The 144179-nt window shown below is 44.2% G+C and overlaps 2 protein-coding genes and 1 long non-coding RNA gene across 7 annotated transcripts; 2 read left to right on the forward strand and 1 right to left on the reverse strand.

Annotated features, from left to right (window-relative positions):
- Positions 1 to 18921: 18921 nt before the first annotated feature.
- On the forward strand, positions 18922 to 21806 carry GPR27 (G protein-coupled receptor 27). The gene has a single exon (XM_077325183.1). The coding sequence runs from the start codon at positions 19786 to 19788 to the stop codon at positions 20935 to 20937; it is 1152 nt and encodes a 383-aa protein (XP_077181298.1). The 5' UTR covers positions 18922 to 19785; the 3' UTR covers positions 20938 to 21806.
- An 8248-nt stretch (positions 21807 to 30054) lies between these two features.
- Positions 30055 to 54796, reverse strand: PROK2 (prokineticin 2). Of its 5 annotated transcripts, none has more exons than XM_077325184.1 (4): positions 48559 to 49054; positions 40467 to 40592; positions 32808 to 32867; positions 30055 to 30658 (listed from the first exon to the last, which is right to left on the reverse strand). In XM_077325184.1, the coding sequence occupies exons 1-4, from the start codon at positions 48769 to 48771 to the stop codon at positions 30509 to 30511; spliced, it is 549 nt and encodes a 182-aa protein (XP_077181299.1). In that variant the 5' UTR covers positions 48772 to 49054; the 3' UTR covers positions 30055 to 30508. The 5 variants fall into 5 exon arrangements, 2 of the variants coding, with proteins under 2 accessions (XP_077181299.1, XP_077181300.1); XR_013228964.1 differs by lacking the exons at positions 30055 to 30658; positions 32808 to 32867; positions 48559 to 49054 and adding exons at positions 52157 to 52238; positions 52797 to 52898; positions 54585 to 54796 and having other exon boundaries at positions 40464 to 40592; XR_013228962.1 differs by lacking the exons at positions 30055 to 30658; positions 32808 to 32867; positions 48559 to 49054 and adding exons at positions 52157 to 52238; positions 52797 to 52943; positions 54585 to 54796 and having other exon boundaries at positions 40464 to 40592.
- LOC143831773 (uncharacterized) lies at positions 54610 to 78040 on the forward strand. Its single transcript, XR_013228965.1, has 4 exons — positions 54610 to 55132; positions 59110 to 59168; positions 59703 to 59749; positions 77689 to 78040. It is a non-coding gene; the product is annotated as an uncharacterized LOC143831773 (long non-coding RNA).
- Positions 78041 to 144179: the final 66139 nt, after the last annotated feature.

Below are 144179 nucleotides of genomic sequence, written 5' to 3' on the forward strand. Positions count from 1 at the left end.
CCAAGTACCATGACATTGCCGTAAACAGAACCTTGAACTATAAAGACCATCTTACCAAATGTAGCAGCAAAAATATGCACATGAAACAAACATTACATGGTACGACTTGGGGTGTGTTTGCTACAACACTTAGACATTCAGCTTTGGGGTTGGTGTATGGTACTGTGGACTACGGTGATTCCACGTGACTCAACAGTCCCCACATCCACAGACCTGATGTCCAACTCAATACAACAAGAACCATCAGCAGATTAATTCAGCCTACTCCAACTTAATGGCTTCGTACATTGTGCCACATTGCTCCCTCACATCTCCGGAGGCAAGTGCTCTTCTTTGTGACTGCAGAAAGACTGTTGAAAACAGACATAAACACACGGCTGAAGCAGGACTATCCAAACAAACCCCAACACCTGACAATAAGATCTGTGCAATCCTGTAGTCACAAAATGTTGACCTAATGGTTGCAAACATGGATGAAATCAGTCTATCCGATATCCATAGCCTGATAAACACTGAGAGGTCCACAGGATTTGACTTGCTGTGTAAAGTATGAAAGATGGCTAACAGCATACAAACAGGCTTTGGCAGTTGTGCAGATGTGTTGTTTAATTAGGACAAAATGCCAGGTCCTGAATGTGACTGGGGTGCAGCCTGCCAGACTATTGTCTATCTGTCACAGGAATGTAAGTGTTTCACTTTCCAGGGAGATGTGGCAGAGCTCTTTGTACTCGCCCCAGCTGCGACTTAGTGGATTGAAAACTTAGGCATTACTATTTAGGGAGATTGCCCAATCTGTCTGCATAACGGTTGTACATACTTGACTGCATATTTTGTATTAGGGTATGCTTCCTGTGTGTAGCTCTGCCATAAATAAATAATGTAAGGATATGATGGGGAGAAAAGTGGAATATGATGCTCATTATAAATCTAATTTTGCCTATAAGATGAGTGCTGTTGCCAATCTCCAGATGGTAGCCGAAGATATCCTGGAATCACAACTGATCCCCAGGTGACAGAGATCAGTTTCCCTGGAGAAAATATCTGCTTCGGAAGGTGGACTCCATAACATTGTACCCCACTGAAGTCCCGCCCCGCCCCGCCCCGCCCCTCCCCACCCCACCCCACACCCTTCCCAGGCTCCACCCCCTAAATATCCATGTTTCTCCCAATTCAGAGCTGGCAACCCTATTCATAGGGTGTTGTTGCCACTGTTTTGGCAGGAGGCAGAACTGCTTATTCAGTCTGCAAACTACCATTAAATATTGTAAGCACAGGGAACTGTGGAGGTTGGCAAGTCAAGGAGCAGGGGCGGGTTCCTAGTTGGGAATAAAATGCTCCAACAGTCCACAGAGCAGGACACACCATTTCCTGCAGATGACCTCCCCAGAAGCCATCTACAACGCTGTGTTTTCTCATACAACACACTGAATCAAAGAGAAAGGTCAAACATGTCTGCATGATTAGGTAGGAAGCAACAAAGCACAACAGGATTTGCATCACACAAATGGAAAATTATAATTGCTTCTCAATTGAATAAACCCTTGAACACTGACGGCATTTTATGGGTTTTTAAAAATTTTATTGACTTGTCTTCAAACAGAAGTCAGAAGATAGTGCCCACATTGAACAGTCTTCATTTCTGCCTCCTGGTCATACTTTTTCGTATTGTATACAGGCAAAATAACCAGCTTAGTAGCATGTTTGCACTGAGGGGGGGAAAGGGAGTCTGAAAATTTGAATTGCAAAATAATTTTGTTTGCCCTCTAGAATGTTGTTGTGCAGGTACAATTTGGTAATGTTGCCGGTTGCATAGTGTGGTTTAGATTGTGTTGACTGATGCACACAGGGAGGGGGAGTTGGTTCTGGTGCTTGCACTTTCTTTCCCTAGGAGGGGGAGTTGACTGAATGATTTATGTCCTCTTTCAGCAGCTGAAATTCTACATCAATTCTAAACTGTTTGCTGTATGGTGTGATTCAGATTTCTTAAAATACGGCTCCAAGCCAGCTACAAAACCCACACAACTTACAAAACAAACTGTTTGGTATGGTTATATCACTTATCATCAATAATACCCTTTCAAATAGATATCCACCTATTTAGCAGCTGTGTCTATGGTCCCTGTTTATCCTGAGCCACGGCCTATCTGAGGTATCTGTAAGAAATGAACATCATTCTTGCATTTAATCCATATAATTTATAACCAATGTAAGAGAATCCGTGATTTAAATTCTGTCTTAACAATATGATAACAATGAAGTTCCACATGCCCATAACAGTTACATCAAATACCTATATTGTTGCCATCCAGGGGAGAGTAGTTACTACCAGCTCTGCCCCGTCCCAACTTATAGATTTATCTAAGGAAGGCATAGGGATTTGTTGTTACGTGAACTTGGTTAAAATCTTTATGGTATCCAATAGTTTTCTGTTGTTTTTGACATTTATAAGCCATGCAGAACCAAGAAAAGAGAGTCTAAAGTGCCCAAATAAAGGAATACTTTGGTGCAAATTTCATCATGTAAATTCCTTAACTGGCTTCAGGCCAGCCATTTTCTCTACTCGGCCTCTGACTGAGAATACGATGCTAACCGAGCTACTGTGAAAATTACAATAAGATTATGCATGTGACGTACTTTGTGCTTTCTAACACCTTACATATATATAATAATTACAAGATGTTGTTAAGTATTGGGAATAAGCCCAGAGTTCCAAAACATAGTAATAGCAATAGGAGGTGGGGGGGGGGATGGCAAATGCAGACACGCTGGCAATTCTGTAATTCTACCACCGATCTCAGACCATTCCCATAGCAACTATGGCTAGTGAGAGTTATAAAGATAAGGAATCAGTCTTCTCCTTTGTACTTCTAAACTGCAAGGAAGCTTGCACAGCTCAGCTAGACAACTACAGCTGCCAAACATGCAGCTACACTGGCCTAGGTCCCTGATGCAAATCAGAATCCACACTGTATAGCATCTCTGGGTTTGCCAGCATCAAAGGTCCTTGAGTCTGTTTCTACTTAGTTCTTTAACATATGACAAAGGCTAGGCTTGCTCTGTTAGTATGGTGGAGAATCAAGTCCAAAACAATGCACTGAACCTTACTCTGGGTCGGAACAAAGACTTCTTGCAGCAAATTTTACCACTGGTTTCAGTCTGAGCTGTTTCCAGATTCAGTGGTTGTTATGGTTACTTCTTGAATAGCAGGTGATTTCACCATGTTGGTGACTCACTAATTGGGGGGAATACAATCTTCGAAGCTAATTATTGATGGAGAAAACCCATGTATTCTTGACTCACTGACTGCACATACATGTTGAGTTGAAAGGCATCAGTACAAAACCGATTTATATATTAGTGGCTGTCAGAAATAAAGTCAACAGCCAAGGAGGAATGGAAACAAGAGGTCCGTCTCAACCCATGTTGTTATGATCATGATGCAAGTTTAGACTAACAAAATAACCTTTACAATTAGGATAGTATTGCTGCATTCTAGAATTTTAGTTTTGGCAAGAGCCTTCCCATTGTGGAAGGAACTCGTATCATCAGAGCTGCTCAGTATAGGTTGTCATGGGAACAGAATAAGTTCCTCGGTTAATGGGCACATATGGGGTGCTGTATGCTGTGTCTAATAGGTTATTTGTGCATTCCAATTGCAGGAGTGTATGAATACTCATCTCTTACATAACTTCAGCACTTGTTTAATAGATTCCCTCCTATTGTTATAAGAGGTGAACTGAGTTCTACAAGTATTGAACGTTTTAAACCAAGTCTCAAGGGTGCCTATATTGGAATTACTGGCCTATTCTAATAACCACATAATGGAGGTGAATTCTGCACAGTTGTTGTGTCCCTTTGTTCTCTCAAGGGCTTTCCAAAGTTTCAATCTTAACTAAAGGGACACAGTAGGTGGTATAGTAGTTAAACTGTTGAATTAGGACTGTGGGTCTGTTTCCAAATCCCAGCTCAGAGCCAAATTAGAAGGCACCCTCAAGTCCATCATGGGGATGCCTCTGCCATTTTAAGGATAAAATTCCCTCTGCCTACAAATGCCATAGGTTCCTGATCATGATTGGGATTATGGAGGGGGGAGATGCTTAAACTATCCACCCTTGTGCTGTTGTCAACGGCCCAAATGCTAGAGGGAGGGTTGGACCTTGAAAACTTTATGGAAAGAGAACAGGAGCCTCTTCTCCCCCCATGCCATAATCCTGAACATGACGGGGTCTCTGGGGCTTTTGTAAATAGGAAATTTCATCTCTAAAATAATTACAGCATCCCTGTGTTGGACTTGGGGACACTGTCATATCTAATTGGCTCTTCAGGCTTAACTACATATTACACATTTTTTGGGACCTTCCATGGGATCCAGTCAACAGATAAGGACAGAACTCCAAGGTGTGCAGGTGTGATTTGGGTTAAGACTATGACTCATGGGGAGCTTAAGCCTCCCTCCCATGCTGTTTTCCTGAGCTGAAATGTTCCTGGGGATCTGCTGTTTGCCCTACTGAAGAAAATGACTGTGTACTGAAAGAGGACTGTGTGTATTGCATGTAAGTTTTCTCAGTGAGACAGGATCCCTGGGACCACTTCATGTAGGAAAATGTAATGGGGAGAAGTCTTAAGCATCATCTGCCAGCATGTCATGGTCCGGATCCAAATAGGGCTACCACATGTATGGGAACTGAGACACAGGAAAGGAATTCCCAAACCTTGTCTACAGTCCAGACAGTGAGGAAAGTATAAGTAAAGTTAAGCCCTCAACCATAAAGCTGAGTAGGTGATATTGGGCCAGTAACTCTTGTCTCAGATTAACCTACGTCACAGGGTTATTGCAAAAATATGATAGACTATAAAGATCATTCTTAACTTGTTGGTGGAATGGTGAAAGACAGATTGGCTTATTTATCATACAATCCTGCTTGAAGTTTTATAGAAACAACCATCCATCAGCACTGTAGCAGTTCACAAATCTTAATTCAGTGAAGTGTAATCTACTTTACTTATTTAATGCTCAGAATTATTACAGACAAGTACATTCTAGTTATTCTTGATTGGACTTGGGTGCATGCAGGGAAATAACTACAGTTAGCTGGACTACTTGACTGATGTGAAATGCAAGATATAACTTGCCTGTTAAAATTGGCCCTATTAAATATATAGCTCAAGGGTACTTCCTGTATTATTTTAGTTGTCATGGATCCACAAATATACTAGTTTAGAATTCTTACGTGTGTGTCAGTTGTAACACCAAGGCAAGACATCAAAGAAAGGTCTGGCTGCATGTTTGAGATTTAAATTTACAGAAAATGGAGGCATTTTTACTCTAGGGTCAAGAATCTTGTTTGGCTCAGTTAGCAGGGATTACACTATGTTTTGCATTTCTTATGTCTCCACATTACTATACATAGAAATGCATTGAGATTCTTCAGCCTTCAGCATTTCTGTTGTATTTCACTACAATTCAGCCTGTCCTTTGTGGCCCTAATAGTAATTTTAGCATTTTGTACTCTATATATGTGCTAGAATTTTCCAAAAGTTTTGGCTCAGTTGCCCACTTTGAACTGGAAAATTCCTAGAGATTGATTTGAGGGTAAAGCTGGAATTTGAGGACTGGAGGAACTTCCATTAGGGTATAATGTCATACTGTCTAGCTTCCAAAGTTGTCATTTCCTCCAGGGATCTGGTCTCTGAAGTCTGGTGATGAGGTATCATTCCAGATCGCCAGGTCCTACCTGGAGCTTGGCAACCCGGATTTATTTTTTTCTTAGTATGTTGAATGGGCATAATTGTGCTCAGTTGTATGCACTGACAAGTTTGATGCAGTGTACTGAAAACAAAGAGTGTATGTGGAAGGTTGGAGATGAGATTAGGAAGAAATCAATTTTTGGAATCATGGAATGAACACATGAAGTTGTATACTGAATCAGACCCTTGGTCTATCAAGATAGGTCCAAAGTACAGCCAAGCTGGTCTGTAGTAGAACTATTAAATTGGATGTGAGGGTGATCTGGCTGTGACACCAGGGTTGACCTGACTGATCTGGCTGTCTCCTCTCTGCCTCACTGCTCCATGTGCATCCCTCCCGAAGCTGTGCGCTCAGTGGAAGAGGACAACCAGCCCAGATAGGAGGAGTGTTCTGTTCTTTGGAATGAACCACTAGATTCAAGTGCTGCTGGACTCAAATCTAGTTGGTTTATTAAGTTCAACACTACCTGCTCTGGCAGCAGCTGTCCAGAGTCTCAGGTAGGTATATTTCCATATCATTTAACTTGAGATTTTCTGCAGACAGCCCACTCAGCCACAAGCCCTTCCCCCAAATAATAATGTCTGACGGTTTTAAAAGTTACAGGTCATTTGTTCATGGTTTGGTGGCAGTTCTTTGCTCTACGTCAGGGGTAGTCAACCTGTGGTCCTCCAGATGTTCATAGACTACAATTCCCATGAGCCCCTGCCATCAAACGCTGGCAGGGGCTCATGGGAATTGTAGTCCATTGACATCTGGAGGACCACAGGTTGACTACCACTACAGAAGAGGCTGATCCCAAGTTCTTTATTCAGGAAGCAGACTGATCTTGAGTGGGCTTATGCATGCATCAATCTACAGAGGATCAGGTTGCCACATTCAGTCTGAATAAAGAACTGGGATTTGAAAAATACTAAATGTACAATAAATGTTGGGCCACTCCAAATTATTCGAGACTTTATGTGAAATACCCTGGCATTGTGGTTGGCCTAAAATTTGATCAACTTGGTGCACAGCAAAGTACAAAGAGTATTTTGTACAAAGCCAATTCAGTAGACTTTATACAATTATATAAATGGCCATTAGAGGGAGCCTCTATATTTTATGAATGGAAAATGATGTAATAGATTTCTCACTTTCTTTGGTTCCTGTCAATGCTTTTAAAGTTACTAAACGAGGGTTTGTTGTCCATTTGTGGACAGTTCCAATTCTGGCATTTACCTTAGGAAAGTTCAGGTCACAATAAACTAGCAGTCCAGTGACAGTAATTTATTACCATATACATTGGTTTATCAGCGAATTCTACAGTTCCTTTATGTGAGAGATGTTAGTTAAGCTATGCAATAGAAGAAGAAGCTGTTTTTTGCATCCCGCTTTTTATTACTTGAGAGTCTCAAAGCAGCTTACAATCACCTTCCCTTCCTCTCCCCACAACAGATACCCTGTGAGATAGATGGCGCTTAGAGAGCTCTGAAAGAACTGTGACTTTTCCAAGGTCACCCAGCTGGCTGCAAATGGAAAAGTAGAGAATCAAACCTGGATCTCCAGATTGCAGGCTGCCACTTTTTAATGTATGTAGAATAATATGTAGAATGTGCCATGTTCTACTTACCTTGTCCTCACATGTTTCAATCGGCTAGGTTGGGAAGCTGAAAGGAAATTACTTGAACCTTTTTGCAACTGTTTTTTATTTTTAAGAAAACAAAGTCAAGATATGAAAGGGATACAGAAATGAAAAAGGGGTCACATATTATAGTTATGCATGTAAAAACAATTCTGTAGCATAGCCAGTTTGGTGTAGTGGTTAGGAGTGCGGACTTCTAATCTGGCGGGCCAGGTTCGATTCTGCACTCCCCCACATGCAGCCAGCTGGGTGACCTTGGGCTCGCCATGGCACTGATAAAACTGTTCTAACCAAGCAGTGATATTAGCACTCTCTCAGCCTCACCCACCCCACAGGGTGTCTGTTGTGGGGAGAGGAATGGGAGGGCGACTGTAAGCCGCTTTGAGCCTCCTTCGGGTAGGGAAAAGCGGCATATAAGAACCAACTCTTCTTCTTCTTCTTCTTCTTCTTCATAAGGTGTATGAAACAAAAAGCATTTCTTACAACACCTCCTCCATCATAATGTTCAAAACACTAGCCATCAAATACAACAAGACTTATTTCTGTTGGGGTACATTTATGTTCAACGTATTCCATAACTAATCTGTTTTGCATCTACATTATTGATTTCATGTTTAGTACATATTTGGTATTATTGTTTATTATGTATTTTTGCCACCTCTGCCTACTCAGTGTAGCTTTTAAAAATAAATAAAATATCAGGGTACTCTAAGAAAAACTGTATATCTCATAATAAGAAGGTAGAAGATATTTCTGCTTAGGATCCACTTCTTTATACATTTATATTGTCATTCTGCTTTTGCATTGGAATACATTTATATGCATCACAATATGTTTATATATAGTTTTAAAACTGTTTTAGTCTGTCTTGTTTGTCTCTTGCTTACATAATATATATGACATCTCTCTTTAAATTTCAAAATTGATGTTTCTCAAATAGGTTAATTTAGTCATTAGTGCAGAGTTGGCAATTTTATTTTCCCATTCGCCTAAGCTTCTGTAATGTTTGCCTCTGGCTTATGCCATGGCTGTCTTGATCAGAGTCCCAGGATCCTCTTGGGGCAGCCCATTTCTCAGGCTCTTGGGCCATCTGGCCTGCCATCACGCTCCAAATATTATGCATGCCCTTTCCTGCCCTCTGGGTGTCAAGCTGTAAACTGTGTATACCTTTCATGATAAGATGGTGTATCCTGTAAGATCACAGGCTGTGGGAACAAATGGTGCAGGGGTGGGGTAGGGGGGACACCTGGCTCTATATCTGTTCCAAATGTTTGTATGTTCTTAGCTTTAGCAACAAAGCATCCTATGTGGCCATTTGTAGTCTCCTCAATAAATTGCTGAGTTTCTAGCCAGTACTCAGAGTTTGCCTTGTTGGGAGAATAGTCACGGAACATGACAGCTTGGACAGACATCTGATGTCCATTTTGATGCATAAATGTCTTTAGCTGCTGTCACCATGTATTTGGATATCTTTGCCAATACTTCTAGTAATTTGTTAGGCAATAGTTCTAATAGCTTCCATAGGAAATTTAAATTGTAAAATATTCTGTATTTTTACATGCTTTTCCTTCCTTTTTTTCCGCATTTTTATAAGTCCATGGTAGACTTTCCGCATTTTTATAAGTCCATCTCCTTGCAGGGCCAAATATCTAGTCACCTTATAATTGGTGCAAGTAGCTACTGTTCATGTCAGGCAGCTAAATCAACAGACTGCAGGTGACAGACCCTCATCCCAGACAAACCATCTCATGAGTTTGGGGTCCCTACTGCAGCTCTGGGGAAAACTCAAAGAATACACCAATGATTCAGAGGGAAAGTTCAGCATTATCAAAACGTAAAGCCGTAAAACAGAGCAAAAACACCCTGGACTTTGCTGGATTGTAGCCTGTTATGTCCTGTGCTATCATTTCAATTTGTGCTGGAGAATTTCTTGCCACATGTTAGGATCAATGTATCCTGCATACTACCAGTGTATTATTTCAAGCTCTGAGAATGCTAGGTACAAGTGACCACTGATGTGCTTTATTAATTACAAGACATAAAAGGCTCACCTCTTAAGGGCAGGGATTTTTCATTTGAGCAGAAGAATAATGTTACAGCAAAGTAGTGGTAGTGCTTCTAAGTATGAGCTACTTATAACTAGACTAAGAAGATTACTGTGTCTTGTATCTCCACAAGCTCATTATCTGCTGCCCATAGTCGTTAGGTGCACAGGCAATGGGATTGTGGTTTAAAGCAAAGCTGGATGGTTCCACACTAGCAGTTTAATATGGAATTACCATGATTTGTTAACTTTATTTTTAGAGACTTCAGACGATGCTGTAGTTAACTCACGGCATTCAAGAGTTTTCTGTATTTTTTTCACACCTGATTTGTGGTGATTTTGTAAACTTAAAAACACAACACAATTGTAGCACCAGGAAGTGTCATGTGGATCACTGAAGTGCTATTCTGAAGTAGCTTCTGAGGACTACTATCTCTTTAAAATTGTCATTCTTTCCATCCTTCTTCTCCTTTAATTAATTATTTGCTGCTGGTCAGCAGGTTCTCTTGGAAGATTCATAAACCAGTTGTAACCTCCTGCTCCTTGTGCACAATGAAATGCTGTTTTATACTTTTTATACTCATGGGAATTGTAGTCCATTGACATCTGGAGGACCACAGGTTGACTACTCCTGGTATATAGGATAGAGTAGGAACTTCCTGATGCTTTCCAACTTCAGCCAGCTCCCCCTTAAACATTGAGCTAATGCATCTAGGCACTGAGATAGTGCTGAGAACCCTGCTGCTGGCTTTTTATCCAGCAGGAAGAAGAGCTGAGTGTCATCAGCATATAGAATCAACTCTCCTCCTGCCCGAGTATTTCATCATCCAACTTTCACAGCCGTAAGTGGTTATTGGAAATACGATAGATCCAACTAATCCATTTGGTAATCAGGCTTATGTTCTTGCTTTTCCATGCTCGGTTCAAACTTGTCACTGCTGAGCAACTCACAGTAATTCAACGCTTAATTTCCATACTGCAGCCACCGCTCTGATCCATTTATAATCCAAGAAAAATGATTTCTTGAACGCATTCAGTCTCTTCACTGTAGTTTGCTATAGTGGCGTGTCTGTTTTTTTGCAGTGGTCATTTTTCTTTCTTTTTAATGTTTAAGAAAAGGCCCAACTTCTTGCTTTCCTCACTGCTTTTTGTAATCAGCTCCTCTAGGCCTTCCTAAGTTTCTGATAGGAGGGTACATATCTATGTTAAATAACATCGGAGAGAGGATCGAACCCTATGGAACAACACAATTCAGGTCTCATCAGGAAGGCCTCTCCTCACAGAATCATAGAATCATAGAGTTGGAAGGGGCCATACAGGCCATCTAGTCCAACCCCCTGCTCAACGCAGGATCAGCCCTAAGCATCCTAAAGCATCCTCCTCCCTGATATTGATCCTCTGAGAGCATCCCTGGAGGAAAGAGGAGATCCAACTAAGCGCAATGCTGTTTAACCCCAGGGAAGCAAGGCAGTCGATCAGGACCGAATAGTCAACTGTACTGAAGGCTGTTGATAGATCCAGAAGGATCATCAGGGCTGGCTTGCCTTTATCCAGATGTAAACAGCGAATGTCAACCAAAACAATTAGTGCCATCTTGGTCCCAAGGCCAGGCCTGAAGCATGATATAAAAAGGATAGGACAAATATCTCATCTGGGAAAATCTGGAGGTGCTTGGTTACTGTTTGTTCATTTACCTTCCCCAGAAAGGATAGATTAGACGCTGGGAGGTAATTGGCCAACTCCTTTTTGTCTAAGGAGGGTTTTCAAATTTTAGATTAATGTGCTCTGGCAGAACATCCACTGAACGATGATGACAGCCTCCGCTGTTTCTAGTGTGCTATTTCTCACAAAAAATGACACAGAACTGCTTCCCTATGTCAAGATAGCCCCTTGCCAAACTGCAATGCTTCAGGGGCTAGCTCTCTTACACGTGTACAGAACCATTAGCTAGAAAGTCATCATGGTGATGTTCGCAATTGTCATTTCAGTGTCAGCGGCCTCTTTGCAGAAAGAAAAGCATTCCCAGAAATGCCCATTTGTCAGACTAAATTCTTACTACTTATGCAACATTCAATGGATACCAAAGTGGCGTAATTTGACACTTTACAGCAGCATTCTGAGCCCCAAGGATCATACCAAATGTATGGAAAGCAAAAACTTCCATCTGGCATACCTTGGTCAGAAGTCAAAGGTTCACACTGAACAATGCATCGCTTGCTGGATGGTGCATCCAGCCTCACTCCGGCTTCTCCTGTGTCCTGTTGTCAAAAGGCAAGTCTCCAAAGAGTAGCATGCTGCCTGTGGTGCAGATGCATCCAGCTTAACAAAAGACACTGATGAAACTGAATACCTGCTTATTCTCCCTTCATCTTGCTTTTCTTCTGCCCTTCTACAGAACAAGCCTTTTAGGAATCCTCCCCTCTTTTTTTGGTGATGCTTAGGAAGGTAACAATTTTCAGAGAGCAAGCGGAGCACATGGTGACATTCATAGTCACAGTACTCTGTCTGGTTGTTTCCAGTCAAAATAATCTCCCACTCAATTACGGAGAAGAATGGAGAAAGCCAAACCTGACTCACAGTCAGATGGTGAAAAGAAGGGCAGAGTGTCTTCTGACTGTGGAGATGGAGGCAAACACGAAACGTTTCTCCTCCTCTCAGCAATTCCTTTCAGATCAGACTTTAGAACATTTAAACATATTGGCCATTCTCTAAGATCAGGCTGAAATCCTTCTATGTAGAGCAGGGGTAGTCAACCTGTGGTCCTCCAGATGTCCATGGACTGCAATTCCCACGAGCCCCTGCCAGCGTTTGCTGGCAGGGGCTCATGGGAATTGTAGTCCATGAACATCTGGAGGACCACAGGTTGACTACCCCTGATGTAGAGGGTGAATAGCAAATTAACCTACAGCATATTAAAGTTGTTTGACAGATGTTGGAATAACAAACTGGAATCATAAGCTAAGTTTATATGGTCACCATTAGTTTGGGTTAAATTCTCGGGCAGAGGGGGGGGAACGGGATGTAGTGAAAGAAATTCAGGCTATCCACCCGATTCTAAACATGAAGCTTATATATCACAATATTACCAAAGTCTGTGGAAGCAAGAATGAGCACACAAATTCTAGTTTTTTTTCTTTAACATTTCATAGGGATCACATCTCACCCTTCCACGGAGCTATTTCCTTTAGGGAAAGCTAACAGTTCCACTTCCTTTTCAAGGTCCTCCTTGATCATTCACTCTCTTCCTTCTCTTCTCTACTCTCCCCACCTTCTTTCTCAGCTGTCAACAACAGAATTATTTTTGAACGCCATAGATCAAGGTTCCCAGATCAGTATAACACATCTGCAGTTAGCAGTCCATCAGCTGCTGCAAGCAAGCAATATTATCTACCACAGCAAAAAGCGCCCTGTCACTTCAGACATGGTTGTTTATGTAAATGCCTGGTTCCTTGTGGACAATTTTATTTAATTATTTAATTATATATAATTCGATTTGTATCCATTTACAACCAAGATTCATGTCTGGGTTCACAAACTATATGCATGGTCTCACTTTTTACTCCACATAATAATTTTTTCCGTAATAACACAATGATTAATCCTTGTCCAGTTACTATAAAGGATTAGGATAGAATCAAGTAAAAATTGTTTATGCCCCGATATGTAAGGAAGCTGGTTTTCTCTGGTGTTCCAGGGAGCAAGCAGCAGTTCTGACAGGATAACTTCCCTCAGAAAATACAGCCCCTTCCTTCTGCAGTATCCGAAACAAATTGACTCTGGCTTCTTCCACATCTGCTATTAATGCCCCAAAAGTGAGTCAGCATGGTGTAGCAGACTCTAATCTGGAGAATTAGACATGGTGTAGCAGACTCTAATCTGGTTTGATTCCCCACTCCTCCATATGCAGCCAGCTGGGTGACCTTGGGTTAGTCACAAATCTATCAGAGCTCTCTTGGCCTCACCTACTTCACAGGGTGTCTGTTCTGGGGAGAGAAAGAGAAGGTGATTGTAAGCCACTTTGTGACTCCTTTGAAAAGTGGGGGAAAAAGACCAATTCTTATTCTTCAAAAATGCCGTAGGATCTCTGCTCACAGATCTTCTACTATCATGTCTATTTTGGCCCTCACTTGCCCAAACTAGAGAATTGCTATGCCGTTGTTTCCAGTAACTGCTTATTCTGGGCTCTGATGTCAAAAGAAGAAAGGAGACAATTCAATGGTAGAATATTTCTTACCTTGTACAGACCACCATAGCACATGATGCTCACTTGGATGGGTGGGAAGTTATGATGAAAAGGCCGGGCATTTTTAATAGTACACACTGACCCTGTGTCCTCTTTGTATTTATAGTACTTGCACTTTTCTAAAACGCATTGCTGTGAAATTGGAAGCCTTTGGGTGAAGAATTTATTTAGCCTAAAGAGATGACTGTATAAAATGTGTGAAAAGCTTCAAAAGCCACACCAGCACTAACCAACCCCACAGGCAATGTTCTGTCAGAGTCTGGAGATGAGAAACCTAACAAGTAAAACCAGCTTGGATGTGCTAGTATTAAGTGGGCGGGGGAAGGTGGGAGTAAATTCAATTATCTCTTATTTTGCTACCAGGGTTTCCCTAGCTTCCTAGCCATGTTAGCAATGTCTAAAGCTGCAAATGGAACAAAGTCACGGGTCAGTGAAATCTATTTAGGATATGTGACAAATTAGCCTAAATTGCCCTGGATGAGTCTTCAGCAGAATCTGAGTCAGTTATGCAAAATTCAATGGTTTCAAATATAATAGTTGTATCACATTTTGTAGCAGAGTAAGATGAGACTTTGGCCTCTTGGCCTCCTAATTCAGCGTTGAAACTCTAGGAATGAGGTCTTAAAGGTGAAGGCGCACATCTCTACGGCCTCTGTCATTTGCATAGGATAATCGGAATGCTTTGAATCTGTTTACATTGTTTTATCCTCTCTTCAGGTCAAGTCACCGTGGACTGAGGATTTAATACACCCTTCTCTGAAATAACTTTAAAGAAAATAATGTGGTGAAACAGTTTACTCTCTAAGCATGCGATACTGGGAACCCATGACTGGTGCAACCAGTGTGCAACCTAGGATCAGGGCAATGGAGCCGGCTCGGGAGGGTGGTATAGAAATCCAATAAATAATAATAATTGGGGAAGGGGGAAACTCTTTGCCCCTGTGAAATTTTCCCAGTCAACATGCCTGGTGGCTTAAAATGGATAAGCCTATTATGAATTTCTCATTTCTCTACTAGTGGAGTTTAAAGCAGGCGGGGGGAGGTTGCTTGCACAGATGTGGGGAGACTATGGTAAGAAAGAAAAACAAGCAGGGCTGAATGAAAAACCTGGCCAGAGCTAACCCCATACCACAGCCAAAACCACTACAACCAGCAGGCAGGACACATAAGAACTGGTGCTATTTAAAACTGCATACTGATACCAGGCATGCCATTTGCCCTGTTCTGGTGGGCATTCTCCCACTGGATAGGCCCTCCATCCTGCCTTTCCATCCAGGATAGCAGAAGAACTGGGAGATTCCTGGGAAAGCAAAAGAACAACCAAAAACGTGGATGAGTCAGCAGATCACCAGATATTAGAGAAACTCTATGATAATACAAGGTTTTATATTGGATTGGAGATTGCGGTATCATTCTTTTGCTGGCTCAGATGCAAAAGCAAATGCTGGGAGAATGACAGCCATTAGTGGGCAATTGGCTAGATGCGCCATTATGTTGGATTATATGATGTTGATATACTGTGCAATATTACATCCACCTCTTGCCTCACCTTGCGACTGCCTGAATCTCCCTTAACTGATGCTCCCCTACAAAAACAAACATGCCCCTTAAAAAAACTTGTGGCTTTCACACATGGTCAGGAAGGAGCCAGTGTGGTGTAGTGATTAAAAGCGGCAGCCTCTAATCTGGTGAGATGGGTTTGATTCCCTGTTCCCCCACATGCAGCCAGCTGGGTGACCATGGGTCACAGTTCTGTTACTGTGTTCTTGCAGAGTATTTCTGTCAGGGCTCTCTCAGCCTCACCTACTTTACAGGGTATCTGTTGTGGGGAGAGGAAGGGAAGGCGATTGTAAGCTGCTTTGATACTCCTTTGGGTAGTGAAAAGTGGGATATAAAAACCAGGTCTTCTTCTGTTCCACATGTGGGAGACAGCCTGTGACAGAAAAAGCACACAAACATACTGTGAAAAAATCCCTAAGCAACCATAATGGTGGCAACTAGAGATGTAGTATGGGTTCATACAGGGAGAAGGTCCAGTGTCATCTTTTGTCAAATGGTCAAACCAATATGGCACAGATTTGGAATTGTATGAGAGGATTTTCCATATTAACAAGAGAGCTTTTTATCTCTTTTTCTAAAACTATGCAGAGTAAAGTGCATTATCTATTGTGTGCAGAATAGGCCAAGGAGTGAAGCAGAATCAATGTAGCAGCTGGAAGAGAGATAACCAGAAAGAACAAGTGGGTAGAGAAAGGCAGCCAGAGGTCCCTGCTTCAGAATTCTCAAGTCAGAATCTTGCTTACTCATGGCTACTTTTGACATAATGGAACATTGGGACAAGTCACACCCATATATGGGAATTTCTCCATCATATCCAGAATCCTCTGACTGGGATAGAGAAGATATTGCTAGAGACATCCAGCATGTATCTATGCTGGGAGTGTGGATGCACAAGGAACTCAAAAGGTAGGGGATGTACCCTAAAAATTCCAGTTTGAACTTGTGGAGATGTAAAACAGAAACAAAGCTAACCACTACAGCACACGTAAAAGCATTAACTTGCTTTTGAAGAATATTGTCTGGTAACTATGGAGACAGAAGTGATGTTTCAGGCCTTCCACTGGACAGAAGTGAAAGAGCCGACTACAAATATAATTGCTACAAAATGTTTTTTTTTTAATTGTGGGCTGTCTTGAGGACTTGGAGCTAGGGAATTATTGGCTACACTTTTAGCCCATCTGTCCTCAATAGAGTGTAAAGTGACAGACATGTCTGCCGCCCTTATCTACTATATCCTTAGAACAACCTTGTGAGGTAAAGTTGAGAGAGAGTGTCTGGCCCAAGGTCATTTAGTGAGTTTAGTTTAATCCTTAGATCTCCTTGATTCCAGCCTGACACTCGCTGATCACTACACCACACTGGCTCCTTGGTATGTTCACTGCAATGGTAAACCACAGTAATGATTAACCACAAAACACAATACCATAGTTGTGACCCACTGCTAGAACCATAACTTCATTACAAACTTCAACATGGACCCATGAAACAGTTATCACCTGAGGGATGGGACCCTTGGCTTCTCAAGGAAAGCACATAAATGGTTCATCTAATTCAGTATTATGTATTCCACTGGGAAAAGATCTTTCTCAACGTATGCCACCACAGGTCTTTTAGCTGAGGAGACAAGAGACTGAATCTGGGCTTGCGTTCTGCCTCCGGGATAACCCTCCTCAGTATAGCTACTTGCTGCATGCAAATCCCTACTGCATTTCTGTCAAGGGGGTGAGAGTAACTTGTATTTTGTAACAGTTCTGTCTCTCTTGGGTGGTTCAAAGCTGAAGATAGGAGGGGCTGCTTTGGCCACTGTTTTATTAGTATTGCCCCACAGCCACAAAGGACATGCTGCAATTCAAATTATCCCTGCTGTGCCCAAGAATATCTAAACATATCCCTGCTGAAAATATGCTAGTGCTTGTATACACATGCATGGATGCACAGTAGAGCTGCCCAGCAGGGCCTGGACTTCTCCTGACAATATAACTGATTAGAGGCAAAGCCCGTTGTATCCAGGGAAACAAGGGGCACTAGGATGCACACCTGCACTGGGCCTTCCTGGGGGCTGGCTATATGGCAAAAGCTCCTGCCCGCCCCTGGACTTTTGAGGCCCTGCTTCCAAACCTCAAGGAACATTCCTGACCCAGGGGTCACCAATCTCCAGGTACGGCCAGGAAATCTCCTGTTAATGGAGGCCATCTCCAGACTATAGAGATCAGCTCCCAACGGGAAAATGGCTGTTTTGGAGGGGGGGGGGGATTCTACAATGACAACTCATCTCCAAGCTCCTGGATATGAAAGGGCTTGTTTGGGAGGAGGGAACTCTGTGGCATTGTGCCCCAGAGAAGTTGCAGGATGTGAATCTCCAGTTAGGACCTGGGGGTCTGCTAGAATTGCAGGTCATTACCAAGCAACAGTGCTCAGTCCCCCTGTAGAAAAGGTCTAATTGGGAGGGGGAATTCTCTGGCTTTGGATCCCATGGAGGTACAGGGTGCCAATCTCCAGGTGGGAAACAAAGATAAATGCTGTGTAGCAGTAATAAACCTCAAATAATTCATAAACGTCGGTTTCTTCCTTCAATGAAAATATTTAAGATAGCAAAATTTGCTTGAAGATCTGAAAACCTTTCCCAAGGGGGAGTTTTTGAGCCGAAATTCTGGAGCCAAGCAGGCTGGACTGTCTGCTCGTTTTTTAACACTTCAAAGTAGAGCACCAGCTCTCACGGCCCGGAGAAAGGGAGAACAAGGGGGAGAGGAGGAAAGCTGGTAGCAGTGATCAGGAGAGATCAGAGGGGATTTGAAAAGGCACCTGGGTGGAACAGAAGGGGCACCTGACACATTAACCACACAGTCACCTCTCGATGTAGGAAATTCCTGTCTCCCTCCTTGGATTGCTCTGGGAAACCGTTGCCCAGACAGTCCAACTTTAAAGAAAACAAATTCCTTAATAGTCAGGAAGTTGGAGGTGGAGAGCTGAATCCTTATTAGCACTTCCTAGACAAGGGCTCCTTCCTGATTGGGGCTAAACTACAAGGGGGGAGTGATTTATCTGCATGCAATTTGAGCTGATTGGCATTACAGAGTACAATTTGAACTGGCTTGCCCTCATAGATACCAGTGCAGTTTGAACTGATTGACTCTTATGGGCAGAGTGCAATTTCAACTAATTGACCCTCATTGGCAGAGTACTCTATTTCTGTTGGTGGCATCCTCCCCAGGGAGGGGCAATCAGGGAGTGAGTTGCAAACTTGATGTTTGATTTAAATTATAATATATTAATAAGCATTATTATAATATTTAATTTGTATACCACCCTTTCTGCATGGGCTAGGGAGAGCCACAGGTGCTGTTACTCTTTAAAATACTTCTTGACCAGTTAACACTCCCCCCCCCCCCCGTAGGGGATTGCCTATGTGCCTGCCTTGTAGCATATCTTGGACTCGCTGTGTGGGGCGTGCATCGTGTAAGCGGCTCGCTGCGGACTGACGGGGTCACCCTACATGCCTTTGGGGCAGAAACGAATTGACGGACGAGCTTTCGACCTCTTCTGCCTCCGTGGTTTTTTGCCGACTGCCCTGACTTCCAGCTCCAGCGCCTATTTATTCCTCCTCGGGCGGGAATCGAGAGAGCAGCTCGCGGCGCCTCCTCCCCCCCCCCCCCCTTGCGCAGGCTCAGCCTGTCTTGCCCCCCCCTTCGGGGGAAGCCTCCCCGCCGGAAGTGCAGGCGCGAGCCAATCTTCCCTCTCCTCCTCCTCCAAAAACATAAAGAAGAAGAAGAAAAAGAGGCGTTTGCTCTCCGCCTCCCCCCCCCCTCCTCCAATTTCCCGCACGAGCCATCGGGGCGCGCTCTGCCGCTCTTGGCGGGCCCGGCGAGGGGGCGGAGACGTGGCTGGGGGCGGAGGGAAGCCTGCGAAGCCGTGCTGGAGAGCCAGCGAGCGAGCAGAAGGTAACAGACAATAGGAAGAGAGGGGGGAGGCGGCGGCCCCCGAAAGGCGCGATGCTGGCCCAGCCGCAGGAGCCGCCAGTCCCTGAGCAGGGCCGGGGGCTGCCGGGGAGCCTCTCTTCCCGCTTGTCTCCCGCAGGGCGGGCGGGATCCTTTTAAAGTTGGACGGCCGCGCCCTGGGGAGGAAGCCGCGGAGGAAGCCGGAGCTGGAGCAACAGCATCGGCGGCGAGGACGGCGGGGCGGCCGGGCGCAGCATGCCGGGATGGGGGCGCCTGCTGCCCGGGGCGCCTGATCCGGCCGCTGCTGGGCGGGAAGGGGGGCGGCAGCAGCCGGCGCTCTTCTGCCTTCTCGGCGCCCCGACCGGAGACCAGGGCAGGCGCGAGCCGGTCCGAGGAGGGCTTCCCCGTTCTCCTGCGCGCGGCGATGAGGCCGGCCTCGGCCGGAGGCTGCGGGGGAAGCGAAGGCAGCAGCGGCGGCGGCGCGGGTGTTTCCTCGGCGCGAGCACCATGTGGAGGCGCCCGGCGGGAGGCGGCGGCGACTGCTGAAGGCTGAGGGCGCCGCCGGCGGGTCTCCGGCCCTCCCGCCCCCTGCGCTGTGTCGGGGAAGGAGCGGGCCGTCGTCAGCCTCGCTCGATGGCGAACGCCAGCGAGCTGGGAAGCAGCAGCAGCAGCCCCCACCTGCCCATCGCGGGAGGCCTCCTCAGCGCCTCCGGCCTCAAGCTGACCACCTTGGGCCTGATCCTTTGCGTCAGCCTGGCTGGCAACGTGCTGTTTGCCTGGCTCATCCTCAAGGATCGCCACCTGCACCGGGCCCCCTACTACCTGCTCCTGGACCTCTGCCTGGCCGACGGCTTGCGCTCCTTGGCCTGCTTCCCCTTTGTCATGCTCTCCGTGCACAGCGGGGCAGGCTCCTGGCCTCACAGCCCGCTCAGCTGCAAGGTGCTGGCTTTCCTGGCCGTGCTCTTCTGCTTCCACGCTGCCTTTCTGCTCTTCTGCGTGGGGGTGACCCGCTACATGGCCATTGCGCACCACCGCTTCTATGCCAAGCGCATGACAGGCTGGACCTGCCTGGCTGTGGTGTGCATGGTGTGGACTCTCTCCATGGCCATGGCCTTCCCGCCTGTCTTTGACGTGGGCACCTACAAGTTCATCCGGGAGGAGGAGCAGTGCATCTTTGAGCACCGCTATGTCAAGGCCAATGATACCCTGGGTTTCATGCTCATGCTTGCCACTGTCATTGCTGCCACCCACCTGGTCTATGTCAAACTCCTGTTTTTCATCCACAGCCATCGCAAGATGAAACCTGCTCAGTTGGTACCAGCTATCAGCCAGAACTGGACTTTCCATGGGCCTGGGGCCACAGGTCAAGCTGCTGCCAACTGGACAGCTGGCTTTGGCCGGGGTCCTACTCCTCCTACCTTGGTGGGCATCAGACAGAACACCACCCATAGCCAAATCAAGAGGCTTCTGGTCTTGGAGGAGTTCAAAATGGAGAAGAGGATCTGTAAGATGTTCTACATGATCACTCTTCTGTTTCTGCTCCTCTGGTCCCCTTACATTGTGGCATGTTACCTGCGTGTATTCATCAAAGTGAGCGCCATCCCCCAAATGTATTTGACCACCTCCGTGTGGATGACTTTTGCTCAAGCAGGGGTGAACCCCATCCTGTGTTTCATTTTCAACAAGGAGCTCAGAGTCTGTTTCAGAGCTCATTTTGTCTGCTGCCAAAGCATACAGGACACCCAAGGCACCATTCTGTGTGATCTGAAGAATTTTGGGATGTAATTTTATTCATTTCTTTTTTCAAGAAGAAAAAAGATAAATTTCTACGTGTTTCTTTTGGTATATGCACTTGAAAGATTGTTATCTAAAGAAGACACTTTGACTGTTGTACGGTACCTCCATTGTTGGGTTCTAAGAGGATATTTATTTATGTACATGTGGATTTGGGGAGCTGGGGGTGGGGCTAATAACACAGGACTCCAAATTTCTTGGCTGCTTCAAACACTTGCAGAAAGTTGTTCTGATACGGATTAAAAGGCCATAATTTTCTGGTTTTTTTTAAACCCCTTCTGGTTTTTGATAAAGGCTAAACAATTTTATTCATGTAAGATTTGATAAAGGCCAAAATACAATTTTATACTAAAGTATTATTTTTATGACCTCAATATTGTATTACAGCATTAATTTTTAAATGGAAACCAAGAAGGAGAAAACTATACTGTGTTAAATCTGTTTGTGATGGGGGGAGGACTTGGGTTCGGTTGATTTTGGTATTTTAAGTGACTCTCTAACTTCGCCTGACATGGAAACATGAGATGCAATCCACCTAACCCACACCCTAACTGTTCTCAAGGTATTAGGTTATTTTCTGTGGGCCTAGAAAGGGTTAGGGTCACTTGCTCTGATGTAGATGTAATTTGACATTTTCTTGTTGCACTGTTTCTTTGATAATTTCTGAACTGTTTGGAGAACAAAATTTTGTCAGTTTTAAAAGCAAAACAATTATGTAATATCACCTTTAAATATGTCAGTTTCAGGTTTCTAAATTTCACTGGATTTCATATTTTGCTGACTTAATAGGACTTCAGACTGGATAGTACTTGTACATTTTGATTGTTTAATAAAGCACTGCCCGATTTTCATACCTGGAATGGCTAGGTAATGGTTTGCTGACTGCTGTTAGTTCTAGTCTCTTGTAGACCATCTGAAGTATTGTGGATTCTTCGATTCCCGTAATCCAAAATGCAGTGTAGTCTTAAATAGACTAATTTCTGGGCCCATTGGTTTCACTGGGTTTAGAATGCTGCAATTCTAAGGATTGTATTGTTATTGTTAATCACATATAAGTCCCATTGTGTGCTTAGCTGGGAGTAAGTCCTATTGAAGGCAATAAGTCCAACTTCCAAGTAAATGCTTACAAGATGGGGTTGCCTGCCACATTTCCTTGAATGTTTAAGATTTGCTTTTGAGAAAACATGCTCAGACTGGTCACTAATCAGAAAAGGGAGCACAGGTTTTACAGAAAGTTAAATTCATGCTAAATAGACAAACCACTGCACTCCCATCTGCTGTTAGTGATTTCCATTTTTTTTTAAGAAAAAAGACTTCATCTGTTTAATGGCAGGAAAGTCTCTGGATAATTGTGGATCGCTAATTTTTGTGGACAAAGCAGTTCCTACACATAATTGCTTAGTTGCTTCTCTGCCTTGCACTGTTATGTGAGAGATTATTTTTAAATTATTAATGTTCTGGGATTGTAAAAATGGCAGATGATGCAGTAAGAAGTTTCTAAAAATATAACTGAACTAACTTGCTTTTTGCTTACATTTACTGGAACGCACAGTTAGGGTACATCTCTGCCTTTTGCTTTTTGAAAAACGACAAAAAGGTTTGTTTCACAGTGGGTGTTTAATTTTTTCCACTGCAGTTTACATCATGGTATGCTGTTATTCTAGGGCAAAGATATAAAATTTGTGCAGATCATGAATCTATGGGAAGTAAAGTCTGCCCAGTATTTTATTTATTGTTGTATTAACTGAAAGGGGTGAGTGTGTGATGGACAGGAGGCTGCCCTGCCCCTGAAGGGGAGAAGAACCACTTGCCTGAACTGATGGGAGTGCTGCTTCAGCATCCAGTCACCTTTCAAAAGGGGGATAGAATGTTGGAGGGAAACCCAGAAGGGAGGTTCAGTTCTGCCTCAGGGAGAGAGCAGGGAAAGCTCAAATCTGGCTCAGGGGAGTGGCTGTTCTCCCCTTCGTGGGTAGGACAGTTTCCAGTCAGTCTTGGGGTGGGTGTGTCAGTCTGAGCTTCACTGCTTTAATATGAAATACTAGCTTCAAAGCCCGTTCCTAAGAACGGGCCTTGAAAGGGTTCCCTCCCCTTGCCCCTGGCCAGGCAGCTTAAGGAGGCTTTGGGCCGCAGCTCGCAGCCAAATCAAGTGGGGGCAGGCAGGGGCTGGGCAGCTCATTAGCAGGGCCGAGACAGAGCTCCTTAGCAGGCCGGGAGGCCCTCGTCAGCAGGCCAGGGGGCCCTTGTTAGCAAGCTCTCCACCACGACCCTTTGCCCAGGGCCCTCTCACCTGCTGCTGGCTCCAGGCACTGAGGCGTCTGAGAGCAAAGAGGCTAGAGTCCAGGGATGGAGAGCAGGAGCTGTAGGGGCAGGGCCAATCAGGGCAAAGCTGGCTGCACCCTGATTGGCCCTATTCTAACTTGGACAGCCGGACACGTCCCACCCCCTAGGCTGTTTCAGAAATACATAGAGGAACAACAATGGATAAAGATATTTTGTTCAACTTAACCCATGGATTCTCCCATTTATTATGTTTATCAAATTTAAAGTTCTGAATACGATTATAACTATGCTAAATGTTAAGCAGAGCTACCAGGTTAGGATACCTAAGCAGAGCTGTCTTCAGCGACATAAAAACAGTATAACTCTGCTTAGGTGTGGTACTAGAAGTACATCACAGTCTTGTCACTTGGGAAAACAGTTGGAAACAATGTTATTTCTGCCCCCACTCCCCAACTATCAACACGATAGTAAACCAAAGGAAAGTTCTATTAATATTGGGTTGGAAACACCCAGCTAGGTATAGTAGTTAAGAGTGCGGACTTCTAATCTGGCGAGCTAAGTTTAATTCTGCGCTCCCCCACATGCAGCCAGTTGAGTGACATTGGGCTCACAACGGCACTGATAAAGCTGTTCTGACTGATATCTCTCAGCCTCACCCACATCACAGGGTGTCTGTTGTGGGGAGAGGAAAGGGAAGGCGACTGTAAGCTGCTTTGAGACTCCTTTGGGTAGAGAAAAGTGGCATATAAGAACCAACTCTTCTCCGTCTAGATGCTGTGAGGACATTAACATGTCTACAGCAGCATGGGTATACATTTACTCTATTGCCATGCCTGCAGAACTTCGAGAAGGCATAGAAACTTGGGACACTAGTCAAAAGAGACTACTTCACAGACCTCCAGGCAAAACTTAAAACAAAGTGGGAGGAGCATATTGCTATCATTCCTTCTCAGAACCTTTCCACACAATCTGCCTCTGTTCCAGATACAACTAAGAAACCCATCTCCATTTTTTCCATGCAAGGACTTCAAGGACAGATAAGCCGTGGAAGGCAAGCTCCCACCTCCAAAAGGGACTCCCAAACCCCATTACCCTGAGTTGTTATCCAGAGTCAGAGTGTACTCTCCTGCAATATTGATATACACTTACTAAATATGAATAATTTTTATTCTTGATCTTGCCCTTCCTGATAACTCCATAGATAAGCGAAAGAGACACTGAACTAAGATGTGATTTAGTCTGTGAGTATAGCCCAGGCAAGTCCTATCCTGTAAGATCTTGGAAGCTGAGCTGGGTCAACTCTGGCTAGCACTTGGAAGGGTGATATCCAGGGAGAACCAGGGTTGCGATGTGGAGGCAAGCAATGGCAAATATCTCATGCCTGGCAGCCAATTTTAGGATCTCCTGGCTTTATTACACATTTACCAGACTACTGATAAATAAATTAGTATGTGAGCAGTCTTGGTAACCCTTGTTTCTCTATACAAACAACCTTCCAGCTTTATGGCGTTTGTACTCCATGCCATACCATCAGCCAGGCCTGCAGCTGTGACGAGTGGAAAGTCCGCTACAGCAGTGGCCCCAACTTTTTTATCACCAGGGACCTGTCAATGCTTGACAATTTTACTGAGGCCCAGGGGGGAGTAGTCTTTTTCTGAGGGACGTTGCCGCCGCTGCCTGAGCCTCTGCTCCATTTGCTTTTCCACTGGCACCCCTGACTTCCCGCTGCCCCCTGGGGGGTGTTGCCAGCAGCAGCTGTGCAGTGCGACACCGAGGGGGAGCCCTAGCCATTGCGGCCACTGAAGAGCACCAGAAGTGAGCCGGTGGCAGAGTGGCAGGGCAGCCCCCGAGGCAGCAGCCGGTGTGGAGGACGATGAGGAGCCATGGCCCAGTACCGATTGATCCACGAACCGGTCTTCCATGGAAATTTTTCAAAAATCTATAATTGGCCTGTTTCCAATGATGTTTGTGCCTTCATGGACTTAGAGTAGGTGGAAATAGAAATATGCCCACAGTTCAGAGGAAAATTGTTCTTAAAAAATCCTTAGGGAACTGCTTTCTTCGAGTTAATTTATTTTGTAATAGTTTTAAGCCACTTGCATAATACACTGGGGGATGTTAACAAAGGTATGTAGACCAGCATATATAACATTTAAACATCCCTGTCAGCAGTAAAACATCACTGTCAGTAGTAAAGCTACATCATCAACTCATTGGGTGTGTGTGTAGAATACTCTTTTCATGTATATATTTGAAGATTCTCTTCAGAGATGTGAAGAAATTGTATACCCTGATCTTAGTTAGTAAAATGTTAGCACAACATAGTTTGAATATTTGAATCCATCTTTCCCTTGAGTTATTCCCACTGTATTTGCATATAATACACAGTGGATTGGTCACTGCCATAAGATGAAATAAAGGAATAGATTAAAGTAATGGGACATCATATGTAGAATTACACCTTCAGATTGCTAAAGTTTGCTACATAGCAATTAATCATGTATTTCACAGACTCTGTGTATGTTTTAAGATGGTTCATAGATCATACAGACTAAACATTGTCTCTGTAAAAAGATGGTACTTAAACAGATTGTCATTTTTTTAAAAAAACCCTGTTGAAAAAGAGACCTAAACTTGAAGTCATGATTTGTGACAGCCAGAGAGAGATGAGTGATTTAGTAGAATATCACTTCACTCCATCAAACCGTTCAGTCTTTTTCCATCTGTCACCTGGAGTCTAAAAGAAGGATGATGGAAACAAAGTTGTTGAGTAGTTCCATTGACATAAGTAGACCAAGGGAAGTTTTGGTGTTAATAGTGTTAGAAAGTGGATCATCTACATTAGTAATAATAAAAACCCTTAGACTACTATATGTGTTTACAAAGTGGGTTGTAGTGGTTAGAATATTCACCCTCCTCTACCTCTACACCTTGATCCAGGGAGTGAGGATGGGGTTCGTTTGGTGTAGTGGTTACGAGTGCGGACTTCTAATCTGGCATGCCAGGTTCGATTCTGCGCTCCCCCACATGCAACCAGCTGGGTGACCTTGGGTTCACCACGGCACTGATAAAACTGTTCAGACCGGGCAGTGATATCAGGGCTCTCTCAGCCTCACCCACCCCAAAGGGTGTCTGTTGTGGGGAGAGGAATGAGAAGGCAACTGTAAGCCGCTTTGAGCCTCCTTCGGGTAGAGAAAAGCAGCATATAAGAACCAACTCTTCTTCCTCTTCTTCAAAGGCCACCTGAGGTTCATCTGCCAACGGGCGATCCCACTGGCCAACATAGACAGGGGAAGGGTCATATGATGCTCAGGATACCGAATGCCATATAGCTGGCTGACGTTCCAACATAGGAATTGAAGCATCCTGACTAGGAATTGATGGGGGTGGGACTGGAGGTGGAGCCTGCTGTGTTAATGATACCGTAGACTTGTATGGAACCAAAGGACCCATCGATTTGCTGGCCAAACCATAGTCAGAGTGGAGAGAATGGTCCTTGTTTTTGGACTTCTTAGACCTCTTAGAGTGAAGTCTTGGGTTCTGATCTGTGAGGGCCTCAGTAGTAGTGTGGGCTAGGAACAGAGTAGCAGAGGCTGATCTTTTCTCAAGATGTGATGAATCCGAGGCTGGAACTGAAGCTGTCAAACAAACTGAAGCCTCTCCCGGAGTACGTATGGGAGCGGATGATGTGGGCTCTGAGACCTGTTTTGGAGGGCCCATCAACAGAGCCTTTTCCCAGAGTGCAGCCTTTAGCCTGGACAAACGATCCGACCTGGCTTTTGGGGTGAATTTTTGACAAATTTGTCACGCGCCGACATTATGCACCTCGCCAAAACACAGGCAGCAGCCATCATGTTCATGTGTGGGGGATTTTAACCCCACAGAGGGAGCGCTTTTTAAAGATAGCTTTTGAGGCTACAGGAAAAAAACAGGAGCTTACGAAGAGGCAACTGTTCTTTGCAGGGGGCACTCCGCCTCTGATCATTTGTATGTTTCAGCGGGAAGCCACACGCATGCACTCCGTGTTGTGGCGGTAGTGCCCCCTATAGGAGCTTAGCTAGAGAAAAGTTTCCGTGGCTGGCCTGTGCTCGTGCAGTCCCAACGTGGGGCTGCATCACAAGACAGATAATGAAGCTCATACACAGCAAAGTAAAATATTCTAAAGCAATGATAATTTTAAACAATTGGGCAGAAAAATAACATTTGTGTAGTATTACATTTTACAAATGACAACTTAATACAATCCTGTTACTGGAAAGTAACTTTCCAACCTCTGAGTCCACACTTCATTTTGATGCTTTCTATGAAATTCAACTCCTGGCTTCTCATGCAACGAAAAGGATTCTTAGGATCCAAGCCAACATATTTACTGCTTTGAAATTCAAGTAGGAAAAGGGTACTGTGGCATATATTGCAAAACTCATTGAAATGCTTATTAAAAAACTGGGGTGTTACCAAAGCAGGGGTGAAAATCATCAAATTAAATGGTCAGGCTGTTGTTCCTTGTGTAAATAACCCCCTCTGTTATTTAGAGTCTTAAGAACTGCTTGTTTGAATTGTACTTGGAAAATGTCCACCCTTTCAGAAGCATATGTTGCCCCACTTAACACATGAAGGGGCCCTAATGTTGTGATCGGCTATTTCTGCACAGTGTTATTTACTGGCACAGGGTCTTTGCGGAGAGGAAAGAACATCCTCAAACACCTTGAGATGATGAGTTCTATGGGTCAGTGAAGACTCAGCAGTCAACAGTGAATGGGCTGTGTGAAAAATGATCTGCTAGTAAATGAAAGGTAGTTTTAGCCCTGACAAATATGATCTATGTGAAATAATGCACATGGCTAAACTCTTTCATAGTTCCATGAATTCAAACCAAATTTACGGCTGTTCCACTATACAGTTTATTGTAGGCTGGTGGATCTGGTTCTTTTCACATAATATGGAAAACAACATACATCTTAGAAATTACCTAACTGAAATATATTAACTTTGTTTCATATATCCAGACATTTACAAAAAGAGTGGTAGAGGAGAGATTCAGTTAATCAAAGAAGTACCACGAAAGGATCCACTAAACTTGTTCACTGGAAGGATGCAATTTTTCAAATACCTATCTTATTAATATAGACAATAGAAGGGAAGATAGCCTATAGTATTTTGCTATGTCAAAAATATTTTAATTCATTTTTAGAACGCAAGAAAAAAAATACAAGTGCATATTGTAAGTCACTGTAGCACTACAAAAGTTTTTTTTTGCCAGCACACACTAGCTTTCCTACTGATTTAAGCCAGTGATTTCCTACACAGAATTGTCCACAAATGAAGCAAATGGAAAGAAATATGAGGGGTAACCTAGATGTTCCATCCCTTGCTTCCTTTTAAATATACTGAGGTGATTAAGTCAAGATATGAAAGTATTTTTCATTAATCTTAGGCAGTTTTGAAAATCAGCCATATGAAATGGTGAAGCTTTTTCTAGCACACCTGTTCCCCACTACAAAATACAGTCTGGAAAACCTTGAATGTGTCTTGATATGCTGTTTTGTCATGTTAGGAAAGTTCAAATGTGCATTCCCCCCCTTCCCACATGGTTCTGCAGACTGTACAAGCTGGGACTTAGTAACCTGAACTAAAACAAATGGATCCAAGACTGCCTCAACAAAACGAAATCAGAGTCCAGTGGCACCTTTAAGACCAACAAAGATTTATTCAAGGCTTGAGCTTTCGAGTGCAAGCACTCTTCCTCAGACTATATAAATCTTTCTTGGTCTTAAAGGTGCCACTGGACTCTGATTTTGTTTTGTTGTGCTGTTTCAGACCAACACAGCTACCCACTTGAATCTATCAAGACTGCCTCAAGTGACTGGGTGGGATCCAGCCAGCTTCACTCAGCCCTGACCAGTTCCCCTCCTTACCACAGTCCCTATCTCACATGACTCTTGTCCATGCAGATGCCATGATTTCCAGAAGGCGGTCAAAAGGGACCCCTCATTCCTTTTCTGGCTGCTGAAAATCTGGTTGGAAGCATCCCATTAATGCTAGCTCTATCAGGTAAAGGAATCCAAGTGTGACTGTCACATTTGATTAATATAAAGTTAGTGCCATTTTTTTCTTCCTATGGAATTGCTATCCACAAAGGAAATTTGTATTTTGTATGCTGGACAGCTCCCCACAGTCCCTCAGTCAAATAAATCAGATGGAAAATTCTCTGTTTTGAGTAGCACTGAAGAAATTTTGTTTATCTGCTTAGACCACTTTGTTGTAGGGGAAAGGTACTTATCAGGGCACTAATCTCAAAACAAAGTCAATCAGTGCATTCAAAATGCAGTCACACCTTTCTAACCTCACTGAAAGTGGACTTTGAAGAACGTAACTCTGCTTAGGAATGCACTGCAAGAAAAGGAAAGTCTTAGAGTGTGAAGCAAGGTCCTCCATACAACTCTTTTAAAATGGGGACTAGAAGCAACTAAATATAAGAGGTCTCCACAGTTTTACATTTTTGACTCTCAGCAGCATATACCTAGGAAGTGCCTTTATTTCTTCCTTAGTCAAGATTCACATCTTTTGAACTATATATCAAATTTGCTAGAACAATTCCTTGGAAACATATTATTTCATTTTTTTGCATGGAACAATTATATTTAGTTTAGTGCTGATATATAATAATAATTCATAAAATAAAATCAAAGACCATGGTTCAAAAATAATGATATAATATTAAAATAAAGTGCCATACTGCCATTATTCTGATACAGAATTCTTACATAGCAATAGCAATATATTTACATAACAAGAAGTCAGGTACTTCAATACACTTTCAAGGTCAATAGACTGGGTTTTTAAAAAAATGTAAAGTACACTTTGAACATATAGTTCAGATGAGCTATTTCTTTATGCCAGATAAAACACAAACAATTCTTTCTCTTCTCATTCCCCAGAACACTTATTAGATTCTTTAAAGTATCTTTTAAAGTGGTATTGTGCAAATGGTCATTGTTTAAAAAAATGTAAAAGCACTGTTCAAAACCTTTGGAAAAATCTGTTGTCTAATCTAGTGGTCCCCAACCCCCGGTCTGGAGACCGGTATCGGTCCGTAGATCAGTCGGCACCAGGCTGCAGCTCCTCCTCGTCCTCCTCCCCGGCTGCTGTCTTGGGGGCTGCCCTGCCACTCTGCCGCTGGCTCACCTTTGGTGCTTTCCAGCAGCTGCCATGAATAGGGCTCCCCTTCGGCGTGGCACTGCGCAGCTGCTGCTGGCAGCACCCCCCAGTGGGCGGTGGGAAGTCAGGGGTGCCGGTGGGAAAGCAAGTGGAGCAGGGGCTCAGGTGGTGGCGACATCCCTTGGCAAAAGACTACCCCCTCCTGGGCCTCAGTAAAATTGTCAAGCGTTGAACGGTCCCCGGTGATAAAAAGGTTGGGGACCACTGGTCTAATCTAAAGGTAATATAATTACAAAAGCAAAGGTCAGATTCTGGGAGGTTAGCCATATTAGTCTACATTGGACAAAATTAGTGAAGTTCTTGAAAGAGTATGCCACAAAAGTAGTCCCATTTTAAGCAGAGCTGTACCATTTGAACTTCACAGAATTTTGCTTTGGCTGTACTTGCACTGCTAGCACTGTAATCGTGAAAGTTTTTAAGGTGCCATGGGACACTAAGCTGTATCCTACCACTCCTCTCAATAAAGTGTGCAGCCTCCCTCTGGTCTAAAGGAGCATTCCTCTGGAATTTCAGAGAAAGATTTCTTGAGCAGGAGGAAGACTATACACACAGCCAAACACAGTAGTAAGACCCAACTTTTAGTTATTTGGGCAACTACAAAGTGAAAATGAAACAATTCTGCACAGTTATTTTTGCCTGGTTTTGATGTACAAAGATATCCCTTCATATGAGCTTATAAATAAAAGCGGTAAGGCATCCTGGGAGAAATTGGTGTTAAGTGTTATGGGCCAATCAGGTCTATCATTGGCACATGTATGCCTCTGATTGGCCATCTACCCACTGGCTGCCCAATCAGATTAGAACTCCCGCCCCTAATGGTCTCCCCACAATTCTGCTGCTTCTTCACCATCTCTGGCCCCTCAGATGCCTCTCCTGAGGTGAGTGAGCTGCCAGGGATACATGGGGGCTCTTCAGCCTTGCCCTCCTAAGGCAATGGCTCCTGCCTACAGAGCTTAGGGAAGCCAGCCTGTGTCTTCTCTGAGGGGGAGCACCTGCCCCACCACCACCCCAACCGCCACCTTCCGCTTCTTACAGACCCTGGGGCACACCGTCTGCTTGGCCATCCCTCCCGCCCGCCTGACATGGAGGCAGCCAGCATGTGCCTCCACGCCACCTCCCGCCAACTCTGAGGCATGCCTGCAGACTGAGAAAAGCCCAATGGCCCTGGCCTAAGCTGCAAACTGAGGGGAGGGCCAGAGGGGAACGCCTGGGAGAGGGGAGGGCCTCCTAGGATTACAGGTCCCTTCTAGAGAGATCAGTCTCCCTAGAGAAAATGGATGCTTTGTAGGGAGAACTCTCTGGTACTGTAATTGGGGATGCCAGTCTCCAGGTTGGGACCTGGGGATCCCATAGAATTACAGTTCCAGACTAAAGAGATTAGTTCCCCTAGATTTGCCACCACACCACCACGATACACCACCCCATAAAACACCCCTTTATCCCCATGCCCTTGCATTCAGGACAACCCTCCCCTTCCTTTTCCCACCACCAAGCTCTAGTGCCTGTTGTATTCCTGGATACAACGGGCTTTACCCCTAGTACTGAATAAAGCTTAAACAATACAAGTCTTGGTTAAAATTATGTAAAGTGACTTGGGAATTCTGGGTGACCAATCTGAGCATCCTTAAGTCCACCAGCTTTTAATAGAGTAAGGCCAGTACAGCTTGTGACCCCACAAACCAAATGCATCCTCCTAGTAATATATTGGGTGGCTTGTCAGTTACTTGACAGTCTGCTCTTGTACTTGCAGGTAGGCATCCAAAACAAGAGATGTACTGGGCTTCTAGTGGGCTGTGTTTGGATTGACCAGTCACATTAGCTGCCTTGGTGGTGGCAACCGTGCTGAGAGATTTAAACCTTATAAACAAAATAAATACATTGTGCAAGTCTACTTTAGTACATTTTACCTTGTAGTCTTGAAAATATAAAGAGCTGCTCAATAATCTGTCATCTGAAATATCTTGGCAGTTATTTAGTATGGGTGCCGGTATCCAAATATACAGCATATTATTTTATTTATTTTGAAAGTTTTATATCCTGCCTTCATGAATCGTCACCTCACATAGTGGAGGTCTACAGTGGTTGGGGGAATTAGTGAAAAATGTCTGCCCCTTTTTAAAAACTTGTGCCCTTGAGTTTTCTTAATGTGGCTGGATACAGGCCAGGATCTTAGTAATGTTAAGATCTGTTAGTTGAGAATTTACACAAAAAATGTTCTCTTGCAAATGAATAAATCACAATAGCAATTAAGGATCTTAATACATAAAATAGCACAGAATTGTTCACAATGAATTTTGCTTTAAAAATACATCTTCATTTTTGAAATCTGGTAAACATTTGTATTTGCTAGGGGAAATACATACACAGGCCAGTTCAGGTAGACATGGACAGGTGTGATGCATTCTCTTTCCCCAAAATGGAACCTGCAAATAAATATCCAAAGTTAAAGAAATGAAAACTGGAAGAAAGTGAAGTAATAGCATCATTGCTCACTATTACACTAAACTAACCATCCTGATGTATTAATGTCTCATGGAGCTACTTAATAAAGCATTTTTATAATCATAATACAGGTATGTTACTTAATTTTTTTGCACTGACACTCTTTGTTAATTGCATTGCATACTGTGAATATTATCCTTCCTCAGCAATCTTTAATAAAACGGTAAGGGCTGTCTGGGAGGAGTTAGGGTGGGCCCTGTCCGGGATAAAAACTCGGAGGGCCGGGATAAAAACTCGGAGGGCCCTGATTGGGCCCTCCAAGTGTCCATCCAGGCCTGAGCAGCCAACGGGGAGCCGCGCGAACCGCGCAATCCCATTGGCTGCTTCCCCCGGCCAGAGACTCACTGCTCAGACCGCACTGGCAGCTGACGCGGTGAGTCCTCTGGCTGGGGACTCCTCCTCCTGCTTCTCCTGGCCGCAGGAGAGGCCACTCCTGCGGCCGGGAGCAGCACCAGCCATTGCCCTGGGGGGGCCCGCTACGCCTTCTCCTGGCCGCTGGTGCGGAGAAGGCTGGAGACGCTCGCCGGTGGGGGGGGGCTGCTCAGCCTTCTCCTAGCCGCTGGAGAAGGCCCCAGCTGCTGCCCGGAGGGCGGGGGGCCCCGCGGATCTAGTGCCCGCTGTATTCAAGATACAGCGGGCTTTATTTCTAGTTAATCATAATACCAAAATCTACCATAAGTGATTATCAAAGTGTCACTTTAGTAGGGCCTAATCCAAAGCCTTTTCGAGTTGGTAGATGTATGACTTTTATATATGCCTCTTTGTTTCACTTAGGGCAGTGGTTGTCAACCTGGAGGTTGGGACCCCTTTGGGGGTAGAATAACCCTTTCACAGGGGTCACAGCAGGGTGAGCAGCTTGGCAGGGGGGGGGGGAGACGCCACTGTTGCTGCTCCTCCTGAAGGCACCTGCCAATATCTATGATATTGAACAATGGATCTTCCTGCCATTGGTCCGTTTCAGTGTAATTTCTGTGAAAGAACACTTGCACAATTTTATGGTTGGAGGTCACCACAACATGAGGAACTGTATTAAAGGGTCAAAGCATTAGGAAGGCTGAAAACCACTGACACGGGGCATTCCAAAATGATCATCTTTAATCATACTACAAAGTAATTATTTTCAGTGCATTCTTATAAAAATGAAGAGATATAACAGGACAAGCTGAGGACTTGGGGTTGTCTTCTTCATTATTCGAAGTGTTGGAAAAACTTATCTACAATCTAACCTGAATTGCTGCTCAGACAGGATCCCTTTAAAAAAGGTGATACACTCTATATTGTCACGTCCTTTGGCAATTAAGATTCTGAATCCATAACTCTCTGTGCATATTTGGAATACTGTGGCCCCATAAAACAGAAGTAAACTTGTTGTGTTCAAAAGTCCTTCTTATGCTCTTGTATGATATTAGAACTGTATTATATACAGCATTTTGTCATACTTTTTAGCTAACTTCTAGTCAGAATCAGCTTTTGTTGTGTTCTGACGTTCATTTTATTTATTGCTTCATAATTTATAATTAGGTGCCTAATGAGGGAAGTAGAAGAATTCTGGGCAGATGCAGGGCTTCATCAGTCTTGTCAGTGATAGCCAGACTTTATAGCAATAGTGTTACAAGTCAAATCTAGTGTATAAGTTTAGTGTCACTATAGAATACCACAATAAGTCTCTTCTCTCTGCTGTGATTCTAGGGCTGAATCTGAACTCACATCAATTCAAAGACTGCAGGAACACTGGGGTTCCTGGTTGCCGTTTCCTCGCAAGTTTAATTTTTGTCCTCATTTTTGGGATCGTCTTTAAGTAACTGCGCTCCAAAAGCCCACTATTCTATAAGCAGAGATTTGTCTTTTGGATTTTCTTGCCCATCCCACCCCTGTTCTCTCCTGACACTGATGCTCCACCCCCACACACACATAGAATAGTGGGCTTTTGGAGTTTTCCTGCAGTCTTTGAATTGATGCCCTGACCAATCAGCGACAGACCTACCACACTATGTCAGTATTGGAGGCGTGGAGAAGGGAAAGGTAGTTAATCTGGCAAAACGCTGACATCTACACTTGCAATACTGGGGTTTTTAGACCACTTTTCTCAGATGTAGCAAGTTATATCCACTCCCGGATATTGTGGAGAAAAGGTAATGTCCCTGTGGACTCAGTCATGGACGTTGCAGAGGGAATATTTAAAGCACCCCAGATCAAAATGGAAATTGAATAAGGTGCAGGGCAGCCCATGTGCAAACATGCATGTGTGGCAGGTCCGCGCATGCATGTTTGCGCCATGCACGGCCACAAACACGTATGCGTGGTACTTTCGCGCATGCGTGAAATTGCTGCGCATGCACATCTGAGGCCGCGCATGGTGCACACCCGCATACATGGACCTGCCGCGCATGCGTGTTTGTGCTGGCAGCCGCGCTTCCCTCTCCCCCCTCCCACAAAAAGAAGCTTGCCAGGCCGCAAGCTAATTGGCCGCTTTGGTGGCCAATTTGCTTGCGGCCTGGGAAGTTTCTCACTGCGGAGGGGGGCGGGGAGAGGGAGCCGTGGCCCAGCCCTGTGGTTGGGGACCACTGCTTTAGAGACTCCACTTCTGTGCCATATTTGCTAGAATTTTCTCAATTATTGTTTATATAATTTGTATTAAGAAGTATGTTTTGAAGGTATATATAGATCTCCAATTAGACATCCAATGCAAACCTGTCCTCTATAAACAAGAGAGCCTTCCATAATTGTGCCTGGTAGCATGCTTACACAAGTCACATTTCAAAGAGCTGGTCATCCTTAATCATGTATCCAGAATTGACTGATTACAAAAACACAATTTTCACTGTGGACAATAGCAACTTTATCTGTATCTGATTTTGTTCTGAAAGGCCAATGTATCTCTTTTTTGTATGGTTGTTGCAAAGGCATCCTGTTGTGAATCTTTTTCTCTTTACAGAAGGAGCCCAAATAATATTTTATTCAGTTTACTAGAATGGAAAAAAATATCTCTAGAGGTGGTAGCTGGGCTAAATGAATAACAACTCAGTGTTATCTGAGAGGCTAAAATTTAAACTGTGTTCTGATTTAAGCAATATGCCTTTAGTGATCTCCGATCAGCTTATATCAGCTGGGGGTCCACTTTACAAGCTTGCCATGTGTGATTTAACAAAGGGCGCCCAAGGCTAATCTAGTATGAAGACAAAATTGCCTTTCAATTTAAGTTTGTCCTTGCAGATCAAGTTTAAATTCAGTGGCATAGCAGTGTGGGAAAATAAAAATTGAAGATGTCTGCTTTGTACCTGACCTGCAGATAAATGCTCAAGCTTAAATGCTTAACACTTGGAGTAGTATTTTAACTATCTATGGATAATACTTAAAAGAAAATGACATTCTGAATGGAACAGCCATTTTTACTTTAAGGCCATTTAATTTCAAGGAATTATTTTAGAGAACAGTAAATGCTTGTCATTTGAAGCAATTCCAAGAGCTTACAAAATGATTGTGATAACTCTTCTTGCTGCTACTTGCATATCTGGTCAGAAAGGTGTGAAGTTATTGGTCCCACTCTTAATCCCATAGAATGGGCACAGAAGTACTTAGAGGGAAGTACTGGACCTTCACAAATGTAAAAGCATATAGGAAGTCCATTCTCTTTTGTGCACAAAACATGAGGCCACAAAGAAGAGTCAGTTGTTCTCATGCAAAGTTGCTATGAGCAGGAGTAGTCTTTCAGAATCACTAGTGTACTGTATGCAAAGGCCTTACTGTGAAACAATTATCATTCTGATTTTGCTGAAGCCTTATTTTATATTAGAGATAGCATGGTCACCACTTTTAAGAACACTAAGTAAAAGGTGAAAAAAGTTCTGATAATTTGGAAGTTGAAACTGAGGGCATTTCTGCACATTGAAAAAAATAGCATTATGCCAGCAAAATGACATAGCGCTAAAAATTATCTTGCCTCCAGCCATTACTCATCTTCTGGGTCTCTTGCTTTCGTCTGCTGACTTCTTGCGCATTTTACATTCCGCAAACGCTGCTTGAAATGGAAGGAAGCGAATGTTTTAAAGGGCCCACGAAGAAAAACTTCTCCATTCAAATGCCGGTGCATCCAGTCATAGATGCATAGTGCTTTTTATAATGCCACCCCTTATGGAATCATGAGTCCGGAAACTTAAAAAAATTAATCTCTTTCCTGATTTTTTTGGGGGGTGGGGACTAGAGAGGCATACTTTGTGTGACAACTTTGAGGAAAAATACTTTTTGGCTTTGCCTGGACAATTGAACATCTATTTGTTGATCCAGGCAGTTTGCTCTAAAAAAAAACACAAACCCGTCCCCGGGAGAAGGGAGGTGGGTGTGAGGGTGGGACATTGGTGGTGGAGATAGCTCTCCTTCGCCTCCATACATTTCTTTAGCTAGTGGCTTGCTGGTTGCTCTCCTGTAGCTCGTGCTACATCGATTGGGGGTCCATTTTATGGGATTCCCCAACTACCATTTTAAAATGGCGGATGTTGCTTGAGGTTTGCTGGATGGACATGGGAGGTTGGTGATGTTGTGCAAAATGCCAAAATTATGGCATCTTCATAAGGTAAGCATTTCACCATATTTATTGGGTGCAGAATGGCCCTGAGTTGGGTCCTTAACAAGATTTCAATGTTGGGACTCCTTAGGGGAATCAGTATAGTTAATTAATGCATCAAGTGCAGTTGTAGAAGAAAACTGTTAAACTGGAGGCTAGCATAAAGTTTAGAACTGGTTTAGAGTAGCACCATAACTAGTAAGTCTTAAATTATTAAGACAATGATTCCACCTGGAGAAGATGAGCTTGAGAGGAAACATGATGGCTTCCTTTAAATATTTGAAAGGCCATCCTTTAGAGCAGTGGTCAACCCCCAGTCCGGGGACTGGGACTGGTAGCGGTCCGTGGATCAGTCAGTACCGGGCTGTGGCTCCTCCTTGTTCGCTGCCTCGGGGGCTGCCCTACCACTCTGCTGCTGGCTCACCTTCGGTGTTCTCCAGCATCCACCATGGCTGCGGCTCCCCATTGGCATGGCACTGCACAGCTGCTGCTGGTAGCGCCCCCTAGCAGGCGACGGGAAGTCAGGGGCACTGGTGGGAAAGCAAGTGGAGCAAGGGCTCCGGCGGCGGTGATGTCCCTCAGCAAAAGACTACCCCCCCCCGGGCCTCAGTAAAATTGTCAAGCATTGACCAGTCCCCGGTGATAAAACGGTTGGGGACCACTGCCTTAAAGGAGGGCAGGGAACAGTTCCTGTTGACAGCAGAGGATAGGACTCACAGTAATGGCTTTAAACTATGTGTAGATTGGTACCCACGCCTAGATATCACATTCAAAGTAGTTCAGCAGTGGAATTGCTTCCTGAGGGGGTGAGCTCCCCCTCACTGGCAGTCTATAAGCAGCAGTTGGACAGATACCTTTCATGGATGCTTTAAGCCAGTGGTTCTCAACCTTCCTTATGCTGCAACCCTTTAATACAGTTCCTCATGTTGTGGTGACCCCCAAACATCAAATTATGCAAGTGTTCTTTCACAGAAATTAAACCGAAACTGACCAATGGTGTGAAGATCCATTGTTCATGATTGTATATAAATTATTTTTTCCCCGGGATTACTCAGTTCAGTTCTGCCTCTTGTCCCACCATGCCAATCTTGCTCTTTTCCACTGCTCCAGACAGACAAATGCACTATCTCGATCTACCCCACAAGGCTGTTGTGTGGATTGCACCCCCCAGGCCTAGATGCTCGCCCTGCCACGACCCCTGTGAAAGAGTCATTCGGCCCCAAAAAGGGTCCCGACCCCCAGGTTGATCCTGCATTGAGCAGGGGTTGGACTATATGGCTGCTCTGGCCCATTCCAACTCAAGGATTCTACTCTATGATTCTAAAACTATCCCCATTTTGGAATGCTTTACAATTTTCTTTTGTCCATGATTTCTAAAAAGGCAGTTTCAGGCCTGTGTGTTGGTTTAAATCTGTGAAAAAAATCTGGATATAGGGGTGGATTACCTATTAAAGGTCATCAGGGAAAGTTCTGGAGGTTTAGTGGCTTTGGGGCACCCCTACCGTGGCAATCCTAACGCAAATCTGTTGCAAGTCAGCAGCCCTTGCTCCATAGGTTGTGAGTGTCCTGCATAGTGCAGGAGGTTGGACTAGATGACCCAGGATGTCCCTTCGAACTCTATGATTCTAGGTCATGAGGAAAGAGGCACCTGGTCCAGCCTTGCTCATGCCGTAAGTGATAGACACAGTCTCATTTACATGGGCCATGAGGCATCAGTTTGGCTTGGTCTTACTCTCAAGCATGTTGTAGTGAAAGTCTGGCTTGGCCTTGCTCACATATATGATACAGCAAGGGGCCACATGTCCCTCATTCACAGGCGTAGCATAGCAAGGCACCAGCCCTGCCCAATCCAGGTTTGCTATTGGTGCAACAAGGGACCAAACCAGCTAGTTCTCCCTCCCTCTTTTGGGGTGGTATAGGGCCCATTTCCAGGGTTGTCTTTTCCCCAATCCACCCCTTGTTGAGGGATGAGACACACACACTCAGGAGTGTTCTTATTTATTTATTTTTATTTATATTTCTATACCGCCCTCTCCGGCGGTATATACAAGGCAATTCTCGTGATTATATATTACCTTACCCCTATTTTGAGAAGGGGCACAGCCATGCATGGCTGTTGTTAAAAGAAGAGGTTGGGTGGGACTGTGAGACCAATTACATTTGCAAGGGTATTTTTCAACTAACATCACTGACAAGATATAGGCTAGTGGAGAGTTAGATTCTCATTCCACCAGGTAATGAATATGCTTATAATTTGAATAAATAAGTTCGTTAGGGAATTTACAATTAAAAAAAAAAACCTAAAAAGGAACATGAGGGGAGCTGCTGCAATCTCAGACCTAAATAAAAACCCTTTGGTTAATATTTTATATCTTCGGGCATTACAAGAGAACCTTTCAATAATAATTGTGGTTGACAGTAGTGATTGATGGGAAGCATGGATCCAAAGGGAGCATAGTGAATATGAAGGTCATCAGCCTCCAGTGTCTAAGCAGAGTGGTGTTTCAAATTTCACTTTATGCAGACAATATTTAAGTGAGGAAAAATATTCTGATTTTTTCCCCCTTGGAGAAGCAATGAAAAGCTTTTGATTATCTGGTTTATTCAAAAGAATAGTAGCTTTAGAAATCATGACTTGAATTATTACAGGATATCTAAAGGGACAAGAATAAATATAGTTTTAACTGTAAACTACTCATTATATTTTATAATATGAGAAAACCAGTCTGTTTTACCTTAAGACCGTCTGCAGAATAGTACTGACAGTAATGTATTTATTTGCATAAGTTCCTATGATGCTATTTCCATAAAGAGGCAACTTACTGGGTAATATGAATATATATTCCTGCACTTTTGCAAGGGATAATATTTTATGCAGTTTGACTTACAACAAAATATATTTGTATTCCCTTCTACTCTGTCAGTTACAGTATCACACAAGGCACTAGAATATACTAACTTTATGACTCAAAGGATGGCAGTCTTCGCCCAAGTTGCCCAGTGGTGTACACATTCGAAGACTTCGAATCCAGAGACTAACGGCACAGCACATGCCTCCACCACACTGCAGATCTCTGTCACAAGCCTTAAACATAACAAACAGATACACAGTATTAGAGAAACAAAACCATGCTAAAAATATTCCATATCATTCTATTACTTTCTTATGTATTTTAATGGGCTTTGCTTACATAATATTGCAAGACTGTGGAAAGAAAAATGAGTAATTATAACTTACCCTAAATTAAGCTTGGATGTTCATATGATCATTAGAACCTGTACTATTTTTTTAAATCATAAATTGAACTATTTAGAGTAGACTTGCTACTTGGAGGGTTGCCAACTCTGGATTAGGAAATACCCAGAGATTTGGGAGGGGAGCTTTGGGAGGGCAGGGTTAAGGGAGAGGAGGGACTTCAGCAGCGTACAGTGCCAGAGTCCACCCACACAAGCAGTCATTTTTTCCTAGAAAATTAATATCTCCAGTCTGGAGATCAGTTGCAATTCCAGAGCATCTTCAGGCCCCAGCTGGGGGTGACGACCAGAAAAAAAAAAAAAAACTTTGTAATCATGATTCTGAAGTCATAATAAATAATGCTCCCCAAAATGCAAAAAAAGTCATTTATAAAATATCATAAAGACAACCATAAAGACCAAACAATATTGCCAATTAATGTATTCAACAATTCAACAAGTGTGATAAAAATAATTCAGGCAACAGAACTGTGACCTTGGGTTCCTCACAGTTCTCTTAGGGCTGATCTCAGCCCCGTGTCAGCCCCACCTACCTCACAGGGTGTCCATTGTGGGGAAAGGAAGGTAATGTGATGGTAAGCTTCCTTGAGATTCCTTTGGTTAGTGAAAAGTTGGGGATAAAACCTGCTTGTTTTTCTCTTCTTCATTCAGGGCTCATTTACACATGTAGGATAATGCCCTTTCAAAGTGCTTTTGCAGCTGCATTTTCCTAGGCAAAGCAGGAAAACCTATTTCTAAAGTACATTGAAAGTGCATTAACCCAGGGGTAGTCAACCTGTGGTCCTCCAGATGTTCTTGGACTACAATTCCCATGAGCCCCTGCCAGCAAACACTGGCAGGGGCTCATGGGAATTGTAGTCCAAGAACATCTGGAGGACCACAGGTTGACTACCCCTGCATTAACCAATGTGTGGAATGGGCAGATGTTCCTCTACTGTCTCTTGGGTTGTACCCTACCTTGCAGGTCCAAGCCTGGAATCTATGGACCTGCATCTAGTCCCAAGTCATCATGTCAACCAGGGAAGTTGAGCTTCCACCAGTCCTAAGTGACAGTGCTACCTCAGTTCCAATGCCAGAAGCCACCAAAAGGAGTATGTACCTGAATGGCCCAGTGTCTTATAAAAGAAGAATATCAAGTACAAATCAAAGTATGCTTACTTCTAAAGCCTTGCTGCATGAGCCTTGATTGATTTAGGAATCAAGAAGAAGTATAGTTAGGGTTGCGTTTTTGTTTTTGCACAGTCACATCTATAGCCGAAGTACTAAAAAGTGCTTAAAATGGCACATCTTGATTCAACCTTGGCGGCATTCAAGTTTGCCTGGGAAAGATTTAATGCTCTGTATGCAAATCAATACCAGCACAATAGGTGAGAAGTGAATTATTGTTCCTGAGCTACTGCATTACTGATATCGGATTCTCTATCACATTATAGGTCATTTTCTAATACCAGCTGTCTGCTGAGTATGCCGAGATCCTCACAGTTCTTTTTGTGGAGCTATATAATGATTTGTCAGACTGAGACACTAAAATAACATGAGTAGCTGAAGAGGAATAGGACATCTCAGACTCTCTCCTAAAATGGAGAGGAATTGACTTTTTCTGCACTCACAGCTTCCATCAGATTATCACTAAATTGGAGTTGGTATGGCTTTAACTCAAATTCCGTGTCTGAACTCTGCATGTTTTTTCTCTGACTTTCTCTTGGGAAATTCAGAGTATATGTTCTGCATACCATCACGAAAAAACAGATAGCATCACAGCACTGACTCTGTGTGTGTGTGTGTGTGTGTGTGTGTGTGTGTGTGTGTGTGTGTGTGTGTGTGTGCCAAGTGGTTTGCCTCTCCTTAATAATCAGATTTGTGCTGGGCATTTAAAAAAAAATAGGAAGTAGGGATTCTTCATGCTTCATTTACTCTCTGATAGCCATTTTAGCAGGGTTCTCCCCCCCTTCATTTGTACAAGATCCATAATTGCTTAGTTTTTCTATCTTGTCAGTTTCTGGGTTTTATTATTTTAGGTGAGTAATGAGTAATGATCCTTCTATTTTTCACTGAACTTGGATTGCTGGTCAGAAGAATTAGTGACAGGGAGGGTTTTAAATGGTGTGTGTGACTGAGTACTGTCCTCACTAAATGTCAGTGACAAATAAGTCCATTGTCTATAGAATAGAATGGCACGACCAGAAGAATGGAAGAGGATCAAAGCAGGACTTGGTCAGTCACCTTCAGGCACGGAATAAAGTCTCTGACAATGCCCAGATAATAACCTAATCACTTGGGAGGATGCTGAAATGCTTCTGAAGTATGGCCCCAGGAATACAGTAGGGGGGAAGCACAGCTGCTTTTTGGTACTGGGCTGAGAGAGGCCATGGAGGGGTGTAGTTGAGGTGTGAGCAGCAACAGGGACTCATGATGTGTGAGAGGAGACTGCTTCCCTCCCACCCTCTGAATCAGTGCTGTCAAAGTCTTCCTCTCCAAAGAGTATTCACAACTGCTGGTCTCTGAGGAATGCTAATAACTCTTTTGCCTCTGCGGAGAGCTACGGGAACAGATCAGGTGAAGGAGACTCCAAGACTATTGGTGATGCCCTGCTAAGTTTGGGCTCCAGTGACTAGACAGAGTAGGTTTGGTGCATGGGGACAAGGGCCTTTGGTATGCAGGTGGTGGAGGACTTCTCTCCTTGACAAGTACCCTTTGATTCCACTTTCACTTTCACAGCACGCAGAACTCAAGAATTTGAATCAAGCAGAAAAGTGGGTTTTAAGACTACATACTGTATAAACTACATTTTGTAGCACTGGGAGCAATCGAGAACCACTCCTCTACTTCCCTTGCCCGTGTGATGTGGCTAGGGTGCCTGTCAAGCAGTTGTGGGGCTGCTCTGCAGAGCTTGCCGGAACTTTGGGAGATGTCCACCTTTCTGCCCTTCAGAATCTGTCTTTGGACCCTGGGGGGGTTGCTTTAAGCATAGTGGAGATGCTTGCCTTGTTCCCAGTGTCCGGCCAGGGGGAGGGGGCTTCCCAGATGAAGTTTCCTTGTGGATTTGGTGTCACTGGCTTGTTCCTGAGCCATTCCTTTAACTGCAACTGTCATTTCCAGAGAGCACTGGGGAGATCTCCTATTGCATGAGGACCACCTTCTGCATGAAGAAAGACTGGGACTTTTCAGTTTAGAGAAGAGATGACCAAGGGAGGATATGTGTGAGACAGTAAGCTGGACAAGATGGGCCACTGGTCTGATTCAGCAGGGCTCTTATATTTACTGCAGTGTCCCCTGAACTTCACAGCAAAGCTGGTTTCAAAAAGACAACGGAAAAGCAAAGGAAACCCAAGGAGGTATACAAATGTGCCACAATGCTGTTTGGAGGCAGACAGCACTCCCCCCCCCCCCCAACAAAAATTCCCAACTGCATTGAACTCAGGACAGATAACACATGTGGAAATGTCCTTGATGGTGTAAAGCTATTGCATTAGGGATATATCTCTATGCATGATGATTTCTTTTAGAAAGATTTGCATGTTATATATAGGCTGGGCCTGGGGTGTCTATCCTGTAGTCAGATATAAGTTATGGGTTCTTCTGTGCATGCAGTGTGTGAGGTTTAGATCAGGAATCTGACATGTGTAAATTGGTTCCCCTCCCTCATACTATTTTGCTGACTTGAAATGGTCCACGTGATGCTGTTAGAAAAAATGTTTTCTGGAATACATGTGGGTTTCCCAGTGAGGCAAACAGTACCCATAGGAAGAGTGTGCACTGGAATCCCTGTCTAAACTGGGTGTCATCTGTGTGGAACTGAGGAAAACCCATAACTTACTGTTCTTCTCACTGTTATAGAGGGTGGAGACTTCAAATCCAACTTGTGCACACTATAATGTGTGAATTGACATAAAATGACAGAAGCAGGCAGGCAAAGACTCCTTCTCATGCTTGCTCCTGGTTAAGCTGACTTTCCATTCTACTTCTCCCTTCATCAATGTTCTGTTTGTGAGGGTCTGTTTTACATTTGTATTTTGTTTCTTTTGTTTAAATTTGTGTGCATATGTGTTGGAGTTTAGCATTTCAAATTTCTGTTTTTCAATCTGTTCTTCACTCTGCCCACTCACATCTTTACTCACAGGTCCATTTATTTTTTGGTTTAAATATTTTTTGATCAAAAGGGTTATTTTTTTAAATCACACATTACACTTTACAAAAATTGTAAGTGGTTCTAGGGGTACAAATCCAATAAATATAAACATAGTCAAAGATTACTCTGTAAGTAAATTAATCATAGGGAATAGCTCAGCAGAGAAACTTGCTGACCACTGGTCAAGAGCTATACTTTTGTTCACTCTTGGAAAGCTGTTTTGAAATCGCAGTGTTATAAGTATGAAAAGACAGAGCCCCCCCCCCCTTATTTGTACTGTTTGTGTGCATCTATGAATCACAGTCATGTAGTTTTGAATGCAGAGAAACTCAGTTTCTAAAACAACTGACAACAGACCAGGAAGTAAATGCTAGAATTGTTTCATTTTAGATTATATTCTCAAAGACATAGATCAGGCACCCTAAAAACCTTCACAAGATGTTGTCAGTGGTCCATGCCTTCAACAGCTGCTCTTAGGACAACCTGATGGGTCATTTATATTCTCAAAACCTGTCATCTAGCCAAAGAGATAAGAGCCCTGAGAGACATTAAACAGTTCTTCGGAGACTGCAAAATAGAGCTGCTCCACTAGGCCAATGGTTGAGGCCTAGGACCATCACCAACAATATCTGACCTCCCTATGGAAAACAACATGATTAGAACAAAAAGCTTTGCTAAAATTAGCATTTTATGTTTCCCCATTTTGCTATGGCTTAATTGACTGATTATAAAATGTTTAAAATTCTAAATTGACTGATTTTAAAATGTTTTTAATATTTGTATGTATTTTATCGTATGTTATGGCTGCCCTGATTCTTTGGGGAAGGATGGCGTACAAATTTGAATATAAATATGCATTTTGAAATAAGATGATTTCAAATAAAAATGTAATTACTCCCCACACATACATTTGAACTTAAAACTAGTACCCACTTAACTTTTATATGATGCAATGAAACCACCAATCACATTTCTGAATCCAACTGAATCCAGTCATATAGTGAATAATTTATTTTTAACAGGGTTGATAGTTCTGCATTACAAATAAGCCTAGGAAGCAAGCCTAGGAAAGCAGAGTTTTCCCCAAATACAATCAAGACTCTAGGGTGTAATTTTGTTTAGATCTGCGCTATAAAACTTGCAAGTATTTCTCCTATTACTTCATTTATGGTGAGTCCTCTGAACACAAACCAGTTTCCCAACAAATTATTCTCTCCTGTACACATCATATATGTAAATATTTCTTCTGCTTCCTATCGGTTTGCAACCCTGGTTACGTCAATGTCCCAATAATTACATGTCTATCAGTAACGTCAGAACACAGATCATGACAACACTACAATAACAGTGAGGGGCATCAGGTGGAAGAATTAGGTATGACATTGTCATTGCAGTTCTCTTGTGGGACCAGCCACAAGTCCTAGTAATAATCAAACAGCAGTGGAGGATAATAAGCACCTTTGAATAGATCATGTTGTGCCAGATGGCAGAAAGGAGTACCTTCAACATGGGGTTATATGAATTCCCTTAACCATCCTATTAATTATGCCAGTAGCATACATCATCATGAGATACTGGCAGAACTAAATGTCCTCTAACTTTCTGACTTCTATCCTTTTCAGCTGTTCTAGAAGAAAACTTGCACTAGCTTTTGCTAGTTTCAGCTTATAAATTAAAACCTAAATTAAACAATAGAAGCCAACTGTGAATATGTATAAAAATGGTAAGAAGGGTTAAGAGCATAGCACAATGTTGAACAGAAAAGATTTGTAGTATATTTGGAGACTTGTCATCATAATCCTAAGGAAGGAGCCAAGTTTTTACAGAGAGTGCAGGTAATATGTAAGTGCAGTGGCCTATTTTTTTTAAGGGCACCCAAATGTATGTGTCCAATATAGAAAATCTGTTTTATTTCCGGTCTCCGTGGAAACTGATAAATACTTGGTTGGAGCTTTTAAAAGAAAAATTAACTTCTTCCTGTGATGCTGAAGCTTTTGTTTTCTTTCTCTGGTATGTATATAATCAATTATGTAACAATTTTATTGGTAAGGCAACAGGAAAACGTGCAAAAGCCTCTTTTGAAGGGACAATTCTACAGTGGTAGGATCTCTCTCACACACCAGTAAACATTTCTCTGTAACGGAAACACAGGCTTATGGACCAGAGGAAAAACTATTGATTCCATGAGAGATGTCACCTGAAGGACCAATTTTCTCAAAAATAAAGGAAGGCATTGACATGAAATCTCCAAACCCGATTCCTTCATTTATTCACAAAATGTCCATATCAGACACAATTGGGATTCAGTAGCAAGTTAGGACAACACAGGGACCTCTTCCCTCAAAGAATTTGACTAGCCAAAGGCTCTGCTGATGACAGATTTTAGGAGCGTAGAAACAGCTACTCTGAGAATGTCTGCATACCTACCCACTGGGAAAATGGCCACACCAGTAAATATGTCCATAGGGACTTAACTCCCCACCCACCCACACTCCCTCCAGTGGCACCAGACCTTCTCCAATTTAACTGCCCTGGTAACCAATAACTCTCCAGAAGCCTCAAGTTCTGGGTTTTAGAGTTACCAACTCCAGATTGGGAATTTCCTGGAGATTTGGGTGTACAATCTGGGGAGGATGGGATCTGGGAAGCAAATGCTATTGAATCCACCCCTCCCCACAGCCATTTTCTCAAAGGGAACTGATCTCCGTAGTGTGGAGATCTGCTGTAATTCCTGGGGATCTCCAGGTTCCATCTGGAGGCTGGCTCCTTAGATAGTCCACATCCCAACACTCTTGGACCAGGAACATACTTTAGCTTTAGGATCAAGTTTCAGAGGCTGGCCTTGTTGGTCTGTATTGGAAGAGCTAGATTCAAGTCCTGTGACTTCTCAGAGACCAAAGGAGATGGCTTTGACTCTGCAAAGGTCATCACCTGAAAATCTTGTTGGTACTGTTGGACCCTTTCGGACCAAGCATTTCTCTCACCTGGTTATCTCCAGCCTCCCTGCATTCTCACCCATGGAACAAAGCCCTCAAGACCCCTTCTCCAGGCACACAAAATCCCATAAAGAGAAAAAGCCATCCTGGCAAATTCATCTTTCCCACCCATCCAAACGACCAAGCAACGGCAAGGCTCGATCTCTTCCAACACCAGACCTTCATGTGTGCGCCCAGTGAGAAACCACGTCCTCCTCCGAGGAACAAGCCTCAGAATAGCCTCCAACAGAGAAAAGCGGCGCCACAGGGACAAGCCCGTCTCTTCCTACTGCACTCGGGCGTATTACCAAACACATGCACACAATGACAATCTCAATCTCTCTCTCTCTCTCTCACACACACACACACACCTTATCTTTTAAGGAAACATACCCCACCCCCCCAAAAAAAATGAACTCGGCAATAAAAGAACTCTGTCCCACCGCATTAGTTTCCTCCTCTGAGACACGAGGCTAGACTCCCCCGGCCATGGCCCCCTCCCTCGGCCATGCCGCGGCTAGCGCTTTTCGCCCGGCCCCAAACTTCCCGCCAAAACCGCTTTGCAGGACACAGCGCCGCGCACGCCCACTCGTCCAGCCCGCAGCCGGCGGAGGGCTCTTCCGTGCCTCGTGCCCAGCCAGAGCGGGTGGCGTCGAGGAGGCTTCCCTGCTCCGACAGGCTGCCCTTCTCACCCCGGTGATGACCGCAGAGTCCCCCGCTGGGAGCAGCAGCAAGAGGAGGGCAGCCCAGGAGCCCAGGCTCCTCATGGCGCTTTCTCCCGTCCGCAGGTGTCGGCGCCTGGAGACTCGGCTCGGACGTTTCCCGCCCCGGGCAGTAGCAACTGTGAGGAGAAGAGGAGCCGGCGCTCGGGCCGCTCCAGCCGTTATAAAGCTCGGGGCTGCCATTCAAAGGAAAGATGACTCACCCACCCACCTATTCCTGCAACGCTGCTGCTGGGGAGAGGGACACACACAGTCGCACAAAAGACACACACGGAGACACGCGAGTGGTCAGCCCTCCAGCCGAAACTCTCACTCCGGTTGCAGTGCTGGCTTCGGATAAGAGTCAGACTCGAGGCTCTCCTTAGCCACCCGAGCCACTAAGGGGGCTTTGACAAGGCTGTATTTCTCTCAGCTGGGGGTGGGGGAGGTTAATGAGGCTTAAAATCATTTCCCCCCTGCAACGTGCACAATAGTGTGGCATGATAGTGTTGGGGAGGAGGTAATGATCCAGTGGAAAGGATCAGGTAGGAAGTAATGTCTAAGACCTTTGATTAAGAGGCTGAAGAGCCACTGCCTGTCAAGAGTAGACAATACCGACTTCCATAGAGCAAGGTGGTAAAGCAATTTCTTAAACTCAAGTAGCAATTCCAAAACAGCTGTCCAAGGGAACTGGTTTATTAGGTTGTATGACTCAGCTAAGGTGGTTGGCACTTATTTTACCTGCAATGTCAGTCTGTGGTTCTTCCTTGAATTAAGTTGATTCTGAAAATTCTACCCAAGGAACTGATTCTTTGTGATTGATGCCATACACGTGTCTTGTTTCTCATTCAGCATAGGGTCTCTAAGAATTCCACTTCCCTGTTGAAGGACTGAAAAATTGCAAATCCAACTCTTTTTTTTTGGAAAGTATTTTCTGGAAATTATAGAACAGTTAGGCTAGAGTTCTGGGTTAACTGGTGGAAATAGTCAATTAAGCTAGAGTTATTAGGGGAATTAATAGGGGAAAACTGAGGAATAATTAGGATGGAATCTGTCAAAGGAAATCCTGCCTCACCTGCTTTTTCACGTCTTCAAAAGAAAAGACACCCAGATACGGGTGATTTGGTCGGTACTTGGACATTCTTAATTGTTTGAGCAATTAATTTGGTTAATTCCAATGATGATTAAGACTCTGGCATGCTAATTAAATATAGACTTGTAGAAAGTTTTTGACAAGTCCTTTACCGGGGACTTTTGAGTAAACTTAGAACTGTTGGCTTCAGCGGAGGACAGATCCTCGCATAGGTTACAAATTGTTAAAAGGCAGGCTGCAAAGGATTGGAAAAAATAATGGCCTTCAGAGGGCTGATGCTGAGCATGGAGGTTCCACGAGGATCCGTACAGGGACCAGTGCGGTTCAATTTGCTCATAAGTCATCTAGAAACAAATGTGAGCAGTGGCACAGCCAAGTTTACAGATAAAACCAACAGTGCAGTTGAAGTAAATGGGTTTAGAAGGCTGTAATTCTGTTTAAGATTGTCATCATCCTCAATAAAATTCAGCACAAAGTGGGTTGTGAAAAGGTCCAAATAGTTCTTTCCAAACTGAGTGAGCAGGAAACATCCAGGAAAAGAAATGTCAATGTTTGTTGCAGCAGATCCTAATTTCACATATACACGAATGTTGTCTGAACTGGGGGTAACTGGTGAGAAATGGTGAAAAGGTGAAATCTATGCTAGGGATTATTACGAAAGGGATTGAAAACAAAACTGTATTGTAGTTGCCATTGTAAAGATCTATGGAGCAACTTTTAGGATGATGTGTACTGTTGTGGTTGCCTATCTCCAAAAAGATCATAGAAAAGAATAGAAAAATCAAAAGGATCAGGATACTGGACCACCGCCCTTATGAGGAAAGACTAAGAACTGTGAAGCTTTTCTGTTTAGAAAAAAAATGATTAAAGGAGAACATGATAAATGTTTATGGAATTGTGTATGGATGGAGCTAGATTTTTTTCTCCCTTTCCCATATTAAAATTAAAGGGCACCAGATAAAGTTGATGGCCAGTAGATTTCAGACAGATTCCAGAAAATACATGTTTGTTCCATGTACTGGATTCAACAATGTGTGAGTGGAAACACACATTGCACAGTTCAGGGCTATCTAGTCCTGCTCCTGCTACCTAGCTGTTACTGTTCTACACATAGTTTAAACCCATTAGAAGGGTGTTTTTTTATACTTCACTTTTCACTGCCCAAAGGCATCTCAAAGCGGCTTAAAATTGCCTTCCTTTCCTTTCCCCACAACAGACACCCTGTGAGGTGAGGCTGAAGGAGCTCTGACAGGACTGCTCTGTGAAAACAGCACTATCAGAGCTGTGACATGCCAAGTTCACCCAGCTGGCTGCATGTGGAAGAGTGGGGAATCAAACCCGGCTCTCCAGATTAGAAGCTGCTGCTCTTAACCACTACATACTGGCTCTGTGGGTCCTATTTTCTTAGACAATTGATGTTCCATTTGGACTGTAAACCTTCTGAATGATTTGAAATTCATTCCTGTTCTCTTCAGGAGCGGTGACATACAGTCTCTTTGTAACTTGCTAACATTATTTGTGATTTTCTATCAGTAGCTGATATTTGTGTGCCCCCTTACTTGCAGGATATACCTTCTTCCTCTCCCCCTTGCTCATATCCCTGGTGCATCATCGTTTGGCCCTGTGTACCCTCAGCGCCTTGTTGATATGCAAAATGTGTCCTTGCCCTTATGTGTCTATGGTGTATTTTCCTCCATCTTGCCAATGACCCTAGTATGTATTTGAGATCTGATGTTCTATTGTGTCTACTCACACTCATGCTTTCTCACCCATGCTTTTCCGTATCTGTAAGCTTCCTCTCCTCTTGTTGATGTATTTATGGCGTATGTTTGAGACATTATAGTGCGGTGAGCACTCTAGGTGTCCACAGTATGAAATATGACTCATTCTGTTCTAGCAAGTCTGAGTTTTCTGTTGAAATCTATAATTGCATCAGTTGATAATTCTATTTATTTAATATAGGTCTATGCTGCCTCTTCAAGAAGCCTGCCTAAAGTAGTTTACACATTAAACAATATTAAAATCCCAAATGGAGCATAAAAACATAGAGCAAAATGAATTTTAAACAGCATTTAGACCAAAAAAACCTTCTAAAATGGCATTAAAATTAATCTCTTAATTAAAAAAGAAATTCTGGCTTGATGCCTGAAAGAAAATAGAATAACTATCAGGTGAGCCATTACCACTGAAACAGTCCCGTATCTTGTAGCCATCTGCCTCACATCTGAAAATGGTGGCACAGAGTGTTATCCAAAATGAAATGTCTTCTAAATTTAAATGGAGAAATTAGCAAAATCTAGGAGACTCAGTGAGAGGGATCTTCCACCTGTGCATACCAGTGTTCTTCCCTTAGAAACTCACACAGAGACAAGTTTAAAATAATGATTAAAATAAAAAATGAAATGAACATACTAGCATGCAGTTTAAGTGTGCGCAAGGAAAAACAGAGGTGAGATAGGGGATTTAACTGGGGGGAAAAAGAAAGATTATATCTACCTTCACAACATGTAGAAGTCCAGAAGAAACAGTGAAAGCAACCAGTACTCTGGGAGTATGTGGGATATCCAGAAGACACACACTTGAAGAAAAGCGAGCATAGACATTATTATTATTATTATTATTATTATTATTATTATTATTATTATTATTATTATTATAGTGGTATGTGACAACAGACACAGAGGTTGTGGCATGTGCCTTAAATAGTCAGATTTGTGTCTGTGGGCTAAGGTTAGGCTCTGTGGCCCCTAAAACAATTGTCTTAATGAGGTTGCTGGTGTAACATAAAGAAATCTGGGAGGCAAGGATACTATTTACTGTCCAAGTAAACAAAGCAAAAGCAGAAGTCCTGGAGGATAAAATACAGGAAGGGAAACTTATGTATGCTGTCCTGGAATCCTGGGAGGAATGGCGGGATAAAGAAATAATTGTGATTGGTATTAAGTGACACTTGTACACTCCCTTTTCATGACACCATGGTTCCCTATCTTGGCTGATATTATCATCATGTTTTCTTGGTTATGCTTATCATTCTCTTGGTCATGCTTATATGACATGCACAAAAATTGCTGTAGTAAAGCAAGCACATGACTTTGGTAACCTACATTAATTTCTGTTTGCAGAATATATCACTCACCTGTTTTACAATCATAGCTGACTTTTATCACACATCATTCCACAAAGATCCATTATTTTTAAAAGATCACATCCTAACAGTTGTCCAGGTTCAGGCAGGCACCTGGGGTAATAAGGGTAGCCCAAACAGTCCATAGTCAAAGCACAGCTATTCAAAAGTCCAAGCGTTGAACCAGAAGGGTAATGTCCAGGTAGAGAGAAGAGTTGATAACCAAGATGAGGGGCAAAGAATATGGTCAAAACACAGTCCAGTAGTCAAAGCAAAGATATTCAGTAGTTCAAATATCCAAAAAAACCCAAGCAGTCCAGAAACTCAAATATTAACCCCCCCCAAAAAAAAAAGCAAACACAATAACAGGCACCCAAGGGTTATGGACAAATTGCTTCAATACTAGTTTTCCCTTTCTAGCTCCTTTTATCAGAAAACCATGTTGAGTCATTGCCCCATTATACACGGGCCATAATGCCTGCACTGGTGGTGGCAGCGCTTTGTGGAAAATCCCCGATAATGCTCACCGCCGCCAGTGCTGGCGCATCTCGGCCCAGGGTTACGGAAGGCCCACGTTAAGCAAACGCAGGAACTTCTGCAGCTTCCTGGGTATGCCAGGGGCTTGCAGGGGTTGAGGAAGACTGGCGTTGTGCATAATCACCAGCGCCGGGTCTTTCGGCCCGCCTAGCCCCGACCTACGGTGTCTCTGTACGGACACTGCATGCCCTTATGGGCTCAGTGCAGCTGCAGAGCTGGCGGGGTGACCCCCTGCCCCTAGCAGTGCATGTGGAGGTGGCCTGCCCCCCACTCCTCCCGACCCCTCCCCACCTCCTCTCCCCCGCTGCTTCAGCTTACTTTGGCCGGCAGTGATCCAGCCCTCCTGGGCCTGGCGTAAAGCGCGCGCTACACTGGGGCAGCCCAGCATGCCTTGCCCCTGTATGTACATGAGGAACGGCACCGCGTCAGCGTAGGGTAGCTACCACCGTGCGTAAAAGGTCATTCAGAGATAGGTACCCCCCATCAGTGGCCATGTAGCCTGAGGCTGTCAGCCCTGATCCTGCAGTGACTCAAGCTCACAGCCTTTGTTAATGTCAGCCTCCCTATGATGACTCAAGCTCCTTGGCAAAGGTTGACCAGTGCTGGGCTTCCAACCACACATCACAATGCTAGTCCTTGGGCCCACCTTCTTCAACAAGGGAAGTGTTGACTGGTTTTACTGGGTGTTTATCTGTCTTTTGTGTAACCCGTGAGGTCTATAGAAAGTGGCAGGGTAGAAATTCATAAATAAATAAATACATCAACAAGCATTTTAAGTGTTCTGGAAAACCTGGAAATGAGATTGGCAGCTGTAGGGATTCAGCTTCAAGTCCCAGGCTGTGGGATTCATCATACAGCATGCCTGCTTCAACCCAAGACTTTCCCTCTGCACCTGATAAAGTCTTATCTAGCAAGTCTTCATGCAGCATCTGATGGGTAAAACTGGCTTCCTTCATAATCTCTTCACCCCCCTCCATGCCAGTTAGTTTCACACAGCCTGTGATTTTACAGAATGTACCCCCTCTTATCTTTAAAATGAAAGTTGATACCTAGACCAGAAAGATCAGTCATAACACATAGAGTGCAATAAGAAGCCAGATGGCCCTGGGGGCTAGACAGTGCTTGGGAAAACAGGACAAATGTGGAGGAGCAGAGCCACCTGACTACCGGAGGGGCGGTACTCAAGCCAATATGGTATGAGCCAAGGGCAACCATGATACAAGCCTTCATACATCACTTTTAATATCTTGTCATTTTACTTACATTCTTCTACCAGTCTATGAAATGTCACTCCCCATTGGTGGTCAGTGAAGTCGATGGTTTCCGCTCTGTGTTCCCAGAAAGTTCTGTGAGGAGCCACAACTTCATGAGAACAGCTTTGGGCCACAGGATACTCTGCCTTGTTGACTCATGTATTCCAGTGTCATCCATGTTGCCTCAACTACCTATCAATAGTCCTGGTTTCTAGGGATACTTTCATCTTTATTGACATCAGATTCACTGATGGGAGGTGAATTACTATCTTTGTTACGTCATACGGAATATCATTTTTCACTTGTTCACTACTATATTCAGTTGTGTCACCTAATCTGTAAGCAGTGGTATACCTTTATAAGAATCAGTCATGCAAGCGTGCTCCCTAGTACTACAGTTTGTGAGTACAGTTTCTCTCTATAAAGCACAATACTTAAATACATTCTTCCTGCAAAATCAGTGGAACCTAAGAATGCTTAATGTTGACAGGCTTGTGTTCATTATGTTTAAAATAATTAATTAGTAATTTCTCAGGATTTGAAACACTGCATTTGAAGGTAAAACCGTGTTTTCTTTATGATCTTTTAACAATTCAATAGTATTAAAAGAAAAAAAATTACTCCTGCATAATCCTTAGTTTTTTTCAAATTTAAACATAACTTGTTCAAGATTTCCGCACCTAAATGCAGAATTTTATCTACAGAAACAAATGTGGAATGGGCATAGAAGCATTTCTTCACTTTTCTACAATATTAATTAGCTGAGACCTAGAAGGAATAGGGCAGTTTATGCTAATCCAGTACTTGGCCTTCAAGCAAAGAATAGCTTCAAGGGGTAACTATGCTGTCTTTGAAATGAGGACATGTTATCTCCAGGGAACGCCAGAACAAAATGAAATTCAGGCAATGTAGTCAAATGTTTCTGGCACTCAGAACCTACCAGCTTGTGACAGATCTGAGCTGGTGCCATGGGCCTGGCTATCCATAGCAAATAACCAATAAGAGCTTGCCCAACTGTGTGAGTTTCAATATATATTTTATTTGGGAGCAGTGTGGAACAATAGTCACAGATGAAATCGTTTTGGGTTCTTGGAAAAAATATAGTTTGAAAATAAAATTTAATTCAAATGTTCCTGCTTTTAAGGCTGGCATATGGCCATGTTCCCCCTCTTTTACAGGGTGGGATCAGCCTTGCATTGCTCTCCAATCTGTACCCACCTATATAGGCCACAGATGGAAGAGTGTTTGCTGCTTCTTCAGAACTGAACCGTAAGCAGAGGAGATTTTGTTTGGAGATTAATTATATTAGGGATTTTTTTTAAGGCTGTGAAGGGATGATACAATCCATTGAGAAGTGCAGGGGAGGTAATATTCCTTTCCTAAAAGGATAGCTGTCAGCTTTCACTTCCGGCACTACTTCCATCCATTAAAAATAACTAAACCCAAGTGAAGACGACTGCCTAATTTCCTCTTGGGGTACAAGGCTATCATTGATAGATCAGGGTTTCTTATCTGATTAAGGAAGAGGAGAACGGAAAAGAAGGAATTTTTAAAAAGGGAAAACTGGTTCTTAAATGAGCATAGCACTCTGTCTCCGAAATCTATGCCCTGAGGCGTTGAGAGAGTGGAGGCTGACTGGGGAGGGGGAGGGGGAGGGGGGATGCAGGATGAGTTTGATTTTTTTGCTGCCAGAGTTGCTATCTTGTAATATTAATATAGAACGACTACATTAGGTAAACATTTCACTATATTGTGTGCAGAAAATCCCTTGGTTTTATAAAATCCGCAATCCACAGAAGAAAAAGAGTTGGTATTTATACCCCGCTTTTCATTCCCCGAAGGAGTCTCAAAACGGCTTACAACCACCTTCCTTTTTTCTCCCGATTACAGACATCCTGTGAGGTAGGCGAGGCTTAGAGAATCCTGACAGAACTGCTCTGTGTGAGCAGCTCTAACAGGACTGTGACTAGCCCAAGGTCACCCAGCTGGCTGCATGTGGGAGAGCAGTGAATCAAACCCATCTCTCCAGATTAGAAGCCACCACTCTTAACCACTACACCAAACTGGCTCTCAAAACAAAAATATCTACAAATTCTATGCCTATATAAGAGAACAAAATATTTTAGGATTCATTTTCTTCTACTCTTTTATCTCTGTATCTACACACACACACACACACGCACACACACTAATTGAACGTGTTCAAGCTCTGGTATCAAGAGCTTGAAGCAGTCAAAAGATTCTTCAGAAGCAAGAGGCTAATCTATAATCTAGTCTCTGCAGGCCAGGTCTACTCTTTTAAGAGCACTGTGGTCATGGCTGTGTGCTAAATCCAGACTCAGAAATAGCACAGAAGCAAATTAGCCATATGAACTAGTTGAACCAGTAGGGCTCTCTGTTTAACCTAGGACTTAAATATCCTGAAAAGACACTGTGAGACAAAGCACCCTAATTTCCTCAAGGGTTAATGTGATTATTAGTAGACCTACTCCAAATTGCAGGTGTCCACAATATGGGCCTTCCTACATATACTATCTATCGCTTTTGGATTTTAAAATGTGTTAATTCGTTAACTATGAGAACCTGTGCTCAGTTGTGTAACTAGATGGGAGGGCGGAATTAGGAGCAGAAGTTAACATCTTCTAGAAAGTTCCATTAAGAGGGATTGCTGATTGGACCCAAGAGATGATCTGGAGCCAGAGGACAAAATACTATAATAAAGGTATAGGCCAGAGGGAAGCCATGCTAACTTTATACTCATGCCATGCTAATAGGCTTTGATATGGTGTGCATGATCATTCTATACATGCAATGTATAGAATGCTTTTAGGCTATGGCTTGGATTCTTATGCTGAAAGAAGATATGCCACCTAATATCAGGTATCCATTGTATTAATTAGAATAGTTAGTTTTTTCATTTCTGTGTTGCTAAGTTATAGAGACTATATTGAGCCTCTTGTGGCGCAGGGTGGTAAGGCAGCAGAAATGCTGTCTGAAGCTGTCTGCCCATGAGGCTGGGAGTTCAATCCCAGCAGCCGGCTCAAGGTTGACTAAGCCTTCCATCCTTCTGAGGTCGGTAAAATGAGTACCTAGCTTGCTGGGGGGTAAACGGTAATGACTGGGGAAGGGAATGGCAAACCACCCCGTATTGAGTCTGCCATGAAAACGCTAGACGGCGTCACCCCAAGGGTCAGACATGACCTGGTGCTTGCACAGGGGATACCTTTACCTTTATTGTGCTGTGTAGTGATTTAAATCTTTTGAATAAACCTTTATATAATTTTAAAAGTCTGCTTTATTTGTCTGCATTTAACCTCAAGGAACCACAGGAGTGGTTATTGCTCAAGGGACAAGGAGCAGTAAATCAGAGGGACTCAGACTGGGGTCTCCAACATGCTCTACCAGCTGGAGTTGGTAACCTAAGGAGGGGTCAAATAGTGTTGAGGGTTCTCTGAGCCTTGTGGTCTTTCCCCCAAGGTGGTCTCCAGCTCTTCCTGGTCATCCTCTAAGAAATCCTGTTGAGCAAAACAAGACTTACTTTAGAGTAAACATTCACAGGGACAATGGGATGGAACAAGCTTGTTTGATGGTTCATTCTGCGTTTCATATCTGAAGCAGATATGGCACAAATGGTATTCTGTTGAGTCCAGAGTCTAAAATAACCTAGCTGTGCCACTGATGTTCTTTCTGAAAAGCTTGAAAAACAGAACATTTATGAAACTCATTAGGGAGTCATTCCACAGCTTTAGAGCCACAGGTGCTCTCACCACTAGGGTTGCCAGCCCTAGCAGGCACCCTGGTGGGATAATTTGGGGGGAAGGACAAACTATTTGGTTTCATGTTGATGTGTGACATCACTTCTACCACAAGCTGGAAGTGATGTCATTATGGCAGGGCACTGCTCTAGTATTCACCCCAAACTCTGTTGTTAAACTCTAGGTTTTGTAATGAGTCCTAGAGTGTCATGTCAATGTAATTATATCGCTTTCAGTTTCATGCTGGAAGTGATGTTGCTCATTGACACAACACCGAGTAATCTTCCCATTATTCTCCATAGCCCTGTTGAGTGGTGGCAGGGAATGGAAGACCAGGCCAGAGGATATCTTGCCACAGACATTTTAACCTCAAGTAATATGGGTATGTGGAACAGGGACCACAAAATCCATGATGTGTAAACACTCTCTATAGCTTCTTAGGATGTGAAGAAATACTCCTGGCACAAATTAAACAATAGGCACACGCTCAAAGAGGAATGTTGCTAAACAGGTAATAAACAATTAAACCCCACTGTGTAGTAAGGTGTCTCTGTTTTGGGATACCTCTTCCCTATAGCTGACTGTGAGGGGAGGAATGTGCACAAGCACAAAAACCTTCAGCATTAAAGTACTGTTTCTGCAGCATACAACATTCCAGTGTAGACCTTTTCCTCCCCCATGACTGTATTTTCTTATATGCATGTAGTATTTCCAATATTTTTCCAAAATTGTCAACATTATAAAATTATGTGTTTAAAAATTGTTTTGGTTCTCTTGAAGGTTTTTGCAATTGAATGTTCTTCTTGATGGACATTAGGTTGAGAAGCTCAGTATATAAAGTAAGTTAAGATAAATTAAAAATGCCATATATTGTGCCCATATTAAATATAGATGGGATAGGATTACATGGTAATTCATATCATAGCATTCAGATATTCTTTTCCTTAGTCAGAAACTTTTGGAACATTTTTTTTCATTACGTAAAATAATATGAAAGTGAACATTACATGTGCTTTTATATATCACAAAATAGATACTGATAGTTCTGAAAGCCCAACTTCTTTCATATTCATAAGTGCTCCCTGTTTTTAGATTTTCAATCCATGTTCTCTATAAAAAAAATAACTCTAAGATTAAATTTTACTGAGAGTTAATTGTGTGTGAGTAGGCACTTAAAAATTAATTGGCCTATTCAGTTGCTAATGCACAACAAATTGTATAGATTATTGAAGAATAGCTACATGAGTAAATCAACTCTCTAAAAGGCTCATTTTCCTATAAAAGGAAATCACTGAATGCACATTTAAATGTCAAAAATCAACTCTTTGTTCAGGAACCTTGTTTATTAACCACTAATTTAATTTATTTTGTAGGATTTTACATTCCAGGGGGAAGCTCTTACGTGTGCACCGGCCTGCAGGTAATGGAAAAAATAATTTTCTAACCCATCTATCTATCTACATTTATAATAGAGTATATTGATGAAGCAAAATGAAACATTCAGCTTAATTTTCCTAATGTCGTCTGTTCAGGTTTGTGCCATAAATTGGGTTGGATGTAAAATGATATTTTAAAATGCAGAAAAACATCAAAATGAAATTTTGTATGCATATCCAGGGCACAGTTCTACATTTCATCTTCTAATACCAGCTCAGCCTTTGAACCCAATTTTAAGGAGATACAAAATGAAAATATAATGTAATGTCCTATCTGCCATGAAGATGGAATGGAAATTAGGTGTGCTGGAGATACCATTTGATGTCACCATTGTGACCTCTGCCTCCATTTTCAAAGGAAGCAATGCACATCTAAAATGCACTGAAGTGCAACCTGTCCCTTGGACACCAAGATGCTGCAGTGATTTTTCAAAAAGGGAAAGGAAAATGTACAAAAAACATTGTGGCATTTTGTCTAAAATTCAGATGTGTCAGATATTGTGTCTGACGTGTGACTTGCTATACTTAGTGCTGCCCACAAGTCATATAGGTCAGCTCATCAGGATCTCAATAAACCTATGTGTTTCACTGTGTAGCAGACAGTGAAAAAGCAAGGGGTGTCATGCAAATTTTAGGCCACAGTACATAACTGTTGACTTGCTAGTTCACAGACTATGCATGTTTGACATAAAAGATTTTATAGATAATCTGTTCAGTGGTCAATTGACAACCACATGGCAAAGTGAAGTGAGGTACTGGTAAAGGAATAGCAAGGATAATTTATAGTAGGGATAATTTATAGCAGGTTTTATAGTTATAGCTAACTTTCCTGTTGTAGGAAAAGAGGCACAGGAAAAAATGGGTTCTAACATTTATTTAAAAGAGGAGGATAACTTGGTGCCTAGGTAAAAGGAAATTATTTTAGGAATAAGGTGCAGTATGGAACAAGATCTGAAGTCAGAAATATGAAAAGGCAATAATAGGGAATAAGAATGCCTATGCTTGGGCAGATTGGAGTGAATAAGTAGAGGAATGAAGATTTAGCTGAGGGTGATGTAAGAGGTAACAACTTTAGGTTGTCCCAGTAGAACCTTCTAAGGTAACTTATATTTGCAGTTTTGTTTCCTGCTTTATCAGCTCTATGGGATCTCTTGACTCATTCTGTCATTCCATTTTATTTGAGACCAAGTTAATTTTGTAGATATTGACTTGATAAAATCAGGAAAGAATTTTAGCATGTGCACATGCACAACCATCTCATGGTCCTTAGAGCTTTTTGTAGTACATGCTGTTGGTTCCCCCCCCCCCCCGGGGTTATTAGACATGGCCTTTGAGTTGAGAGGGCAGTGACATAAAAAGTGTTGGTTGTGATGGTGTGACATCTACAATATTCTTTTTCAAGTGTTATGACCAGAACTGTACATAATATCCCAAGTGTGGTTTCTCATGCATTTTTATAGGAATACAGAATAAAACTGCCACTATCATACTGCCATCATACATATGTGAAGTTGGAATTATTTGCTCCAATATGCATCACTTTGCACTGGCTCACATTGAATCTCAATGTGAGACTCAATCTCAATGTGAGATTGCCGTTTTAATGCTCACCCCCTACCCCAGTTTGAAAAGATTTTTTGAAGCTACTCTCAATACTAGTGTCATCTGCAAAGTTGGCCACCTCACTACTCTCTTTATCTCTACATCATCTATGAACAAATTGAAAATCACCAGTCCCAATACAGATCCCTGAGGGTCACAACTGCTCACATCCCTCCACTGTCTGAACTCATGTTTTATTCTTACTTTTTGTTTCCTGTTTTTTAGCCAATTTCTGGTCCTCTTGTCCCAGGACTCTGAGGTTTGTTCAAGGAGTCTTGGCTGAGGGACTTTGTCAAAAGCCTTTCGTAAATCCAAATAAACAGTGACTACTGGGTCATTCCTGTCCACATGTTTACTGACACTTTGAAGAACTCTAAAACAGTGGTCCCCAACCCCCAGTCTGAGGACCGGTCCCAGTCTGTGGATCAGTTGGTACCAGGCTGTGGCTCCTCCTAGTCCTCCTCCCCGGCTGCCGCCTCAAGGGCTGCCCTGACACTCTGCTGCCAGCTCACCTTTGGTGCTCTCCAGCAGCCACCCTAGCTGGGGCTCCCCCTCAGTGTGGCACTGTGCAGCTGCTGCTGGCAGCAACCCCCAGCGGGTGGCGGGAAGTCAGGGGCGCCGGCGGGAAAGCAAGGGGAGCATGGGTTCAGGTGGTGGTGGTGACATCCCTTGGCAAAAGATTACCCCCCCCCCCCAGGCCTCAGTAAAATTGTCAAGCGTTGACTGGTACCCGGTGATAAAATGGTTGGAGACCACTACTCTAAAATATTAGTGAACCAGGACTTACCTTTGCAGAAGCTCTGTTCAGCAGGGCTTGTCTTTGTTTGATAGTTTTTTCTTTAAGAATGCTTTCCATCAGTTTACGTGGGGCAGACATTAAGATAATGTCTCCTCTGTAGTTTTTTTTAAGGGAGTTAAATTCAGCACTCTCCAGTTGTTTAACATAGAGGCATCAGTTAGGGATATGTTGCATATCTTAGTTAGTAGATGAGCAATTTCAGCTTTGAGTTCCTTAAAAACTCTGGGATGGATACCATCTCATCCTGGCAATTTCTTAGTTTGAAGTTTGTCGGTACATTCTAGAACATTGTCCTTTGTCATCACTATTTGTCTAAGCTGCACATTCTCCCCTCCTGAAAGCATCCAGTCAGGAACAAGTATTTACTTAATACCTTCTGTGGTTAAGACAGATGAGAAGAATTCATTTAGCTTCAATACTTTAGTTTCTCTTTAGATCGCATACATTGCTTCTCAGTAATCACCTTATGCCACATTAGTACTCTTTTAATTTCATTGTCATTCAGTGGTCTAACTGCTTCCCTAGATAGTTTCCTGTTCCTAAGTAAAACGTCCCAATTGCTATTCCTATGCATATAATCATAGATACATAGTACATAATTTAATGCTAGCTTGTTTTGGAAGTTTGACACTTGAAGATGAACAGAAGTAATTTTTTCCTGATTTTGGGGGTGGGGATTTGAGAGGCATGCTTTGTGTGCCAACTGGTGGATGGGAATTTTTTTTGTTCTGCCTCTATGGACCAATGTGTACGCATTGCTCCAGGCAGATTGCTAAAAAAAAAAAAAAGCCCTGTTCCAGGGAGAAGGGAAAGGGAAGTGGGCATGGGGGTAGTTGCTGGAGATGGAGATCACACTACTTCTGACCCCCTTGGTTACGCACAACCATTTCACTAGTGGTTGCTGGTTGCTCTCATCCCACTCGCGTAATTCACAAAACTGGATTCCCCAGGTAGCGCTTTAAAATGGAAGATGTAGCTTCTGGTTTGCTGTTGGAACGCTGGATGCTGATGATGTTGTGTAAAACATTTTTTTTTAAAGAGTATCTGCAAGAGAAAACTCATTACATTTTCTGGGTGTGGAATGTCCCTACTTGTTCAACATAGAAGTTCAAAATTCAAATACAGATTACAGTTATACAGCTACATAAAAAAATATGTTGGTCTGATATGTTAGTGTCATTCTGACCCTTAATCAGCAAAAGAAGAATAAGGGGGCAGTTTCAGCTATCCACATCAATTAATGTTTGTAAAATGTTCGGAGAAGGACAACCTCAGGCATGCAGTTCAGACAGTAAGCTTCATCCCTACGTCCACAGCTGGGTAATTATCCTAATTATATAGACAAGCTCTTTGTCAGAATGCTGATTAGATGGACATGCTAAGCATCATTGGCTATTGGAGGTAATAATCACTTGACATTAGATTAGCAGAATGCCAAACACATTGTTTGAAACGTTGCAAGCCAGTAGACAAAACTGAAAATGACTGGGAAATTTACTACTACTAGCTAGCACAAGAAGAGCATTTTATGTCATCGGGTGCTAAGTTAATGCATACTGCACCTAAGCTGTACTTAAGTAGAAAAGACTGGCTAAGGCAGAGCCAGTTTGGTATAATGGTTAGGAACGCGGATTTCTAATCTGGTGAGCCAGGTTCAATTCTGCACTCCCCCACATGCAGCCAGCTGGGTGACCTTGGCCTAGGCTAGGTGCTGATAAAGCTGTTCTGAACGAGCAGTGATTTCAAGACTCTCTCAACCTCACCCACCTCACATGGTGTCTGTTTTGGGGAGAGGACAGGGAAGGCAACTTTGAGACTCCTTCTGGTAGAGAAAAGCGGCATATAAGAACCAACTCTTCTTCTTTTTCATATGTTTCATCAGTTCAATCCCACAAAAATGCAAGTGATACAAATGCTACATGGGAAGGTGCTTAGTTGGAAATGATTCCCTTTTCAACCATTTTGATAATACAATTTACCCCTCTTATAGGAAAGCTAGATTTGGCACCAGAACGTGGTCAAAATAATATACATAGTAACACATTTACTATCAGAAAATGATACAAAGAACTTCATATCATCTTCCAACATGTCCCCCCTCCCTAATTTGCATTCAAAATACAAGTTGCATCCATCAGTAAATGCATTCTGTCATGCATAAATGTATTTCAGATGTACTCAAGCACAGTAATATAAAGAACAAAGTAAAGAAAACACACATTGACCCATTATGCTCAGGGCTGATAATCCGCTGGCCTGCCTCAGCCCCTGCCGGCCCCCGGCATACCCAGGAAGCGGCGGAAGCTCCCATGTTTGTTTAACACGGGCCTTTCGTAGCACTGGGCCGGGACGCACCTGCGTTGGTGGCGAGCATAATTGGGGATTTTCCCTGAAGCACTGCCACTGCTAGCATGGGCATTATGGCTCATGCATAATGGGCCATTGTGAGCAAATGGAAGCATTCCTGCTTATACAATATTTGCTGGACTAGCGCATTGCTTCTCAAGTTAGCCTTAAGTATTTCTTCTGTAATATACTTTCTATTATATTGGTGGTAGGTCAAGCTTTCCCAGCACGGTGGGAAATTGTAGAATCAAAATGGTTAGGATCAGGTTCATTTTCAACAGATCATTTGAATGCTTCTTTGTCTTTATCTTGACTTAATCAGTTGGAACATACGCTATGTTTTTAGAGGTGTGGAATGGCCCGTAGTTTATTCACTGGCAAATTGTACTTTTGTACAAATATATACAAACAAATCGGATTTGGTATTTATATACTCTAGTACTCCACTTTAAGTGGTCTGCCCTGTAACAGCAACTGAAGAGGCTTCTCGCCATAGCAAGGAGTGCCTGTGGGGCAGATAGTTGATGCCCCCCTCTCCACTGACAGGTGGCTGGGGTTTATAATGGGAGCAAAGCCTCCACCAGGTCACAGATTAGCAACTGCTGGCTGAGTGCTTTGCCCTGCCCTCTCTGCACCCAGTGAGTGTGGGGGGGGCAGGGGAAAAAGCAGGCTCACACTCAAATGCACCTGTTTTCTCCATGGAGACTGCTACCTAGAGACCAGTTGTAATTCCTGAAGATCTCCAGGCCTCCTCATGAAGTTCAGAAACCAAAACTGGCGATGCCATGAAGCAGCAGCCAAGAAACAAATTGATAATGGGCTGTGTGATAAAGTCTGTTTATTCAAAATAGACTTTATTGCACAGTCAATTATTGATTCTCTTTCTTGGCTCTCCAAGAGGTTAGTAACCCAGCTGGCTGCACATGGAGGAGGCATCAAATCCAGCTCTTGAGATTAGAGTCCGCCACTCTTTAGCCACTATACCTCACTGAGTGGGAAGCAGGGGGAGGAGGATGTCAAAACTATGATTCATGCTTTTGCCATTTGGCCAGCACCCACAAAGGCCACAATCCAGGCATACATCCTAGTACCCAGTGCATTCCTGGATGAATGGAGTTATGAACTGGGTCCTGCCCTATCCTAGGCATTCCCATATTGAATGCGGAAGACCAAGGCCCAGTTTTACATCATTAGGACCATGGTATTGGTCCTGGCTGGGATTTGCTAAATTGGATTGGAGAGCTTTATTGTTGAGTTCATACCGCCATCTTTATAACTGTGTTTGGATAATATTTTCTAATATTTTAATGGGTTTTTATGGGTTACTCTGTTTTATGGTTTTTATTCCGTAAGCCGCCTCGAGGTGACATTTGTCAAGTGATGTGGGATATAAATTTAAATAAATAAATAAATGGGTGCACTGGGCTTTCCCTCTAGTGTGTTTCATGGAATGCAGTCTTCATGAGTGTGGGAGTCTCTTCGTCCATATTGTTTACCACCTTATAGTCCCCATTATTTCATCATATGAATGTATTTAAATATTAGACCTCTGAAGAAGATTCCAAGAGTAGTTGAAATGCATTTAGTTTTCTGGTTTCTTCTCATTTATCCATGTGTCAAATGTTTTGGATTTGTGCAATAGTGCGTGATATATGTTGATGTTTTTAAGTTTTATATGTGCACATGTATTGAAATAAATATTTGCATTTTAATATTTTATATATATTCTGCTGCTGCTCAACTTTTCATGTTCGTAGCTTGCGTATACAGGTTGAGTTACTTTGTTCCCTCTTTTGTTGTTTCATTCTATTCAAAATGCAACAAAATCAGAAGTCATTAATAGCACAATTTTACTTTCAGGCACAGAAATAAAACAGGAAACTTTCAATTTAGTTCATAAACCAACTGATATAGAACAGCTTTAACCTTTTTCTAACGGCAGTTGAGCCTACCTATTGATTACGCTTCTCGCAAGGACGTCCCTAGCTTTGGTGATGAGTTGCGTTGTGAAGTTCCATGGGTATCTAGACCCACAAAAGAAAAATATGTGGCCAAACAGCAATTGTATAAGAGCTCTCAGCTAAAATGTTTTGCCAATGTGAGAAGGAAAAAATGGTAGAGTTTCCGCCTAGCTTTGTTGACAGCTTATTTGCTATCCTGATACTTCTTAAATATTTAGCTTAGTTCAGTAATAGATTATAAGAAATTTTGAATTTGCTTGCATTTATACATGTCAGCCTGATAAATGAAATTGAAGGACTGTTGAATAACACGTATAAGGGAAGCATTATTGCAGTTTCTAACTTTGCCAATTTTAATCTTGGGGTCTTTTGAGCTGCACCTAGATGAAGCATACTGTTCACAAAGTATTCTACTAAATTTGCACTTTGGTTTTTACTGTAGCATTCCTTAGCTTGAAAGCTGGTGGTTTGCCATAGGGGTTTGTATTTCTGGAGAAAAGGAATCTACATTATATTTACTCTGCGTGATAGTAGCCATCAAGCAGAGAGGAAATAATTGAAGGTATTTGAATTTTAAGACCTTTGTGTACCAACACCCAAACAGGCAAATTCAGTGCCGCTCACAGACTGTATAATGCAATACTCTGAAGTCATAACTCAAGTGGAGTTCTTTTTATCCTGATAAAATGGTCTACTTTGACTAAAAATAAACATTAGATGGAAAAAATGTGCACGAAACATTATGTAAGCTTTGTTAATGTAGCAGAAAGATTCATAACCTTCACCACCTTTCAAATTAAGTTGGTCAGGCTGAAACAAATCCCTTTTTCTTCCCTCACCCTCCTCCATCTTGTCAAATAAAATATGTTTACTCTGAGGTGAAACTGAAATTCACTTTCTTATCTAACACAATTAGTGGCAAACACAGAAGTCTTTCCAACTCAAGCATTTTGCTATTGACTGAAATGGCCTTCTTCCTTGGTGGGTGCAAATGGGCAATAATGTCTCTGTCAGGCCTATTATGTTAGTTATTCCATGTGTTTGGCTACTTTTACCCTTTGTCTTAGGGTATGTATTGCAAGATACTATGGTTTTGTTAATGTGATAGTTTGATAAAGGCCCACGAAGTTGGTTTATTCTTAACTATTGTTTCACAATATTTATTAACACACCGTTGCTTTAATATTGGTGTGGCTCATGGTGATATCCTCCCAGGCTACAGAAAGAGGGCAATAAAGCCAGTAGGAAAACTAACCATGTAATTATTTACTGATGTGCCCATCCCAAGTAGGCAAGATGGTTCGAAACTAAAGGGAGGGAGAAAGAAGATAAGTTTGTTCCATTCAGGCCAAAATACAGCTTCACACAAAGGACTTCCCATGTTGGAAAGCCGCAACAATGATTGCCAGTTGAGGAAAATATATACTCTTTCAAGGGGTAAGAATGGCAGAAATAAATTATTTCAACCACAAAATACTTCACATATAATAATTTAAAGCTCAAAAGAATGTTTTCAAAGCAGCTGTTATACTCAATAATACAATGTGTTCTATCTGGTAGCACTGATGAGATCTAGATGAGTGAGTAGGCAATTCGGTCAGGAACACCCAATTCTGTTGCTGTGGTTTGACCTTGAGTACATGACTTAATAACCCTGTGTTATTCCCTGGAGTATTTTAATGATGTTTTGACATTTTTTGGTTACTTGTTTAACAAAAAGCTTTTCAAGGGATAGTGTTTGAACAAACTATGTAGCTACTGCTTTCCAAGAGAGCCAGCTTTTTGTAGTGGTTAAGAGCGTGGATTTCTAATCTGGTGAGCCAGGTTTGATTCCCCGCTCCCCCACAAGCAACCAGCTGGGTGACCTTGGGCTCACCACAGCACTGATAAAGCTGTTCTGACCCAGCAGTGATATCAGAGCTCTCTCAGCCTTACCTACCTCACAGGGTGTCTGTTGTGGGGAGAGGAAAGGGAAGGGGATTGCAAGCCACTTTGAAATTCCTTCTGGAAGAGAAAAGCAGCATATAAGAACCAACCTTCTTCGAAAGTTTTTACATATGTCTGCTTCCTCTTGGGTACCAGTATTGACGAAGCATTTTTATCAATATAGTTTTGGGAATTACTGTTGTACCTAAAGGACACATTTGTCACAACATGTGTTCCTCACAAGATGGGCCACGGTATTTTGAATGGGCTTGCCTGAAGACCCAAAACCAACTCTGTGTTAAAGTTAACTATTACTTGGCTAATATGCTACAATGGTGTCAACTGGGAGCAGGTATTCCCTCCTTAAAACATTATTTATACCACCTTAAGCAGCTCTACCCCGGATTTGACTGGGGTCTACCACAGGGGATTACTCGCAGGAAAATGTATTTAGGATTACATTTGAAGGAATACAATTTGGGGTCCACTTTTGTGGAAACTTGGAATTAAAAAAAGAAGATATCTTTGTGGTAGAATTTGGGAACTTCAAACTATGCTTTTGGAATTTGGATCTGTGACCTAAATTTTGCCAGTTCAGAAAAGTTCTTAACTAGTTGCGAACACAGTTTAGTGAGGAATTACCTGCATGTAACTTAATTCAGGATTATGGTTTTTTATATCTTGTAATATATCTGATCCCACAATCATAATTCCTTAATAAAATATTGTAGTATGATTTTCTAAACAAGCAACTCTACCATGAAATGCATCATTACAATATTTTGTCTTGTATACTAAATTTGGATGTGAAATGAAATCTGTGTAAATAATAAGGATGCTGTGTAAGGATGCTTAGGGCTGATCCTGCGTTGAGCAGGGGGTTGGCCTAGATGGCCTGTATGACCCCTTCCAACTCTATGATTCTATGATTCTAATGCTTGTTACTACATCATTGGGTTTGGATTTGAGAAACTCGCACAGGATTACATTGTTTATAACATAAGCCATTTAAAATATTTTTCCCCCTTGGTATAATATTGTTGCCGCTGCTGGATGAGTATTCATTTGTGAGACTAATATTCTGGGATGGTAGGCTGTTATTTCATCATCTGGAACTAATTTAGTTCTCTTAACCATTTCGAATGAGACACCTGTAAAAGCCTAGAGCAGAGGCAGGCAAACCGTGGCTCTCCATGGACTCATGGAGGGATCATGGGAATTTTAGTCCATGAACATCCAGAGAGCCACAGGTTGGCTACTCCTGGCCTAGAGGAATCAGAGAAATATCAGATGAAACAGTTAACAGAGTAACATGGCTTCTAGACGAAGTTAGGAAGAACTAGGACAGCAGCCTGAGGAGTGAGCCTGCAGAAGTTGCTCTCCACTTTGAATATTTGTAAGTAAAATAAATATTACAAAGGTAGCATAAGTCTCCACTTTGATCTGGATGGCCTAGACTAGCCTGATCTCATTAGTTATTGGAAACTAAGCATGGTTGTTCCTGAGTGGTATTGGAATGAGAGATGACTAAGGAAGTCCAGGGTTCCTATGCAGAGGCAAGCAATGGTAAATCATCTCTGTTCATCTCTTGCCTTATAAAACCCTATGACCATTTATGCACTGGGAACATCACGGCAGCAGCTCCCATGCAGGAGAAAAAATCGGGGGCAGATGAGAAGCACCGGGCCAAATGCTCCCCTGTGTGGGTGCAGGAAGAGGTGGGGCTCCCTGCCATGACTAAAACTCCAGCCTGCAGCCCAGCATGAAACCTCCAGTGCATAAATGGTCTATCACATACACACACACACAAACACACACACCATAAGTTTTCAGTGATCCAAAATGAACTTTTACCATTTGCTCTGCTCTTGTTTTAACCACTGGGAAGTGTGGAACTCATGACAGTACCTTAAAGGCATTTTCAGGAATTTCTGTTCACGCTTTATACATTTTCATGATTACGTTTAATTTGGAAAAAAAAAGGAAGACTGGGAAAGCATAAAATACATGTACTCTATCTGACTTCCCTGTCAAGTCTGTTCACGTTATTATGAGAAAACATATTTTTTGTATTCTGTAGTTTAAAATGAATCTATTTCAGAAAAATCTCTCACACGCTCCATTCTTGTGGTTTGCAGAGTATAACCGAGTACCAATTGTTCCTTAGTATACATTTTTTTCTGTATCTAGTCAATGATGGTAACTCTGAGGGGATAATACAGAAATGAGAAGAGCAAGATTATTAGCATCATCTTACATCGGTCCTGCACTGTTAGAGGACAAAGACTACTGCAAGCTGCTAAAAGACAACTTGGGTGAAAGTCATCTAATGATATTTTTCCTGGGATTTAGCAGGACTTTCACAAAACATGAACAGAATTGACCCACAAGTATAGTTTGTGAGCCAGAGGGATGCACACTCACCTGTACACCCAGTCTGAAGCATACTTATAGTGCTAGGTAGCAATACAGTACTGTACATCATAGCTCCTATTCCTTTACTAAAGGGATTCCTGACCATTTCATTGCAGTACAATTCTAGTTACCTGTGCAAAAAGCCCTCTTGTCCAAATACATTTGGCAGAGTTTGTGGACAGCCAGGAGAGTTGGAGCCTTGTAGGCCATTTCATAAGGTGGGGCCACAACAGAAAATGCACAAGTACAGCTGGTTATTGAGTTTATACCTGCAGAAGGTCCTGCTGGAATGAGTGAAATTGGTGTAGGGGAGCATAGGGTCAGAGGCGGTCCTATGGAAAAAAGGGACCAAGGCCAGGAATAGATTTGTATGTGATAACCAATACCTTGAACTGAGCCACATAATTGTTGGGTAGCTAATAAATGACTTCAGAAAGAGAGTTATGCGAATGTTCTGCCTAGCTTCCAATAATAACCTACCTGCAGCATTTAAAACTATCTTAACAATTTAGATTTTAAAGCTTCACAGTGAAGGTATAATAACATTTTCACCATTCCAGATGAAATATAAATAGTACTTTATATAGGGCTGCCAGGTCCCTCCTGGACATCAGTGGGGGATGGTTCACCTGATCCAGGTTGGAATGCTCCTGGAGATTTGGGGATGGAGTCTGGGACCTCACTGGGCTACAATACCATAGTTCACCCTCCAAAGCATCCATTTCCTCCTGGGGAACTGATCTCTATAGTCTGGAGATGACCTGTAATTCTGGGGGATCCCCAAGTTCCACTTGGAGGTTGGCATCCCTAACTTTATGTCTTCTGTCAATATACTTTTAAAGGCAAGGCCCTCCACAAATAAACTCCTGTTCTGTAGTCATGTACAGGAGCTACTTTATACTTCAGCAGAATGGGAGTTCCATTCCCATGCTCTCCCATGTTGCTCTGATAATTGGTGTAATTCAGAGCTATGTTACCAGTCACATATCCGATGGCCATGGGCCATTCATTAGAAGAAGAAGAAGAAGAAGAGTTGGTTCTTATATGCCGCTTTTCCCTACCCGAAGGAGGCTCAAAGCGGCTTACAGTCGCCTTCCCATTCCTCTCCCCACAACAGACACCCTGTGGGGTGGGTGAGGCTGAGAGAGTCCTGATATCACTGCCCGGTCAGAGCAGTTTTATCAGTGCTGTGGCGAGCCCAAGGTCACCCAGCTGGCTGCATGTGGGGAAGCACAGAATCGAACCCGGCATGCCAGATTAGAAGTCCGCACTCCTAACTACTACACCAAACTGGCTCTCTCATTAGTCTTCCTGCTTGTCTCACAACAGTTGGATAACAAAAAACAGGGCACTGACTCTCTCAATATATTCTGTGATAACAGAAGCTACTGAGAAGCTAGATGAGAGGCTACAATGCTGTTAAGTACAAATATGGTCTGCCCTTCAGAATTTCTCTTTCACCATGAAGAACTGTTGGTGTTTATACCCCACTTTACCCTATGGAGTTTCAAAAATGGCCTTCCCTTTCTCTCCCCACAACAGATACCCTGTGAAGTAGGTGAGGCTGAGAGAGCTCTGACAGAACTGCTCTGTGAGAACAGCTCTACTAGTATTATGATTAGCCCTAGGTCATCCAGCTGGGGAATCAAACTAGGCTCTCCAGATTCAAGGCTGCTGCTCTTAACCACTACACCAAGCTGGTGAAGGAAGAAGATACATACTTTTCCTTAGGGTCATAGAAGCTATTCCAAGTACTTATATGTCTCAAAAACATAATGCCTTACTTACTGAAGGCCAGACTCTACTCATATTGGGAAAAGGGCATGGGCAAAAATGATAACCTTTGCCTGGATCGATGATGTACTCCTGATCCAAACTGGATTCTACTTCGCCCCTTCAATTTATACAAGCTGTAAATGAGCATGAAATATGACAATATATCTCCATTCTCTCCTGTAGTTTGGCTCTGGATATCCCTCCAGCTCTTTCTATCTCTTCAGCTAGAAGCCAGGCATTCTGTTTTGGATCTGTGCACAAAAAATATTCATGATTACCATTGCAATGTGTTAGACTCTTCCTTTAAGGAGCTCAGTCAATTAATTATCATATCCATAACATCACTGTTCTTCCAAGAATTCTGTATGGCAGGGGTCCCTAACCTGTTTGTACCTGTGGGCACCTTTGGCCTCACACAGAGTGCGTATCACAAAATGGTCACCATGCGAAGCAGAGCCCTTCTCCTCCAGAAAGCCCATGTGCAGAGGATATGAGGAGTAATTCAAAACAATACACTGAGAGGGAGGAGTGTGAGAAAGAATAAAACCAACCCCTTGGTCTTAGTTGCTGCCAAAACAAAGGGGCTTTTCGCACGCCTTCAAAATCGCACAATGGTTGCCAATTGAAAACGCTACTGATTTGCCGTTATGCACAACGTCGTTGACAATCTGCCACACACCTGAAAACGATCTGCAAAAAGCGCTTCCTTGTAGCGCTTTCAGGGAAATCCCCAAAAGTGGATTCACCCTCCGGAAAGCGATACACTCCTGCAACCAATCTGCAACACTAGCGAAAAAGACCTGTGAGTTAACATTGTTGCGGTTTCTACAAAGTCCCTCCCCCTGGTTCTCTCCTCTGATCTTCCGGCAAAGCGATTGCCATTTTCTTTTTCTCCGAGCGAGCGGGGATAAACGCAACAGCGAGCCTCTGTTTAGAGGCTTCCCCGGCTTCAGTCCCTCCCCTTCAGTCACTAAGCACAAACAAGAGAAGCCCGTTTGCTGATGTATTTTCCCTTTATTTTTTACACATTCATTCAGCCGAAAATTGGGCCCGTGAGAGGGGGGGGGTTTCACTCGGAGGGAGCGTGGCAACGAATAAATGACAGCTCAAACACACCAGGCAGCTGGATGGGTCTCTCCGTTGCAACGAATCAACACAGATTCGTTGCAATGGGTCTGTTTTTTTTTTTTTTTAACTTTCTAAAAGGGAAAGGGGCTGTTTGGGAGCATGCTAACGGCTGCCCATTGGCTGCTTGACGGCCAGGGGCGGGACGAGCTTGGCAAGAGCGCTTCCTTTCTAGCTATTTTTGCCGAGACCGGAAGCCTGTGGGAAACGCTACAAAACGCAACTGGATTCCACTACAAAGGCAGGTATGCATAACGACGAATTCCACTATTTTAAATGGCGATTTTTCATTCAGCAACCAATTTGCTACAAAGATCCCGGTGTGAAAAGCCCCAAAGTTTATTTTATCTGTACAGGCAATTAGATCTCCCAAGGCCAATCAGAAGTCCTGCTGGGAAGGAGCCTTATTTGGCTTCACCCACATTCTAAATACACTGGGTGGGGGCCAGGAAAGGTGTTGGCAGGTGCCATTGCACCCACGGGCACTCTGTTGAGGATTCTATGAATTATCCTCCCCACACCATAATTTTGTTCTCACAAACTAGACTGTGAGGAAGTGGCTGGTCAGTGTGTTTAAAGCAGTAGTTGGCTGTTATTACCACCAGTTACTTTCACGGATACTTTAGGCTGATCCTGCATTTGATCAGGGGGTTGGACCAGATGGCCTGTATGGCCCCTTCCAACTCTATGGTTCTGTGATTCTATTATCAGTTGGTCTAATCCAGTGGTTCTCAACCTTCCTAACGCCGCGACCCTTTAATACAATTTCTCATGTTGTGGTGACCCCCAACCGTAAAATTATGCAAGTGTTCTTTTACAGAAATTAAACTGAAACTGACGAGTAGCGTGAAGATCCATTGTTCATGATTGCATATAAATTGTTTTTATCCCGGGGTTTCTGAGTTCAGTTCTGCCTCTTGTCCCACCATGCCGATCTTGCTCTTTTCCGCTGCTCCAGACAGACGAACGCTCTCTGTCGATCTACCCCGCAATTCTGTCGTGTGTATGGCACATCCCCCTCTGGCGAAGCTGCTTGTCCTTCCATGACCCCTGTGAAAGGGTCGTTCAACTCAAAGGGGTCCTGACCCCCAGGTTGAGAACCACTGGTCAAACCAGTGAGCCAAAAATGGTGAAGCAACTGTTATCAAAAGTTATTTGCAATGCAGGTAAGAGCAGTTATTTGGGGTTGTCAAATTTGTTTTGAAAATTATAAAAATAGTTATAAGTGTAAGAACTGTTATGTGGCATGGGAAGACATGATTTGGAAGGAATTTGTCATAGATAACATCATCACAGATACATGACTCTGAGAATGGTTTAATGCATTATATCGGCAAAAACTGTATAGTGCCTTTATGTGTTTTCCCTTTATAAAGCTGTGGGTTTTAAAAAAATAAACAGTAATAGAAACTAGGGGGAGAAAGAGAGGGTTTCGTTAGCATTAAAGTGACAGCATCGATCTATTAATAAAGAATGGGCTTTTATCCCTCTCGTATACCAAAGCCCATCTCCACAATCATTAGCTCTAATCACAAGTGAATTTTGAAGCACTGCTATGATAGTTTGCACCTTTGTAATGAACTCTAATAAATTCATTGGACAACATGTTAAATAAAGAGATAGAAGGGTCTAATTTGCTGGTTCATTAAGCTGGCTGATTCCTAGAGAGCTGAGCATATTGCTTTGAATTTCATATCTCTGAAATGCGAAGAAAGCTGGAGCATCTGGCTCTAATGTACTGTGGCACACAATTAAGGGCTCAAAAGCCTTGAATCTGTTTTCATCACAGATACACAAGGTGATTATTATTTCATTACCAAGAGCTGTCATATCTCCAATAGTTGCCGTGACACCTGATTGAATAGTTAAGCATATGTTGTCTGTCACAAATTCGATAATTTGAAAACATCTTAATTAGTCTCTAGAGTGCTCTGCTCTGTTTTTTGGTGACATTTCCCCAATGATATTACATTTCCCTTGGGGTAGTTGCCATTTGTCCTGATGCTATCCTAAGAGCAGTCTGTTAATTCGCTTAATTTTAATCAGCTAGCCAATACTTAGAGGTAGCCAAACACCTACCTGGAGAGAAACACAGCAATTACCATGGCATATAGCAAACAAAGGCCATCATAAACAATCTGCTATTGTATAAAATATGCTCAATTATTGGGTAGATACAGATATCCTTCCCAAGGTTGTGTTGACGCCATAAGAAAATCACATTTTCTGGATTCTCAAACTACAATATTTGATTTTGTGAAAATGTGTTTTCGTTCCACTTTGTTGGTATTTTAGGCCAATGAGTCCATGTAAGATGCTTGCAAAAGTAACTGATAGTGCCTTTGACCTTATAAGTAAAGGTATCCCCTGTGCAAGCACCGAGTCATGTCTGACCCTTGGGGTGACGCCCTCTAGCGTTTTCATGGCAGACTCAATACGGGGTGGTTTGCCAGTGCCTTCCCCAGTCATTACCGTTTTACCCCCCAGCAAGCTGGGTACTCATTTTACCGACCTCGGAAGGATGGAAGGCTGAGTCAACCTTGAGCCGGCTGCTGGGATTGAACTCCCAGCCTTATGGGCAAAGCTTTCAGACGGCTGCCTTACCACTCTGCGCCACAAGAGGCTCATATTTTGACCTTATAAGCCTAAATTCCTGGTCAAACCCAAGTCTTTCTTATATGGCCCTGGTTGGTTTGTCTAACTGTGGTTAGATGCAAAATAATATTTGTAAAGATATTTTGAAAAATCTGAATTGGGTGAGATGATGTGATTCTCAATTCCACTAACTGGGGAGGGTTGAGAAGAGCTTTAATTTTGTTGTCTAGCCTGACTGTTCATTTAAGATATTGTTTGTCTGAATTAGGACCTGCATTATTATAGCATAGAGTGGGTGAAGATTTAACAAGAATGGAAAAATGTATAAACTGAGGCAAATGACCACTCGTTGCTCTATTGTGACTGTTAAAATCCTAGGTAAATCCTAGGTAAAACAGACAAGGAAACCAAGGTACACTAGCACCATTAGAACCTAAAAAAGGTATAAAACCCTGAAAATCATCATATTCAGTGCCATGAAGGCTATACAAACCAAATCTAAAAGCCAGGTTCAAAAGGTAAATGTTATATCTGTGGGTTCAAAGGAAGCCAGGACACTGGGTATATGAACAGCTCTTTTACTGTGATCTCGACATGAGTACAAGCTGCTAGTGAAACCAACAACCAGACTGACCCCCCCCCTCCCAGAAAACCCCACCATTTATACACACAGCAGACAATGGCTTGTGCAGCCAGTGTGTACAATTGGTTAGATCGAGGTTTAAATCAATGGGTCCAGCAGATGGGATCTAGTGGCACACTGGTCAATTTCACATCTGCTTGGATCCTGCCTTGGACCTCAAGATTGGTCCTTGGCAGATCAACCAACACAACAGTAAACACCTCTTTTATTCAAAACCCTATTCAAGGGAGACCACAAAATATACCCAAAGGCCTCTGGGTTGATTTCTGACGAAGCTGTTAATATCCTGGCCCACTCTTGTGCTTAAGTCTTCCATTAGTAGGATATCCACACTGGGGAGTAGTTCTCTGCTTTCTCCAGTGTTCAAATAAGTCATAATGGTGTTTCAAGGACAGTTTAGGGCTCTTCACATCTCATCTTCTAATTATTATTCTATTCAACCAGTAGAAGCCCCTAAACTCCACATATTTCTGTTAATCTCCAGCTACAATATTCCGTTTCCTTACTATGATTTGATTTATCTGCTCTCTTCTATATTTTAATGACAAAAGCTGCAAAGTAACCCCATAAATTTGTTTCACTTCCTCAAGTTCTGATATTCAAGGTCATTAATGCTCCTAAAATATGTTCTGCTTACAGCACCACTAGAAATGTGCTGTCTTGCCCAATGGCTTGTTTCATAATTACCAGAGGCACAGTATCATCTTGTGGTTGTCTTTCTTTTCTTTTTTACAGATTTATAATGAAGGGATAAAAAGGAAATGAAAACGGAACAAAATACTTTATAAAAATATAATAGCTGCAGCTGCAATCTTGAATGCACTAATGGAATAGCATAAATAGATGCTACACATGAACAACTATGCACAGGAAACACAAGATTGTGCACAGGACTGCATTGAAAAAAACATGAGCCATTGGGGGAGTGATGCCAAAGGAATAATGGATAAGGATGACACTGCAAAAGACAATCAGCTTGCAGCATGAAGCCCAGATAAAGGGTCCTGCCACATGAAGTGCTTCGACGGAGCAAAAATACAGTGGTAAATCATTTTCCACAAAAGTCAACGGCAAAAATGAACAGAAAGTGAAGTACAGGTGAAAAATAAATTTATTCCTGATTGTTCTCAGTGTGAATTCTTATGAAAAATGTGAATTACAAATAAATTCTTTTTCCAAAAAATATTGACATGCTTATATGTTCCAAAAATGAATAACAGGGAGCCGAAACAGGGTCCAGATTGACAATATCTGTTTTCAAGGTAACCACCTTTTCTTCAGTGGCTATTCTCTCTCATTGGATTGTCATACAAGACTTTCCTTTGTAGTAGTTACCTCATAATATAAACAGGACCAACTGGCTCGCTAAATTCTGGAGGACATTGATAACTGAACTATACAGACAAAGTGCTTCAGCAATGAAGGACTGTGATATTTGGAACAAACTGTACAAGCCAGTCTGCTTCCCCCAGAACAAGTCATGGGACTCAGTCAATTTGCGGAGAAAGATGCAAAACAGGCTGGCTTGTATACTTGGCAGAAAAAGTGATGCAAAACAGCAAACTTTTACTGATCCATCTCCAGGGAGCAGAACAAGCCCTTCTACTTTTGTTCAATGGTTGTGATACCTCAGCAATATGTTCCAAAAGCTTGGCCTGCTCTGGATACAAAGAATATAGCCTGAGGTTCCTGAAACTGCTATACATTTTCTGAACTCGCTCTCATGGCAGCCCCTTCACTGTCATGGCTATTGTGCCTGACCTGTGGCTGGTACTCTTCTTCTTTCTGGTACTATAAAAGGGGAAAGGAAGGGAAGGGAATCAATGAAGGTAGATTGGTTAGGAAATATCTCAATATGTGTATAGTTCAAACAGTGTATAATATTTTTGTCCTTCCCTTCTTCTTGAACAAGAACAGAACAAAAATGTCTATTAAAGAGGGCAGGGATAGAAAGATGTTTCAGCTTACTGGGAAAATTCCCAGTTGGTTGTTGTTGCCTGGGAGGGCCACTGGCAGCCAGGAACTGGGCCTCTGGTGCCGACAGCATTGCAAGCACCTCAAACTTGTGCGGCAAGCATACACTCATTGTCATCTGTTTCAGGGTGTAGCCGTGTTGAACTATAGTCAAAGAGCAAGGTTTGAGTCCAGTAGCACCTTAGAGACCAATAAGATTGGCTGAATGGCCCATGTGGTGCTGCCTGCACTGCAGTAGCTGTTTTGCTCCGCTTGTTCCGTGGAACTTTTCACATCTTGATCCACCCCTGAAAGAAGGGTCTATCCAGTTTGCTTGGCATCTTGATTTCTCTCTTTAGCCTCACCGCTGTTCCTTATTAGTTGTTCATTTTGAGCTGGCTGTGTACAAGGGGAAGACGTTTTTCCTGCTCTGAACTCACAGCTGACTTTTGGTGACCCCCATGGGGTTTTCAACCCAAGAGATGGTTTTCCATTTCCTTTCTCCACATCACAACCCCGGTTTTTGATGCTGACCCCCCTTCCAAATATTTGCCAGGGCCAGCCCTACTTAGCTTCCAAGATCTAATGAGCTTGGGCTAGCTTGGTGCTATCTGGGTCAGGCTAAAGTCCACATGAAGCTTGCTGTAAGAAAAGAAAGGGTATTAGAAATTGACTGTGATTTTGAATATTAGTTTGCCTTTAACTCTTCCTTAGATATTCTTTTGTACACTGAAGGAGAAAGATGCATTTATATGCCTGCTTCTGACCTTTAGCCACCAGTAAATGGGAAGAACAGCCAGTGTTAGATTGTTCCTCTAGAATGTGGTTCAGATAAGATTTAACACTGAACCAAAAACACCATATAGATAACTTAAAATATAGGGGTCACCTTGACAAACCTTCTGGATGCCTCTGGCACCTTGGGGAGGAGGGAGGTGGAGGGCTGTGCTCTGTATAATGTAAACTTGGGGGGTGAGTGCTGACCCAGACAGCTGCCTTACCACTCTGCGCCACAAGAGGCTCTTGTCGTATAAAGCTCTATGTAACCCTTTATTCTTTGAACAGGAACACGGAATTGGGGTCACTGTAGTGGGCAGGTAGGTGTGAATTTCCTGCATTCTGCAGGGGGTTGGACTAGATGACCCTGGAGGTTCCTTCCAACTCTATAGTTCTATGATTCGAGAACCCAGGGGAGTTCAGTAGAACTCAGAAAGACGAAAGAAAAACAGACAAAGAAAAGTTAAAATCTGAAAGAAAAAGCCTATGAACATTTCTAAAGCCTGCAACAAAGGACATTAAACTCTAAAATATCTTATTTGTATAAGAAAAGCCTGAATTCCTCTTTCCAGCTACTCTATTCCTCTTTGTAAAATAGAATCTTGCCAGTGCCATTCTGACTAGGGTAAAGACAAGAGGGCATTACAACTTCCCGCAAAGTTCCAAGGCTGAGTTAAACCCAGAAGATCTGTCAGTGACTGGGTGGAACAATGAATTTCATTTTTTATAACAGAGAAATCATGCTACAAGAGCATGTGAGGGAACAACATTTTATTTTGGAAGGGAAAATGTAACTCGTAGTGGGGAAGTCCATCATACACACAAACATGGATTATTATAGAACAGATTTTTAGTCCAATAGCAGATTTTAAGAACAACAAAGTTTAATTCTGAGTCAACACAGCTATCATGGATTATGATAACAGGCAATAAACTCTGGTTTATAAATGAATGAACAAAATACCTAGAGATTTTAACCAATATTCATAAAAGTATCAGGGTTTTTTTTTACCAGTAACATTTAAAATTAATTTTTCTGAATAAATATTTTATTTATTTTTAGGGTTCTGCTGTAATTTCTCATGGCAGAACTGTTCTGCTTAGGGCTGCGGCATTGTGCCGACACACAAATTCTGCTGACCTCAATATTCTGTGGTGCTCCATGCAATGAAGGTGGACCAGTTGAGTTAGCTGCCAAGTAATTGTACATAGGATCAGAGCCTTAACTTCTTCACAATGAATAATGCAAATACAATTTAAATATCTTAAAAAATCACCTTGCCTCCTGGGCTCAGAATGAATAACAACAATGAATAATGTTTGGAGATTTGAAACATTAGATAAACAACATGATGTAGAAATATACATACGTCTCTCAGGCGCCATCTGATAACAATGCAAGGAACTAGAAGCCAAGCAAAGCTGAATTGTAAAAAATCATCACCAAGCAACACATTTCTACTTTTAGATACCCCTAGAGGGTTGTGGGAGACGAGCCATCTCTAAGATGTATTTTATTTATTTAGTTAAGATCTGTGTCCTGCCTTTCCCTTATAAACCCAGGAGGATCACACATGCTAAAAAACACACGCAAAACAAAACAACAGCCCTCCAACAAACAACAAAATTATTCAGCAGGCTAAAAAAACCCCAACACAACAGCAATGAACTAAATCCAGCTGCATACCTAAGAAGCTCTTTTGATTTTGGCAGGGAACTGCAATACAGAGTATGACCTACTGTTTTCCTCCTACTGTCCTTCTTTCCTAATTATGACTCTAAATGGAAGCTTCCAAACATGTTATACTAGTTGAAAAGGGGGACTCATGTTTCTTCACGTGTATCTCAAGCCTGTATACCTGCCTTCAGGGGAGCTGCTGAGAACTGTCCCTCTTTGGAGGCTGCAGCAGGTGGCAAGAGCACGGATGACTCGCACACTTAATATTTTCTTTTTGGCCATTGGTGATTGACTGACAGCAGCACTTAATAGGAGAATGCAGCTGTTAACCTTCTAGGCAGTGTGAGGATATTATGCCTCTGGCAGTTTGCAGATCCACCGGTGATCTAGATAGGAACACAGCATCATTTGCAGAGAATACATGAGCCAACTGGTAGCTAGAACTGGGGCATGAGAATTCACTGCTGCTAAGACTCCTGCAAGATCATTCATTCGGATATTAAATAGCATTAGACTCCACTGAGGTCCCTCCAAACCCCAAATCCCGCGTACTCTCAGCTCCACCCCAAGGTCTCCAGTTGTGGCCTAGGATCACTTTTGGGGTAGTCCATAAACACCTAGCTTCTTTAAATGAAATCAAATCTTCTGGGCCAGATGACCCTTGCATCCAAGGGTACTAAAAGAACTTGCAGATGACCATTATTTTTGACAATTTTTGGCAAACAGGTGAAGTGCCAGAAGATTGGAGGTGGGCAAATGTTGTCCCTATCTTCAAGAACGGGAAAAAGGAAGATCTAGGTAACTACCAACCCATCAGCTTGATGTCTATAGCTGGCAAAATTTTAGAACAAATCATCAAACAGTTGGTCCTTGAGCAGCTAGAGAGGATGGCTGCTATTACTAAGGCCATTTCTGCACGTGCAAAATGTAGCTGGACAGTCTCCACATGTTGGCAGCATATTCAGCTCCCTCCACATGATGTCGCCAACTTCCCGAGGCTGTCCAGTAGGTAGCTCATAATTTCAACATTTTTAATTTGCAATGCTGTAAATTCAGGAAAGTGGATTTACCATCTTAAAATGCGTGAACCACTGGTGAGCAACCAGTGATCAACCAGGGAAAAGACCGTATGGAGGGGACCATGTGCAATAGTCTCTTGAGTGTTGTCCTGCCCTCAGTCCTTCACTCCCAGTCTCCCCTCTCCATTTCCAGCCCAGCAAGGCAGGCAGATTCCCACCCCTGCAGCAGTTCAACCACCATCTAGTGGTCCTAAGTAACCTCCGCTGCCCAAGCCACCACTGCCTTGCTGCCCAAGTGCCTCCTTCCCTTCCTCCTCTCGTGTGTCATACCCCCACCCCTTTTGCTCCTCTGCTCCCTCCCACCCTGCTGGCCTGCCTACCTGCTGCTCAGTCCTTCCCTTCCCCACTAATCTTGGACTCCTGCTCTCCCTTTCCCTCCCCGAGCACTTCTTAAGTGGGGGCGTTGCTGCCGCACTGCCCAAGCTGCTGCCCAAGGTACAGGGGGAAAAAACCTGTTATTTCACGCTGCTACAAAATAGAGGAGGACATGCAGACACCCAGATTCTGAGACTGCCTGACACAGACAAAGGCAGAGTGATTGGGAACAAAGCCCTGCTCTTCTTTTCCCTGTGCAAGAGGAAATGGGAATTCCCATTTGAAACAAAAGACTCAGGTGAGTCAGAGAGAACAAAAGTAGGTATGCCTTTTGGCAACATCTGCAGCTCCTGTTCTGCCACCATTGGGTGTCTCTGCTGAGCACATGATCAGGACCTTGCATTTTACAACCACCAGCCCTACGAGGTAGGCCTATTCCAAATATCTTGCTGATTGTATTCCAACACGTAAAACGATGTATGAAAGCAGCCCACCTCTGTGTCGCAGCCCTGGACTTAACTCTGCTTAGTTTTTGAGATCTGATGAGATCGAGGTAGCCTGGGTTCCCCAGTGCAGGGCATTATTCTTGAGCCTGGATTAATCCCTGTTATCTCTAGATACCTGTGAATCCTGAATAAATTTCTGAAATGCCAGAAGCAAACAGGGGCTTTTGTTCCTATTGTTCATTATGGTCCCATGTATTTTCACACTAATGAGTACATTTTTGCTTTTGAAAACGCCAATTCGATGCCATGGTGATTTGCTGCCGATGTACTTTAAGTTGTTTACGGATAGCATTGTAGATGACAGACATACTCCACAGATGCATCCCTTGCTGTTCCACTATCTCTTTTACAACACTGCCTTCACCCCCAAATCCTCAATTCCTAAGAATGAAACTGCTTCACTCTACAATGGCACACAAATAAGCACAAGATTAAACCTTCCTGGCTGCTGAGAGGCAAACTGCAGCTCTGTGATGTGCACAAAGCCAAAATAATGTGATGCTTATAGAGGCAGACAGCGCAGGCAAGAAATGCCTGGAGCATGGAATGATTGTCAGGATGGGCAAAAATGTAGAAAATCATGTGAGTGGGTAGGATGCCAAGGCCAATTAATTCAGAGAACATTTTGCAACCATTAGTGTATTTCTGCCATGCAGGCAGCATAATCGCTACAGGCCCATGAATATGAGATGGCAGACCTTTCAATGATATTGAGTTTTCATTTGACCTATAATTTATGTTCATTGTGATTTTCTCCATCTGAACCACGTTAGTATTGGACATCTGAAACACTCATTGGTTTTTAAGCCATCATTCAAACCGTGCCAGGAGGGAAGTCTAGGAACTGCTTTCTAACTATAAGAATAGACCTTCGTGTTAAATTTTGGGTGATTATGCAGGTGGTTACAGGGGAAATGTTGCCCCCCCCCCATCTCATTGGTTGGTGAACCTTCCTTCAGGAGTGCCTGAGCTAATTTGAAAGTTTCTTTCTTTCTTTCTTTCTTTCTTTCTTTCTTTCTTTCTTTCTTTCTTTCTTTCTTTCTTTCTTTCTTTCTTTCTTTCTTTCTTTCTTTCTTTCTTTCTTTCGAGCCAGGATATTGGCAGGGTGAGGGCAAGCCTCGGGCCACTGGCGGGGGAAGGAGAGGTAAGGCTGCCAGATCCAGGTTGGGAAACTCCTGGAAATTTGGGGATGGGGCCTGAGGAGGACCTTGGAGAGTACAATGTCACAGAATCCACCCTCCAAAACATTCAGGAGAATTGATTTCTGTTGTCTGAAGATGAGATGTAATTCTGGGGGATCCCTCGATCCCACCTGGAGGCTAACATCCCTAGGCTGCTTCCCTATACGGTTAGCATGGCAATCTCATTGGCATACTACTCCATTGTTACCGCAGATCAGGGGGTACATACAGGTTGCCTTCACAGGAGGGAGAACTGGGGAGGGAGGAAGAAATGGAGCGAAGATTGGGGGAAATGAAGAGGAGGCAATTCTGATTCAATAGAATGGTTTTTATGGACTACAGAGGATAGATTAAAAGGTAGGAAGGGAAAGGTATTTAAACTGGATTCAGACAATAAAGGCATTGGTGATATGAGCAGGAAAATTAGCAAAATTACCCATTTAAGACCAGCCCAAATGAATACTTTGCTGTTATATGGGAAAATCTATTAAACCCATCCGCTATCTGTGGTTGCACGAAGAGTGTCCCCAGCGGAGAAAAACAGACAGACCTTAAGGCGGAAAAGGAGAGAATTTGAGAGTTAATGCTGGAATCTTTGCTGAGTTAGATTTTAGAACAGAAGAAGTGGCTGTTTCTCACAGCCAAGGCTGAGAGCAGAAGTGCTAAGGTGTGTGGAGGAGGAGAGATTCCTTGAAAGAAGACAAGTACTGAAAGTACAGTCTCACTAAGAAGATGTAGGGGAGAGAGAATAAGGCTTGGCCTGTGTAGGGACTCTGTTCTGAAAGGGGATTTCTGCTGGGTGAGGAAAGTGCAAAACTTAAGAGGGGAGGGGGAGAGCTTGCAGGGCTGTTGGAAGTTAGTATTAAAGGAATAATTGAAGCTGTACAGTGTCATAAATTATTATATAATATAATATAAGCAGTGGCAATCAGGATATGTGAACCTAAGCAGTGGTTCTCAACCTGGGGATCGGGACCCCTTTGGGGGTCAAACATCCCTTTTGCAGGGGTTGCGGCAGGGCAAGCAGCTTGGCCAGGGCAGGCATCACCACTGTTGCCGCTCCTCCTGAAGGCGCCTGCCAATTTATAGCCAATTTATATACATTCATGAACAATGGATCTTCACGCCATTGGTCAGTTTCGGTTTAATTTCTGTGAAAAAACACTTGCATAATTTTATGGTTGGGGGTTACCACAACATGAGGAGCTGTATTAAAGGGTCACGGCATTAGGAAGGTTGAGAACCATTGACTTAAGGGCTATATCAGGACCGGAAAGCTGCAGACTCTGTTGATCAAACATTGGTTCACTTTCCATCACTGGTAATAGAGTTGCCAGGTCCCTCCTGGTAGGAGATGGGGGGAGGAGGAGGGGGAGGGTAGGGTTGCCACATTCAGGTTGGGAAATTTCTGGAGATCTGGAGATGGAGCCTGGGGAGGACAGGCACCTCAGTGGGGTAGGGTTCTCCCTCTGTGGCATCCATTTCCTGCAGAGGAACTCTCTAGACTTGAGATGAGCTGTAATGCTGGGGGATCCCCAGGGAGGATGTCTTCCCTAACTGAGAATAAGCTCCAGTTTTGTGTTGTTGAGACAGTTTGAGCATCTGGGAGTTAACTTCGTTTGAGGGGGAAAAGAAGCATTTTGGACTCTGAATACCTTAAAACCTCAGCGTTTAATGAGGATTCTGGTTGGATGACAGCAATCTGAACTACCAGCTCTGGACTCAATATGTAATTTACATTTGTCCTTATAGAGTACTCTGGGGATACTGGAATGTTTGGATCTTAATATGTTTGGTGGTATTTTTATGTCTCCTGTGGAAACTATCAAAGAGTTTGTCTCACCAGGCTTTTGGGTATGACAGATGATTTTGGTAGAATACAATTTGACCTTTTGGTTTCCTGTAGGCCATAACAATATAATAATAGCCACCCAAGCAGTAATAAATATTACAGCAAAAACAAACATTTAAAAACAATGTTAAGATTGTCAGGATCAGGGTATAATGTAGAATGCAGCATGTTGAATATCAGGGCAAAAGTTCTCATGACATCATGTAGGTGACATAATGATCATTGTCAGAGAAGAGGTGGGTCATTTTGTCTGCCTCTGAACATGAGGCTAGCCTGGCTAAAATGGAGTGCCCTGAGGTAGGATCAAAATTCTCGTTAGGAAGGATTTTTGCCTCATCTTCAGGCTGGACATCACATTGTCATCTCAACCCCAGATCTCGGCCCCATACAAGAGTTGGGGGTGCACATTTTGTAATACTAATGTCTTAGGCATACTTTCGGAAACTGTTTGTACGTTTAATGTGTGTTTTTGATGCAGGAACCAGCTGTATCCTTTCAAAAATAATCAGGCTATTGGTAATTACATGTAAGAAATGAGGGACTCCACTTTCATATTGTCGTCAGGTAAATTGCTGCAGTAGAACACATGAGAGCCAAAAGATCTGCCTGGAATCTGCCTGGATTATAACTGAAATCCTTATACATGGTTCTTTCTATAAATAAAAGGGAAACTGGCCCCGGGGTGGAGGGTGGGGCATCTCCGCTGCCCCTGGGACCGCGGCGGCCTCTTGCCGCAGTGAGAAGCCTCTGCAGACCCAGCGGCAGCTAACCGCTGGTGCAGCTGCCAGGGAACAGCCAGTGTGCCCGGCAGGGAGGGGCCTCTCCGCTGCCCCTGGGCCTGTGTAGGCCTCTCGCCATGCCGAGAGGCCTCCACGGGCCCAGGGTCTGCTCGCCGCCATGCCCACAGCCCTCTCCACCTCCAGAAGTCCGGGACGCTGCACTAAGGTAAGCTGTGGGGGGTGGGTGGGGGGTGGGTGGGGGATGGCTCTCCCTTCTCCCTCTGTTCCCCTTCCCCCTTCCCCCCTTTCAAAGCCCATTTTTTAAAAAAATGGGCTTTGAAGCTAGTAAATATAAGAAACCCATTTGAACAATGAGCATCCCTGTCATTTTCCTCTCAAAAGCCTTATCCTTTTCAGGATGGAGTCTCAACAAAGCTGTCAGTCATGTTCCTTTCAATAGCCCTTATCTTTTTTTCTAGCTGGAACCCAAGAGAGCCCCCCTCTCTTGGACACCGGACTGGTGTTCAGGCAGAGTGATCTTGACCGAGGTGCTACATAAGTGGATCTTGGCTCCTGGACTGGCCTTTTTTGCTGAGAGACATGTGTGCTTTGTTCCCGTAGAATGGAGGCGAACACGACCACCTTATTTAGAATTAAAAGGCTGAGCTGCTGTGCTATCCAAAGTAGTGCACTGAAGGTTGGCCTGTCCCTCGCTCCCTTCTCGGCTCAAAACGACCATTAACAAGTAGATTGACTTGGACAAGGTTTCAAGTGTTAATCAGTTTTCTTTGTTTTGGGAGGAACCATGGATGTTATTTTATGTTTCCTGTACAGTAAAGTTCCCTGGGCTGTTCAGCTTGGAAATGCACAATATTATGCACACATCTGCCTTCTAAACTAAGGGTAGCATTTGGCCAATCCGCTTTTCTACTGAAGCAAAGATGTTAAAATAGTCTGCAGGTAAATGACTTTCCTGTTCTCACATAATGCCGCTGAGTATTATAAAGACAAGCAAACACCTTTCTTTCTCCCCTTCCCTCTTCCCGCTTCTTAAATAGGATGTAAACAGCAAACAAACAGCGTTACGCAGTCAAGAATATGAAATCCCCCCTGCCCTTCCACCATAGGTCTGAATACTGCCTGTGAGAAAAGCTTGTATCATGGATTCTGTTTGTTGGATGAGGGCTTTAAATAGGAAAAAACAGAAGAATTTAATCACAGTTATAGCTGCATAGCAGTTTTGACGTTCCCCCTTCGTCTGTAGGGGGCTATGTTGTGGTCCTTGCTCTCGGTTTTAATAAAAAAATAATCATTTGAAAAGCTATAGTGATGTTCCTTGAAAGTATACTTTATTAAGAGAAACCTTCTGTGCCTGTATATGGCTTTCATTTTCTGAAGATGTGCGAGAGAAGCCTCAGTGAATTCTTTCCTCAGTTTGTTCATGTGTCTTGTAGCAAAGCAGAACAGAGGACTGGAATTCAGTTATGGAGAAGACTAGGGCCTAGTCTGCACATAATAGATAATGCACTTTCAATGCACTTTAGAAGTAGATTTTCCTGTTCCGCACAGGAAAATCCAGCCGCGAAAGCACATTGAAAGTGCATTATCTATTGTATGCAGACTAGGTATGGGAGTTGAGGAGATTTTGAAGTAGAAAAATACTGTTCCTTGCGCAAGACGGTGTGGTGCAGTGGTGAGCACGCTTGGCTGTGACTGGAGGATACGAATTCAATCTCCCACTCTTCCAAGATTCTCACTGGCTCATCGCTCTCTCTTAAGCTCACCTACCTCACAGGGCTGTGATGAGAAGAGAGGGGGGGAGCTATGGGTGCTCTCCTGAATTCTTTTGAAGTAAGGGTGGAATAAAAATGTGATAAGACTCTGGTTTTATTTACAATAATAATTCCCTTCTTGACTGCTGGTGTGCTACGCCAACTGGATCACTCTTGAAAGCTGACATGCAGTCTGTCAAGCGTGTCTTCTCATACTGCAGAGCCGAAGAACCCTCTGGAGCCATATGGCGCCATCAATATTGAAGCATTCGATGAAATCTACAGGAAGTTCTGTTGGAAAATGGATGTCCTTGCATGGCCTCGGTTTCTTACCAACAGGGACAAGTTTAGCAGCGTATAAATATACACCAAAAAGCTTTCACTGATTGCTTCACTCCAAGCACCCCATCTGCTTCCCTTCTCCACTTAATCACAACTCTGTTTCAGAAACTTGTGCCCCGCAGAGTGAAGACCATCGCACACGGTGATGCTCCTCAGGATGCAGCTAGCCTTGGATGTTTGGAGTAGCTAGATGATGCGCTGTTATCCATATGGATTGATTTTTTGCTAGTGGTTGGTTTTGTGAGCAGGGGGTACCCATGCAGGGTGTGGGTTCTCATCTCCTTAAAACACAAGTGCTTGTAGACAATTTGTTTTACTTGGTTTTCTCACTCTAAGGAAAATAGATCTCTGTTGGGGACAGTTGTCAGCAGGACATAACTTCGCGCACACAAATAAATATTTTGCAATTCTCACTTTACTTGTTTTGACACTGTAAAACTCCTGTTCTGTCAATATCTGAGGTGGGTTTGATTCAAATCCCCTGCCCTACAGTGTTGATCTGAAGTAGCACAATAACAAAAAAATGTGCTGGGGAAAGTTAGATGTTATATATCAAGTATTTTAAATAAAGCTTCATTGATATGCGTGATTTAAAGGTAGCTTTTTGTCAAGATCCAGTTCAGATCAAAAGGAATACGAGGAAACTTAAGGCATTACTTATTTATTAATGCATTTACATAGCCCACAGGAACCTGAAATGGCCCAGGGCCACCTACTAAAGTGTGAGTTACTTGCCACAGAGGAAATGATAGTCTAGGGTCCCCAGCAATGCTGCCCATGGGTACCACAGTTTTCTTGGCACCCACAAGCCTTTTGGGGCGGGATTATTGTCAAGCAGGATTTCTAATATGCCCCTGAAAAGCTGGTTGGTTATGCAGATTAAAATAACATTATTTCGTTGGCGGTGGCTGTTATTAAATCCATTTGATCAGTAAGACATGGACATTCAGCTCCAACAACCAACAATTTTACGAGAACCAGAAATACTGAACAACAACGACCAGAACTGGTGGAACATATATACACATTCGTGGCTTCCGCCAAAACATGCGATTGGCCCTTAACAGAGGCCTGTGATTGGTCCTTAAATCCATTTACTGATCGGCTGTGAACCTGGAACTGGTGAATCCCTAACAAGAAGTTTGCATCTTAGTCTCTGCTCCTGAGCTCCCGATCTGTGACTGTCCACAGACACAACAGCTGTCACCACATTGTTTGTTTTATTCTTTCTCACCCCTTTTTCTTAGTGTATTTTTAGTTGCCCCTCTTTTCCTCTGCGTGTGTGGCTTAGAGTAGTGATTAAGAGTGGCAGCCTCTAGTGTGAAGGACCAGGTATGATTCTCCATTCCCCCACATGCAGCCCACTGGGTGACCTTGGGCAGTTCTCTCAGAGCTCTCTCAACCTCACCTCCCTCACCAGGTGTCTGTTGTGGGGAGAGTGATTGTGAGCCATTTTGAGACTCATTCGGGTAGTAAAAATCGGGGCACAACGAACTAGCTCTTCTTCTCTTCTCTTGTGGCAGTCATTTTATGGTTGACTCAGCTTCCTGTGGCAGCCATTTTGTGGTTGTGCTCACTATCCTCTCAGAATTCAAAAGGCACCCAAAGTCTCAAAAACATTGGGAAAGCCTGTGGTAGGCATTACATATCCTGCATGGTCTACCTGCTTGATCAGAGCTATCTTGTTAAATTTCATTCCATATGGGATTAAACATTTTGCATGCTGCCTTGTACATAATATTCAGAGTCATGTATCATATACATTTATCTAGTGCCTGATTGTCCTTGACCTTCATTTTTGTTTGTCATTTTTCCCCCCTTGAATGAAATTCCTGAAGTGGACTATGATTTCCAGAATCCATTTCCTTTTAGAGAAGAAGCGTAGCACTTGTCAGCAGCATCTGAATTGCTTTTGCCACAAGTGACTGTCATGTCACTATCCACTCTATATAGCCTTCCATCAAAATGAATTTGACAAACTAGCAATGGCTAAAAGGAAGGCACTCTGTACATTTATACCGAGTGATCCCAGAAGTCAAGGGTGATGTATACACTTAGTAAAAGTGCCTGAGAATGGCTCTGTAGGGAAGGAATATTTGAAGCCTGTTAGACTGCAAGCCAAGAGAACACATTTTGTTGTCTCTGTCAGGTGAATACAGGGTCAACCAGTGAGTCTGGATTTTCTAGGCCAGGGTAACTTTTATCATATTCCTATAGTAATACGGACACAGGCAATAGCTAATACCTTGAAAACCTACAGCAGGGGTATTCAACCTGTGGTCCTCCAGATGTCCATGGACTACAATTCCCATGAGCATTTGCTGGCAGGGGCTCATAGGAATTGTAGTCCATGGACATCTGGAGGACCACAGGTTGAATACCCCTGCCCTACAGGGTTGTTATAAGACAACTGGGACTTGATGGCAACAACAACAAAAATGGAGCTCAGGTAACCCCCCCTCCCCTTTTGTCATCCCCAAAAGCATATGAGGCTAAGGCTGAAAGAAAGGCTGGCCCAGGTCCCACTATAGCACAATGGCTCTCTGTATCAGCTTGTCAGTATCTAAGGAATCTAATATGCACAGACACAACATTGTCTTTTTTCCTGTTGCTGAAAGCATTTGTATGCATTTTCATCCTTATTTTATAGTTTCGTCTCTCTTCTCAATAGTATTTTAAAAAGGTAAAGGTAAAGGTATCCCCTGAGCAAGCACCAGGTCATGTCTGACCCTTGGGGTGACGCCCTCCAGCGTTTTCATGGCAGACTCAATACGGGGTGGTTTGCCAGTGCCTTCCCTAGTCATTACCGTTTTACCCCCCAGCAAGCTGGGTACTCATTTTACCGACCTCGGAAGGATGGAAGGCTGAGTCAACCTTGAGCCGGCTGCTAGGATTGAACTCCCAGCCTCATGGGCAGAGCTTTCAGACTGCATGTCTGCTGCCTTACCACTCTGCGCCACAAGAGGCTCTATAGTATTTTAGTATTTTACTAAATAGTATTTAGTAAAAAACTAAATACTATTTACTTATTTAAATACTTTAGTATTTAGTATTTTAGTATTTAGTATTTTAGATAGTATTTTAACCACCTCTTTTAAGTTAGGCTGACAAAATCTTGCCAATCCCTTAATATTTCAGCCTGCATTTCAGGCCAGCAATTGGTTTGCTTGTTCATTATCATAGTAAAGGTGAACGAAATCCTACAGGGTTCCGTTCTCTGGTGTGATTTCCTGACCCTTTATTATCAGCGCTGATCAATATCATCCTGTGGCTGAGCTTGATTGCAATCAACATTAAAATATGATTTAAATAACTCTCATTTGTACTCTGCAGCTCCCTGAAAGTGGAGTGTTTACTGTTGGGAAAATGTATTTACCATGGCAGCATCAAACTATTAGAGCCGGCTCATGCCTCTGGGAAAATCAATTGTGATACAACAGTATTTCTTACTTCCCCCATATTTAATGCGATCTGCCAAATTTAATCCAACTTTGCATTTGATGGTCCCCAGTAGGATGAAAAGGTGAAGCTAAAGTCTGATAAACAATGCTAGGCATCAGCCTCCATGAAATTTTATGTGACAGATGAAAGGTGCTGAATTATCCCCCAATAATCTGGGGACTTCACAGCTCGCATATCTAGGCAGTTTAGAGCAATGCAAATATCCTTCTGTTCACTTTGCTTCTCTCCACTCCTTTTAATTGCAAATTGGATCCCAGTCAGTGCAAGAATGTTAATTCTTACATGAACATCTGAAAGCAAATATTAGCATGGGCCAATCCTGTTGGCTCTTGTTCTCTCGTTTTTTTGAAGCAAAGATCCTACTAGCACCAGGAATGTGCTTTGCAGAAGATAAAAATGGGAAAACTGCACAGACAGCTCCTATGATATAAATGTAAACAGCCCGGTCCTCAAGACATTAACTAGGAAGCAAGTCCCACCAAGTTCAATAAAGTTACTTGAACTATGAATACTTGAGAACTATGTATACTTGAACTATGTATACATGAGAGCTGAACTTTAGGATTAAACTGCATGTTAAGGGGAAGATCACTGAATGGATCTGCCAGTATATTCTTTGTCCTTGTGAAGTATTAATGGGGCAACCTGATTCTTATAGAGGTGGCAGTGTTGGATAGGGGGAGGGTGGTTTCACTTTACCTCTGGTTACCTCCCCATTCATAACTGGCTGTTCTGACTTGCAGTTTGCTACTATAAAGAGAGAAAAAAATAACAAGCACTGTAGTTTTGCCTGTCTACTTTTCCTACTGGCAGAATTCCGTGGAGAAAGTAATGTGCATGTGGAAATGAGAAGCAATTAACCACCGTTTGTCCAATATTCTGGCTGCAAGCTGAATCACAGCACTCTACTGCTGATTTACAAAAAACATGACAGGAGATGCAAGTGTGGATCTCCAAAGTAACATTGCAAGATCTTGGCCTAGTCTGCACACAATAGATAATGCACTTTCAATGCACTTTAGAAGTAGATTTTCCTGTTTTGTGCACAGGAAAATCTAGCTGCCAAAGCACATTGAAAGTGCATTATCCTGTATGTGCAGACTAGGCCCTTGACTCTCTTTGTTCAAATGGTTAGATTGAACTTAAGAACAGCTCTGCAGGATCAGAGCGGTGGTCCATCCAGCATCCTGTCTTCACAGCGGCCAACTGGTTACTGTGGCTGAGATGTTCTAGTTCTGGTGAGTCAGTAGATGATTTCTGCTTTGAGTTTTATTTATTTATTTATTTAATTATATTTAAATGCCGTCCTCCCCAAAGGCTCATGGCAGTTTACCTCAAACAGGAACAATATAAATAACTCAGTTTATAATAATGCAATAATAAAAATAAACAACATTATGGAATTATAACACTAGGGAGGACAGTAAGTCAACATATACTGATGGCCCAATGGGATGGGTGAATCTGCAGAGATGGTCATAGGAGGGAGGCTTGGGGGGGGGGTGATGGGAAGCAGTGGTTCGGGTCGACCTCAACCAAATGCCTGGCGAAGGAGCTCCCTTTTGCAGGCCCTGTGGAACTGTTCAAGTTAATTTGTTTTGCCTGTAGCTTAGTTTAAATTAGGATTTTTCTTTTCTCTTCTCGATCTGCAGTGTGGTATATTTTGTTGCAGCGTAGAAGAGTAGTTGTTTTTCTTTTGAAGTGATTGACCTTGGTTGGCTGGAATGATTTTCCCCTCCTGCTTGGAAGAAACTGAGTCTAATTAATCTGTTAGCCAGCCATTGGGAGGGAGGGAGTCTTATGTCTCCTCTCTTCCTCTCCCCCCCCCTTTCTATTTCATATTATTGTATTCTATTTTATTTAATAGGTTGTGGCAGAGATTGTGGTTTGTATCATGATGTTTTACATCTTTGATTTCTTGTTATTTTATTTGTTATAAAATTGCCGTTACAAAGGGCAGTTGTGCTCTGGATTTGAGCTTTTATGGTGCGCACGTTAATACTCTCAGTTCTATTCTAGTTGTTTTATCTATTTATCATCCCACCCACTTTGTTAGCTTTAAATTTATAGCTGTTTTGTCAGTATTTTATTTTATCAGTATTTTATTATTATATTTTAAAAGCATATATTTTATGTTCTATTCCTCATTAGGGATTATCTCGGTGGGTTTAAATCTGGGTGTTTTAACCTGGGGTTTTTACTAGAGCTATATTTTAATATCAACCCGTATTTTACAAGCTCTATTAATTTTAAGCCCTTTATTTTACTAGGCATTAGTTTACATTATTTATTTATTTAGCTTTTTATAGGCTAATCCCTGGTAATAGATCAATATCAATGGTGGCGGTTGTGGGGGGGAAGTTGTGTCCTTTACGGGGGGGGGGGTGCCAGCTGCAATGCAAACTAAGATAGAGGAATATTTTCAGCATCTTTCACCAACTGAAAGCCAGCTTGGTGTAATGGTTAAGAGTGGCAGGCTCTAATCTGGAGACCTGGGCTTGATCCTCCACTCTTCCACATGCAGCCAACTGGGTGACTTGGGCCAGTCAGAGCTCTCTCAGCTTCACATACCTCAATCTGTTGTGGGAAGAGGAAGAGTAGACAATTGTAAGCCACTCCTCAAGTAGTAAAAAGTGGAAAACGAAGAAAAAACAACTCTTCTTCTATTGTCTTCTGCTCGCCAAAAGGTTTGCCCCTTTACTAAATGATGTGCCAAGATCACCTAGTTTTGAGGATTCTATACTGGCCCCCTCCCAGAAACCCCCTATTGACTTGAATGCTTTTGATGAATTAATAAAGCAGAATGCTACCAATAGGAAGAGATCGAAGGACCAGACAGCAATTCTTGCATCTCAAACACAACTAATATATATATAATTGAAACAAAATAACTTTCTAATAGGTCAATTGTAGGTTCTCCTGGTTAATTTGCAGGGTGCGTGTGTGTGAATTCAACATGAGAACGAGGCAATTAAAAGAAATACATGTGATGCCATGAATGAAATAGCAGGGTGCAATGAATATCAAGGCTACCAGCAAGACAACAAAAATGTATCAGAGGTGGTCTCCCTCAGATCTGGAACACAATACAATTGTTCTAAACATTATTCCATAGAGTTAGCAGTCAGACCCCTTCTCTCATTTTAGTTAGAAAACCATAAACACCCTTCCTCCAATAGCATTTCAAATATCATAAAACAATGTATTGCCTAGCTCAAAGGGATATAAACTAGATGTCATCCAACAACCTCCCCCCCACCCCAGTGAGATTGGACAATAGGGTTCCCACAAATCTATAGGCTAATCAGGCTACATTCTCACTTCCCTGCACACATTTATCCTAATTAGACAGTATTTAACATCATTCTTCAAATGTGGTAGCTTTCCTTTTCAGTAATCCAAGGGCCATCAAGAACCATTTATATATATAGTTCAACTCCTGGTAAACCCATTATGCTTCTCCTGGATTATTGTTCAACCCTGGAAAGCCTATCAAGGCATTGTTTTTAGGAGCTAGCACATCAGATTCCCCAGGCAGCATTTAGTCCAATATCAAGGGGCATCCAACTCCATAGTGTGTATGTGTGTCCTTTGACGTGTGTGAGACTGCCTCTTCTTCTTCCCATGAAATGCTGGTCATTTTGCTGCTGTCTCCATAGATCTCTAACTTTGAGACTGGTAAATATCACCTTCTCTAAATTGTTTTCTCCCATCTTCTCCCTGATTTCCTCTTAGATACCCCTGTGAGTTTTTCAGTATGGTTTTTGTGTGTTGTATCCCTTAATAAAAACAATTCAAACAAGCAACAGGTTTATTTTGAGAGTTCTCTAAGGGAACAACCCCTGTAAACATTGGTGTAATTCTCAGTTCCCACCTTTTCCTTTGTCTCCTTTAAGCTAATTTCCTCCAACCAACTAGGAGACAGCCTCTTTGGGTAACAATATGATAGAAATATGATTAATTGGTCAACTAAGCAGATGGCAAAAGAACATCTTGCTTTTCTTCTGCACCGCCACTTTTCATCAATTGATTTAAGATATGTTTCACAGATTCCTGGGTTCCTGAGGGGAATAGTGTTAAGTTTTTTTTCCTTCAAGAAGGAATTTCCTCAATAATTCCTTCATTATGTTTTTTAAAGGTGGGACTTGTTAAAAACATATGGGATTTTCGCAGTCCAATCCTTCATTCAAAGCGCAAGGACCCCACTTTTTCAGTGCTATCTGTAAGAAAGGAATTTAGACAGGGAATAGGTGGGTTACAAACAGAGCAAATTAAGAGGTGCCCTAAGATTAATTCTCAAAATAAGGCACCTAGTTCTACGATCCACTCACCAGAGAATAATGAGATGTTGATTGATTTGACCTCCCTTCCCCTGAGGCAAACAAGATGGCTCTGCTGGCTAGCTCTCCTACAGAAGAAAGTGTGTAGGCCCATCCTGAGGTCTGTGAAAGCAATCTGTTGGTATCCTTTGGCCTATTTCCCATTTCTGAGCAAACTGATATGCGTTCCAGAACACAAAATTGAATAATCACTCAGGAAAATATTAGGATGCAGAAAACTCAGGACAATGAAAGAGACCACTTAAATGCTAAGGGAAAACCTTTATTATCCACAAAAATTCATTTCTTGCAAAGCTTCTGGCATTTCAAGGCCTTTTGGTTAAATGGCCTTTTCTAGTAAGTCCAAGCTGGAAATAAAGGGAACCTTGCCACTTCTAAAGGTGAGAATGATTGACTAAATAAACAGAAGATATGCTTTCTCTCTTGCAATATGGCTGGATGGAATTACAAAATAAGTATGAAGGGAACAGGGCAACTCCTGAAAAGCTAAGTTGTAATCTTAGTACAGGAGACTTGGGGGAAAATATTTCAGATTATTCCACCTATTATCTCAGAGCTGTAAAGAACAAGAATGGAGGATGCCCCTTGGTTGGCATTGCTTGTCTTATCTCAACAAAACCAGTTGTAGAAATTACAATATTACCTAATAATCCCTCCTATGCAATAGCCTTGAACTTGCATTTTCAACACCTTACTTATAGTGATTAATGCCTATATCCTCCTGCTGTACATAAAATGGATCTGTCCAATTACTGGAGTAAATTCAATGAATACTTTTAGTATATTCATTATTTACATCCCAGACCTATATTTGTATAGGTTGATTACTTGAATGCATGCACAGTGACTTCCAATAAATAACTTTCCCTAAAGCTTTGGTGGCAGCTAATTTCCTCATTGGGGTAAGAAAATTAAAGAACTATAAGGTAAATGGGGAAGTATTAGATTCCCTAGTAGCTAAGAATGATTTGAAGATTTGAAAATTATCAACAGTTGCCCTCAGTGTGTCACAGATTCCCAACCAAGGCAGAATACTGAGACTTTTTTCATAAAAGTCGAGTGTACATCTGGAAACATTGTGAGAGATTCTATTGCTAAGACAATTTGCTTAAACAGTCTGTGGGTACACCTCCTTCCCTCACAAATGCATGTTTTCCCCACCACCAGCTATTCCCATGGTTGGAAGGGCTTTTATCTTCAAAGGCCAAGTAGAACAAAGTAAAAGCTATATTTCTAGACGTAGCAGCCAAAATGCAGCCAGAACTACTTGTAAGAACCATAACATTTGAATATGAGCTAGCATTGTGAAGGACATTAGCCCCTGCCTAGGAATGGACTACTCTGTGTTGTATGCCAATAAAGGTTTTCTGAGTCTAAGTCTGAGACTACTCTGTGTGCACAGGTATGTTATGAGGAAAGATGGATGAGAAAGGGGGGAAGAGAACAGGGAAGAGGAGCACCGATTTCATTCTGGAAATCTGGTTAGCTTTACATGAAAAGCATGTCTGTTGGGATTTTACATGTGTAAAGTATTGATATTATTGATATTTTATTGTTTCCTTTGAATTGTTTGGCTTAATCTAATTTCTGGGAACAACTAAGTATCTGCGGAAGTAACCACCTATCTTTAGAAATGGTTCTTTTCATCCCAGATAAAGCTATCCATCCCAAAAGCCTTTGTAGTTTAGGCAAACTTGCAGTTAACTTAGACTTTTGTAGTGAAGCCAAACTACAGGGATGAAAGCTGAAGAATTAAGAACTTGTCCCAAAGCAATTTACCTTCAGAGTTTACTCCCCACTTGTGCTGCCTCATATCCCTTAGACATTTAGAGGATTTGATAGATTTATTTCAATCAGTATATACGTCTGATTGGCTAAAATTTCTCTTGATGTCATAACAGGACGTTTGTGGTTTGATGCAGAGCATTCAAGCATGCAATACATAATATACACTGCTAATTTAAAATGTGTAACTCAAGTCAAACACAACAGTATCTATGTCTTCTGAAGAGGGATCAGAAAGCTGTTGTTAAACTTAAGATAAGGAAGGCCCTGTGGCTGGAGTGGGATTGTTTAATTTAGGCTGCTAAGCAGAAAGATAATAAAATCTTTTGGAGTTCCATAGTTGGAAAATTTAATTCTAGGCCTCTGGTTTCATTTCATATTTCTGCTGACTGTTGAAAAAAACATTTTAGAGTTCTATTTTCTGTTCTAACTGCGACTTACTCAAATGCTCAGCTGGCTTGATCTTCTGGCACCAATGCATGGTCTGCTGTCTCAGTTGAAGGAATTAGAACTTTAATAATGCAAATGAAGCCAGGTAAAGTTCCTGGCCCTGGCATGGTCCCCCCTGAATTATTTAAATAAAACCTAACTTGTTGGGCTGACGTTTTGGTACCAGTTTTTGCACATGTTTATGATACAGGCATAATGCCTTTGATTGATGTCACAAGAAAGAAGACCTATCAAACCCTATCAGCCTGCTGTCAGTTGTGTGTAAATTACATGCATCCCTGCTGTATGGCAGGTTGGTAAGTTGGTTAGAAAACAGCAATCACTGCCACATTCTACTGTTTATTATTAATAAATATACTGGTTATAAGAAGGGATGACTAAGAGTGGCCTTCATGGATCTCAGAAACACTTTCAATACTATACCTAGAGATGAACTATGGACAAAATGGGGAAAAAATTATTTATGGATGCATGCATTTTATTCCTTATTCATCAGTTCTATAACCATACATTAGCCCAAGATAGGGGTGGCCTTTCAGAAGTACTGACAGATTCTATTATGCTAGATAAAGGTGTTAAGAAAGAATGCATTTTGGCCCCTCTGTTATTTAATTTATTAATGATTTTACTTCTCTTTTGTTACAATAGAATTACCACTCACCTTATCGTGCATCAGTGAAACTGCCAGTTCTCCTGTATGTTGATGACATTGTCTTGCTGTCTATATCTACAATGAGGCTGTGTAAACTTATCTTTCTATTTTTTAAATACTCCTGTAGGGAAGGCTTGGTAAATAATGTAGCAAAGCCTTAGCTTGTCATTTCTACTAGAAAACATAAAGTAAGGGATTATACATGGACTATGGCGACTCTGCCTATGCAACAAGTCAGCTTAAATTCTTGAGAGTACTATTCAGTGTTGATCTTTCATGGAGAACCCATGTCATATCAGTATTAAGAGCTAGGAATAGCATTGGTAAAGCACTCACTAGATTCTTTTACACTTCAGGGGTACAATATGTACCTTTAGTGCTCTGTTTCGAAGGATATTGACCAACCATTAATTTCATTTCTTCATAGTATACTGGAACCCCCAAATTGTTTGTCTGGTGTTGTTCTAAGAGTAAAAGTGAGTAAAAATCTCTTACCAAGCTAGGGCATGAAGGTAGGCATCTAAAGCTAATGTTTCTGCAGTTTGATCCAGGGCTGAGTTTGCTTGGTCTTTACAATTAAAAGAAGAAGAAGAGTTGGTTCTTATATGCCGCTTTTTTCTACCCGAAGGAGTCTCAAAGCAGCTTACAGTCACCATCCCTTTCCCTAGAACATCAGAAGAGCAACTGGGATAACTTGGTTAATTAAAATCTAATGTGTATAGATGTTTCAATAGAATGGATGGGGAGAGTAAATGTTGTTAAACTAAGAAATCTGATTGATTTTTATTTGAAACATGCAGATTATAAAAGTACGTCAGTAAGGTCAAGAAGAGTTTATTTATTTATTTATTTATTTGCCGCCGGCCCTGGAGGCTCAGCATAAAATTGGCAATCCTCTACCAGTTTATATCCCAATTAATATTTATTTATTTATTTATTTATTTATTTATTTATTTATTTATTTATTTATTTATTTATTTACTTACTTACTTACTTACTTACTTACTTACTTACTTACTTACTTACTTACTTTGGCGCTGCTACTGGCTCATGGTGGTTTATAGATAATAAAAGCCATATAATACAATGAAATACATTAAAACACAATAAAACAACATAATAAGTATAAATAACAGTAGCAGCAACAATTCATCTCCAAAATTACTATGCCCACCTTGGCAACCCCCCTCCTTTTGTGATTTAACACACCCTAAATATGAATCTGCCTTTATGTTGGCTCATCTTAATGCTTTACCATCTGTTGTATTGTCAGACAGATATGTTGCTATTCCATACTCCGAAGGAACATGCAATTGTAACCTTAATCACATTGCATCCTTAGGCCATGTACTTTTAAACTGTCCTGAATTTTTTAAATTCAGACTGGGGTTGATTTCCCCCCTAATTCATAAGGATTTTGCTTTTTTAAATGCTGAGACATCTAGGCCAGTGGTCCCTAACCTTTTTATTACTGGGGACCGGTCAACACTTGACAATTTTACTGAGGCCTGGGGGGGGGTAGTCATTTGCTGAGGGACATCGCCGTGGCTTGAGCCTCCACTTGCTTGCCCGCCAGCGCCCCTGACTTCCCGCCGCCTGCTACGGGGTGCTGCCAGCATCAGCTGCGCAGTGCCACGTTGAGGGGGAGCCCCAGCCATGGCGGCTGCCAGACAGCACCAAAGGTGAGCCGGCGGCAGAGTGGCAGGACAGCCCCTGAGGCAGCATCCAGGGAGGAGGACGAGGAGGAGCTGCGGCCCGGTACCAACTGATACACAGACCAGTACTGGTCCTCAGCCCGGGGATAGGGGACCACTGATCTAGGCTACTGAGCAATGAAGATGGATGGATTACATATAGGGTCACTAGATTTTTGGCTGCCATTATAGAGTGTAATGGCAGATTTTTGGCTGTTATTACGAATGACCTGCATAGTGCAGAGGGTTAGACTAGATGATCCGGGAGGTCCCTTCCAACTCTATGATTCTAAATATGGTATGTTGGGGCTATGCTTGCTTCTTGCTGGGAGTAAGGTGGTACAGCTTCCTAGCAGCCCTTGGTCCTCTGGTTAGTGCAGATGCTAGAGTGCAGTTATGCAACAAATGGCAGCTAGCAAGCAGGGATACCAATGAAGCTTACTTCAGCTGCTCATTCATTAAGAGAGGCCTGGAGTCTTTTCCTCACCATTGCATTCTTCCTATGTGTCTTGTATACAGCTCTCCAATTAATATATACTGCACAGTAGGAATTATCTGTCTACTCTCAAGCTAGAAGTCAAAGGCAGCCATGTAAACCATGAAATCAAAATATTCACCTCCTGCCGCACATAAATAGCCTATCACTTTCATAAAGCAAGCTACAGTATTAATCATGAGCAGAAAGCTCTTGGGAATTCTTGGCTGTGTTTCATAAATATTAAAACAGAGGGGAAAATAGGATTTCCTGAGTCAGTTTACAAGTTTGTTCTCCTGGCAGCAATTAGTGAGAACTATACACTTTAGGCCTGTGGATAGTAGCTAGATTACATACATTAATAATCTGAAATGCTTTAACTAAAGATCATATAATAAAGTAGTTCAGACTTGGCAAATCATCACTTCTTCTTTTGGAATCAACTTACTCTGCAAGTTGTTAATTAAGGGTACAGCAGAATGACAGCTTAGTACATTTTCACATTTGGTTTCATTTTTTCTTCAAGAAAGTAATGAACTGCAAATGTATGAATTTATCAAAGACAGTATAACAAAGTTGTGTACATGTAGCCATTGAGACTAGCATAATCATTGGTACTCCAAAGTATTAGGCAGTTGGCCCATATTTCTGTAGCATTACAATTATGGAGGACAAATTGATAATGAGAGGTGTTTTTTGTTTTTGTTTACATTATGTGATTATTTTTGAGTTTCACAATCTCTGCATTGTGGGTTGCAAACTTGGAAGCAGATAGGTAACGACAATACCCACCAAACAAGGGAACATATGGCTGTTGTGTTTACTATACAGTTGGGAGAGGATAAAGGACCCTGGATTAGAACAGACTTTTAGTCTTGTTTTTCTAATAACTATGTGGCCTAAGTACCTGATGAAACATGTTCACAGTATTCTGGTTTTAATTATACATGTGCAAATGATTTAGTATACACAACGGTTTACAACAACATGGGCCAAGGTTGTAGCAAGGTCAAATAGGGTTGCTAGCTCTGGATTGGGAAACCTCTGGAAATCTTGAGAGTGGTACTTCAATGGGATACAATACCATAGAGTCTGCTTTCCAAGGTGACCATTTTCTCCAGGTGAACTGTTGCCTGGAGGTCAGTTGCAATCCTAGGAGATCTCCAGGCACCATCTGGAGGTTGGCAACCCTACAGACAGATCTGAGTTTCAGTTCTCATATGAAACCATGTATGGTTCAGGGAGACATATAAACACAAAAGGGTCACCATAAATGTGGCCCACTTATTATTCTGGTCCAAAGCTGCACTAATTTAATGTATCTGGAGTCATGCATGAAACTGCCTTATACAGAATCAGATCATCAGTCCATCCATGTCTATGTTTACTATTTAGACTGGCAGCAGCTCTCCAAGGTCTCAGGTAGAAGCCTTCTACCTCACCTACTTCCTGGTCTTTTAAAGTGGAGATGCTGGAGATTGAATCTGGGACTTTCTGCATGCCAAGCAGAGGTTCTTCCACAGTGCCACAGCCCATCTGTGACTCCTAATTTCTGCTGGCTGTGCTTCGAAGAAGAAGAAGAGTTAGCTATTATATGCTGCTTTTCTCTACCCGAAGGAGGCTCAAAGCGGCTTCCCTTTCCTCTCCCCACAACAGACACCCTGTGAGATGGGTGAGGTTGAGAGAGCCCTGATATTACTGCCTGGTCAGAACAGCTTTATCAGTGCCGTGGCGAGCCCAAGATCACCCAGCTGGCTGCCATGTGAGGGATCAGGGAATCAAACCTGGCTTGCCAGATTAGAAGTCTGCACTCCTAAATAGCGGCCGCAGCTCGGCGCGGCCGCCGTTGACGTAGCTGGGGCGCCCGGCGATGACGCGGCTCCCTGGCTATGTCACAGAGCCGCGACGTCGCGCGGCTCGGGTGAGGGCGGGGCGCTCGGCCTATAAATAGGCCGAGCGCGCTGGAGAGGCCCTCTTTCGTCGGCCGCCGTCGGAACAGCCTGCTGTTCCGGCTGCGGTAGGGAGGCCCCTGCACCGCGGAGGAGCGGTTCGGCGCGGCGAGCGTTGGCCGGGGCGTCGGCCCGCCACGCTGCAGGCCGAGTTAGCAGGGAGGGAGGACCGACGAAGGGATGCCTCGCCGGCAACGGCCGGCGGCCCGCGGGGGGGCGGCGGCTGAGGCCGCCGAGGCCAGCGGGAGTGGGGAGGCCGGGGAAGGCCCGTCGCGGGACCGGCCCACCACCCCTTCCAGGGCCTCAGGGGGACGGCGGGGCGGACAGCCCACGGCCCCGACCGGGGGGGAGTGCAGCCCGGCCGGCATTAGCCCTCGCGGGAGCGGGGAGGGCAGGGCCGAGGGCCCTTCGCTGGCCCAAGGGGGGGCGGAGGGCCGAGGCAAGTCCTCGGGGGACAGGGGCCATTCGCAGCGCGGCGCAAGGGAGCACTGTGGGGCGGGGAGCCCAGCCAGGCCCCCTTCCTCAGCAGAACGGGGGAACGGGGGCAGGCGGGATAAGGGGCCACATGGGTCATCCCCGCCGGCGCCGGCGCGCAGCTGGGGGGCGGGGTTGGCCAAGAGGGCCAGCGCCCTACGGGCCAATAGGGCATGGGCAACTCAGATCCCTGGGGCCCGGCAGCAGGAGCCGCGCCGCGGGTCCGGCGCCTCAGACCGCAGGCGGCATGGCGCAACCCCGGGCCGCTCGCCCAGTGGGGGGCGCGGGTCCGCCCGCAGTGCCATGCTTACCCCGTCATCCTCTTCTAAGGATGGGCGGGGCCGGTCGCGTTCCTCCCCGCATAGCGGGCGGAGGGACAGACGAGTATCGGGCTCCAGCGGGTCCGTCGGGTCACGGGGCACCAGATGGCGACGGGAGGACCAAGGGGATCGCTCCATCCGGGGTCGGGCCCGGCCCCGGACCCCATCGCCACTGCGGAGGCCGAGCTGGCTCCGCCGGCGGCACGGGTCCCACTCCAGCGCGTCCAGCTCCAGGGCGGCCGGCGGGGAGGGGAGGCGCATACTGCATGGCCGCCGGCGCTGGTCGCCTCCTGGGGGGCGGAGGAGGCAGTCCCGATCCCGTTCGCCCCACCAGGCCGCGGCTGGGAAGTCTGCCGAGTATTGGGAGGGCTATGCAAAGGCTCTGGCCTCAGTCACTACGGGGCGGTCTGAGCGGCGGAGCAGATCCCACTCTCGTAGTTCGTCTTCCAGGAGTCCCCGCAGGAGCCCCGGCGACGCCAGGCGAGGAACGGTTCCCACGAGCGGTGAGAAACGGCGCCGGAGGTCTCAGCGGAGAGCGCACAAACGGCGGCGTTCCTCGCGGCACTGCCCACGGTCGGGTGAGTCTTCTTCCAGGGACGAAGGGGACAGCGCAGTGCATGATGGGTGGTATTGGATAGAGGCCTCCTTTGTTCCCGGCATCCCGCATTGGATGAAGAGCCGGCGGCGCACCACAAAACGCTTATTGGACGAGGCGGGGGTCAGCGAGAGTCGGCGCGAGCCCCCGGGTTGGTTGAAGGACGGCGAGGCTCCGCCGGGGGTCCATCTCCCGGCAAAACTGCGGGAGAAGGCCCTTGACGGTTATTTCGTCGACTTGTTCGATTTGGTCCGTGGGCGGAATAAGGGCCCCGACACCGGGGATCGCAAGGACAAGGAGAAGCGGGAGCCCCTTCCTTGTGAGCGGAACATGCTCAATTGGTTGAAGGGGTTTACGGAATTTCACGGCCTCATATGTGGGGCATACCCCGAAAGGGGTTGGCACTTGACCCGTTATCTATACACTGTCCTAGAGGCGTGGGAGAGGGGAGGTGAGGAAGCGGCCATGGAGTATGACAGGGAGTTCCGTGAGCTTGCTTCTCACAATGCGTCCACGCGCTGGGACTTAAAGCTCCATGACGCGTGGATTGTTCAGGTGGGTTCCCCCACGCGCCTGCGGAGGGAGAAGCCTCGCTCTGGCTATGCAGCTCCAGCCAAGAAGATCAGTGGATTGGTGTGCTGGGATTTTAACAGAGGGGGCTGCAAGCGGCGGAAGTGTCGTTTCGAACATCGATGCAAGTCTTGCGGGGGGAGTCATTCAATGGCCTCCTGTTCCCAGCCCCAGTCGTCTGGGCAGCCCTTTCGCGGCACCCGATCCTCCGAGAAGAAGGACGGGGGATCGGGAGCCGCGGCACCTTCCACGACACAGAAGTCAACCTGAGGTGGCTGCCCAACTCCGGTCATTAGCTCCCACGCCGGTCAAGCTGGGAATCCTGGTGGACTGGCTACAGGGTTACCCCGACAAGTCCGCGGCAGTTTACTTGGCTAAGGGTTTTCTTGAGGGTTTTCGGATTCCCTATACGGGCCCGCGGGTGCCATCCTCCAGTGGGAACCTCCGTTCAGCCCGGGAACTTCCGGATGTAGTGGCGGCAAAAATTGGAAAAGAGCTGGCGGCCGGGCGGATAGCCGGCCCGTTTAGTGCACCGCCGCTGCCGAATCTGAGGATATCTCCCCTCGGGGTCGTGCCCAAGAAGACGCCTGGGGAATACCGGCTTATACATCACCTCTCCTATCCGAGAGGTGGGTCGGTGAACGAGCACATCCCCCAAGAACTTTGTGCCGTGAAATACACGTCTTTCGACACGGCGGTTTCCATGGTCCGCGGCTGCGGGCGTGGTGCCTTGCTCGCGAAATGCGACATACAGTCGGCGTTTCGTCTTCTCCCTATCCACCCTGACGACTACTGCCTGCTGGGTTTTCGCTTCCAGGATGAGTGGTATGTAGACAAAGCCATGCCAATGGGGTGCTCCGTGGCTTGCGCGGCTTTCGAAGCGTTCAGCTCGTTCCTTGAGTGGGTGGTGCGCATCAGGGGCCCATTTGTGGAACTCACCCATTATTTGGATGACTTCCTCATGGCGGGCGCAGGGGGCTCGAACGATTGCGCATTTCGTCTGCACACGTTCCAGGAACTTATGGGCGAGCTGGGGGTCCCATTGGCGGCTGAAAAAACTGAAGGCCCTGCCACCAGGATCACGTTCTTGGGCATCGAGCTTGACACCATGGTGGGCACTTCTCGCCTACCCAGGGATAAGCTCGTCACCCTACGGGAGTTGATCGATCAGATGTTGGGGAAACGAAAGGCCTTCTTGCGGGACGTGCAGGTCCTGCTGGGGCATCTTAATTTCGCCTGTCGGGTGGTCACCCCCGGCAGGGCTTTTTGTTTCCGTTTGGCATGCGCCACCAGGGGCTTGTCACGTCCTTTCTACCATGTCCGGATTACCAGTTCCGTCAAGGCGGACCTCAGAGTATGGGCCCGGTTTTTGGGCAGGTTCAATGGGGTGGCGATTTGGCAGTCGCCATTTGCACCCCAGGACACGCTTCAAGTGTATTCCGACGCCGCGGGGGCCAGCGGTTTCGGTGTGTACTTTGACGGTAGGTGGTGCGCCGAACGCTGGCCCGCCGGTTGGCCGCCTGAGGTCCTTAGGGATCTGACCTTCCTTGAATTTTTCCCTATTCTCGTGGCCATGCTCCTATGGGGGGCCGAGTTCGCGGACAAGAAGGTTGAGTTCCAGTGCGACAATCAGGCCGTGGTCTGTATCATCAATCGGCAGTCCTCCAGTTCGGCGAGGGTCATGCGTCTAGTACGGCGCTTTGTCCTGGCCTGTCTGTCGCACAACTGCACCTTCCGTGCCCGCCACATCCCGGGGGTCACTAATGAGCTTGCCGACGCTCTCTCCCGATTTCAGGTCGAGAGGTTCCGTCGGCTCGCTCCGGGCGCGGCCAAGGATCCCGAGGTTTGCCCGGCGGAGGTCTGGCATCTTGGAGTCGACTAATTCTGGACGGTGTACTGTCCTCCTTGGCCGTGTCTACACGTCGAGTTTATCGACAGGCGGCAGTCGGCTTCATCGCCTTCGCTGAGCAGGCTGGGAGAAGGTCTGCGTGGCCGATGGACGAGGAGATGGCCCTTCGATACCTGGCCCACCTTCGGGAGAGGGGGCTGTCACACCGCACGTTGCGGTCCACGTTGGCAGCTTTGTCGTTTTGCAGCAAGGCCGCTGGGTCATGGGACCCCGGCAGATCGTTCCTGGCACGGCAGGCAGTTAAGGGCTGGGGAAGACAAGCCCCCCCGAAACCTGACCTGCGCCGCCCCATCACTCGGGCGGTTTTGCACAATTTGTTGGAGTTGCTCCCGGGGGCATGCAACACCAAGTTCGAAACGACCATGTTCAGGGCGGCCTTCTGCACGGCGTTTCATGGGGCCTTTAGAGTCAGCGAAATAGTGGCCCACTCCCGAACGCCCACCTCGTTTGCTGGGATGCTCGTGTCGGATGTTCGCACTGATGAGTCCGGCGTCAAGTGCTTTCTTCGCTGTTCGAAGGCGGATCAACGGGGGAGGGGGAGACACATTCGCCTTCAGCAGATGCGGGGGTCTCCCGATTGCCCGTTGAGGACCATGGCCCGGTACCTGAAAGTCAGGCCGCCACTCCCCGGCCCTCTGTTCATCCACCAGAATGGGACTTGCCTATCGCGGTTCCAGTTCGTTGCAGTATTGCGGGTGTGCCTCACGGCCGGTGGCTACCAGGCCGCAATGTATGGCTCTCACTCGTTTCGCATTGGAGCCGCAACACAGGCGTACCTGGTGGGAAAAGACAACCGGGACATACAGTTGCTGGGGAGGTGGCGTTCCATGGCGTATGAGACGTACATACACCCGGGGCAGGTGGACTAATCTGTGGTTCTTTCAGGTGTCTCACCGGCAGCATCTGTCGTCGTAGTGGGGCATAGCATCCCATATTGGGCCGGTCGTTATGCAGCTTCATCCCGGTGGGGGCCGGATCTTGGCCTGGAAGACGTCTGTCGCATTGCCTGGCGGGCAAGACGAGGGCTCAAGTGGAGTTCGCTGCTGCCAGTCGTGGCGTCGGTGGTTCGTCGGGATGGAGTGCCGGATGTGTTGGTCGTGCATCTCGGGGAGAATGACCTGCCGGGGATGACGGGAAGGCAACTCAGCGTGCACATCGGGACGGACCTGGTGGTGTTGCGGCAGCGCCTTCCGACGTCACTGTTGGTTTGGTCCGAAAAGCTGGACAGAAGGACGTGGCGGACAGCTGTTCGTCCCGACCGGGTGAATTGGGCCAAACAGAAGGCCAACAAAGCGGCCAGGAAGATTGTGCAGACATTGGGGGGCAGGGTCATTCCTCACCCGGAGATTTCCTTTCGTTCCCCGGACCTTTACCGTGCCGACGGAGTTCACTTGTCTGAGAGTGGCTGTGAGCTCTGGTTGGCTGCTGTACGGGAGGGTTTAGCAAGTGTTTTTCGGGAGGGTTGGCGGGAACAGGTGTAGTAGCACCTGTTCATGTGGCGGTTATGCTAGGTAGTGAGCCTGTTGGCAGGGAGGCCCACCTGCGTGTGGGGCTCCCTGAGGTGGGGGTCTCAGTAAGGAGACCGGCAGGAACCCGGGCGCGGCCTACCCGGCTGGGAGGCCAGGGGCCCGGGGGGCCAAGCGGCGAGGGGGCACCAATGGAGGCGGACGCCCTTTGGTGCTTGGCCACCGCTTCCCGGGGTTTCTGCGGCGAAGGCGTCCCATCCTCCCGGCTGGGAGTGAGGTGTGGAGCCTTTACGCTGCAGTACCGTCATGCAGCCGGACGGCTGCCGGGGTCAGGCTCTCCTACCAGCATAAGACCAACCCTTCGTTGGGGTTTGTTGTGTTAATAAACGGCTGCGGCCAATTTGTTTGCCAAGAAATGGAGTCGTGTCATTGCTGGATCAGTCGCCCCCTGCAAGTCAACCACTGCACCAAACTGGCTCTTCTCCTAACTTAAAGGAATGCTCCCAAATGGAACTGCTGAGCCACCTCTACACTCTTGGAAGAAATACTGGACTCAGTCAAAACTGAAGGCCACTGGTCACTTCTCTCCTTCTTATGAGATTTTTAAATTGAATGATCTCACAGGGGAAAAAATCCCGAAACACTGAAAACTCCATATTGGGGAAAGGGTTCACTCTAGTCTATAGGACTAGCCTGTAGGATTTTGCATGTGTTCATGTGTGGAAAAACATTGAATCCTCAGCATGTTTTATCACTTAAGCAGTGCAAAGTGGTACACCCAAGCTCGCTGAAGTTTACCATCACCATGAGAACTAGGTACTCGTTACAGTGTAAGCCAATAGACTTAAAGATGTTGGGACTTCCCTTGGCTCAGAGGAGCAGGTGCTGAGGAAGCCTCTTATGATAATTAATTGCAGAACAGCACTGGCGGTTGCATTGCTTTGTGTAGATAGCACAAAACCCCACATTCCACTGTGATAGCTGAGATCACGGCAATACTAATTTATAGCCTCAGTGGTGACTTTGCAGCGCTTGGGGCTCTGCAGAGAATGAGAAGGGTGGGCTGGGAGAACGTAAACCATATGGCTGCGGCATCTGTGATAATAGCCCCTGACTCTCCCCTATGAGAAGCCGGGGGAAATGCTTGGTTGAGCTTTTAATTTATGCTTTGGATATGTGTTAGCCTGAGCGTTCCCCCTACAGTAGAATTGGCAAAAGCGTAACTATCAATATTGACATCATTTAAATGGACAGGACGGCTCATAAATGAACTGCTATAGGACTCCCACACGTTGACTGTGACTCTTACTATACAGTTGGGAGAGGATAAAGGACCCTGCTGTCCCCTGAAAGGTAAAGAGGTCAAGGGCAAAGCCAGAAGGGCTTCAGCTTCCCCTGATGGCAGATCTCATATGCTTTTGAAATGTTTGTTATATTTACAGTGGTATCAGGAGAGCACTGTGAAAGCCAACAGATGCAGGCAGCAAAAAGCACAACTGTTAATCCTGCGTCAGCTTCCGAAAGAGAGATACTTGCACTTCATTTGAGTAAGAAGAAGAAGGGTTGGCTTTCGTATGGTACTTTTCACTACCCAACGGAGTCTCAAAGCGGTTTAAAATTACCTTCCCTTCCTTTCCCCAGAACAGACAACCTGTGAGGTAGGGGAGGCTGAGAGAAACTGCTCTGCGAGAGCAGGATTCTGACTAGCCAGGGTCATCCCACTGGCTGCATGTGGAGGAGTGGGGAATCAAACCTGGCTCTCCAGATTTAATGCCAGATTCAAGTAGGTAGCCATGCTGGTCTGAGGCAGCAGAAGAAATTTAGAGGTCAGTGGAACTTTTATGACCAACAAAGTTTTATTCACTTGTTATTCACATTGTATGTAAGGAATTGTGTGTGCACATGAAAATTTATACCTTGAATAAAACTTTGTTGGTCTTAAAGGTGCCGCTAGCCTCTAAAGGTGCCGCTAGCCTCAGCCAGGGTCTTGAGAAACCCTGGGGTTTCTTGACAGCCCTGGAAAAATTTCCTGCATGTGTGGGAGTTAATTAATCTTGATATGTTTCTAAAATTTATTAAATCTTTATCAGGTAATATAACCATACATAGTCATGTTGACCCATTTCCTCCCTCTGAAAATGGCCAGTTTTGGTTACATACACAGCTAATGTTTCCCAACCATATTCTGCACAATCACACCACTTTTCTTGAGGCCTCAAGGGCTGAGGTCCTATTATTTATGAATTTGGTGTTGCACAACACCAATGTCAGAGAGAGAATGTTCGTCCTTTCTATACTACTAGTGTCTTTTGGGATGAGATGGATGTTAGAAGCCGTATGAGCCCTACTCTCATACTCTTTATTTTTGGAGTATGAGATATGCTAAGGCTTTTACATATTGTTTAAAATTTAGTATACTTGCTGTTCAAAGGTGCCCACAGGCAGGGCCAGTTTATCCATGTAGCACATGCTATAGTCTGTGTGCTTCTAGGGGCCCCACGCTGTGTCTCCCCTCCCCCCTTGGAACAGGGCTGTAGACTCTCCTCTCACCTTTCCCCTCTTTAAGGACACTCACAGTACCAACAGTGATACTGTTGGAGGCCCCTCTGCCCCATCTCCCACTGCAACTGTACTCTGCTAAGGCCCTACAAATCCTTAAACTGGCTCTGTTGCTAGGGCCCCACAAATCCTTAAACCACTCCTGCTCAGAGACTCAAAAAGGTTGGAGACCCCAGCTCTGTTGTGGAATCCTGGTTTGTGGGCAAAGGTGAGAACACTTAGTCACTTTTTCTTAACCCAATATTTATTGTAATGCAGGAATTCCTTTGTACTCTAGCTAAGTGTGAAGGGACCAAGTGGAAGAGTGTGTAAATTCAAGGACTTCCAAGGGTTCTTCTTTTAATAGAAACCCATAGTTTGTAGCTATGTCTAAATGCAGACTTATTCTGCATCTCATTGAAAACGATACTTTACCTAATAACTTTCAGCCTTTGCTTTTGGAAAGTTCTGGTAAAATGCTTAACCTTCATCTTGTCTGGCATCTTTGTATGTATACAGAGAACCAATTAAAAAGTGGATGTGAATAATTCTGCGATGCAAAAGGTACATGGGCTGTATGATGAAAGGGTTTGGATTATGATCCTAGCTTGTACAAAGGCCTTGTTGATTGCAAACTGATACGTTTTAATTGCCATGTCAAACAGATAGCATGAATGGCTCTTCTGGAAAAATATTAATTCCAAAATGCAAAAGTGATTTAAATTAATCTAGCCTGAGAGATTGTCTTTTCTGTATAACTGTATAACTATCAAGTATAGGGGAATTGTCCATGCTTGCATCAGAGCGCTCTATACCAGACCTGCTGAAAATGAGGTTTCCTCATGTACAAGAAGAATTGCACTAAGCTGGAGGAGCAGCAAAAGCAATTAAGAATGATTACTGGAATTGATACCTTATGAACTAAGATATAAAGAACTTGACATTTGAGATTAAGAAAAACAAAAGATGCTGCACAGAAGAAAATACTGCCCTGCAAATATATTAGATGAAGAGCAGCCTCGGGAAGGAGGATGGTTTAATCAAAGAAGGAATAAACTGGAAATCAAAAGTGGGTTGAAAAAAAGGGAAGAGGAATTTCTAGTATTAGAAGCATTCAGTTCATAGTTGGCATCAGCTTATCCCTAAGTGATGCATCTGCCCGGGCCCAGGGCTTCTGGTGGGGCCCACTGCTGTTGACCCATTCTATTGCTAGCAACCTTTGCTCCCATCAGTATACAATATAATTGCTGCTGCAGGTGATCAGGTGACTGTGAGCATGGGTAGTGGGAGGGCTTGCAATCAGGCAGGGGAAGTACATACAGGTAGGTGAGGGACATGCAGGTGGGTGGGAAAGAAGGAAACAGGGGCTATGATGGTGTAGAAGGGGCCTGGGAACCCACCACCTAGGGATGTGGTGAGTGCCTACTCACCGGCAGTCTTCAAACAACAGCTAGATGAACTCTTGTCCGGGATACTATAAGCTGATCTAGCACTGAGCAGTAGGTTCAACTGGATGCCCTGTGTGGCCCCTTTGAACTCTATGATTCTCTCTGCTGCTAAACTCCCCTATGGAGGCAAGGATTCCTCACCAACAGGCCCTGCCCCTCTGCCATTGATCAGCTGGCTGGCAGAGGGAACATAGCTAGAGAAAGAGAAAGACTCAGGCCTTGTGGCTGGCATAACACAGGAAGTAGCATCATCACACCAATGAGGTCCTGGCAACATTTGGTCAAAAAGTCTATAGTAGAATCATAGAGTTGCTTGGACATTGCTGGTGTGATGATGTCAGTTCCTTTGAGATTCCAGCCATGAGGCCTGGGACTGCAAGTCCCCCATCCCCCAGCAGTTGCCAGGATAGATCTGGCAGCCTTATTCCCTGCCCAGGACCCACGAAACCCTGGAACTGGCCCTGATTCATTTCAGTCTTTCTGAAATTGTTGAGGGAAACATAACCTCTCAGTGGCTTTGAGTTGGAGGTTGGTAAGGTATCCATTCCGCTTCTGTATTTTGAGAAACCTTTCTAAAGTTATTGCTTATTACTGATATTTTCATTTCCGGCAGATATTAGTTTTGTCTGATGGCATTTTGAATTTGGCTTAATGTACTGTGCTTTTTGAGCCTCTTGTGGTGCAGAGTGGTAAGGCAGCAGAAATGTTGTCTGAAAGCTTTGCCCATGAAGCTGGGAGTTCAATCCCAGCAGCTGGCTCAAGGTTGACTCAGCCTTCCGAGGTCGGTAAAATGAGTACCCTGCTTGCTGGGGGGTAAACGGTAATGACTGGGAAAGGCACTGGCAAACCACCCCATATTGAGTCTGCCATGAAAACGCTAGAGGGCGTCACCCCAAGGGTCAGACATAACTCGGTGCTTGCACAGGGGATACCTTTACCTTTACCTTACTATGCTTTTATTATTAAAATGTCTGCACTCTTTGGTTTATTCACTGAAGTCTATATAAAACAATTGCTATGGTTTTAGCATTTCATATTTGAAGAAAAGAGCTTTGATTCCCAACGGTTTATGCCTTTGAATTTGTCTTGGTATTTAAGTTGCTTCTGGACTTGTATTTTGTTTTTATGCTGCAGACCAACATGGCTATTCACCTGAAACTAGGGACAATTCCGCACCTGATAATTATAGTATAATGCTTATCTTAGGTCGTTATTATATTCCGGACGCTCTGTATGATGTTGCCAACATCCAGCATCCAAGCAGCAAACTGCTTGCTACCTCTGCCATTTTTAAAGTAGTAGTTGGGGAATTGCATAAAGTGCATAAAGCATGAGCTACAAGAGAGCAACCATCAGGCTACCAGCCAAAGAAATGTATGGAGGTGAAGAAGCATTATCTTTGCCTCCAATGTCCTGCATTCACATCCACCTCCCATGGACAGGAGGTTTTTTTTTTTAAGTGAACTGCCTGGAGCAATGAATACATGTACAAGTGTGCAGGCAAGGCCAAAAATATTTTTCCCAAAGTTGTCACACAAAGTATGCCTCTCTAAAGTCTCCCCTTCCAAATCAGGAATGAGATTATTTTTCTTAAATTTCAGGTCTCATGATTCCATAATGGGTGGCATTCAAAAAGCATAGATCCATAGATGATTACATGCATAGGCGTTTCAATGGAGAAGGTTTGAATTAAAAAAAAATTTGTGGGCATCGTGGGCCTTTTAAAACGTTGAGAAAGGGGATTGGTTGCCTGGCTTGATTGGCAGGGGAAGAGAGTTGCATGTAAAACGCATTGCATGTAAAGCACATCTCTTTCGCCATTCCAAGCAGGCATGTGGAGTGTTAGAAGCGTGAAAAGGCGGCTGATGGAAGCGAGACAGGAAAAATGTGAGGAATGATTGGAGGCACAATAATTTTTAGCGCTACGCCATTATGCTGGTGCAATGCTATTTTTTTTTAGATATGCAGAAATGCTCTAGTATTTCACAGATACCTGACCATCTTCGGATCAAATGAAAGTGTAAGATATACATATTTTAATTATTAAATAAAAGAAGGAAAAATGCCTGGTGATTTCTATTCAAAATCCTCAGGTTTATTGAAGAATCTCCCCTTCCCCATATTATTGAGCTGTCTCATTATTCTGAGGCACAAGAAATTTTCATAAATTTCCAGGAGACTCAAAACAGACTGTAAGAAAAAAGTGTATATAGAAAATAAAAAAAACTATTTATAGTGTCATCCTAAGTAGGTCTGCTCAGGATCATACTAAGATCTATTAAATAGGGCTTAGGCACATATTCTTAAGATTGCCAGTAAGTTTAAACAAAATAAATCCCCTTTCATGAATATGGAAAAAATGTCCTTGACTAACCATGACTGATAATAGGAGCCTATTACATGGTATTTATAGTGTTCAGGGACATTTCTTTGTTTATTCATTAAAGGATATTTTATGGTGTTTAGACAATTCGAAACTGAATTTTTTGGTTGCTTTCAAGTTTATTTTTGACTTTTTCCCTGTGCCTCTGTGAGAAATGGTAAGGATACCAAGAGAGAAGAGAATGGATGATGTGAAGGTGCATCCTCATAAATCTGCCTTTGAGAAGACTTTGGGGAGGCTAATCAGCAGGCTATGATAGATCATCATCCATGGGGCTGGATACATTGCCAGAAGTTATTGCCACTATGGCAGGTGGTCCATTAAACCGGCAAATAGTCTAACACAGAATTGTTGGTCCTTTACAGTAAACAGGAGCCAAGGACAGATGTATGGAAAATGTGAGGCAATCTAGTTACTTTTGGAAGGGACAGTAGGCCAGGAATCCGAAGACCAGCTGGCAAGATTGGCTTGCTGAATTTTTTTTAATGAAAGTCCAGATAAGAGAAACTTAATGAAAACCATCAAGAGCAATCTACACAAAAATGAAAGTCTGCCTGTACTTCAACAGCTGGAGAAATGGCAGCAGAATGCAAACCAAGACCATTTTCTCCTGTCAGTAATCACTAAATTGCTCAAATTTCACCACAGAAGAGGTCTTATTAGGAACAGATGGAAGTTTAGAATTTAATAAACTACCCTCACGTGTGTATTTAATGAGGGAGGGGAGATCACAGATAATTATCTTGTTTGTGGAGATTTGAGAAATGAGAGGGAGCTTGGTGTGGGAGAGCTGCATACATAACCATTTGCTTCACAATGGTAAAAGCCTATTTTCTCAGGCACGTTGCGGTTTGCATCTCATAGACTCTTCCTGCTTCTGCTTCCATATGTGCCAAGAAGGTGCAGAAAAGGCTGAACTAACGTAAGCCACTCTACTCCCTTCTTTCCCTCAAAGAAGCTTTGTAACCATGCACTGAACTGAACATGTCTTAATATATTTAAAATTTATTTAATTCATTTTAGCGAGCTTGAACTTATAATGCTTCCTTTCCCCCATTTTTCTGTCATAGCCTACTTTCCCATGCTTTAAAAATAATGAGGAAGCGTTTAGTACCAAAAGCCTGGCAACAGTATGGATGATGGGATGAAGCTGTGAAAAGTGGCACTGCCTTCAGCTGGATGTGGATGGGAAGCCACTGAACTCTGCGCCTTCCTGTCCATGCTTGCCATAAATCCAGTTTGGTTATGATTTCCCAAAAAGATTGTATCAGAATAGATTTGGGGAACACACGGTGAACCTGGGAAAGTCCAGCGGATGAGTGAATGCATAATGATGCTAGGTGGAAGCCTAAAATAAAAATAATTAACTTATTTATATTTATTTATTTGGATTTTTATGCTGCCCTTCTTGATGGCTCTGGGCAGTTTTGGGAGAGTGCTGTTAGTAGCCAGAAATCATGCGGAGCAATGGCTGCTTCAGATTTGTTGCTGACTCTGTGGTAGAGAAGCCCTGATTGGCCAAGGCTGCCCAGGTGACAAGCTTGCCTTAAAGGGGAAGCCCCTAATTTCTCTCAGCAGAAGCTCCCAGAAGCCCTAACTTCTGTCAGTAAATTTTTGCCCTTGGGTTTTTTTTTCCTCCCTCCTCAGCTGTCTCCAATCCTCTCCCCCCACCTTCAAGAAAAGAAAGAATGAGGCTCCGGCTATGCTTGGCTCTCCCCTCCCCTTCTGAACTCCCCTAACCATGTGCAGAACACTTTTCTGTTACAATGGGGAGGGGGGAAGAGGAAGACTTGCTTTAGGATGCTTAGGGCTGATCCTGCATTGAGCAGGGGGTTGGACTAGATGGCCTATGGCCCCTTCCAACTCTATGATTCTATGATTCAAATCGATCTGGATTCAGCAGGATCCACATTGGAATAAACAAAGCAGGTGCAGATTCAGCCCTGGTATATATTGGTGGAGATCCCGCTGTCTTCCCCTCTTGCTAAACTAATATCCCCAATTAATTCAAATACCTCCAGTTTGGTAACAGTGGAATTCTAGAGCAAGAACGTCACGTGGAAGCCAAACACATCCCATTCAGCTTCTTGGTGATACAAAGTTACTCCTCTATAGATGGGTAACTGAGAAATGACAAGCTAGCCAAGGCTACGCCATGAGTCCTTAGCACAGGTAGGAGTCATAATGAGTCATATGGACAAATCATTTCAGTGAACTTGAACTCCTGACAAGAATGTTTCTTTTTCATATTGTTCTGCTGTCCTCTTTAAAAATAGATGACTAATTGTATAAAAGTTAACACATTTTAAATCTAACATGAGCTTTCATAGTCTAGAGTCCCCTTTGTCAAATGTGTATAACTGATCTTTACCAGGTTGGTGTAGTGGTTAGGAGCACGAACTTCTAATCTGGCAAGCTGGGTTTGATTCCATGCTCCCCCACATGCAACCAGCTGGGTGACCTTGGGCTTGCCACAGCACTAATAAAGCTGTTCTGATCTAGCAGTAATATCAGGGCTCTCTCAGCATCACCTGCCTCACAGGGTGTCTGTTGTGGGGAGAGGAAAGGGAAGGCGATCGAAACTCCTTCTGTTAGAGAAAAGAGGCATATATGAACCAACTCTTCTTCTTCTTCTTCTTCTTCGATGACGACGACGACAATGACAATGATATTTTCCACTAACAGAAGGGAAAATTTCATTCCCACTAATTTCCCCCTTCCTCTCACAGACCTGTGACCTGCTCTCCTATGCTGTTTCTGAGGATACCCTGTTCCTCAGGAGCAGCAGTTTAAGTGGATCAATGTAGGGTTGGGAAATAGAGATTTGGGGGTTGGAGCCTGGAGAGCACAAGACATAGGCAGGGGAAGGACCTTGACAGAGTACATTGCCATAGAATCCACCCTCCAAAGCAGCCATTTTCTCCAGGGGAACTGATCTTGGTCATCTGGAGATCAATTGTGATGCTATTCGGAGGTTGGCAACTGTAGATCAGTGGGCTTCAGCGAGGTGGGGAAAGGTAGGAATGTCCTCTTTTGATGAGGTAAGTCCATTAAGGTAAAACTCTTCTCGACTACTGTGAAACGATGCTAAGCACAAAGCCTGGTGATTTTGAACTGGTTGTGAAAAAGCCCTTCTCTTTAACGTTTCTTTATTCTTGCTTAAAGTCTCAAGAAACAATGCAACCGGACTATTTGACCAAGCTGCCGTTTCTTTGGAAAATATCTTTTATATTGGAGGTGTGGTGCCCATGGGCAACCATGGTGCCCGTTGACAGCTTTCTTGGTGCCTGACAAGCATTATTAGAAAGTGGTATGGCTCTTGCCAAGTAGGTTTCTGACTTGCCACTGAAGATCTGGTTGGCTATGAAGAGCAAAATAACATTACTTCAGTGGTAGCTGCAGCCCCAGTGTTTGGTTTATTGACTTCCAACCCCTCTTTCCCACTGTACTTTTAATTGCCTCTCTTCTCCTCTGAACTTGGGCTTTATGTGTGTGTGACTCTGCCATATGTGGCAGTCATTTTGCGGCTGGCTGCCTTCCTGAGGCAGCCATTTTGTGGTTGCATTCACCGCCTTGTGTCAGAATTCCTAAGGCACCCACAGTCTCAAATAGGTTGGGGATGCCAGTCCAATACTATTACCAGTTCTCTAGCTTGTTTATTTCTGTTTCCCATTCATAGCTTTCTTGTTCCTAGTGGAATTGCTTTATTGTCGGTTGTTGGGAAGAAGGGAATTGAATACGGCAGCTGTCAGGAGAAAAAAGTATAAGGTGGTCATGTATCACTATTACAGATGCAAGAGAACTGAAAAAATATGAAGGTTTTCTCCTGGAGATTCCCTGAAAAACAAAAGAAAAAATGCCAGGTGATGGATGACTATTTTATTATACCAAGTCCCTACACGTTTCACTCTGTAGGCTTCATTGGGGAGAATCAAGACATTCACTTATTGCTGGATCTGTCCACAGCAATTCAGTTAAGTAATTAAATAATAATTGGCGCCCATTCTCTGGCTTTTGAGATCTGGGCAGGCTTTGCATCCATAGACAGAAAGGCTAGCAGCTGAGATGCAACTCCAGAAAGGTAGTAAGTTATGTCTTCATTTCCTTTTCTTTTAAAAAATCAAAAAGTTATTGGAGGAAGAAAAGTGCAAATCCCCCAGACTCTTGCAATTCTGGGAGATAACTTTATATAACTCCTGGAATTCTAGCAGTGTTTATTTTTATTCATATATAGCCCATCCAAGCCCAATTGGTCCTGATTAACACCCCAAGTTGAAACCTGAAGTAAACTCTGAACTCTCAACACAGGGACTGTTTCTGCACTAGCAATATCATTCGGCTTTGCATTTTTAAAGGGTCAACTTTTTGCCCATTTCCCCACTAAAATTTGCTTCTTCTGGCACCTGAATTGCCCCATCATTTGTTGCACAGCAAAGGAATCCCCAGAAATCAGTATTTCATCTTTTCAGGTGGGGTCTAATGGGGTCTAATTTGGGGCTGCCCAATATGGAAATGTGTGCAATTGAGTTTTCCCCTGTGCCCACCATTTTGAGTTGTTGGGGAATGCCCATTTCCTCATCACCATCCTCCTTTTCCCTGCCCTTCCCCCACTCCCTCCCTTTGTTCCAAAAAATCTGCCTTTAAAAAAAAGGGGGGGGGGTCATTGCGTTACAACTCTCTTTCTAAATTAAAAAAAGTCCTGCAGTCTTGCACAGCTATATTATAATGCTATAATGTTAGAACCCAGGTTTTTAATTTTAAAAATTGCATTCAGGGCACTTTAGGGGGAAGGGGAGGAGGCAATCAATGGTACAGAATGGTGAATTAAAGGACACAATAGAAACAACGTTTTGCAAAAAACACACAATTTTTTGAAAAGGGAAAGGGAACAAAGCATGATGGGAAGCTCCCTCAGTGTGGAAAGCATGGCACAAATTTCAGCCTGGGAAATAAATGGAGGAAAACCCAAATGAAGACAGGAAATCCAAAGCGAGGCTAAAAGAAGGCATGTCTCTTAATGTAGAAACAGTCAGGGTGGTCACATTAGTGCTATTACATGGCGTTATTTGTAAAATGGCTAGAAAACCCTTCCAAAGTCCTTGCATATTTCCCACTGGCCAACCAGGCTCACTCTGGCAACTTTCAACTGGGCCATTGTTTTCCTCAGCAGGCAGTGGCAGGGGTAGTGTAGGGCAAAAAAATTTGAAGATAAGAAGACTAAAGTTTTTTGGCTGATAGATGGGTAAGAGAGGAGGAAGGAAAGGGGGACAGACTATGCCATAAACATAGCAAGGGAAAGAGTAAATAATAGGACAGAGAGAAATTCGCCCTACAAGTCCTTGTGAGTTCCCACTTTTAGGTTCTAATCTCCTGATTGTTATTCAGAATAATAGCTTCACTTGCAATGTTTGTGAATGTTTGTAAATGACTCATATAAGGCTAAATTAAATAACTATCTACCCTCTATGTTAGTATCATATGCATTGAGAGTGGAAATTTTCTCTGCAAAAATCAATGCATAGGACTTGGAGTTAGTACTTTTCAGGTCACTTTCTCAAGTGCTAAATAAAAAGCTTTTCAAAACAGCAAATTACAGGTCAAAGATAAGTTTTTTTGCTTTGTTTTATGAATGTGGGATGTGTCCATGAACCTTTTTGAGCCTTCATCCTTGAAACAGGACACTAGGTCTTCCTTTCAAAAACCGACAATAGGTAAAGAGCTATGTGTTTCAAAAGAAATCTGTTGGTTTCAGGAGAAAGCTATAGAAATTAAAGTAAATTCAATTTCATGAAAAAGCCACATCACATCAACAGAAGAGCCTGGATTTGGAGTCTCAAACATATAACCCCTGCAATTTTTCTGAGAAAGTCTTAAGGACTTGCTATTAAGGGCCAAATTGCACTCCCATGGGCTCATAGAATCATAGAATCATAGAATCTTTATACAGCTGTCGCTGATGCAGAACTGGGAGGAATTGGTTGCCTAAGATGAGTCTCCAGTCTGATTTTCCCTTCACTTATCTGAAGACATGGCTCTGGAAAGCTCATCTGTAACCACTATGCCACAATTCCCAAAGGTCAGTCCTCTCCCACACTCAACGAACAGTCCAAACCACAGGTTTTTGACACCCATATCCACACCCATGCCTCATTTGCTACCATGCCACCACAACCTCCCACACAACACACACATTCAACCCCATGCCCTTACAGACTGGACAACTCCTCCCCTTTCTTTTCCCACTGCCAAGTTCTAGTGCCCGTTGTATTCTTGGATACAACGGACTTTGCCCCTAGTCATAGAATAATACAGTTGGAAGGAATACCTGGGTCATCTAGTCCAACCCCCTGCACTATGCAGGAAACTCATAACCGTATCGCTCATCCACTGTAATCTGCCACAACCTTGAACCTTTACAGAATCAGCCTCTCTGTCAGATGGCTATCCAGATTCTGTTTAAAGATCTCCAAAGATGGAGAACCCACCACCTCCCAAGGAAGCCTGTTCCACTGAGAATCAGAATTTCTTTTGCATTAATTTCATCCCATTGGTTCTGGTCCATTCTTCTGAGGCAATAGAGAACAACTCTGCTGCATCCTCTATATAGCAGCCTTTTAAATACTTGAATATGGTTATCAAATCCCCTCTCAGTGGTCTCCTCTCCAGGCTAAACAGAGCAAGCTCCCCTAACCTTTCCTCATACGTCTTGGTCTCCAAACCCCTCACCATCTTTGTTGCCCTCCTCTGGACACACTCCAGTTTGTCTACATCCCTCTTTTACTGTGGTGCCCGAAACTAAACACAGTACTCCAAGTGAGGCTGAGCCAGAGCAAAGTAAAGCGGTACCATCACCTCCTATGATCTGGACACGATACTCCATTTGGGACAGCCTAAAATCTCATTTGCCTTTTTAGCCCCCGAGTTACACTCTTGACTCATGTTCAATGTATGATCTACTATAACTCCTAGATCCTTTTTGCAATACTACTGCCAAGATTAGTCTCCCTCATCCTATATTGGTATAAATGATTTTTCCTACCTAAATGCAGAACTTTACATTTGCTGCTATTGAATTTCATTTTATTCAGTTTAGCCCAGTTCTCGGGCCTATCAAGATCACCATGTATTCTGATTCTGTCTTTGTTTGTGTTTGCTACCCCTCCCAGTTTAGTATTGTCTGCAGATTTAATAAGTACCCCCTCTAATTCCTCATCCAAAACATTTATAAATATGTTGAACAATACAGGCCCCAGGACAGATCCCTGGGTCACTCCACTTGTCACTTTTTTCCAAGAAGATGCTGAACCATTAACAAGTACCCTCTACGTATGATTTGTCAACCAGTTATTGATCCACTTGATAGAATTAGGATCCATACCGCATTTTACCAACTTGTCAACAAGAATATCATGTGGAAACTTATCAAAAGCTTTACGGAAATCCAGATATACTATGTCCACAGCATTACCCTGATCCAGCAAGGTAGTCACCTTCTTGGAAAAAGTTAAGGTTTGTCTGACATGACTTGTTTTTGCCCAACCCTACTCTGAACCTCTAACCATTATTTTTGAAACTTCTTAGAGAACAGGTGAGATACCAGATGATTGGAGGTGGGTGAATGTTGTCCCCATCTTCAAGAAAGGGGAAAAGGAGGATCCGGGTAACTACTGACCCGTCAACTTAACATCTGTAGCTGGCAAAATTTTGGAACAAATCATCAAATAGTCGGTCCTTGAGCAGCTAGAACAGAGAGTTGTGATTTCTAAGGCAAGCTATAAATGAAGTGAATAAGAGAGCTGGGTGAAAAGGTGCTGGATGATGCACATCCATGAGAAACTTTTTTTTACTGTGCTGGGCTGAATGTCACCCAGTTATGTCACTGTGTGATAAAACCCTGTGCTGTTGTTAGGGATTGGATTAGTCATTGTATATGACTTTGTTCTCCTGTGAAGTTCCAGCTTGTGACCTCTATATGCCCTTGTGGCCCTGGGGCACGACCAATATTTGGAAGCAACTGAATATGATAGCATTTTGGATCAGTTCATGTGATATAAGTGTGTGACTAGTTAGGATTTTTTTTTTCTTGGCTGTACGCCTGGATTTAAGTGTGCTCAAGAGAAAGTATTTGTACGAGTCCTTCGTCAGGAGCACTCATGATCCAGTAGTCTAGCTTTCAGTCAACAACACTGGAGATGTCCGGAGTGACATGCTGAATCACAACTTGCGCAAATGGCAGAGTGTTCTTTGCAATGAGTGCACTTGAATTGCGATTGTTGTAGTTGTTGACTCACAGACAAAAAAGCAGCTGGCATGCCTAAAGGAACTAACTCTTATTTCCAAGTAGACATTCCAAAATCAGACTGTCTAAAGAAATGTCTCAGATAATTCCAACATGAATTACATTTGAACATTTGTCCCAATCAATTTGGAAGGTACAAGTTATGAAACCGCAAGTGGAAAAGGTGTATTTTTTTTAGGATTTCCAGCTTCGGGTTGGGAATAACCTGGAGACTTTTGGGGTGGAGCTTACAAAGGGCAGGTTTTGGTGAAGGGAGAGACTTCAATGGTATACACTGTGCCATACAGTTAACCTTCTAGGCAGACATTTTGTCCAGCGGCACTGATCTCTGTTGCATGGAGGTCCCATCTGGAGACTGGCATCCCTAAGCACTAAACATTATAAAGCTGAAGTTGTGTACAGACAACTCATTCCTTACCGGATTGGCCCACCCTGGGGGTGTGCTGCCAACAGGAGCAATCTTCCAATGTGGGGCAATCACTTCAAATTGCACTCTGCAAGTGAGAGCAGATCAGTTCAAACTGCATGCAACTCACTCCCTGATTGGCCCTCCCTGGGGTGTACCACCAATAGAGAGAAAGCATTCTGCCAATGAGAGTCAATCAGTTTATATTTTTCTCTGCCAATGAAGGCCAGTCAGTTCAAACTGTGTGCAAAAAACTCACTCCCTACCTGATTGGCCATTCCTGGGGTGTGTGCTGCCAATAGGGAGACAGCACTCTGCCAATGAAGGCCAATCCTGTAGCTTATCTGTCATCTTCTTCCTCTTCCTGCTGCTTGCCAGGTGGAAGAGGTACTGGCCTCTGTGAAAGGCCCTGTTGCTGGTAACTTATCTCTCCATGGCCCTGCCTGGCCTGGCCTTTGGAAATGTGGGGTTGGATGTGAAGGTAGTGACCTGTGTAGACACTGTTGGTTGGGGGTGGGGGCAGGAGGGCTAGTGCGCCTCCAAAGCAGCTGTTTTCTCCAGAAGGACTGATTCCTTCCTTCCCTCCTCCCTTCTCTCCCCCCTCTTTCTTTCTTTCTCTCTTTCTTTCTCTCTCATCCTGTCTTTCTCTCTTTCGTCTTTCTGATTTCCAGTCCCCTACCTGGGAGTTGGCAACCCAGGCTTCTTCTCTTTTACTACCAAGAGCCAACTTGGTGCAGTGGTTAAGAATGGCAGCCTCTAGTCTGGATATCCAGGTTTGATTCTCCGCTCCTCCCCATGCAGCCAGATGGGTTGCCTGAGGGCCAGCCACCGTTCTGCTAGAGCTGTTCTCACAGAGCAGTTTCTCCCAGAGCTTTCTCAGCCTCACCTTGCTTGCAGGGGAGAGGAAGGGAAGGCAATTATAAGCAGCCTTGAGACTCCTTCGGGAAGTGAAAAGTGGGGTACAGAAACTCTTCTTCTTCTACCACAGAAAGGCAGGGGAGTATAGGTTCTTCCCCTTACACTGTGAGGAGCTGTAGTATGATGGGGCTACTTCATTACCTCAGAAGTGCAGGAAGGAGAAGCTACAAGGTTGCCAACCCCCCGGTAGTAGCTGGAGGTCTCATACTATTACAATTAATCTCCTGACAACTGAGATCAGTTCCTCTGGAGCAAATCACTTCTTCGGAGGAAGGACAATGTGGCAACATACCCTATAGAGCCCCCTCCTCTCCCCAAATCCCAACCTCCTCAGACTCCACTCCCCGGAGCTCCAGATATTTCACAACCCAGAACTAGGAACACTAGAAAGTACTACTGCAGCTTCCACACCACCAGACTGATACACGGACCTCTGCCTTAGCATCTACGCAATCTTCTTCATCTCTGTTCTGCTGGAACTATGAGCCCCTCCAGTTATCCTCTGCTAAGAACATTCTGGACAGCACGGACATGGGATTCCGATGTCAAGGGTCTCCCTGTTTCTCAGCAAGCTGAGCAGCAGCACTTTACGGAGGGGAAGGGTCGAGTCATGATGTCGAATTGTCCGCTTAACGGGATTGATGGGCATGTTACAAGATGATTTCAGATTCGGTTCCCTCAAGAGAGGAAGGGCGCTTCTGTCATCCTGCCTCTTTTCAAGTCAAGGTTTCTGCCGTCTAAAACAGTATACAAGGTTGCTCTCTGGTGGTAATTGCATGGGAGTATGAAACAGGGAACTCTCAGCACAGGCTTGAATATATTGAACCTTAATAAGCAACATAAAGATTGAACGTAAAGAATGCACAAGAAAGGGCCGGCCAGCAGAGTTAAGGAGGTTAATTGAGGGTTTAAATAGATTTTCTTTTAAAGGGAATGTGATTTTTTAAAAAAGAAAATCCTGTTTCTGCTTTAATGGATTACATTTAAAAAAATCTATTGACAGTTAAAAAGAAATGTGAGAGAAATAATTTGTTGTTTTGGCCCTGGGGGTTGGTATCTGTTTACTTACAATTAAACTGCTGAGGCCATTGGGTCAGGCGTTCTGAACCCGAGCCAGTTTTTCTATTAATGACTATGGAGACAGAGCTGATTTTGCAAGAAAGCCTTTGTGCGTAATTTTGAGGATTTCTCCTGTGCACAATTTTTAAATTCAGCTGCCCTGCTCGCCAGGGAGTCTGCACATGGTAACTAGTTCTGTGAACAGTGTTGCTACCCTCCAGGTGGCATGTGGACACCTCCTGCTATTACAATTGATCTCCAGATGCCAAAGATCAGTTCACCTGGAGAAAATGGCTGCTTTGGAGGATGGACTCTGTGGTATTGTGCTCCAACTAGATTGAAAGCCCATTTTATATTGTATATTGTCCCGTGGTGGGCCCTCTTGCAATCTTCCTGGCCCCCCCACCCTGCCGCCCCTGGTTCCCTTCCCCCCTGCTGAGGTCCCGTCTTTGGGGTGGGGAAAGGAGCAGGGTGCTCCTTTCCCCGTGGCAACGGCTTCTCCCCCCGGCTCCCCCAGGCGGCGGGCTCGTGGCGGGAAAAGGGCATCTTCTTCATTGGGCGGGCGAGGGGGGGCGATGGTGGGGGCGTTTGGGAGAGTTCCGTCTTGGCGGAGGCTGGGCTCGGCGCGGGTGGAGGCGTTGCAATGACTGCAGCTTGAGACACAGCAAGATGTCTCCAGGCATCCCCCGAGGGCTGGGCAGGGTCTGCATGGGAGGCTGCGGGTTCCTGGGGCAAGCAGGGATCCACGGGGCGAGCGTGGGGTGGCGTGGGCGGTGAGACGGCGGCAGAATAGCACCACAGGGGGCTGGGGGTGGGGAGAAGCAACCCTTGGCCAGCTGCACCACAGACAGGTGGCCGTGGTGCCCTTCCAGCTGGGGTGGAAGAAGGGGGAGGAGGAGAAAGCGGTGGTTGGAGCTGAGCTGGGCGGCGGCTGCCTACCTGTAGCGTCCCCGGCGAGTGGCATAATGGCAGCAGGTGGCCCTAGGCATCCAAGTGCGTGGGTGGGTCAGGAGGCTCTGCGCACCTCCTGACTGGTTGGAATGGCAGCCTGGGACTCTGGGGTCCCATGGCCCCAGACTTACAAGTGGAGGGGCCAAATGGGAGACAAATCGTTGCCCTCCCAGCCCGGACTGCACCCACCACCACTCCCCTTAGCCTTTTATTTATACCACGGAGCGGTGTAAAGATGTGGTCCCTCCCCTCCCCAAACCCTGTCTTTCCCAGGCTCTACCCCCCATTTCTCGAGGTATTTTCCTACACAGAATTGGCAACTATAGCTCTCTGTTAGGTAGTTCCAAAGATATATGAAATCCAGCCTTGGGTCCATCAGGCCCTGTGGTGTCTACTGAATGGCCACAGATTTCACACTGTCAGCTTCAGATCCTTACCAGTACTGTGACCATGTCTGAATTTAGGAACATTTAGGAATCCTTGTCTGAATTTTTAGAACATTTTGAGTGCAAAGCATGTGGTCTGTCAATAAACTATATTATCCTCCACAACCACCAGCATCTTCACTAGAGAAAACTGTATCTAAAACAGTAAACCCTACTCTATGAACTCTTGGCACCAAAAAGGTGCTGCATAATGTGCTAGCCCTCTTCACTTCTGTAATAAATTATTTGAGACAGGCATTTAAACTAAGCACTAAACAGAAAACAGCAACCTAGGGTCACCAGGTCCGCTGGTCAGGGCAGGGGGGGGATCCCCTCCTTCTGGATGCACCTTGCTCCCCCAATGAATGAAGCTGGTATGTCAGGGTTGTGGGGGGAGGGCACACTGGTTTTTGAGCAAAACTCTATGGTTAGAAGCAAATTCTACCACAAAATTTTGCTCCAAAGCCACAGCATCACCCTGACCTCTTCTGCATGGAGGACTCACCTAGCTGTTATGCCATACTGTCTCCTAGTTTTTGTCTTCAGGATGGCAAGAGAGCCCTTGCCCCGTTTTCCCCATTTGCCCTCAAATTTGTGTACGCATGAGAGACACAGACAGACAGATGGACAGGCACAGAGTTCTCCTCCCTCCTCCTTTCTTACCTGTTCTCCTAGGAGGGTCCCAGACTCCTCCAGCCTAGAGGGCAGCACCTGTGCCACAGCCTGAGGCGAACCCCCAGAGACCTCCAGGGTGTCACCACAGCTTCTGCAAACTGTGTGGCCTCCGCCCCGCCCCCCAGAGGCCTCTGGGGTGGTGCTATGGCTTTGCTTAGTTGCACGGCCTCTGCCCCAGTCCCCAGAGGTCTACAGGGAGGGACCTTGGCTTCAGCCAGCTATGCAGCCTCTGCCCCAGACCCAGAGGCCTCTGCCTTCACTGGCCGCTTCCCTCCCTTGCAGCCAGTATCCTGGCCTCCTGGCCTCTTTTAACTTGGAGAACATCGGGGTGGGTGGGAGTGAGCCGTCTCCTGATACAGCCTCTGTGCACCATTGGGAGGGGGTGCTGTGGGAGGCCCAGAAAGGCCCCCCACCAGCTCTCTGGGACCCAGGAAAGACTTTGTCCTGGGAATGTTTACTCATGAGTAAATCATGTGAGGAATGCTTTGGGGTAGCCATCACAGGCAATTGCATCAGGGGAAATAATGCTGATGGGGTTGAGACCGGGAAGATATAGACTTTCCCTTTCCATATGGATACCACCTTGGTCTTGCTGTAATCTTTCCAAGACCATCACAACAAAGCAAATTTGAGACCAATGGCATGGAAGATGGGGAAACTGTAGAGGGAGCACAAAACCACCATGAGGTCATGGGGACATGAGAAGGGGGGGAGACACTGTTTCCCAGTAGCTCCCTCCCAGTAGAAGAAAAGGTGGTCCTTATACCCTGCTTTTCATTGCCCAGAGTAGTCTTACAGTGGCTTATAATAGTTTTCCTTTCCTCTCCCTGTAACAGATACCCTGTGAGGTAGGTGAAGCTGAGAGACCTCTGAGGGAAATTGCTCTATCAGAATAGTTTCTAACAGGACTGTGACCAGACCAAGGTCACCCTGCATGTGGGGGAGAAGGGAATCAAATCCAGCCCAGACATTAGAAGATGCTGCTCTTAAACACTACACCAAACTGTACCAAACATTCTCATTGCCTTAAAGAGATGTAGCTAGAGCACATGCAAAAGAAGCTGTATAACATACAACTGATTTTGATTTACTCTGATATTGAAGTGAACTGCAGATGTACTAATGGAAAGGTGTTCGGTTCTGTAAGCAAATTTTGCTATCAAATAAATATTTTCATTAAAGCAAGACCCTACCTTTCCCCCATGATATCCTGTAGTGCAGTGGTCCCCAACCTTTTTATCACCGGGGACCCGTCAATGCTTGACAATTTCCCGCCAGCACCCCTGACTTCCCGCCACCCACTGGGGGGCGCTGCCAGCAGTAGCTGCACAATGCCACATGAAGGGGGAGCCTCAGCCATGGCGGACACTGGAGAGCACCAAAGGTGAGCTGGTGGCAGAGTGGCAGGGCAGCCCCCGAGGCAGCAGCCAGGGAGGAGGGCGAGGAGGAGCCGCGGCCCGGTACTGACTGACCCCGGACCGGTCCCCGGACCAGGGGTTGGGACAACTGCTGTAGTGGATATAATCCTTGATATTTGAAAAATCTGCATGAGTAAGCGTGCAGCTGTCTGTTTTCCCTGAAATAACTTGCTGCCAAGCCTCCAATGCTGTAGAAAAGTTTTGATTGGACAGGGCATCAGTTCCTCGTTCCCAGGTTGCAAGGCTTCCCTTAAAGGGGAAGCCCTAACTCCTCTCAGCAGAAGCTCCAGAAACCTTAACTTCTCTTGGCAGAGATTTTTTCCCTCCTCTGCTGTCTCCAATCCTCTCCCCACCCCAATCAAGAAAAGAAGGAAAGAGGTTCCTGCTTCGCTTGCCCCCCCTTTTTGAGATTCCCTAATCACATGCAGAACACTTAGGGGCTTTACGCACCGGGATCTTTGTAGCAAATTGGTCACTGAATGAAAAATCGCCATTTAGTGGAATTCGTCGTTATGCATACCTGCCTTTGTAGTGGAATCCAGTTGCGTTTTGTAGCGTTTCCCACAGGCTTCCGGTCTCGGCAGAAATCGCTAGAAAGGAAGCGCTATTGCCGAGCTCGTCCCGCCCCTGGCCGTCAAGCAGCCAATGGGCAGCTGTTAGCATGCTCCCAAACAGACCCTTTCCCTTTAAGAAAGGTTTTTTTTAAAAAAAAAACAGACCCATTGCAACGAATCTGTGTTAATTCGTTGCAACGGAGAGACCCATCCAGCTGCCTGGTGTGTTTGAGCTGTCGTTTGATCGTTGCCACGCTCCCTCCGAGTGAAAAAAAAAATCCTCCCCCCCCTCTCACGGGCCCGATTTTCGGCTGAATGAATGTGTAAAAAATAAAGTGACTGCTTAGTAGTGTGCTTAGTGACTGAAGTGTGCTTAGTGACTGAAGGGGAGGGACTGAAGCCGGGGAAGCCTCTAAACTGAAAGAGGCTCGCTGGTGCGTTTATCCCCGCTCGCTCGGAGAAAAAAAAATGGCGATCGCTTCACCGGAAGATCAGAGAAGAGAGCCAGGGGGAGGGACTTTGTAGAAACTGCAACAATGTTAATGCACAGGTCTTTTTCGCTAGTGTTGCAGATTGGTTGCAGGAGTGTATCGCTTTCTGGAGGGTGAATCCACTTTTGGGATTTCCCTGAAAGCGCTACAAGGAAGCGCTTTTTGCAGATTGGTTTCAGGTGTGTGGCAGATTGTCGACGACGTTGTGCAAAACAGCAAATCAGTAGCGTTTTCAATTGGCAACCATTGTGCTATTTTGAAGGCGTGCAAAAAGCCCCTTACTGTTTCAAGGGGAAGAGGGGGGGGGGATAGAGGAAGACCTGAGTTCAAATCAATCTTAATTCAGCAGGATCCACAACGGAATAAACAAAGTAAGTGCAGAACCAGCCCAGGATCCAGGTTTTGGTGCTAACCTTTAAGACCATCCATGGCCTGGGGCCCACAGATCCACAGGACTGCCTTGTCTCCTTACGCCCCATGCAGGACATTGCACTCTGCAGGTCTGAATCAGATGGAGGTCCCTGGCCCACGGGAGGTTCATCTGGTTCCAATCTGGTGGAATGAGCTCCTGGGAGAGCTTAGGGCCCTGACAGAACTAGCTCTGTTCTGCAGGGCCTGCAAGATAAAGCTCTTCCACCAGAGCAAAGAAGATCTGGGCCCCTCCTGGAGCCAGCCAATCCTTCTGGCTATCCTGCATTTCCCCCTGAGGCATTTTTAAGGAATCTGTTGAGCAGCGTGTCAAAGGCAGACAGACTCCCAACTAGGCTTCTGGATTAATAGAAAGCTTTATTGGAAGTAGATCTGAACACTCCGACGTCTGTAGTCGATTCTAATCGATACATGGCAAGCAAGCAGTTATCAATGCATCCTTCGCGCCCAAATGCCCCCTCTTTCCCAGGGTAGAATTACCCCCCCCTCACAGATGCCATACTGGGCTTCCTGCCAGACCGTCCCTAGCCCGTCTGGCTTTGGGTGACAGGCACCCTCCCGTTCAGATAACAAAGCACAGAGCAACAATTGCAAGAAAGAGACACAGCATGAAAGGATACACAGAGCAGTGTAAAATAGTTCAGGGTTGTAAAAGGGTTACAAAAGGTTCTTCAAACAACACACATCAAACCAACATGGAGTGTCTTTGGTCAACCACAAATCATGGCAGAGATCAGAGGGGCTGATCCTGACACAGGGGAGGGTTTGTTGCGGTCCAGGGTAATTTAATGGGGTTTTAACTGTTTTAATGTGATTTTATTGTGGGGACGAAGGTTACCCACCATGAGCCCCTGCTAGTGGGAGTGGTAGGATACAAATTGAAAAATAAATAAAATAATTAAAAGGGAGCTCAGCCTCCAGGTGGGACTTGAAGAATCCCCCAGAATTACAGCTCATCTCCAGACTACAGAAATCTGTTTCCCAGGAGAAAATGGATGCTTTGGAGGGTGGATTCTGAGGCACTGTACTCAAATTTAATGGGGCTCTGTCACCACATCTTCCAGTTTCCCAACCTGGATCTGGCAACTCTACACTTTAATTGCTCAACTATTATTACTGATGATGCATTTTCATTTTAGGAAATCTAAGAGTTGTCTTCACATGTGAGGGTGGTGGTGTGTGCGTGTGCGTGTGCGTGTGTCTTAGAAACAAATTTTAAAATGGAAGTAAAAATAAAATATATTTATGAATAAAAAATTCAAACTTTTTCATCACAAAAGAGCCCCAAGCAGCTACAAATTCTTCCTTCACCGAAGGCCACTTTTAGGACAGTCAATGTACCATTTGCGCCAATTTCCTCTCTACAGAGAGGATAATTTACAACACGGCAAGTGCATTTACAAGTGCTTAAAGAAATTAGTGGGGATTCCAAGTGCCCTTTGAGAACATTGATTAGCAATCCAAAGAACAGCCCTCTTATTGATTCTGCAATTGAAGGCAATTTCTCCTTTTATGTCCTGTAAATTGCAAATTGGTGATTTAGTCTGCAATAGGAAGAAGCTTTCTTACTAAGTAGGCCCAGTATAGCGGCTGTATGCAAGTGCCAAAATCTCAGCTCTGCCACTTTACTATAATGCAATTAAGTTAATTAGTCATTTGCAAGTAACTGGAATCAAATCGCCCAGGATGACAGGAGGAAGCTCTGTTGTGTTTAGAAGAAGAAGAAGATGGTTCTTATATGCTACTTTTCTCTACCTGTAGGAGTCTCAAAGCAGCTTACAATCGCCTTCCCTTTCCTCTCCCCACAACAGACAGCCTGTGAGGTAGGTGAGGCTGAGAAAGCCCTGATATTCCTGCTCTGCTAGAGCAGTTTTCTCAGTGCTGTGGCGAGCCCAAGGTCACCCAGCTGGCTGCATGTGGGAGAGTGCAGAATCAAACCTGGCATGCCAGATTAGAAGTCCGCACTCCTAATCACTACACCAAACTTTAGAAAGAGAGATTTGTTTTATTTATTTATTTAAAGTATTTATGGCTCCATTTTTTTTTTAAATTCCCAAAAGGGCTCAAAGGGACTGCAGCATCAGATGAAGTACATGTGCCATTACTTTGGACTGTATCAGCACATATGTTAACAACCATGTACTGGAGCCTGAGAGGAAGTTTCAGGCTTGCACATAGCATATTATCTTCTATTATGTACAGGCTGGAAATGGTCTGGGCATTCTAATTCTTACAGCATTTGTCCGTGTCTTGCAAGAGAAAGGTAATCTTTATAACTGAAATGGCAACATGAATCTTGGTAGATACCTGATGCCACAAACATAAGGTGACAGATTGTCCCACTTTTGGAGGGACATCTGGGGGCATCTAGCAAATTGTACTTACGTTGAAATTAAAAAAAACATATATTACAATACTATATTTGTGTTCTATCCATTCTATGAAAAATTTTGTTGTTCCATATAGACCAAATTTTTAATCAAGACCCGCCTCCCCCCCCCTGGTCAATGATGTCCCGCTTTACCAATGTTAAAATCTGATCATCTTACACAACCATCTCAGTTTATGCAGTGACCTACAAGCCACAAGAACTGAGTCTTTTAAACACTTCAGAGCATCACAGTTCCCAAAAGGACTCCATGTTTCTTTCCCTCTTTTCCTACATGGCAGGAACTAAGTATAGTTTTTGGAAGAGCGGACACAGAAGCCTTGACATGGATGTGTGTCTGTGTGCCTGTTAGAAAAACCAACAAACCACATTTCTTGTTCAGTTAGTGCACACAGCCCTCCTGTCATCAGAGTCATGCTTCGTTCCCTAGTCTTGTTTCACAACAGGAGATGTTCCAGCATGCTGTATTTTCAGGTAATCCGGGCAATCAAATGGAACAGGTGCCTGGAGAAGGAGACAGCGAAAGCAAAGCCGCAGGGTCAATATGAGAGGCGGCAGGTGAATGGGATTATCCTTGCCCCACATATCCTCGTGGGTCTCCCCTCTCCTAAGCTTCTGGTTTTTGAAACCTCTTCACCTTTTGTGACAGCTCAGGCTCCTGGCATGTGTCCCCACAGATCAAGTGATCATCAACTTGTACCTTGATGACTCCAGCTGTGAAAGCCTGCAACAATTCATATTCCCCACTGCTCTCCCCTGTGGGGCCACAAAATGGATTGCAGCATTTCCTGTGCCTACATTTTATCCACACAAAAATCCTGTGAAATAGGTTAGGTTGAAAGTGTGTGTGACTGGCCTGAGGTTACCCGACAAGCTTCCAAGTCAGAGTGGGGGTTCAAACCAGAGTCTCTCAGACTCCCACACCTTGGTTTGACTCCCTGACCACTATACTATGTTGGATCTCAGTAGCAAATAGCCATAAGAGTATATACCTTCATCCCCCACTACCTTGCCACTTCAGAAATGTGCAAATATTTCCATTTTTAAAAATACTCTGGGCTCTAATCGATAAGCTATCATCCATCCTCGTTATTTAAAATTTCTTCATCTAGTATTCCATATCACCCATAAGGCTCTTTTCCCACATTGTCTATTATTGGGGTTGCCAGTTCTGGGTTGGTGAATACCTGGAGACTTTGGGGGTGGAGCCAGGAGTGGACGGGATTTGGGGCAGAGAGGGACCTCAGTGGAGTATAATGTTATGGAGCCCACCCTCCAAGGCAGCCATTTTCTCCAGGGGAACTGGTCTATTTAGTCAAGGGATGAGCTATAATTCCAGGGGGTCTCCAGGCCCCATCTGGGGACCGGCATCCCTGTGGTGGATAGCATGCTATCCTTTTGGCAACGATTCAAGGTTAGCCAGAAGTCTGACATAAAGGATAAACTTCTTAGAATGAAGGATAAAATTTTTTTTGGGGGGGGGAGGTTCCTAAACATGATTTTTAAAGGGAAAAAAAGGGGTTTGCCCCACGTTTAAATTATTATTTATAGGAGGCCAAGATCAACACTAGAAAAGCACCTGGCAATTTGTTTTCTAGCCAGTGATCCACTTGCATTGGTATTGTGGTTGGCACTGAGAATACCTCCGTAGGTCTGCAGGTTACAGGTTTCCCACCGGTTGGTTTGTTTTTCTTGGGTGTTGCTGCCAGTTGAGCCAAAGCAAAGAGTTCACTTCAGTGACTGCCAAGGAAAGACTCTTCAGTCTTGTCTCTGTACAGATGTCATCAGTCCCATTCTGTGTTCTTTGCTTTGATCCTGCTACAATAGAAAGTGTAAGTTAGTCAGAGATTTGTTAGGCATGGATTCTAGGTTGCCAGGTAAATCTCTTGTACTCAGTAGTGTGGAAGCTGCTTACAAAAACAACAGCATGAAAGAAGCAACAAGGCAGCAAGCCACTTGTGCTATGCTACATAACTTCACCCATACTAGTTCTGTAGAGCAATACCATTTTGATGGCCCTGGAAGGGTTTCCTGAATTGAGTGGGAGTTATATAGCTTAATATGATTTTAAAATTTGTTTAAAATTTATTGGGTGATGTGATCATATATGGCCATATTGATCCACCCCCCCGCCAAATGGTCAGTTATGGGCCTGGAGGGGGTGGGAAGGGGAGGGGCCCCAGGTGGGCAGGTACACAGCTATGCTTCCCAACCAAATTCTGCACAATTGTGCCATTTCTGGGGTTTCTCGAAGTCTGAAGAATATTTCAGGGGTTTCTCAATGGTAAAAACATTGAGAAAGTCTGCCCTAAATACATGGATGCTGGTGTATCACTAGAACAAGTATTTTTGTGATCTCCTAGGTCTTTTGGGAGATCTACAAACTACTCTTCAGCAGCTGGTGAACTGGAAGATGCTCTCCTCATGAACTACCTGTGGGAGACCCCTGATCTATACTACAATGGGAAACACTAGTGTTCATTCAGCAGTCTTATGTGCTAAGGCGACCAACCTCCAGGTAGTCTAACAACAAAGCAAAACATCAACATCATAATTAGGCAAAATAGATATTCATTGGAAGCTATATTTTGAACATTACAAACCCATAGATACCTCTTTGGTGAGGATGCGACAGCACTTCCCAAGCATTACAAAGTATAACTTAATACAGACAAATGTCCCTTCAGTGTTTCTACTAAATAACAAGTAGGCAGTGGAGATAAAAGTTGCTCTGTTGTTTGACTTTTACACACTGTGTACCTTCCTTGTTGTCTAACCTCCAGGTGGTGGCTGGAGATCTCTTTGGATTACAAGCGATCTCCAAGAGACAGAGATCATTTCCCCCGGAAAAAAAGCTTGCTTTGGAAGGTAGACTCTGTCTCCTTCCCAAACCCAACCCTCCTTAAGCTCCACTCTTGAAATCTCCAGGTATTTTCCAGCCTGGAGCTGGCCACCCTGCCTATGTAATGTATATGTAGTCTTCATCTCATTTTTCAACCTGGGGCCAGGTAATTCCTTTAGCTTACATGGGCAGACCTCTTGAACTTTGCATACCCAGGCCAGCATGTCAGAAACCAGTCTGTTGTCAATCTGGAAAGCTAGCATACCTTTGGCACGGTTTTCGGTAGCAGGATGCTAGCTGAGGTCACGGGAGAGAATCAGTTGCTGAGAAACCGTGAAAGATTGAGGTCTGATCACACCTAATTCAGGAGACATAAAGCACTCGAGACTGTCAAATCCATTATTCCCCGTAGACTGCACAGTCAGCTGGAGCCGAAACAGCCAGCTTGCCCCATCGCTGTAAGTGCAGCTTACTGCGGAGCTGAAGGAGGGAGGGAGGGGGGAAGTGAGAAACCTAATAAAGATATCTTTCCCAAGGCTGTCTCTGCTGCCCACCTGCTGTTTGACAGCTTCACGTAAGTGTGACAGGTAGTAATGCCACTGACAGTCTTCCCTTAGCCTCCATTTTAAAAAATTCATACTGACACCCTGACTGCACATTTCTAGTGTGTGTGTGTGGGGAGGAGGGAGGATGTGCCAATAAGACCGTTTATGCACTAGAGGTTTCATGCTGGGCTGCAGGCTGGAGTTTTAGTCGTGGCAGGTTGTCCCACTTCTTCCTGCACCCACATGGGGGAGCATTTGGCCTGGTGCACCTCATCCGCCCCTGATTTGTGCTCCTGCACAGGAGGTGGGGCAGTGAAGTTCCCAGTGCATAAACGGTCTAAGAGAGGCTCCCTCTCTTATTCGCTTTCTCCGGAATGATGCTTGAGCCATTTCGCTCTGCTCTTTTGCCCCATCGGTCTGAAGAGCAGTCCAAGAGGGTAAAAAGCCAAGATCACAGCACTTCAGCCTGAGCCAGAAGGGACCCACATTATATCAATTTAACCACCGTGCCTCTTATCTCCCTCGAAAGGCTGTGATCTCCTGATCATTGATAAAACACCCTGAAAGAGAGTGTCTTACTCTGATGGATATCTCACAGTATGAACAGGTATAAATGAAACATGATACCAAGGACACAATAGGGTTTAGCATCAGCCAAAGGGAAGTCCCTCCTGGATTCTATTTATCTACTTGACAACGAAATCTTATCTCTTGTTCCATATCCTCCCCAAACTCTCAACAGTGCCAAGGCAAATATGTTCCCAGGGGCGGAGGGATTAAAAGTGTAGGTTGCCTTCCTTACACTGTACCCTTGCATGTTCTATTCTTTGGCAGATGTTTAGAACTTGTGTAGACTCAGCTTTTGGAGGAGAGAAGTGAGATCACATCTTTTGTTCTGGTTCCCATTTTTATATTTCCAGAGCTGATCAATACATAGGGCTTTGGGTGGGTGTGGGTGTGGGTGTGGGGAACAACATATCTGATCCTGGCCCCTCCTTCAAATATATCTAGTTTATGAGGGATTTGGGTTCAAATCCTTGTTCCTCAATGAAGATCGCAGGGGCTGCTGTTGTATGAATTGAAAATGATATATCTCATGTACCTTGTTTTGAGCTCCCTGGGGGCAGAATGAAGCAAGACTAAAACTGACAATAATGGGCAGGTCTCATTTTCCTAGATCACCTTGTTGTCAACTGTAATGTTGTGTCTTTTATTCCCAGGAAGTGTTTCCTCTTTTTGAAATTTTCATCCACCTGCCCTGAACAGGAGTCAAAGAGTTCTGGGTTTACAAATATCACTCCGCACAGATAATGGTGAACATTTGTCCTGTTTTGTCATATTTCCATGGCTATTTTGCATTTTGTGAAGCTTTTGAATTTGGACAGGATCCTTTGAGGCCTACCCCTTCTATCCTTGCCCATCCTGACTGATAAAATCTCCAAGAGGAAAAATGCCCAGGTGGGTAATAATTAATAGTAAAAGAGGTATTCTCGTCATGCTCCTTAAAGGACAGAGCCAGCCCATCCACTAGAACAGGGGTAGTCAACCTGTGGTCCTCCAAATGTCCATGGACTACAATTCCCATGAGCCCCTAACAGTGTTTGCTGGCAGGGGCTCATGGGAATTGTAGTCCATGGACATCTGGAGGACCACAGGTTGACTACCCCTGCACTAGAAGGTCCTAGGGGGAACTAGATGTGGAGCCTTACTGCTCCCCCACTTGCAGCAGCTGGGTCTACTACAGCAAGCTCCCCCCAAGAGACCCCCCGGCTTCGGTGAGCAGCTGTGAGGTCTCTGCTCTTTTGGGGCCTGGGGCAGGGAGGGACCCGGACCACTTACCTCTGCCCTGGCCCTCTTCCTCCCCTAGCAGTTTCCTGCCCTAGTGCAGAGGTAGGTGCAGCTGCCTGACTGCAGCATCCTGGTGGTGGTGGTGGTGGTGGGTGGGGGGAGTGACTGCTTCCTCCCACAGTGTAGAAGGCAGCTTCTCACTCTGCTTTGGCGCTCGGTGGGGAGTGAGTGATCACGTCCCCATGATGTGGGCGGGGTGCCTCCTAGATCACAAAAATTGCGAGTGTCAGCACTGTTCCAAGGAAGTGGTGAAGCCCTTATTACTTGCCCCTGTCAGATCTGCCTGTTTTGAGCAAGGTTCTGAGGTAGCTGATGGTTGCCTAGCTTTGGGCCTTTCTGAGATTATTATCTGGAATCTTTCCAATCTGGATTTTGGCCAGCTTCAGGATGAGAATTGCACTGGCTGCTTTGGCAGATTGTTCTGGGCAGTGGCAAATGGGTCCTGGGAATGCCCTTTGGACCTTCCATCAGATTTTACTGCCATGGGCAACGAAGTCCTTTCAGTCTGCTTTGCTAGGACACCATCTGTATATGCCCTAGTGGCAGATCTCAAAGACCGGGAGGACACCTGCCCCGTCCCCTGGACCTTGGCTTATAGTGCTCTTCAGGAATCCGTCTTGGCCCCTCATGCAGGTCAACCTCTGCTTGGAATGGCAAGGTGAGGTCACCTGGAGTTTTGTAGACCAGCATCTTTAAAATGCAGATTAGCATCATCTCTCTCTTTTAGGGAAGTTGCTGGTACCCAGGAAAGGACAGTGCAGTGTTGTTGCTGCTGCTCTGTTGTTTCAGCCAGTTTGGTGTAGTGGTTAGGAGTGCGGACTTCTAATCTGGCATGCCAGGTTCGATTCTGCGCTCCCCCACATGCATCCAGCTGGGTGACCTTGGGCTCGCCACGGCACTGATCAAACTGTTCTAACCGGGCAGTGATATCAGCGCTCTCTCAGCCTCACCCACCCCACAGGGTGTCTGTTGTGGGGAGAGGAATGGGAAGGCGACTGTAAGCCGCTTTGAGCCCCCTTCGGGTAGGGAAAAGCAGCATATAAGAACCAACTCTTCTTCTTCTTCTTCAACTGATATTTCATGTAAAATAATTCTATTATTTGTAACCAACCTTGAATGCTTAGTACAAAGTGGGGTTCAAAGACTTTCCTGCTCCCTTCTTCACTGATTTGAGATCCAATTTCAGAATTAATGTTGGGGATCTACTTTTATCTGTACACACTTTTCTCACAAAAGCTCTGAAAATAAAACTTGTATATACCCTTTCCTGTCACTAGAGGGCAATGTGGAATGCTTTGACAAATCTTTCTCTGGTTTGGGGTCTTTTTTTCTTCTTCTATTAAATACCAAAGATGCATTTCTTTCTCGGTTGCAAAATTAGATAAGGCATAGTAATACAACCTGAAAAATGTATTAGAATATAATTTGTGCAAGAGCCTGAAAACAGGATAGGATATACCTCATTCCTAATGTACAAGCATTCAAGGAGTCCATATGGAGTTTAAAAACCTAGTGTGAGCAGGGAATTAACTTTTGTTGCACTGTACATTTTGTTCCTTCCTCTGATAAGATTTGTGTGCCAAGACTGCTTCTGCGTTTTGTATCTATGTTTCAACATGTTTGCTAATATATGGAGCATTCAGCAACAAATATTTAGTTGATTCTTTCTTTTAATCAATTAATTCATAGATTCATTGTGTCATTTCCCAGATCTCTCAGTAGGGATTTTTTTTCTGAGATGCTGAAGGAAGATAGCATATAACAATAATAATAATTTTAAAAAAGTTGCCACCTACCATTGGTTGGAAACAAGTACTATATATATACTAGAATTTAAGCCCGCTGTAGTTAAAATACAGCGGGCGCTAGCAGGGCTCCTGGCAGGGCTCCCCATGCGAGCCCCCCCGACAGCATGGTCATGGCACAGGGAATTGGCATCCCAGCAAGGGAGGGGGTGTCGGGGGAGTGGTGGGGGGCCCTTTGGGCTTCCCTGTGGCTTGGCGCTGTTCTTCAGGGAACACGTAGCGTCCCACGGGGTCTTGGGAGCATTCCCTGGGCCCCTCCCCATGGCTTGGAAGGTGGACTTTCAGAGCGTTGGAGGCTCTGTGGAGCCGGATCGCAACGTTCCCCATTCCTCACATGCCTGCCGCCCCGCACGGAGGTATCTCAGTGGTTTCGGCTCAGGGCCATGGCTGCCAGTCATGGATTGGGGGAGCATGGCATGGCTCAGCAGCTCCGGGGCCTTGCGGCGTCTCTCCGTTGTCGGGTGGGATGGTGATTCAGGAGGCGCATGGCATCGCAGGTTGAAGGCTCTGGGGCTGGGTGGTGTAGGTCTTTGGGGGGCAGGCGCTTTGCGGCTCTTGAGTGTCATGAGTGGCAGGGCTCAGTTCTCCTTGTGGGGTGTCCCGTCTTTGGGGGGCGGGCTCAGAGGCACTGTGCGCCTCCCGACTGCTGCTGGTTCCAGCCAGTCAGGAGAGGGGGCAATCGCTAGGCACTTCATGCCTGGCAATTGGCCCCTTGACTGACTGGCTGGAAAGCCTGTCAGTTTGGGTGAGGGGCCAATCAGTGTTGGCCCTGAACCCGGACAGGTACGGCCTACGGTGGCCTTACTGTTTTATTTAAGAAGAACGGATATAGAGAGAGAGTCTCCAAGCACTCTAGCCTGGCCTGGATAGCCCAAGCTATCCTGATCTTACCAGATCGCAAAAGCAAGCATGGTCAGCCATGCCTAGTATTTGCATGGGAAATCTCCAGGGAATACCAGGGTTATACTGTGGAATATCTCTTGTCTTGAGAACTCTTGCTCTGAGAACATAAGTCAGCTATGACTCGATGCCGTGTTCCACCATGATCAAGCACATGGCTACAGCTGTAAGAAGGGGAGGCCATTTTCACTTGTGTCCCTCCCCACCAATAAAACTGGTCTCAATTTTAGTTGATTTGAATCAACAAAACTGTAGTTCATTAGACTGTGAAACCATTTAAAGCTTCCAGAGCTCAGTTTGGGAGGTTCTTTTCATTTAATTGAGAGCAGGGGTAGTCAAGCTGCTGCCCTCCAGATATCAATGGACTACAATTCCCATGAGCCCCTGCCAGCGTTTGCCCCTGATTTAGAGCATGTACGTACATAAGGGCCGGCAACCCCAGCAAGTGAAAAGCAGAGGTGGTTTGCAATTGCAGTGTCCTCCTTAGACCCTACTTATCTTCCCAGATATGATGAGATCAGGCTGTACTGTGCTCCCCTGGAGCATATAGTCCAATATACTTATCTGTTTGTGTCTGTGTGTGTTTTAAAAAGTTTAGGGTGGGATCCCAGAATAGGGTATGAGACACATGAGGGGTGCTGCAAGTATTTGGGAATATGCTAGTCTGCCTGCCTGTCTCAGACTGACAAGATGGTGGAAGAAGCATGATCCAATCTCCAGCATTCTTATTAAAACCAGAAGCTGTAGGTGCCCCCGATTTCTGGATCAAGACTGTTGTGTAGGCAGGGAGGGGTTAATCTCCCCCCACCCCATCTTATTCTCCCAAACTCAAACAGCCTGACCCGAGAACTGTTTTTGCCCCACTGGAAAAACACCCTGGTTGGCTTATTTTTTTTCTCAGTGGGGGCTTTGGGGGTACATTTGCAGCCAGGCAGACAGACAGACGGAGTCAGCCTCAACCACTGGCCTGTTCTGAATCCGAACTTGAAGCTCTTTACAATAAGAAAAGGAAGCACTGGAAATCCAGTCTCGCCTGGTTTGCCTGTGTTTTTATGAAGCAACCACACAAGTAACATCTGGTGAAAGGTGCTTTTTAATTCCTTTTATTCTAGTCAACACTGAGAAAAGCCAGGTAAGACTTGTTTCTTGACAAGGGCACCTGAGTTTACATCTTGCTTGAATATATATATTTATTTAATTGGTGATAATGGGTTGGAAAAGGATCTGGGATCTCCCGCGCTTTTCCCTCCCTCTTCGACCATTTCTAACCACAGAAAGGTTTGTGAAAGAGGAAGGAGTGATTTCACCTCTTTTCTCTCGCTCACTAAACCTTCACAACCCACACGGCTACTAGTACAAACCAGCCCTTTGACTCCAGGAGTAAACTTTTCAGGGGCCCTAAAGGGCTCTGGGGCAGGGGAGATGGGACAGATCCCTTGATCCTTGCACCTACAGACTGCATTATCCAACTCCGTCTCCATAAAAGTAGATGTATTATGGGAGAGGCTGTGGCTCAAAAGCCTCTGCTTCGTGTGCAGAAGGGTCTCATTCAGCCCCTGCCATCTCCAGTTCAGAAGGACTAGGAAGGAGGTGAAAGTTCTCTACCTGAGATCCTGGAGTGCTGCTGCCAGTTTGAGTGCTGACCTTGAAGGATTGAGGGTCTGATTCTGTATGAGGGAGCATCATGTCTGTCAATAGCAGCACTACGTTTTTATTTTACACCCGTAGCCCCAGAACTGACAACCTGAAAATGTGGTATTAAGCCACAGTTCTGGTTTGAGATTGACACTCTTGCCCTTCACTCATTCATGAAACTTCCTGAGTGATCCTGGAACACTCTTCTACTTCATACTCTTTCCTTATATTAGTGACATTTAGTTATGAGAATCAGCCCTATTACCTCTGCCCTTTCTGTAGAAATTCCCTGTTGAGAACCTCTAGTGCATGTCCTCCTAGCATTTCAGAAGTACAAACACAGGGACACTGTTGTTGACCCATCACACTCTTATCCCAATGCCAAGGATCAACCCTACCCTTCAAGAGGGGTGAGGCGTCTTCACCAAGATGCCTGCGGCATGTTTGATTCATTTACTTGGTGTTGTCTTCAGAAGCAAGGCGAGTTAATAGTCTGATCATTAACAGGTTTATTTCAAACAAAACATCCTGAACAGAATATTAATCTCAGTCCAGTCTTGGAATCGCTGCAAATACATTGGACAGCATTTATTGCTCGGATAGGGGTTTGTAGAGGTAATGAAAGGGAAACATGGCATTAATGCTTCATATTTATGTGGATATACTTCATAGGCACAATCAAGAGGAACCATCTACACTCATGAATCTTCCTGACCACTATAGTCACGTTCCAAAGCCTTGCTTCAGGTACCTCCCTCCATCTTCTGGGATGAAGCAGGTAGCAATTTGACAGACAGCTTTTCTGGTGGTGGCATGGAAACTCTGGAATACTTTCCCCAGACAGACTCATCTGATTGGTCCACTCCTGTTGCTAACTTCCATAAGCAGGTGATGGATTTTTTGTTTTGTTTTGTTTCATCTGGCAGTCTCTCCTTGATCCCCTCTTCCCTCGC

Source organism: Paroedura picta, chromosome 3, assembly GCF_049243985.1.
Source record: "Paroedura picta isolate Pp20150507F chromosome 3, Ppicta_v3.0, whole genome shotgun sequence".
Taxonomy (NCBI): Eukaryota; Metazoa; Chordata; class Lepidosauria; order Squamata; family Gekkonidae; genus Paroedura; species Paroedura picta.

Bases quoted from the DNA above. Each gene is read 5' to 3' on its own strand.
- PROK2 (XM_077325184.1), bottom strand. From the start codon at position 48,771: ATGGCAGCCCCGAGCTTTATAACGGCTGGAGCGGCCCGAGCGCCGGCT. The intron at 40,593-48,558 runs GTGAGAAGGGCA...GTTATGTTTAAG, and splicing joins ACTCTGCGGTCATCACCGGG to GCTTGTGACAGAGATCTGCA. The intron at 32,868-40,466 runs GTTAGTATATTC...ATTTATTTGCAG, and splicing joins GCCATCCTTTGAGTCATAAA to GTTCCATTTTGGGGAAAGAG.
- GPR27 (XM_077325183.1), top strand. From the start codon at position 19,786: ATGGCGAACGCCAGCGAGCTGGGAAGCAGCAGCAGCAGCCCCCACCTG.